Genomic DNA, 144,179 nt, shown 5'->3' with positions numbered 1-144,179 from the left:
GACAGAAAATAATTTATTTTCAAGTTTAATAGTATATGTACAAAAAAAAAAAACTAAAGTATGTTGCCAAAGCTAATCAACATTTTTTCCCCCCACTCATCTGTTATCATTCATCATATACACATCATTAATAAAAATGTATTGTATAGGGCTGTTCAGACTTGGTGCAAACATGCATCCTGGGAGCTCTAATCACAAGTGGACACCACTAAATACAGAGGTGAACAAAGTTAGGATGGATTGAGGATGCATGTCCCAGGATTGTCGTCTAGCAGCTCCTACACCACGCCTAAGACAATCCAAACTCTGTTCATGTGTCGTCCCACGATGGTGGAATGACCTACCGAGCGCTACCAGAACAGGGGCGTCCCTGTCTATCTTCAAGAAGCTCTTGAAAACCCAGCTCCTCAGAGAGCATCTCCTATCCCAGCACTTACCCTGTACTTCCCTACCCCATCTCTGCACTTTATCTTTCTGCTCTTCCTTCTATGCCTGCACCCTATCTCTACTCTGTCCCCTCTGACAGAGTCGGACTCCTGGGTTCCTTCTATGTAGTTTATTGTTTGCTTTTTTATAAAGCTGTTATATCTTCATTTGTAAGTCGCTTTGGATAAAAGCGTCTGATAAATACATTAACATAAACATAACTCAAGGTTGGACAGTCCTGATCATAAAAGATCCCCAGAAGGGGGTGATTCCATCCAACTACGGGCCAAAAACTTGCCTCTGTACAACATGGAAGCTCCTGTTAGGCATCATAGCAGATAAGTTGAATAGGCAGATGGCTCAATACATGACCAGGGCCCAGAGAGGAACTGGGAGTAACACCCGAGGAGCTAAACACCAGCTACTGATCAATAGAACTGCTACTCTAGACTGTAAGATCAGACATACAAATCTGTGCACTGCCTGGATTGACTAAAAGAAAGACTACGACTCAGTGCCACTGTTCTGCATAGGCCAGAATCCACTCAGCCAAAGAGTAGCTATGGATACCGGTTGGAGCAACCATCAGCTACCTTTTGTACATGGACGACATCAAGCTATATAGCAAGACATCAACGCATTGTCCTTCACAAGGATATACACTAAGGACATCAGGATGTAATTCAGACATTCAGAGAAATGTGAATTAATGATCACAACTGAAGGAGCTGAACTATCAGAGGGAGCCATAGCAGCTATAAATACCTTGGGATCCCACAGGCAAATGGAAACCATGAAGTGGCTGCAAGGACATCAGCTACAACCAAGAACCTATAAAGAGTAAGTCAGGTCCTGAAGAGTTAGCTGAATGGAAAGAACAAAGTCAGAGCCATCAACTCATACTGCACTCAAGTCCAGCACCCTGAGATTGTACACTAAGCAGAAGGAGAGAGGCTGGGGACTAGTAAGCATCAGCCAGGATGAAACAAAAAATAACCACAAATACACCAAAAAAAAGGAACTGAAACCAGCTGAAACCCAGGAGAGGGGATGAAGCAGATGAGGGATCAGCATGGAAGGATAAGTGTCTGTACAGCATTTACCACCAACAGATTGAAGAAGTGGCTGATATCAAGAAGTTCTACCATTGGCTAATCTGAAAGACAGTACTGAGATCCTAATCATGGCAGCTCAAGAACAGGTCCTGAACACAAGAACCATAAAGGCTTAGGGTCTACCACATCAGACAGGACCACAGGCGCAGGCTGTGCAAAGAGGCCTCTGACACAGTCCAGCACATAGTACGTAGCTGGGTTTAAGATGTCGGCTGGTACAGCATACATGGAACACCATAACCAAGTGGCAGTAACAGTGTATACGGACATCTATGTTACATATGGGTTGGAAGTCCCAAAGGCAAAGTAGGAGATACCTCCAAAGGTTGTGGAGAATGTCAGAACGACAGCTAAGACTGATAAACAGGTGACAGCTAAACAACCAGACGCTGTGGTGGTCGACAAACTGCAGAAGAAGGCAGTAGTGATAGATGCAGCAAATCTAAAAGCAAAACTAAACTAAACTAAAAGCAAAATCAAGAAGAAGGAACACGGGCAACTCAAAAAATACCAAGGGCTGGAAGTTAAAAATATGTGTAATTTGAAGGCAATGGTACCAGTGATAATTGGTGCTATGACCCAAAAATTGAGAGAATGACTCCAGCAGATCCTGGTAACATCAGTGATTTTTTTTCCAGAAGGGCACACTTCTAGGAACAGCTAGAATACTGAGTAGAACCCTCAAGCTCCCAGGCCTCTGGTAAAGGACCTGAACTTGAAAGGAGGGTACTGCCCACATGAAGGACAAGTGGAGTTTTTTTTCTTTCCCCGATACTTATATTTCTGCTGACCTGCTTGTTGCGTCACACTCTTCACTAGTGAGATACGATAAGATATTGTCAGAAAAGTTTGCTTATTATCATTAAATAAAAGTCACAGCCAAAGAGGCCATTTCATATCAAAACTTCACAAGGAGAAGTTGGGAGACAAAGAGAACTGTGTTTTAAGAAGGAATGTTGTCTCCCCACTGATCGTTATCTTTATAGCTCCCCAAATAAGGAGATGCCTCCAAACTAAGGAGATATGCCAGACCTGGGCACATAGAGGATTGTATGTATGTGTGTGTGTGTCACCTAATAAAAGAGCAAGGCAGGCAACCACTCGTTGGAGAACTCTTGTGAATCTGCAGAGAGAAGGTTCGTGTGTTGTTCTCCCCTTGCAAGTAAAATTCTGAGGCCTCTGAGGGATTTCATACCGTTGTCTGTTAGTTAATTTTTCTAACAGATATATGGGGTATTGATACAAACAAACATAAGGAGCCTCATCTGCTATTCTTAACCTGTTTAAAAGAATGTACACAAGAGATTTTCAGAGGACAATTTCTGCATCCTGTGTGTTCTGGACAGACTTCCTTCCATGCCCTGCCTCAAATTTTCTCTCCAGGTGTGAACAGTAACTGTGGAAAATGGATGGACCAAATTGCTTGCACACCCTTCTGAAGATCTCCGGTGTTCATTTGTGAAAATGGCTTATGTAGGAAATGCAAGAAATAGGCGAGAACTTTCCTGTTGTTAATGGGAGTGCACATTGGCAAAATCATTTTGTGTTTAAACTGTGGAGGTCCTGAGTTACTGATATGGTTCAGCAATTCCCCTTGAGTCCTGTTCTGTCTGTAAAGGGAAAAATCTTAAGTATCAAAAAGGTCAGTTCTATGTGATTGTGGCTGGGTTTACCACCACTGCCAGGAACATTTTCAAACAATAGAAGGTGGCTAAATAATTGGATTTAAAAAGTTGGATAAACACAATAGTTAAGACTGCATCTTATGAAATCCTGGCTTGGCAAAAGAAATGCAATATGAAGAAAGGACTTAAACATCAGCAGCATTTTTTAACATTGCAAGTTAAATTTCTTATTTATGTGTATTTTGTTTGTTCTTTATCTTGTTTCCATGACTTTGGACACCTGTATCAGAACCCTGGAATTTTGATTTGCAAATTGTCATCCATCTTTAACTTTGCTAAAAATATAAAAACATTTTAAACAAAACAGCCTTTTCAGTTGGGGGACAACCACTCTATGACACGCTTTCCAATATTGTCTCTACTCGAGGTTGTGCATTTCAAGTAAAAATGCCATTTGAAATCATTGTGATGTAATGCAAAAAATTGATAACAAATTGTGTCCTTCATCATCATATTTTTCACTGTTTCATACTTTGGTAAAAATAAAGAAGAAATATGTGCAGGATGATTATCTCTTAAATAACAGTACATAGTCTTGGTAAACTAATGGCATGCTAGTTTTACTTGGAATAACTTGCAATAGATGTAATCCCCGTTTAGGTTTTCTAGAGGGAGTTTCTTACAGTGTTTGATGGCTGCAGACTATGGCTTATAATGTTTCTCTTGCTTAAGTACTATCAGCATCTAAGCTAACAGTGCCACGTACATTGTGCCAAAGCCTGGCCCTGTGGAAGAGCTCTTCTGTTGTTGCTGTCATGATGGCAGCAAACAGGTCTGCATTACTGCCACCTTATTGTGGTCATAACATATTACTACCAGCAGCTGGTTTACACAGACCAGGTCCACAGCAACTTAATAGTGGCAAACAATTTAAAAAAACAAAAACAAACATTGCTCTTTTTTCGTCTTTTAATGAACATGTTTGCTGATCACATACCTTCTAATAAAGAAAAATTGCAGCTTTATTCATGTTACGTCCAGTAACAGCCTCTATAAAGAATTTTTTTCTAAGCCTCCACAGCATAACAACAAATTCACGTGTACAGCTCAGCATGTACAGGGTTCAGACAGAGGTTTGCTTTGAATTCAGATTCATTTATTAATTCCCTTAAGTCCCTCAGTGATACCCTTACTGTTGCGGAGAGTTGGCGTGTCATCTTGGTGCTTAAGACATTAATTAGGCCAACAATCAACGCTTTTGAATGTCGCATATCTAACTTAAAACTAACTTCACAGCAATACAAAAACAGCAGCCTTACGTTGTGGTGGTCCTCCACAATCCACACCGGCAGCTTCCTGTAGAACCTTTTCAGTGACGCAGAACTCATTGTAACAAAGTAAAACTGTTTTCCCTCAAATTAAGAAACGTCTTTTCTTTTTTAAACTCGACTCCAGATAAATAAAGGCGCGTTGTCACATCTCGTTTTTCAACACTCATTCTTTAAGCATTCCGGCAGAAAGAGCAATACAGTGCAGCCTCGCATTGAAAAGTGCTGCCTCCCCAACTGAATGCATGGCTAAAACTCCGCCTCACCGGATATGACACCAGCACGATGTTTATCTCCGGTGAGAAACATGAACCAAGAAAGACAAAAGGTTCTTAGAGCTCTGCTAAGAATCGGACAAATAATATTAGATTCATCACATGGACAGTTGTGCTGGATTGTAAAAAATAATTTGGAAAAAAAGAACGAAAAGGTTCGTCTTGTGTACGATAATACACATAACTTTGGAAAAATTTGATGATTCTATTACACATAAAAATACAGAAAATAAAATGTAATTTAAACGCTCCAATGATTTACATTTCTGTCAACCTGACATGATGATTCAAAACTTAACATGACCATTTTATTTTCCTATTGTTTAATTTCAAGTATCAGCATTAAAAAAAAGTATTTGGAAATAAATAAATAAAAAAACATTAAGCTGCTATATCTGCTAAATTTATCATAATTTCTACACATTTAAGATTTTCTTTTCTTCTGGATGCTATGATGACAGCAGCAACAACAATAGGAATAATAATGATATTTACTATCTATCACTCCGGAACTATCCTGTTATTTTGCAATCCTTTACTGGTCTTTAGACTAATGAGAAAACAGAATCTTTAAGGAACATAAGGTTGTAAAGATATAATTTGTGTCTAAGCTGTATTGGAATGCATTACATCTTACAGGTGTACCCTATAGTTTTTACAACTAACACATTTGCTGTGATGGTTAAGCAAAGCAAAGTTTAATTGACATGTTTTAAATGTTCCTTATCAGTGAGCAAACTTTATTGTTGGGATATATAACTTGAAGAAGATGTAATCCTGTAACATTTAGTGTTTGACTGCTAATGTTCAATTCAATTCAATTCAATTTTATTTATATAGCACCAGATTACAACAATTGTCATCTCAAGGCACTAAAATAATATAGTCCAATTCAAGCCAATTGGAATTCAATTCATTGTAATCATAATCAAATTAATTCATATAGAGCCAATTCAAAAAATAATATCCTAGCTAAGGAAACCAACAGATTGCACCGAAACGTGTCTTCAGTCCAATCTCCCGTCCTGAGCGTGCCTGTGGCGACTGTGGAAAGGAACGACTCCCTTTTAACAGGAAGAAACCTCTGGCAGAACCAGAACCAGGAAGGGTGGCCATCCGCCTCGACCAGCTGGGGTTTGAGAAGACAGAAAAGAGGGAAAAGAGGGGGGAAAAACACCATAACACCATGTTAGAAAAATTATATAGTTATACTATGAGAAAAGCTGCAAGAATAAGAGTTTCTGTGATGTGGGGAGGCCTCCTCCTGTCTTTTGGTTCTCATTATACTATATAGCAAGCAAAAGTGTTTTGACTGTCTGAACTCGTCTTCCCATAACATTAAATGGCTAGTAATGCCTTTTCCCATAACAATGAATGTCGCTTTCCCATAACATTGTGTGGCCAGCAAGCATAAACAATATAAATAGCAATAGTACCATTTTGTTAGCAGACAACTCTGAGCCAGCTTCCTGACAGGTTGTGCGGACTTGACTCTTTCTTGCAAGAAATAAATGTTTTGTGTTAATCGTGTCCAGCGACTCTGAGCCTGATTTTGAGAGAATTTTTCTGACATATTGGTCCTTCGAGGCGGATTCTAAAATCCTTTCCACCTTTCAGGATCGGAGCTGAAACCGTGCACGGGGGAGTCCAGGACTCCTAACTGAAGTCCTCTCAGCAGAGTTTCTGATAGAGGCCGGCTGCCACTGGCTGGAGGAAAGGTGACAGGATCTATTTTTGAATCAGTGGACAGACTCACTGGATTCTTCGTTGTTGAACTTACCAGTGGATTTATGGTAAGGAACCCTTTGTGTTACTATTGTTGGCGAGAAATAGTGTGATTATTGGGGATAAATTGTGATTATTTAACTAACAATTGTTAGAAATAAGAGGCCTTTAACTAAATATGGGCGTTGCTAATTTCCAATAAGAAAAGTTACTATTTTGAGTGCAACTTAGTATTAGGAAAGCCTTTAACTGGGAACTGTGTAGAGATTGTGTTGGATTAATTCACAAATGAAGCAGTCAGCAATGGTGAAGGTCCATAGTCTGTGTGAGAAGACTACAGGAATAAATAACTCCGCGCCACGCGTTAGAAATGGAATCTTTCTTAAGAGAGTTTGCGAAGGGAGATCGCAAGAATTAAATCCATCTTTGTTTGTTTGTTAAATTGTTTGTTAAATTGTTTGTTTCAGTGTTGTTTTATTTGCTATGTATGTATGAGAGAGAAACAGCTGCTGGTGTCTGATGTTGCTGATGATGACAACAGAAGTAATGTATTACTGACTAATGGAGTTGAAGTGAACATTGGAGTCTGGTTGTTGCTGGTGACATAACGACAGAAGTAGTGTTTCATTCAGTAGTAATCACAATAACTCCACGGACAATTGATTAGCTGCAAGAGGACAGTATGGGAAATACCTGTGTTAAAGCTAACAGGGAGTTAAGTGGGAGCGCTAAAATCATGTTTCAGAAAAAAACCTGATAATATTGAATACTTAGAGAGATGAGAAAATAAATTTGGGAGAATTGAACATGGTAAAATTGCCCAATCCTAGAGAATGGGAAGACAAAAGTAATGTACAAAGTAGATCTAGTTTAAAAAATAAACTGAAAAAAACAACAAGGTTTAAATCTACACATTTGTACAAGTTTGTGTATTAAGATTTAACAGCTCTCTTAAAGAGTTAAAGTTCAGAAGATCTCAGATAAACAAACAGAGCATTTCAAATCTTTACTCCTGATCAGCTTTGAAAATACTCTGTGTTCTAATGATAATGATCTGTTGAACTCTTACACATCAAGTCTTTTAAATGCTTTGGATACCATTGATCCTGTCAAGGTTAGAATGGTTAAAAAGTGGGCAAAGGGCGCCATGGAGAAAAGAAGAGTCGGTCAGAGCACAGAAAAGGAAGTGCCAGAGAGACTTGAAAATGGTGCAAGTCAAAGCTCCAGGTTCATGATGAGATTTACAGAGAAAAGCTATGTGTGTTCAACCAGACTTTGCATAGAACAAGGGAGAGTTATTTTTCTGAAATCATAAAAAAACTGCAGTAACAACTCTCATGAATTAAATGCTACAGTAAACAGATTAACAAACCCTCCAGTTTCACTGCATTTAGAACTCATTTCTACATATAAGGGTAATGAAGTTGGAATATTCTTTAATGACAAAGTTCAAGGCATTAAAAATTTAATAATTTCCACCTGAAGCAGGTCTGAGACCAGACAGTCAAACCCTTCAGGTGCAGATGATTTTCAAGCCAAACTGAAACATTTTCTAAATTTGAGATTTAAAACCAGCCACAGTGACCAGAGAGTTGCACAAGTGGAGTAATATATTAATACTATTAGCAGTTTCTAAGCCTGCGGATTAATATCAATTAAATTAAACAGAAAGGTTGTGCATGTGTGTTCAACAGGTGCCAAACTGCATGGGTCAAATGCAGAGAGTAATTTTGTGTGACTTGTAACATTTGTAACATGACAATAAACAGTAATCTTAATGTGTTTGCACAGCAATGGAATAAAGAGGGAAAGCAGAGGAGCATTTTAACAACAAAAAGACAAGCAAGAAAGGACTAAACTTTTTGTTGGAAGGGAGAGAAGCAACTATTTAGGTGATGAGGGAAAGCGAAAACACAGATCAGAACAGGAGCAGTGACAGAGGAGGTAGAAGGAGAGACAGAGCAGGAGGAGATACATGTCGGCTGTGTGGAAGGAGGGGGCATTGGGCGAGGGACTGCAGGAGCAAGAGTAAGACAGAGGAAGAGTTTGGGAGTCAGTTATGACGAGATAAGAAAAAAACAGGAGCTGTAACCAGGATAGAAGCAGGAAAGCCAGAAAAAGTGTTAAACTTAGAGGGAATTGAACTTATCTTATAGTATGACATCAAACCTGAGATTACAGGTTTCCGGGACGGAGGTAACTTTTCTATGTGACACAGGTGCAACACGAACTGTAATCCATCCTGATGACATTCCGGGAGTTGAGGAATCCAAAGAAATTATTTGGGTCAAATCAGCAAATGTTTATCAAAGCGTTTATCAAAACTCTTGACAGTAACAGATACACGGAGTGGAGTGAGTGCTGATTGTCAGGTTGTCTTGTTCACTCTGTCCCTGTAACTTACTGGGAAGAGATTTACTCCATTTAACAAAGCTACGAATAGTTCCAGAAGAAAAAGGGTTAACTATAGTTTGAATGAAGCTCAAACAATGATTCAGCATGACGTGAGACCACCTTCATACTGGTACAGTTTGGATCTTGTGTCTACAGGCCCCAGCTCTGTCACGCTTCCTCTCCTTAAGAAGGCAAAAGAACACGTCTCAGGAGAGCTTACCCTCAGGTCACCACATGAATTACACTGCACTATGTCTTACAAATATACTCTAGGGCCTGACACAACATATGAGAAACGTTTTTTTCAGAGAAAAACTATGTTAAAGTTAGAACACTTACACTGGAATAAAGAGGGTTGTTGTGCAGCTCGCTGCTCACTCTCCCACAGCATGAGAACGTTTTTAAGATCATGGAATGCACCTCATGTGTCACTCTCCAAACCCACAGACGACCACTGGAGGCGTTTAGGGGTGTTTGTGACTGCATGTGAAGAAGCCTCAGATTGGGAGGAGGTGGAGCCAGGAATAGAGTATTCTGAGAAACTGGATGCATACACTAGTCCATTAAATTGGACCATGGATGCAAAACCAAATGTACACTTACAAGGACAGATCTGGAAGAATAAAGGTGCCATTTACTATGAACTGTCGAACTTATTCTGCCAAAGAGTTTGTTTAAATATGCTTCAGTATCGAGCTAAGGAGCACGTCATGTCTCTACAGGAGGGATGGTAGCAACAATGAACAAGGTTTTTGCAGTGTATGGTTTTATTTATAATAAATAATAATATCATAATATGATAATAAAGAATTTTTGTCTAACATGTCAAATATGTGCAAAATATGATCCGTACATATGGCCTAGGACCGGGGCGAGGACAGTTCCCGAGGCCAGAGGACCCTTTTCAACACGTTTGTATGGATTTCATTGAATTAAATAAAGGTGTCTCCCAGGTGAAAACTGATGTTTTACCAAATGAGTTGAAGTATTTCCAGATGCACTCTCAACACTGGTGAATTAAATGTTACCTAGATTTGGAATTCCTGAAAAAATCTACAGTGATAATGGGACGTACTTTGTAAACAATATTATCTTCCTGATGGCAAAGAACTTAAAAATAGATCTCAGAAACCACTGTGCATATCATCCACAGTCAGCAGGTTTTCTGGAGAGACAATGGAATAACTAGGTCAAGACTGAAGAAACTGGGAAGAATTGGGTTTACTGTTTACCACTAGTAGTCCTAAACATGTATATTACTCTAACTAGCACAGGATTAACTCCATTTGAGATAATGTATAATGTATGACCATTTTTACTACCACAGTGAGAACTATTCACCGGACATGATGAAGAAAGAGAAGAAACTTTAGCAGGATACATGGTTAAAATGTTAACAAGTAGAGAGATCTCTTCTGTCTAGTGTCTGTTCCAGGTGACCCTGTGGAGGAATCTCTAAAACCTGGAGACTGGATCGTCATCAAAGTGATAAAGAAAGAGAACTGGTCCAGCCAAGGTGGGAAGGTTCATATCAGGTACTGCTTACAGAAACCACAGCAGCTAAAATAATATATCCTGGATTCACTTATCACACTGTAAACTAGTAAGGCCACGACCTGCAGAAGAAGGGAAAGATTAGTTACCCACCACTGTTCTCTGAGGCATGAGTCTGACTACAAAGGGGAATTCTCTCAACAGGAGGGGGTTCGTCTCAACCTCAGTGAAGAAAACAACGGCTAAAACGAGAACATAGGGTGTGGCTAAAATAAGACTTACCAGGATTTTGTAGGTTAAAAGGAACCAGCTGTGTATTGTTAATCATTATTCTTATTATCATATTCCTAATTCTATGGGATTAAGCACAGATTAATAAAAAACTAAAAGATAATGCATTACAATGAATCACCCTCAGACACAGTCACAGGCTGACCACAGAGATAGGAGGTCCCTCAGGTCCAACAGACAACTTGTCAACCTATTTTTTGTTACAGGAATAGATGGGGTAGCTGACATTGACTCATGCTCAATTATTTTATGTAAAGACAACCAAAAAGCCCATGTGTATTCTGAAAAGTACATATGTGAAATGTATGTTAATGCAAGATTTCTGAAGAATTGCCGGTGTATCAGTTGGAATTTTGTTATAACGAATAGTAGTCCACAACAGGTTATAGTGATTGGAATAAATAGCTGGAATGTATACAGCATGACAAAATAACCAATCTAATTGTTTCCTGACAGGTTGTGTGGACTTGTCTCTTTCTTGCAAGAAATAAATGTTTTGTGTTAATCGTATCTAGCGACTCTGAGCCTAATTTTGAGAGAATTTTCTGACACACCATTCAAAGGATATCTGTTGGAACAGGGAAACACAAGTTAATAACCACAATAATATCACATGTACATAAAATCATTTGAGAAATTAAACAGGGGGAAAAAAGAGAGCAAAGTGAGGAAAGGTGTGACAGATGAGGTCCCCCAGCAGTCTAAGCCTATAGCAGCTTAACTATGGGATGTTTTACCTGAGCCATCCCTTCCTATAAGCTTTATCAAAAAGGAAAGTTTTAAGCCTAATCTTAAAAGTGGAAAGGGTGTCTGCTTCCTGGACATTTACTGGCAGCTTATTCCACAAGAGAGGGGCCTGATAACTGAAGGCTCTACCTCCCATTCTACTTTTAGAAACTCTGGGAACAACAAGTAAACCTGCAGTTTGGGAGCGAAGTGCGCTGTTAGGAAATTATCTTACAATGAGATCTTTAAAATATGATGAAGCTCGGTCATTAAGAGCTTTATATGTGAGGAGAAGAATCTTAAATTCTATTCTGAATTTAATGAAGAGAAGCTAAAACTGGAGAAACATGATCTCTCCTGTTAGTTCTCATCAGAACTCTGGCTGCAGCATTTTGGATCAGCTGGAGGCTTTTCAGAGAATATGTGGGACAGCCGAATAATAAAGAATTACAATAGTCCAGTCTTGAAGTAACAAATGCATGAACTAGTTTCTCTGCATCACCATGAGACAGGATGTTCCTGATTTTAGCAATATTACAAAGGTGAAAGAAGGCAGTCCTAGAAACCAGTTTATATGTGCATCAAATGATAAATTCTGGTAAAAAATAACTCCAAGGTTCCTCACTGTAGAACTAGAAGCCAAGGAAATACCATCTAGAGTAACTATATAACTAGACAATTTCTCCCTGAAGCGCTCAGGTCCAAAGAGAACGACTTCAGTTTAGTCTGAATTTAGAAGCAGACAGTTCTGAGTCATCCAGGTCTTTATGTCTTTAAGACAGGCTTGTAGTCTGACCAACCTATTGGTTTCATCTGGTTTCATAGATAAGTACAGCTGAGTATCATCAGCATAACAATGGAAATTTATGCCATGCTGTCTAATAATGTTACCTAATGGAAGCATGTACAAAGTAAAAAGAATTGGTCCAAGCACAGCACCCTGAGGAACTCCATGACTTACTCCAATGTGTGAGGAAGATTCTTCATTTACAAGAACAAACTGAAATCTATCAGATAAATATGACTTAACCCAGCCTAATGCAGTTCCTTTAATCCCAATAACATCTTCAAGTCTCTGTAACAGAATGCTGTGATCGAACGTATCAAATGCAGCACTGAGATCCAACAGGATAAGCACAGAAACAAGTCCGCTATCAGAGGCTAAGAGGAGATCATTGGTAACTTTCACCAGTGCTGTTTCTGTGCTATGATGCACTCTGAATCCTGACTGAAACTCTTCAAACAGATAATTTTATGTAAATGATCACAAAGTTGAGCTGCAACTATTTTTTCAAGAACTTTAGACAAAAAAGGTAGATTGGATATAGGTCGATAATTAACCAACACTTCTGAATCAAGAGTAGGTTTTTTAAGTAAAGGTTTAATTACAGCAACCTTAAAAGTCTGAGGTACATATCCTGTCAACAAAGACCAATTGATCAAATTCAATATGGAAGTGTCAATTAAGGAGAAAACCTCCTTGAACAGTCTGGTTGGGATTGGGTCTAACATACAAGTTGATGGTTTAGAAGAGACTATTGCTGTTGTTAGCTCAGAAAGATCAACTGGGAAGAAGCCGTCTAAATACAAATCAGGTTCTAAAGATACTTCTAAAGCTGCTCTACTCTATGATACATTAGTGATAATAGTGAGAAGGATTCCATTAATCTTCTCTCCGATAGAAACAATTTTATTGCTGAAGAATCTCATGAAATCATCACTGCTGAGAGTTAAAGGAATACATGGCTCAACAGAGCTCGGACTCTTTGTCAGCCTGGCAACAGTGCTGAAAAGAAACCTGGAATTATTCTTATTCTCTTCTATCAATGATGAATAATAAGCAGTTCTAGCTTTACAAAGTGCTTTTTTATACGTTATTAAACTATCTTTCCAGACTAATTGAGACTCTTCTAAATTAGAGGAACGCCACTGTCTCTCCAGCTTTCTTGCAGTCTGCTTTAAAGCAGCTGTGAATTATACCAAGGAGCCAACCTCTTCTGACTGATTACCTTCCTTTTCAGAGGGGCAACATTGTCCAGTGTTGTACGCATTGAAGCTATAGTGCTGTCAACAAGAGAGTCAAGTTCTACTGGAGTAAAATTTAGGTAGCCGTCCTCTGTCTTATCTGCACATGGCAGTGAAGAAAAGGATGATGACATCAACTCTTTAAATCTGGTTACAGCATTCTCTGATAGACACCTTCTATATGTAAAATTCTTCTCAGAAACCGTATAGTCAAGTAATGTAAATTCAAAAGTTATTAAAAAATGGTCAGACAAGACAGGGTTATGAGGGAACACTGTTAACTGTTCACTCTCAATGCCATAAGTCAGCACAAGGTCAAGGATATGATTAAGGTAGTGAGTAGGTCTGTGAACACTGAGAAAATCCAATAGAGTCTAATATAGAATTAAAGTTAATATTTAGGCTGTCATTTTCAACATCTACATGAATATTAAAGTCACCCACTACAATGACTTTATCTGTACTCAGCACTAACTGGGATAAAAACTCTGAGAATTCAGACAGAAACTCAGAATAAGGGTCAGGTGGACGATACACAACAACAAACACAGGAGGTTTTTGTGATTTCCACATTGGGAAAAACTGAGAATCAGAGATTCAAAAGAGCTAAAACTAATCTTGGGTCTAGGACTGCTTAGTAACCCTGATCTGAAGATAGCTTCTACTCCTCCTCCTCTGCCTGTGGTTCGAGGAACGTGAACATTTAAATAGTCAGAGGGAGTTGATTCATTAATGCTAACATGATCCTCCTGCTGCAGCCAGGTTTCTGTAAGACAAAATATATCAATATGATGATCACAGATCAAATCATTCACTAACAGAGACTTCAAAGGGAGAGATCTAATATTCAGCAAACCACATTTAATAGTTTGATGTTTTTGTTCAGGTAAAGTTTTTGTTTTAAATTTTTTTTGCAGAAGAGGACTTGCTCCTTTTTTATTTTTTGATGGGGGGGGGGGCAGCACAGGTGGGAAGCCGCAGAGAAGTGTGTTAGACTACAACACTGCATCGTGGTCTCAGCCCTGGGTTGTCATGTTTTTGGATGACTAATAAATTCGTCCATATTTCTAGAAATGAGAGCCGCTCCTTCCAAAGTGGGATGGATGCCGTCTCTCCTCATCAGACCAGGTTTTCTCCAGAAAGATTGCCAATTATCTATGTAGCCCACGTTGTTTGCTGGACACCATCTAGACAACCAGCGATTGAATGAGGACATGCGGCTAAACATGTCATCACTGGTCAGATTTGGCAGGGGTCCAGAGAAAACTACGGTGTCCGACATTGTTTTGGCAAAATTACAGACAGATGCAACATTAATTTTAGTGACCTCCGATTGGCGTAACCGGGTGTCATTACCGCCGACGTGAATAACTATTTTACCGTATTTACGTTTATCCTTAGCCAGCAGTTTTAAATAGGATTCTATGTCGCCCGCTCTGGCCCCTGGAATACATTTGACTATGGTCGCTGGTGTCTCTAATGCCACGTTTCTGACTATAGAGCTGCCAATTACCAGGGTTTTGTCCTCAGCGGGTGTGTCGCTGAGTGGGGAAAATCTATTTGAAACGTGGACAGGTTGATGGTGAACCACGGGCTTGACTTTAGGACTATGACTCCTCTTCCTGACAGTCACCCAGCTACCCTTAAGTCCCGGCTGCTCGGGATCTGCTCGGGGACGACTAACAGAGCGAGCTACGCTAGGTGGCTCCGCACTGGCTAAAGGTGCAGTGCAGAGCCGAGCTTCCAATTCAGATAACCTTGCCTCCAAAACTACAAAAAGACTACATTTGTTACATGTACCATTACCACTAAAGGAGGCAGAGGAGTAACTAAACATCTGACACACGGAGCAGGTGAAAGCAGGAGATAGAGGAAGAGAACTGGTAGCCATGCTAAGCTAGAGAACCACACACACTGCTAAAAAGTGAAAAATAAAGACTGAAGATCTGTAAGAGTGAGCGTTAGAATATAACAAGTATGCGATAGAGTTAACTTTGCTAGATGTGTAAATTATAGGGAGAAATAAGGTCATTATTAGTAGTTCAAGAGGAGCAAGAAATGTCACAGTGCACACACAAAGCAACGGGAAGTGATGCAATACGTCTTACCGCAAAGCAAAGCCGTCAACAAGAGAACCCATCAGGCACTGCGTTTAAATCAGTAACTATGTGCATGTTGTGAATACGCATGTGGCAGCTCCATCATAGTTATAAAATACAAGCCTGCCAAACAAGTGTTTTGATTAGTTACTTTAAACAATACTCAAACAAACATTCCACAAGTAAGGGGATTATGAATTCTTTCAAGGAGTTACATAAACATGCCTTACCTTTACACGATGGTCTTGAATGCATAAGCTAATAAAAGTATCAAAAATTAACTATATTCCTTATAGCAGTTTGCTCTGCAGAATAAAACTAAAAAAGAATCATCATTTTCATCATCATTTTCTGTTCCCAGTGAGAGCAATGATTCAGCTTTTGCTATCTAATGTTGCCTTAAAATGCAGAAAATATAAATATATCACATAAAATGATGTATATAAAATGGTTATTTTGACATTTTTAACATAATACTCCACTAGCTGGCCTGGGGTCTGCCCATCTTATGTGCTTGGAAAACAGTCAGTAACAGTAGCAGTCAGTCCTGAGGCTCACCAACAGCTGCAGTTTGTGTCTCCTGTTGGTAAATGAATGGTTCTCCTGAGCTGGAACATAACAGTTGGCTAAATCTGAATCTGAATCTTAGAGGACAAACGCACTCGCCTGCCTGAGAATGTGTATCGTTCTTTCACACATGTTGTGTATGAAGTGTAAGTGTCCACATTTTTATACTCAAGAGTGTCATCATTTCTGCTAGCTGAGTTGTTAGCAGTTTGAAAAGTCTCAAAGTCTCCAAAGAAATTTGGACAGAGCCATGGTGGTGGAAGGGCTGCCACACTCCCCGATCATGTCCGCCCTGTTCCGGACCACCGAGGAGCCGCAGGTCGGGCCGCCGGGAGCTGCGGCGTTCATCGGAGTGGCAGTCAATCCATCCATCCACCAGGCCAACCCAGGCCCAAAACGGTCTGGGTTGGTGAACCTGCTCTCCTCGTTTTTGCTTCTGCCTGGGGATCAACACACACTCATCACACCCCTGGCTGCAGTCATGGTGGTTGTTTCCTTGGCTCTTTGCCTCGCCATGGCAGGGCATCTTGGCGGCTCTATGGTCGGAAATCCAGATTCTTTATGCCCGCGACTGACCATCAAAAGTGGTGCAACTTATTCACTAAGACCGGAGCCAGCAAACTGGACGTAGATGTTGTTCGCTCCCATGTCCGTGTGAGTTGGATATTTGTTGTTTTCCTTATGCGTTTTCTCTGATGAACCACACAGGTGCCATACGAGGTAATACTAATATTTATTCTTGTAAGGGTTTGACTGTATTGAGCATTAAGCGGAAATATTTTGTCTTTATGCTTCTTCTGTTGACTGGTATTCACCCAAATCCTGTCCCCCCAGTTACATGTAGCACGCCATCTGATTTTAAAAATATGTCTGGTTTGCATATCATACATGTAAATGCTCGCAGTCTGCTTTCTAACATGAAAATGGATATGCTAAAAATTTGGGTTGAGTCGACCGGTGCAGATGTAATTGTCATCTCTGAGACCTGGCTCTCAAAATCTGTTTTGGACAAAGATGAATCAATTGAGGGTTTCAATATTTTCCGCTCTGATCGCCCTAAAAAGGCCGGTGGCGTGGCGATCTATGTCAGATCCAGTCTTGCCACACGGGTCTTGCTTTCCAAGTCTTTTGTCTGGTGGTCAACACCTAACTCTTGTTGGTTGCTATAGGCCCCCTTCTGCTAATGCAAAGGCATTAACCTCTTTAATGCAGCTGTTAGCTCAACTGAAATTCAAGGAAATTGTTCTGGTAGGTGATTTTAATTGGGACTGGCTTTTACAAGTATCTGATCCTTTTAAGGCCCAGTGTCTGGCTCTTAACCTCACTCAAATTATTGAAAGCCCCACTCGTCTTAACCCCAAATGCCTAAGCAAATCTTCTCTTATCGATCTTTTAATAACTAACATGCCACATAAATATTCTGCCACAGCAGTTTTTGCTAATGATCTGAGTGATCATTGTGTGATTGGTGCAGTTAGAGACATTACAATCCCTCGCACTAAGCCTGGTATTGTTCATAAAAGAAGTCTTAAGTACTTTGTTGAACAAGCTTTCCTTCATGATCTTTCCCATTTTAACTGGGACAGTATTTTATTAATTGATGATTTAAATCTTGGTTGGGAATATTTTCATGACAGTTTAAGCTATTTTATGGACAAACATGCTCCTCTTCGTCAGTTCAGGGTGAAGGGACGAGAGAGCCCCTAGTTCACTGCTGAACTGACTAATCTCCTACATAAGAGAAATCAGCTCTGGGCCAATGCAAGGAAGTCAGGCCTTACGGCTGATTGGCTACTTTTTCACCAAGCTCGGAATAGCTGCACTACCGCTATTAGGGAAGCTAAACGGGAGTATTACTTATCGCAGACCACCGACAACTTAAACGATCCTAGGAAATTCTGGCATACCATAAAATCCCTATCAGCCAATACTTGCTCTTCAGAGCTGCCGCCTAACATTGTTGTCGATTCCACCCCTATATCAGATAAATCTGATATGCTCAACTGTTTTAACAAACATTTTATAGCCTCCAGCTCCTTGTTTGACTCTTTTGTGATGGTAACTCACCCACTCTCCCCCTTGTCAGCCCAGCCACAGGTAACCAAAATTTCTCTTTCACCCCCTTCTCTGTTAAAGAGGTTCTTACAGCCTTAAAAGACCTAGACCCTCGAAAATCAGCAGGCCCTGATAATATTCCCCCTTACTTTTTATGTTTGGCCGCACGTATTATAGCTCAGCCTGTATCTCACATTTTTTATATTTCTAACCAGAGCAACGTCATTCCAGATGTGTGGAAAACTGCTCATGTCCTCCCTCTCCAGAAAGGGGGTGACCCCACTTTATTGAATAATTATAGACCCATCTCCAAGCTCTCGATTTTAGCAAAAGTTTTTGAAAGGCTGGTGAATGACCAGGTCAAGGACTACCTGAGCTTGAACAATATTTTATCTCCCTTTCTGTCAGGTTTTAGGAAGCGGCATAGTACAGCAACTGCTGCCAGTAAGGTGATAAATGATATTGTGGAAGCCATGGATGCCAAGAAATACTGCACTGCCCTTTTTATTGATCTTTCAAAGGCATTTGATACAGTCGATCAGAGTATTTTATGTCAGCGACTGTCTACCATTGGAATGTCAGACCATACTGTTGGCTGGTTCTCCAACTACCTTTCCGGCCGCAAGCAGTGTGTGCAGTCCGATGGTCTTAGCTCCGGGTTCCTAAACACTTTAAATGGTATGCCGCAAGGTTCCGTCTTAGGACCCACTCTTTTTATTATTTATGTGAATGGGGTAGGCCAAAACATAAATGCATCTGTACATCTTTATGCTGATGATACCATTGTCTATTGTTGCGCATCTTCTGTTGCCCAGGTGTTCAAAGAACTGCAGTCTGCTTTTGACACCATTCAGACACAATTGTCTCATCTCAGGCTGGTTCTAAATGCAGGTAAAACTAAGTCTATGTTCTTTTCAAATAAAAAGAAGGTGCCTGCTGTTTTACCCGGTATTATGTCTGCTCAGGGTACCCATATTGAGTCTGTGGCCACTTATAAATACCTTGGCATAACATTGGACGATAGCCTTTCTTTTAAATGCCATATTGACCAATTACTGAAGAAACTTAAATTAAAACATGGGTTTTTCTTTAGATATAGAGCCTGTTTTTCTTTTAATGTAAGAAAACGTATTGTTGCAGCCACTTTCTTGCCATTCCTGGATTATGGTGATGTTGTTTATATGAATGCCTCTGCTCACTCCCTACATCTACTGGATGCTGCATATCACGGATCTTTGAGATTCATAACTGGTTGTAAACCCCTTACACATCACTGCACTTTGTACTCTCTCACTGACTGGTCTTCATTTTCCTTGCGCAGAACCACCCACTGGTATCTATTTATCTACAAATCTATCATTGGACTACTCCCCTCCTATTTGTCCACATACTTGACACGGAAACAGTCTGATCATAGCCTCCGGTCCCTGGATTACATCACATTTGCCATCCCCTCAGTCCGTACTGAACTTGGCAAAAAGGCGTTCTCCTATGCTGCGCCTGTAACATGGAACAGGCTCCAACAGAAGCTGAAGCTGTCCACTTTATTTCACTAGAGGACTTCAAATTACTTGTAGGAAGGCTGGTGAGACAGTCAGTGGGGGTCTACACATGTACTGTACTTAACTAGTTCCTTTTTTCTTTAATTTTATTATTATTAATTATCATATGTTCCTGTTTGTTTTTGTCTCTTGTACGTTCAGTTAATCTGTAACTTTGTGTTTTGCTGCTGCCTAAAACAGGTCTCTCTTGCAAATGAGACCCTGGGTCTCAATGAGATTTTACCTGTATAAATAAAGGTTAAATAAAAACAAAAAAAACAACAACAAAAAAAAAACATCCAAGGGGAAATGACCAGGAGGCATAGATTACCATAAATAGATGCCCAAACAGCCCAGTTGACTCCTGATTTGAAGAAATGGTGGCTCTACCCCAAGCTTCCTCAAGACTGGCAAGCTCCTTAGCCTATGTCTATAGCTTAGCCCAGCAAGATTTTGAAGCAAACTTTTCAGCTCAAAAATTTCAGCTGCTTGTATCCACAGTGTCATTCTTTCAGTCACCACCGAACTCTCATTACCATAGTTGAGGCTTGGAATGAAGACGCCCCAGAAAATCAACAGCTCCTTCTTTACCATATTGGACCGGTGTGACGCCCTCATTTTTCTTTTGCAGATGAAACCCCAGTCCATCTGTCGACCTCTCTCGCAAACTTGTCATCCCTTGTGCACAAAATTTGGAGATACTTAAACTCCTCCAGTTGAGGCAAAGACCCATCTACAAAGATGGGCTACATAGATAATTGGCATTCTTTCTGGAGTAAACCTGGTCTGATTAGGAGAGACGGCATCCATCCCACTCGAAGGAGCAGCTCTCATTTCTAGAAATATGGACAAATTTATTAGTCATCCAAAAACATGTCAACCCAGGGTTGAGACCAGGATTCAGAGTTGTAGTCTAACACACTTCTCTTTGGCTTCCCACCTGATGCTACCCCCTATAGCAAACTCAAGTGTGGAATTTAATACAAACTTAAGACTTTAAATGACTGCAATATTCTTTTGTGGGGATGGTCAGTGTGGAAACACCAGATGGGGGATTTCTACATCAAAGAAGAGAAATTTACAACAACCTTTGCCCACGAAAGCATTTTGGGGGAGTTTTCTCAGCCCCTCTTTCCACAGACCTGTGCCATAAATTTAGGTAAATGCATTAATAGTTTAGTGCTAACTAAGCTGAACAAACAACGGACCCTCTCAGGAGAGAATTGGGGGAAACCAGAACAGGACCCTTCCGACCCTATATGGGTCAAAGTAAAGAATGGTAACAGTTTGTCCTGACTCTGACTCAAGCCAGAGACAGTCGCTGCATGGACCTCTCAAAAGGATCTCACCCAGAATCACTTTTTAGCTGAAAGTTCTTTCATGTTCTCAGTGATATCACAAGCTGCATTTTAATACCTTTTTCATAATCGTACGTGGAAGGATACGAAAGAAGTCATTATTTTGGAAAAAGACTAATCAGCTTATGGAGCCACATCGCCCCTGAGTGGTCTGTAGTACTGAATAGTTAAACCCAAAACTAAGTCAACAACTTGCATATGACCTGTGACATTTATATGAAATAATGCAACTGTTAACCAATACTTCAGCTGTTTCTTATTGTTTTCTATGTTTATGGAAAATCCCTTATATTGGCTATGCTGTTATGGATTTTGGAATAGAGGGGTTAACTATACCGGATCGTGGTGTAGTAATTGTGGAAGATGAGATTATCTCTTCACCATTGATAGTGGGAATGAATGTTATCCGCCCTTACTGGGGTGCTGTGTTCCAAGGCCCGGGAAGACCAGTTTCATTCTCTTGCCAGAATTCAAAGTCACAGCGAGCCTGGAGGAATGCGTTCGCTGTGTGCCAGAAGATTGCTGCCTTAGGTTACATCTGGTCTGTGAGACACACAGGAATCCAGGTGCCAGAAGCGAAGTAGTGGTGTGGGGCAGAGCCCAAACAGGTCCTGGTGGTAAGGACTATCTTGCAATGGTTGAAGGTCACCAGGAGCCGAGTACTGTGAGTGTTGCAAAAACATTGGTTGTGGTTAATAATGGCAGAGTTTCTGTACGACTCTGTAATCTGAATCTGTTCAGTTTGTCCCTGGGCCGCTACCAGAAGTTGGGCAAGCTGTTTCACGTGGAGGAGGCAGATGTGTTGTTGGGAGCTAGGAGTGTGAGTTTGACCCCAGAGGCCGATGGTGCAGTTGAAGTGGAACTGATTGAAGCTTGTGTCCACACTGTAGAAGGTGAGCCATGTGACATTTTTGACCTAGACAACTTTAACTGAAGCGGAACGAGATGAGGCAAAGGAGCTCCTCGGGAAATGGGAGAAGGTGTTTGCCACCCACAAGGAAGATTTTTGAACAACAGGTACTGTAAAGCATAATATACCCACTGGTGACGCTAACTTGATCAGAGAGCGTTTCAGACCATTACCACCTATGATGTACAAAGAAGTGAGGGCACTTCTCTCTGACATGCTTGAAAAAGGGGTGATATGCGAAAGCTCTAGTCCATGGGCAGCACTTATTGTATTAGTGAAGAAAAAAGATGGTAGCTGGAGGTTCTGCGTAGATTATAGGAAGTTGAACTCTGTAACCCACAAAGATGCTTTTCCCCTCCCTAGAATTGAGGAGACACTGACCTCCTACACCGAAGCAGAGTGGTTTACCACCTTGGACCTGGCGAATGGGTATTGGCAGGTGGAGATGGACCCTGAAGACTGAGAGAAAACTGCCTTCACTACACCACTGGGTTTTTTTTTATTTCAACGGATGCCTTTTGGTCTCTGCAATGCCCCTGCTACTTTCCAACACTTAATGCAACAGTGTCTTAGTGGCTAAATTGCAGAGTCCTTGCTTCTATATCTGGATGACATCATAGTGTACTCACCAGATTTTACAACACACCTTCAACACCTGGAAGAAGTCTTTGCCCGGCTGCATAAACATGGGCTGAAGTTGAGACCAGACGAATGTAATTTACTCCAACAACAAGTGAAGTTTCTTGGTCATGTGGTCCATCAAAGATTTCTGCTGTGGCTGACTGGCCCACACCGACCAATGTCAAAGAAGTGAGAGCATTCCTTGACTTAGCTGGGTATTATAGACGTTTCATCCCAAATTTTGCAAAAATTGCCCGCCCTATGAATGTATTTCTAATTCTAAACGATGTAGTGGACAAAAAGTGGACTGGACAGAAGAATGTCAATCTTCTTTTGATCATCTGAAAACTGTGCTAACCCAGTCTCCAGTATTGGCATATGCGGATTTCCCCTTGCCATTCGTTGTCTATACTGATGCCAGTAACCATGGACTAGGGGCTGTGTTGGCTCAAAAGCAGGATGGACGTGAACGTGTTATAGCCTATACTAGCCGTGCCCTGCACAACACTGAATAGAACTAGAAAATTTCTGAAGAAACTTTGATGGGTGCCAAGCTGCTGCCCGTTGAGACAGAGAGACAGAGAGGCTGTGCTGTGCTGAGAGAGCTTCCAGTTGCCAGTCAAGCATTAGATATTTGCAGTCTGAAATATGAGATTCTGGCTTATTATGGTGAAACCTGCCTGCTTTAAACAGCATAAGTGAGGGAAAACACAGAGAAGGCCTGAATGATGGTAATTATAGTTCCTTTAAGATGGAACTTTTGAGATTAAAGTGAGCGGTCACTGAAAAATTTAAAGACTATCTTACTGGAGCTAAGTTTGTTGTTTATACAGATAACAACCCAGTGGCCCATTTATAAACAGCCAGGTTAGGTGCCACTGAACAGAGGTGGGTTGCACAGCTAGCCTCTTTTGACTTCGAGGTGAAGTATCGTGCAGGTAAAGAGAACACAAATGCAGATGCTCTGTCCAGATTTCCTGTTACTGTTGTACCATCTACAGGAGCTCAGAGTCCAATACCCGTTGTCAATAGAGTTGACGTGTATCTGTATCTGTGGACCATGACGACATGTTGGAGTGTGAGGATGAGGACTGGGGGACCTTACAAGATGGTGATGGGGACATCCAACCCGTCAAGAGGTACATTGAAAGGGGATGCTGGCCAGAGAGGTTGGATAGAAAGGCTCTGCCTGCACAGACACAGCAACTGTCACACCACCGTAAGAAATTTTACCTACGAGATGGTTTGTTGTGGCGCAAAGTTATTGATCCTCACTCCCATGAGCTACACCCCCAGGTCATCTGTCCAACCTCCAAGCGTAAAATCGTCTGGGAGAAGTACCACAAGGCTGCTGCACATGCTGGCGTGGAAAGGACCCTGTCAGGCATGCAACGTTTCTTCTTCTGGCCCAATATGGAGAAAGAAGTACATGGGTATAACTCAGAGTGTGTTTGTTGTGGTTTACAGAAGGATCAAACAGAACCTATAGCTCCATTACAACCCATCTCAGTGTCGTTTCCCTTAGAGGTTGTTGCTTTGGACTTTCTTTCTCTGAGACGACCTAGTGACACTTATCAAAATGTTCTTGTCATGACAGACATGTTCACACGTTACGCGTAGGCCATGCCCACCCGTGATCAGACAGCAAAAACAACTGTCAAAGCAATTTGGGCAAATGTTATTTAGTTTTTGGCAGCCCCTCCAGATTTCACTCAGATCAAGGTCCTTACTTTGAGTCTGACCTAATGAAACAATTATGTGTTATGTACAATGTGTCCAGGAGCAGAACCACTCCCTACCATCCGACTGGAAATGGCAGAGTTGAGAGATTCAATCAGACATTGCTTAACATGCTACGCACTCTTGAGACAAATCAACGGAGAAAATGGCCAGAGTACCTCCATGAGCTTCTGCAAGCATAAAATAACACTGTATACAGTGCAACAGGTTTTGCTCCTGCATATCTGATGTTTGGCTGTCACCTCAGGCTCCCAGTGGATGTTAGTCTCGGGGTTGCCCCTTCTCAGCCCTGCCAAAATACAGTAACATGGGTCAATGAGCACTATAAAATGGCTGAAGTCTGCCTACGATCTGGCTCATCAAAAAATGGGGGTTACAGCTAGTAGAGAAAAAGGACATTATGACCAGAAGACACATGCCCCCTTGCTTTTACCAGGAGAGAGAATATGATTGCTCGATAGGAATCGAGAAGATCATGGGAAGCTGCACAGTTGGTGGAACCCAGAACCACATGTGGTGGTAGAAACTGTGGGGGATTCAGGTCTGATCTATAAGGTTAGGCCCGAGAATGGAGGAAAGGAAAAGACCCTTCATAGGAATGCCCTTCAACTTTGCGTTGGCCCTATAGAACAGGCACCTGAAGAGATTCCTGCTCCAGAGAAAGCGACCAATGTCCCAACACCGATCTTATACTTTCTGCCAGGTTTTAGGGCACCGGCAGAACCAACCGTTGCACAGGATTTGCCACAGCGATCAGCCCGTGTAAACTTGCCTGTTTTTGGCAGGGACTCCCAAAGATAAACTGTGGGGAGTGTCATACACCGCTTGTTATATTTTGGTTCTATTATGTGTCGTGTATTTGGTTTAGTTGCATGTTTATTTATTAATTTAATTTTTGTTTTGGATTCTTATAATTTCTAATTGTGTGGTTATTATACATATAGTTTGAGTTATTGCATGCATGATTGAAACGGCAAATAGTGATTTCAGGCAGTGAATACACCCATTGACCAAGAGCTGTGTCAGCCAATCGGCTGTTGGACCACGCCCATAGACTGACTGTTAAAGCAGGTCAGGTGGCCGGATGAAAGGAAGCCTTTTGTTTGTGGAGATAGACGTGGACCAGGAAGAAACACTGGCGGCAGGGATCTCAAGGGACGATCAGACACAAAGAACAGTGCATTGGAGGCTCTGGGTCCTATAGTGGATCCCAGCTCTTTTTAAGGACATTGGTTTTTATAATAAATGTGTCTTAAATTGTGCATCTGCACTGTGGCCCATCAGTACCGCTCACACTCGTAGTTATAAGGTAAGAACTGCAATAGGTGGAGAAGGGTGGTTTGCAGTTCGTCGGTGGCTTATTGACGAAGCGACCACCCCCCTCCTCCCCGTGACATTTAGCACAGGAAAATAACATTGTTTGGTTCGTTATTCATACGTCATCATTTTACAGATATCCATCTGAATTTTGAGACTTATAACCATCATGTTATGTTATGTTATGTTGTTTTTGATTTCTTTATATCCTAAGTTTATACTATATCTTTACCCTTTATATCTTAACAAGTTATGGTGTTTTTAGAATCCTCTGAACAAATGTTTATGAGATGGAGGAATGCAGGAGTCGAGTTGCTTTGAGGCACCCTCGTTGCAGGTCGCCTTACAAAATACGCCCAGGTAGACGTCACAACAGTTTGAGGCATACCATTGGCTGAAAGTGTAGCGTAGGCCTACGTCATGCCCCGCCTCCATGAATCAAACTCCGGAAACTGCGAGGAAAAGTCAGAATATTGAAGGTTCAGAGGAGTCCAGATCAGAATTTCTTCAATATGTTCTCTTTACACCCAATGTACATGCAACATTATTGTCATTGACTCACATTTCTTTTTCTCAGCAGGTATTCCTGGCCTGGTGCTGTGGTGCTTATTGACCCCTCTGCCCTGTGGTGGTTGAGGGAGTCTGGTTCTGCTGGACGTTTCTTCTGTTCAAAATATTTTTTTCTTCCAATTGTTGTCTATTCCATGCCCAGGAAGAAGGAGATTGAATCAAAGAGATGTCTTGGTGCAATCTGTTGGTTTCCGTAGCTGGCTATTCATTTTGCGCAAACAAGCCATCTTGAACAGGAAACTTCTTCACTTCCTCCACAAATGTAGCAGGGTTATCAAATACTTCTTTAAAAAACAGCCTTATCAGGTCATCAATCTATCTTGCAAAATTTGTTGACTTTGACAGCTTTTTACATTGGAATGACTCTTTTGAGCAAAATTCAAAGAGTATTAATATTTTTCATAATTTATTATTATTATTATTTTTTTTGGTCTTTGAACCTCCTCCTTTACTACAAAGTGTTCTAAAGTTTTATTAGTAATAAATTACATTTTGTATCTGGTTACTTGTTATTGGCTCTGTTTTCACAGGCCTAGCTGAAAGCTGTCCTTGCATACAGACTGTAGTAACAAACCTGGTTGTAACCATGGTTGCTACTGGTTGTTACCACGATTAGGTTGGGTCCGCTGGCAAGCTGCTGCTGCGCCTCCTCCGCTGTTTTTTTTTTTTTTTATAAAGTTTTGTATTGATTCATCAAGATTGTCTTGTGTGAATGTTGGACTTTAAATCTGTCTGCTGGATTCGGCTTGCTCAACCACCACCGAAACAGCAGCTCGACAGTCTCTACCTTTCTGCTACCTCGTCACTCGTTAACCAGAAGCTAGCTTCGCCGATACAGGGCTCACCTGTATGGGACTCCTGTGGCTCATCTCTGCACTCTGTGGCTGGACGGCCTGCTCTGGTGTGCACCACGAAGCCCACCCATTCGTACCGGTCCCCTGTCACCCTGCCAGCTCTCCTGGATGCTCATCTGCGCCCGCGGACTGCTGTCAACGTGGAGGACGCCGGTGCCATTTCGCTATGTTTGACTCTCTGCCACTCTATTATGTCTCTGGATCTTCTCAAACTAGACATTCTTCGCCTCACTGAGACTTGGCAACAACCAAATGACTTCTCCCATCTTAATGAGGCTGTCCCACCGACTACTTTCATTAGTTTGAAGTTTTGATGTTTGCAGCGTGTTACTCTCGCAGCGTTTATCTCGCAGCGTTTCTCTCTTGCATGTGTTTGGAAGTTTGCAGCGCGTTTCTCTCGCAGTGTTTCTCTCTGGCAGCATTTCTCTCTTGCACGTGTTTTGAAGTTTGCAGCGTTTCTCTCGCAGCGTTTCTCTCGCAGCGTTTCTCTCGCAGCGTTTCTCTCGCAGCCTTTCTCTCTTGCAGCCTTTCTCTCTTGCATGTGTTTTGAAGTTTGCAGCGTTACTCTCGCAGCATTTCTCTCTTGCACGTGTTTTGAAGTTTGCAGCGTTTCTCTCGCAACATTTCTCTCGCAGCGTTTCTCTCGCAGCGTTTCTCTCGCAGCGTTTCTCTCGCAGCCTTTCTCTCTTGCAGCCTTTCTCTCTTGCATGTGTTTTGAAGTTTGCAGCGCGTTACTCTCGCAGCGTTTCTCTCGCAGCGTTTCTCTCGCAGCGTTTCTCTCGCAGCGTTTCTCTCGCAGCATTTCTCTCTCGCACGTGTTTTGAAGTTTGCAGCGCGTTTCTCTCGCAACATTTCTCTCACAGCGTTTATCTCTTGCATGTGTTTTGAAGTTTGAAGCGTTTTTTTCTCGCAGCGTTTCTCTCTTGCAGCGTTTCTCTCTTGCAGCGTTTCTCTCTTGCAGCGTTTCTCTTTTGCATGTGTTTTGAAGTTTGCAGCGCGTTTCTCTTGCAGTATTTCTCTCTTGCAGCGTTTCTCTCTTGCATGTGTTTTAAAATTTGTGTCACGTGTGCTCCGGTCGTTTTTTGTGATCGCCGCATTTTTTTCTTGCAGCGTTTTACTTTTGAATTTGTTTTACCGTTTGCAACACGTTTGCACTAGTCGACCACCGAAGATTTACAATAATTTACTAGTGTAAATGTGTTTGAAGTATTCGTTAATTTTGTTGGTCTGATGTTATGTAAGGAACAATTTTTTTGGCAGCATGAAAAGAAGGAAGAAGAAGAAAACATATATTAGCCGCACTGTATTATAAGCCCCAGTGCTCAAAGCCTGGGGAAAAAGTAGCGGCTTATAGTCCGGAATTTACTGTAATTGTTTTGCAGCCCCGATTCATTGTTATTACATTAAACTCCTATAAGTGTTTCCATGAAATCACTATAACTTTTGATGTTTGGCTTAATATAATATTAGCATGGAATTAAATAGAAACAGGCACTTCATCCCTTTTCAGCCCTGAATCATGATTATTACATATCCATCCATCCATCATCTGCCGCTTATCCGGGGGTCGGGTCGCGGGGGCAGCAGCTTGAGCAGAGAAACCCAGACGTCTCTGTCCCCGGCCACTTCTTCCAGCTCTTCCGGGGGGACCCCGAGGCGTTCCCAGGCCAGCCGAGAGACATAGTCTCTCCAGCGTGTCCTGGGTCTTCCCCGGGGTCTCCTCCCAGTGGGACGTGCCCGGAACACCTCCCCAGGGAGGCGCCCAGGGGGCATCCTAACCAGATGCCCGAGCCACCTCATCTGACTCCTCTCAATGCGGAGGAGCAGCGGTTCTACTCCGAGCCCCTCCCGGATGACTGAGCTTCTCACCCTATCTCTAAGGGAGAGCCCAGACACCCTGCGGAGGAAACCCATTTCGGCCGCTTGTATTCGCGATCTTGTTCTTTCGGTCACTACCCACAACTCGTGACCATAGGTGAGGATGGGAACGTAGATTGACCAGTAAGTAGAGAGCTTCGCCTTCTGGCTCAGCTCCCTCTTCACAACGACGGGTCGGTGCAGAGCCCGCAACACTGCAGACGCCGCACCGATCCGCCCGTCAATCTCCCGCTCCATTCGTCCCTCACTCGTGAACAAGACCCCGAGATACTATGGGAACATCATTCTACATTACCCCGTCATTGGGTTATTACTACATTTAAGTAACCATATTACCCTTTTTATTATTAAAACATCCTATTTTATCTTTAGAAGGATTCCATATTGTTACCATACTATTACCAGATAGTTTTGCCTTGCTATCATCTTTAAATTTGTTTCTTATTGCATTCCAATGCCTCTTCTCCTCAACACACACAAAATACTGTATGAACAGATACAGGGGATCGTGTTTTTTGGTCCTCAGTATACCTTGACAGCACGTTCACCCAGTGGAGATTGAGGTTCCATTCAGTTTTGAGATTTGTTCTGCGTCAACATGCACTTTCACATGAAGCCCCGAATACTTCCTCAACTATAGTAATATAATGAAAAAGACTAGTCTACAAATGTGGCTGTCATCTATACAAACCTCTCTGAAGAGGCATCCTGTAACAAGGGCCATCTAGGACCATTTCTGATTAATCTTATCACAGAAACTGTGAATATATTTGAGGTATAGGCAGATATTGCTTGGCTTTGTAAAGCCTGAAACTGATTTGTTGCTGTTCAACATTTTGAACTGGTCAGAATTTGCTGCTTGCTCAAATGTATCTGATGGGGATAGAGCCAACAAAACTGTTTATGTGCTTTATCAATGTTCTTGTTCTTATGCCACAATTTATTTTGCTATGTGCTGGAATGTGCTAAAAACTTCAAAATTGGCCCTTCAGTTGGAAAGTAAGAGCTTTATTCACAAAAAATACGAGCAAATGCTTTCATTAAAAGGGACATACAACAAAAAAATCACTTTTTCTGTTTATGACTTCCAAGTGAAAAAGTCCACATTCCCCTTCGCACACCCAGGAGCAAAAGTGTCTCAGATGAGGAAATTTTTTTTGACAGTGACAATCCACATTAATAGATATAACTGTAAATGTGCCAGAGTTAGCCAGAAAGCTATTTTTCATCAGCAGTCCCTGGACCAATGTCACAGTCACCCTAAAAACAAAATAAAAGATTAGAACAGCACTACATAAAACATTACAAGATACAAAACAGAAGAAAAATGTATCAAAATACAGGTAGATATCTTTAAAAAGACAGTGGCTGATGATAGTGGCTGCAGGCAGCAAAAATCTTCAGAATTTCAGTGTTGACAAAACTGAGTACTATTTAACCATTTTTACAAATGATCTTTAAAGCAATTGTACACCGTCAGACCGAATAACAAAAGTGTGTTAAAAGGATTAGGTTGTGTAAACTCAGAAAATTAAAAAAGTTTTTTTTTTTGAGTCCTCTTTTTTTCTGTCCCTAATGCTTTTTCAATTTTAAGTGCACAGTACTCAAAAACTTTAATTCAGTTTTGTCAATGAACTCAAATAGTTTGACTTGTTGTCTATGACCTCACTTCTAACGAGTGGATTGTTCCAGTCTCCGCTTGAGCCGACTCGAAATGAAGCAGTAGCTTTGTGAAAAGAGAATAATTCAGAGATAATTTTACGAAAAGGCATATTTCTTGTGGGAACCTCGCTTCTGGACTGCTACCAGGAAAGACTTTTGAAGTTAATTCCATCATTGCTTACAGCTGTTTTTCAACCGGCTGATATAAATTTTACTTTCTCTTTTTCCTTTTTGAGTGCTCCTCTCTGGTAAGTTGTCAGTCTTTTTACCTCCGTGTTTAGCAAATTATTTGTAGTATTTTTAAAACAATTATTTTATGTGTTGAGCTAAGTTAGTGTAATTATCGCCTCTACACAGACATAAGTGCAAAAGTGATTAAAAAAAAAAGTAGAAAGCAGTATCCTTCTTTTTTTGGTAATGACTTTAGAACTCAGAGTGGAATGTTAAAGTTTGTGGTTTTTTTAGTTTTTAAAATTTTTTTTGGGTAATTTCACAAGGAAAATCGTGGCCTGCTGCAGAACTTTTACTCTTTGTGCATGTCTGGGCATGCTGGTAACTTCGAGGCCAAACATTAAGGGAGAAGTTTCATGTTATTTTTAGGGCAAAAATATTATAGCTTATCATATTATCATGTGGCCTGTGTAGCCCTGCAGTGTGGACTGACTGAACATAGCTACAGTAACCAGGGGGCGGGGCTTAACGAAAGACAGTTTAGAAACTAATAAATAGAATATCTTTGGTCTGGTTGCAGAGCAACACGGTAACTGACCTGACCTCCACAAAGTCTCGCAGGTCTTACTGGAAACACCATTAGTCTACAGCTTTTTCCCTTCACAGCATAACAATGAAATAGTAATGATATTTTTCTAATTTTGTTTAGTATTTAAAGAGTAGAGTGATTTGTTTGTCTGTAAAACTCATGTAAATCTTCTCTCTTTTAGGCTGAAGCAGAAGAAGCTGGGTGTTGCATGACGTCTGCAAGCTGGTATGTAAATGTTTTAGACATTCATTGCCAGCTTACTAAAACTACTCAGTTTTCCAATGGTTTGGAAGTGCAAGCTTTGTGCTGCTGCCTTTGATCAACGGGCACAGATGCTTCAACACCACCGTTTGCGTCATAGCAATTTGTCCTCAATTAGTCCATGGCCATGTGTGTATGATGACTGCATCTGCACATTTAAATCAATAAATGCATTGAAAATTAATTTAACACGGATACATACACAGACAGTTGGACCAAGTCAAGAGGGACGTGTGACATTTATCTGTCCCAAGTGTGGATTCAAGCAGTCATTCAATGATAAAAATCTTCTCAGTCATTTAAGATCACATTTAAAAAAAAACACGAGGCGGTGGATTGTCCATTCAAAAATTTTATTCCTCATTCAATGCCCACAAAAGTAGGACTCATCCAAACTGTGATGTCTCAGATTTTAAGAATGAGGTTGTTCACATCGAAATTGATAGCCAGTCAATACAGAGTGAAGCAGAAGAGACACAGGCACATTGCAAACTCAGTTGAGAAACAATTTGACTTCTTTGTTTTTGAAAATTCACAGTGTTCCTCATGTATCAGAGTCAACTGTACAAGACATAGTTGAAAATTTTAAAGAGATATTCTCATTGTCTAAACCTTTAGTGAGAGACTGTCATCAGGGTTTTTCAGGAACATGATCAGGCAATTAATGACTCCTTTCTTCATGAATTACTGGAAGTTTTGATGAAAACTAATGTTTTTGTCAGTGCCACATCAGATGGTGCAGAGCTGTCCACTGCTAAGCGCAGGACAACATTTGTAAGGGCCAACTACCCTCTGGTAATGCCAGTACAGTCCACTATAGATTCCAGTGGAAACACACGTGTCAATACTACAGATGATTCAAACAATGTTTAAGAATACTGACATCCTTGACAAGATTCAAGAAAACAAACCATCACCCCCTGGAATTTACATATCTCATGAAGAGGGAACATATTTCAAAGAAAACCGACGTTTGTCAGAAGGTGGAGACCTTAAACTTTCCCTGATATTGTATGTGGATGACATTGAACTAGCAAATCCTTTAGGCACATCTAGAAAGATCCACAAACTTTGTGCAATATACTGGTTCTTTACCAATGTACCTAGTAAATATAGGTCCAGTCTGCATGTTATTCAGCTAGCTCTGCTATGCAAAGTACCTGGAGCCTCATGTACAAAGGGTGTGTACACACAAAAAAGTGGCGTACACACTTTTTCACGTCAACGATCAGATGTATCAAGAGCGAAATGACCGTAGAAATGGGCGGTTCCTCACGCCAACTTCAGGGCTGTCATACACACTTTTCTACAGCTGTTGATTCTTTGGCGACACTTTGAGGTGATGTTGGGAAACTGTTATAATATATAAATGTGAACACAATTTGTCCTCAGAATGAGTGATGTGCACATCTGAGACACATGAGCAATTATCACTGATTAACAATTAACACACCCATGTGTCTGCAATTACAGTTAGAGTGGATATAAAAGCATGTGCAAAATGGTGCAGTGCATACTAAACAATGGCTGCTTTAGCGGTATTGGAAGACATTGTAAATGGTGCAATTGGAAGTAAGCGTGTTTTCAGAGACAGACAGGATTTGCTTGCACATGATGACAACTGGCTCATCAGCCGTTTTGAGGGCAATCCTCCTGGAACTGTGCACAGAGCTGCGGCTGGCGCTGGAGCGCAACCCAGCGAGGGGCCATGCGCTGTTCGTGCCACAGGTGGCGTGCACACTGGGGTTTAAGCAACCGGCGCATTCCAGAGGGAGCTGGCCAACCGATTGGGATTGTGCCAGTCGACCCTGAGCCGAGTGGGACGGAATTATCTGCATCTCAGCCAAGTATATCAAATTCCCACAATGCAGTTGAACAGGCCAACATTGAAGCGCAATTTGAAGCGAGAGCCGGTTTTCCTAATGTAACCGGAGCTATCGACACAGTGCTATAAAAGCGTCATCACATGATGAATTTGTATATCAACAGGAAACATTTTCATTCCATCAATGTACAGATTGTATGTGATGCGCAAATGTTGTGTGGGGTGGCCTGGTTCAACGCACAATTCATACATTCAGTAACAAAATTGTTGGGAACAGACTACAAGCTGGTTCTGTGCGTGATGGGTGGCTTCTTGGTGAGTAACTTTATTCGTGTAATTGTCCTAATATTATTCCCTGTGACGTGCATTGAGCATGTGCGCCCCCAATTTCTATCCCGTCTTCACAGCATCATAGTTGTTAGTTGTTGTTAGTTAAAGTTAGTAACTTGCTGTTTTTTGCTGGTTAAACTACAGCTTAATATCCTTTTAACAAGCCCCTGATCGTCTCTGTGTGCAAATGTTAATAACCCTGTACGTAAAGTGTGAAATGTCTTAATCAGCCTCACCTTTTCCCCGGCGCACTTCTGCACTGGTTACTGTATGAACACGTTTGTTGTGAGTTACACAAATACATAGGTATTTACCTTGGGGGGTAATTAGAGACCCACACCCACCACCCCTGAGAGAGCAGTGTCACTTGTAGTTGTGCCGACTCTCAGTTCAAACAGCCTCCTCCGCCTGTTTTGGCCACACATCGGCGGTGGGCAGCCAGTCTCTGCTTCACATCCACCTTAATGTCGGCCCACTTCTTTTTCACCTCTGCTTGTGTGCGCTTCTCAGACCCCACAGCATTAAAGGCCCCGTTCACGCTCACGCTCTCCCACCCACTCTTGTTACGTTTGCTGCTTAAATCGTAGGACAGTGTGCCAAAGACCACATTTTTGCGGGCCTCCACTTCATAAAGTATCATCTCCATTTAGCTTTCCATTAAGTTACTCTTTTTCCGTCTTACTCATTCTTTTTTCTTTATTTTCTGATCCTGCAGAGAGAGGAATTGCAGGTGCAGGGCTAATTTAAATATTATTTGCATATTTAAGTAGGGGCGTGGACAGGAAGGAGTCGGGTACTCCAACATGTGCGCTGAATTCCACGTTGATTGGGATGTACAAAAAAAATGTGCTTGGATGCATGCATGTGCACACATTGATACATCCGGATATATTTGTACGTTGAAGGGCATTTTGGTTTGATCGTACGCCATGTTTCAGTAGGAAATCCACGCAAGTCTTTGTACATGAGGCCCCAGGTGAGCAAGGGCAGGGCCTAGTGCTGTGGAGATGGCATCCTCCATGCTCCTATTCTGGTGGTAGGCAAATTGGAAGGGGTCAAGTGTTGGTGGTAAGCAGGTTTTGAGGTGAGTCAGGACCAGCCTCTCGAAGCACTTCATGATGGTGGGGCTGAGTGCAACAGGTCGTTGAGGCTCTCAGTTTTGGAGTGTTTTGGCACTGGCACAATGGAGGTGGTTTTGAAGCATGTGGGGACAGCTGGTTGGGCCAGCGACAGGTTGAAAATGTCAGTCAAGACCTGAGCTAGCTGCCCAGCACAGGTCCTGAGCACGCGTCCAGGGATGCCATCAGGGCCAGCAGTCTTACGTGCATTGGTCCTGCTCAGTGCAGCAGACATGTCGATGGGGGAGAGTGTGAGAGGTTGGTGCCCTGTCATGAGCACAGCCTTGGTGGTTGGCTCCTGGTTGTCCCTCTCAAAGCGAGCATAAAAGCTGTTAAGCTCGTTCAGGAAGGAGGCATTGTCGGATGTTGGGGTGGTGTTGGTGGGTTTGTAGTCAGTTATGACCTGGATGCCCTGCCACATGCGTCGGGGGTCGGAGTTGTTCTTAAAGTGCTCCTCAATCCTTAGCTTGTAGCTGTGCTTGGCCTCCCTGATGCCCCTCTTCAGGTCAGCCCTGGATGAAGAGTAGGCCTGAGCATCACCAGATCCAAAAGCGGCGTCTCGTGCCTTCAGCAGTAGGCGGACTTCTCTGTTCATCCACGGCTTCTGGTTCGGGAATGTAGTGATCCGTTTGTGAGTGGTGACACTATTGATGCTGGTGTTGATGAAGTCCAGCACGGAGGAGGCGTAAGAGTCAATGTCCGTGTGGGAGTACAGTGTGGCCTGGGTAGCAAACACACTCCAGTCTGTGTGTTTGAATCGCAGCTGTAGTTCAGAGTCTGCTCCCTCTGGCCACACTTCGACTGTCCTCACTGTGAGTTTCACACGTTTGATGAGTGGTGAGTACTTGGGAATTAAGAACAAAGAGGGGTGGTCAGACTATCCAAGGTGGGGGAGGGGGACTGCTTTGTAAGCATCAGCCGTGTTGGTATAGACATGGTCCAAAGTCTTGGCTCCTCTTGTGGGGCAGGAGACATGTTGTTGAAATTTAGGGAGGACAGTCTTCAGGTTGGAGTGGTTGAAGTCACCCGCTGCCTCCGGATGTGATGTCTGTTGTTTGCTAATGGTAGCATGCAGTTCTTCCATGGCCAGTTTAGCGTTAGCATCAGGTGGGATGTAGGCTGCAGTCACAATAGTGGATGTAAACTCTGTGGGCAGATCGAGCGGTCTGCACTTAACCATGAGATATTCTAGGTCAGGTGAGCAATGACTTCCAATGATGGCAGTATCCGTGCACCAAGCTTTGTTTACATAGATACACAGACCCCACCTCTGGTTTTACCGGAGTCATCAGCTGTTCTGTCTGCCTGGAGCATGTAGCGACCAGCTAGTTCAATGACGCTATCGGGAACGCTGTTGTTAAACCACGTTTACGTTAGAATCATGATGTTTCAGTCCATAATCCATTTGTGCGTGGTGATCCACAGTCGTAGCCCATCCATTTTGTTCGGCAGAGACCGTAAATTAGCAAGGAAAAGGCTGGGTAGTGATAGCCGGTGAGGTGTTAGCTTCAGCTTAGCCCTTAGCCCAGCTCTCTTACCCCATCTTTGTTTACGATCTCGACGCAGCCTGCGAGCACTTCCGGTCGGCGGAGCCGGGTTGATTGTTTCGGTGGTCCTGACGATCTTAGGGAAAAGTTGTAGTCCATCGATAAAGTTATCAGAATTGCAAGATGCAATGTCCAAAAGTTCCTGGCGGCTGTAGAATGTGTTCGCAAGACAGTTCTGAGTGAACAGACTTGAAACAAGAAGGCAGATAACTACTATTTAGCTAAATCTGGAGAGATGCTGAGCCTCGCGATGTGCACGCGCCACCATCTTGGTCTTGGTGAGAGTGGGGTGAGTTGCAGCGCTGATGGACTTGGTGGAGATGTAAAACTGAATGTCATCGACATAGCAGTGGAAGTGAAGACCGTGGTGACGTATGATATTGCCAAGCAGGAGCATGTAGAGGATGAAGAGTAGGGGGCCAAGCACCTAGCCCTAGGGAACACCTTGTGACAGAGGAGCAGTGGAGGAGGTGCAGTTGTTGATATTGATGAACTGTTGTCTGTCCGAGAGATATGATTTAGGCCAGGTGAATGCAGATGTTGAGAGAAGATTCCAGGCCGGAGAGGAGGATGGAGTGGTTGATGGTTGAAGGCTGCGGTGAGGTCAAGGAGAATGAGGATGGTGAGATGTCCATAGTTTGAGGAGAGGAGAAGCTCTTTGGTAATTTTGAGGAGGGCTGTTTCTGTGCTGTGTTGTGAGCGGAATCCAGACTGAAGTGGTTCAAACAGATCGTTGGAGATGAGATGGGTCTTGAGTTGAGAGGCAACTACACGTTTCAGTATTTTTGACAGAAAGGGGAGATTGGAGATAGGCCGGAAGTTGTTCATGTCATCAGGGTTGAGGCCAGGTTTTTTGAGTATTGGAGTAATGACAACCAGTTTGAGTGAGTGGGGGACGGAACCAGAAGTGAGGGAGGAGTTGATGACTTGTGTGATGAGGGGGGAGATGACTGGGAGACAATCCTTGACCAAACTGGATGGGGTGGGATCTAAGACACAAGTGGAGGTTCTCATGCCTGATGTGAAGGTGGTCAGTTCAGTTGGAGACACCGGGGAGAAGTAAGACAGTGGCTGGGTGGTAACAGGGGGTAGGGTGGGAAGGGAGGTCGAAGGGCTGGAGGATGTGGCAAGGTTGCCATAGATGGTGTCAATTTTTGTCTGAAGAAAAGAGAGAAAGGTGTTGCATTTGTCAGCAGTGAATGTGTTGGCGGTGTTGTCACAGGGTTTGAGGAGTTTGTTGATTGTAGAGAAGAGAGTCTTGGGGTTGGAGGAACCAGTGTATGACATGGGAGTAGTAGGTGGACCGGGCTGTGTTAAGAGCATGCTTATATTGTTGAAGATGGTTTATGTATGCTTCGAGATGAACTGTTGAATGGGTTTTCTTGTGGAGTCTTTCAAGCTGTCGTTTTCTGATCTTCATGAGTGGGAGTTCAGGAGTATAACAGGGGCAGAGTGTGTGAATGTGACTGATTTAGTTTTGAGAAGTGCCAGCTGGTCAAGACATGGGGAAAATTTGTTGTTGTAGTAGTCAGCCAGGTCAGAGGGATTATCAGATGTGGGGGAAGGGGAGGCAGAGATTTTACTATGGTAGGAAAGCAGAGAGAGCTGGTGGAGATAGATTTGAGGCTTCTGAAGGAAATGGTGCGTTTTTCTTTTTGGATGGGGATAGGGATGCCAATGTCCATAGTGATGGCCAGGTGATCAGAAATATTGAGGTCAAGGCTGGAGAGATGATGTATTGTGAGACCAGTGGAACAGACCAAGTCCAGGATGTGACCACGGCTGTGGGTAGGGAAGTTGATGTGTTGAGTGAAGTTGAGGCATTGTAGCAGGTCCGGGAATTCAGTGGCAGGTTTACAGTCAGTGACATCAACGTGGAAGTTGAAATCGCCTAGGAGAAGAACTGAGGGTAGAATGGCACATAACTGGGTCAGAAAATCCGCAAAGTCAAGGAGGAAAGCAGGATTCAGCTTGGCGCGTCAGTAAATAACAGCAGTGCGGTTGGTGGGACCAGAAAGTTGAAGGCGATGTGTTCGAAGGAGAGAGCAGCAGGAATGGGAATGGTAGTTGTTGTAATGTCGTTGTTGTAGATTGCAGCAACTCCACCACTTTACTTATGTTAGGAAGTACAGTCCCAGAATCCCAGATGTCCCAGATGAAGCCATTTTGATGGACCTCAAAGACATTGTGCAACTGGTATTGTCTCCATCTTTCATAGAGGAGTCTATCCAGCACATGCAGACCAAAATAAATGATCACCGACAAGGTCTTCAGTCGCTATTTCTAGACTTTAAGCTGCGACCCAAACATCAGTACGTGGAGCACTATTCAGAACTGACAAAGCATTTTGGGCTTCTTGCTCATCTATGGACCATGAGGTTTGAAGGAAAACATTGCTTTTTCAAAAGGGTCATACACGACACACATAATTTCAAGAATATTTTGAAAACTCTTGCTACCAGGCATCAGCACATGATGGCACATCATTTCAGTGCCCCAGCATTTTTTAGACCTGACATACAAGCTTCTCGTGTCACCTCCATCCAAGTTTCCACACTGCCTCTAGTGGAAAAAAAACTTCATAGAGACAAAGACAGATAGCCAGAACATTTACAGTGCACCAAAGATCTCCACGAGTGGCACAGAGTTTGCAAGGGGAATATTTGTTTCTGCAGGTCAAACTGGAGGACTTCCAACATTTAGCAAGATTGAGCACATACCGCTTGTCAATAACTCTGTTTTCTTCCATTGCAAAGACTACAACTGCTGGTACACTGAGCATTTGCGCTCATTTCAGACAACTTCTTTGTGTATCAGCTATCAGAGCTTAACGACATAGTTAGTCTCCCAGCATACAATATTGATGGGCATTTAGTGTTAACACAAAAAAGATTTATTTTGATCAGAGACTGAAAGAATTAAAATGTGTTTCTAAGTGGGGACCTATAGAATCTAATGGAGCAGTGTTTTAGGGAAAAAATACAAGTGTAATCTCACATCCAATATGCCACTGACACTGCCCAGTTCCCACAAGCCTGGAAGAAGTGAATGAAGTGACTTTTTTTGGTTATTGTTTTAGGAAATGGCAGCTCAAAATCTGCTTCTCCACATTCACACTTCGACTGACATTGTCAGGATGATGTCACTATCCTCCCGACAAGATACTGTAGATGATCTCAAAACAATATTCAAAGAAAGATTTAAGTTAGACTTTGACTTTAGCTTATCTTTCGAAGACCTGGACTTTGATGGCCAGTTATCACCCCAGAGAGGGTTAATAGATGACCCACTGATTTCCCAGTGCCAACATTTTCATATGAGGTGGAGCTCATACTTGAAGAGGGAAACATCACATTTGAAAGAACAGGGAATACCCTCAAGTTGTCAAAGGGCCAAAAACATAACGTCCTTGAGACCCTTGCAGAGAAAATGCATAGTTATCAAGCATACCCTAGTGACAGGGAATTTTCACTGGGGCAGTATTACTTTATAGGTGATCTAACGTGGCTTATACTTTATATACTTTATACTAAAGCTTGACATGACCCCATATCTGACAAACAGTTACAATGATTTTCCATTATGCATGAGATGTGAAAACTCTTTTTTATTTCTGTATTCATTTTTTGTACAGACTACAGCATTTAACAGTGATTTTATGTTTGTACAGATTTGTTCTGAGTTTCACAGGATCACAAACATCAACCTAAAAAAGAATATTTCAATGCTGAGCTGGATTGACATGTTCCCCGTCTACAAAGTCTGTTCAGAAAAAAAGCTGCACGCACAGGAAAGGCAGCCGAAGATCTTGATCAGCTCTTCACTGCTTACGGCCAGGTGAGTTGGTTACACTTCCTGGTGCTTGATAGCAATAGTGGGTTATGCTGAACTCTAATCTCTTCAGTTATGAGTCTATTTTACTGAAACATGTTTAAAAAGTTTTTTGTTTTTAAAACAACATTTCATTTGGCATTTTCCAACCTACTGTCAATAGTGTGTTTTATATATTGCTTAACATCCTGAGTGAAGTAAGATTATGTTCTCTCACACAAGGAACAACTTAACATCCATGGAAGACGTACTGTTGTTCTCCGTGGTCTCCCTCCTTATCTGTGTGAGGATGACTCTAAGTTCCTGAGAATGTGGGATGTAAGTCAACATATTTTTATATGAAATGTTTAGAATTTGCTTGTTCTGTGAATTTTGGAAAAAATTACAAAAAAAAACAAGTTTGAGTATGAGCTCTCCTGGTGTCATCATATCTTGGTTGAAGGTTCTTGTTGTAAATTTAGAATTAGTATTAAGCATTACCATAAATTGTTATTGCTGTGTACAGGAGGTATGCAAAACATCAAACAAGCAACATATTGTTACAGAAATAAAAAAATAGTAATCAAAACTACTAGTAGAGTTGAACAAGTAACAGAAATAAAGAATGAAAACACCTTAATAAACAACAAATAATAACTGTCAGTATAAACATATCAATATACAGTATAGACAACAGTGAATGCTCTGACCTCCTATCATTAGCATTTAACAGTCATTAGCTAACCAAATAATACCCAATAACTGGACAATTAACATACAAAACATAGTGGTTTCGGAACGCACACGGGGTGTATCTCACAAAATCAAAGCAACGGCAACAGTAATTTGCCCGTAAGTCTCTGTACATCTGCACGCTTCTCCCAACTGCACTGACTAACTGCAGAGCCTTTTTTTTCTGATAGTAGTGGACTTAGTTCTACACATTTTTAACTGATTAACGTTACTTGTCAGGCTGCCCTTCGTCACATCATTGAATATGGTCTCCCTTTACCTCAGCACTATTAAGTGTTGATGAACATGATCAAGGCATGTTTTGGTAGCTCTGTAGGTTCATAGTTAAAAAAAAGAACTCCCCTGATGTTATGAAATTCACAAGAAAGATGTTTGTTTTTTTTAGTGTAGCAAAAGGAGATAATATAAATTTACATCCAATTGGTAATTTGATACTAAAACATTAACGCAAGAAATCTGCTTAAAAATGTTATTGATTTTATAGAAATGTTGCATCGTCTGTGGTCATTTGATGCTGTAGCTTGTGGTGCAATCAGTTTGTATTGTGCTACGCTAAGAGGTGTTTCTTCTCTCTCGCTCATATTCAGCCTGTGGAGTACCCTGAACTGGACATTGATGACGTACCGGTTGGCCTTGCTTTGATCCGTGCCAGTTCAACTGGGCACATTCCTCTGCCCAAATAGAGTTGCAGTTCTCATTGAGGGTAATTGACGTGGATACATTGGCTGACGCCTATGTGATTCTTCTTGGACTTATTTATGCACCGCATTTCCATTACCCAAAAGACTTGGCCAATACTTTAAACTTCATCCAGAAAGTGTTGATGGACCTGGAAGATGGAAAGTTGAGGCCCAGAGTGTTGAGCCTTAAAAATTATCTTTTGGCAGTGGAGTAATCTGGCTCTTGCAAACAACATTGATGCAGAACAATTCATAGGCACAGGCAATTGAAACATCTTAGTGTTTTGATGTTATTGCTCACCTCCATGTTGTATGTTTGACAGTTGGACAGCATGGATAGGTTATTGAAAACATAATGTCATGCATTTATAGGTGAATGGTTTAAAAATGGTTTAAATAGATAAAAAAAATAAATGTCCCAAAAAATTTGACAAGGTCCTTTTTGTTTTTTTTGTTTGTTTTCCTCAAGGTCTTTTCTTTCTAAGGTCTCTCATTTTGATAAGAAAATGTGTTGTTTACAAATGAAAAGATTTTGTTTTACAACAGAAATATCTAATGTAACTTTATGCTTAAAATGATAATTTAATGAAAATAATTGTTTTACAAAGAATTCTGCCAAAGGGAAGGCCTAAAAAAAAATCTGAGGGCACTGTTCTTGAAAAATTCCTAGGAAATGATTTCCTTACGTGGGAATCCTGATATGGTCGATTTCAAGATGTGATAGTTCGAAATTAAAAAAAATGCACTATTTCAGGTATTCAGCACATGGAAGTGTAGAATTTTAGAAAACAAATTGTTTGTTGTTGTAGTATGTTTACTAGGTAACAAGCTAACCTTGTTAATGTGTTTTTGACTGTACTACATAGAGATTTTTATCTTATTTTGAGTTAAACTGAGTTGTACTAGAGTTAGTATTGAGCTTATTTTAAGTAAGAAAAACATTCAAGTTATTTACACTTGTATTATCTTTACTGTGAAAACAAAATAATTAGTAGAACATACTTATCAGATAAGTCTTGTTAAACTTACCAAAGTAGGTTAGTGTCACTTAAGATTACAAGTAAAGCATACTTAATCAAGAGTGCTTTTTTAACAAAAAATATTTAGTTTAACATTGATTAAAAAATGTATGTAATCAGTTTCAACAATTCTTTTGAGTGAACTGAATTTATCAGGGTTTACAGTGTATGTATCCAGTTCTCTTATAAGTGCTGTGACTGAGTTCAAATCTAGTGCAGCTTTTACAGGGAATGCAGACTGGCCCAATGAACTTTTTCTAAGAGGAATGACATAACCTCCTCTCACTGGACCTGTTGTACCTCCATCTGCATCTCTTCTTATGATGACAAACTGTCTGAGCGGATGAGAAGTAAGGTCCCAAAAAAGAGACAAACATTTCAACAATGACAAAAAATTATTGACTTCCTATCAAAGGCTTTAAGAGTCTGCTTCTATAAAGCCTGCAATGATTTTAAAGTAGCAACACTGGCCTCTGACCAAGTAGTTGAGCAGTAAATGATATGTGAGGAGGCCATAGAGTGCATGTACATTTTAGTTGCCTCTACACTGATACAAAAGCATCTGGCTCTACACATTTACATTTACACTGGACACGTTCGACTTAATAAAAAACATTCACACTGTTTTAGACACATTTAATTGCAGACAGCACCGTTTTAGCCATGCAGTAACATGTAACACATCGTGGCCATGTCTTCTTGAACTGACCTTGTTCATTTCTAGAAGAATTGCTTCCCTCAGAAGTACAATGTTACATAGCAAATTAGTTGTTGATTACATTCAAATCTAAATTAAAGATGTCACTGTCGTAAATTAGCTTAGAATTGTTGAAGATGCTTTTTTGTAGAGCACTTTGAGCTCGAACCATACGTAAAATTTCACATCAACCAGACTTACTGTGTGTGTGTGCCTTGGACTTTTAACTTTCACTTTTAAAATTTTAATCCTAGTACTCTGTATACAGAGTACATAGTGTCTGTATACAGTTCATGCAATCCGCAAATAATGAAAAAGCTTAAATATACACCTAATGATGAATAAGTCAAGTCCACATGCATCAGTCAATATGGTATTATTTTATTTTGGTACACTTTGGAAGAACTGCCCCTTGATTATGTGCACCAAAATTTACCCGTACAGCAGATCTTCAGTGAAACCTCGAGATCAACCTTGAAATTATTTGGCCCATCTGTTTCTACACATGCTAAACACATTGACAAAAATCTATGACGACTGGACCTAAGGTTAGTCAACTACTGAGCTGTAGTTTTTGTTAATGGTAGCCAGATGGTTTGACTAATCTTGATCAATTAAGATAAATTGATTTTGTATCCAAGTCCCACAACACTGTTTTACCAAAAGCAATATGGATATATTGAAAACCAAAAAAGCAGATGTCACATTATTGTTGTTAAGTGTATGCAAATTGGATTATAATCAGTATCAGACAATCAGACAAAGTGGTCAGAGGCTTTTTTTTTGTAGTACACAGAGGTTGACCTGTGACTCAAAATTACTTTCAACTGGATCTATGGTGTGTGGGGTGTAGTTTTTTTTTTTTTTTTTAAGAATAGGTGGCTTTGATCTTTAATTACATTTTATAGATTATTAACAGCACTGACATGTGGCCAGATGTGCTATTCTTTACAGGAACAGATTGTACGTGCACTTTTAGTTGCTGGGGTAAGTTTTATAAGTCTAGCTCATTCCAGCCCAGAGCAGTTTTAGCCAAAGAATAACAACAAGATTAAATTACTGGAAACAAATTTCATCCCAACAGGAAACAATAATGTTTCGGTCTTCTTTTTTTTTTTAAATCATAAGTTGTCATTGTGTAAGTTATTGACTATTAATCACATGATTATGAAGCACACCGTGTTCAAGTAGTGTCTAAAATACATCTGCAGCCTCATGCCCCTTTGCCCTTGTGATTCCTCTTTATAGTTTGTACTGTATAGCAGTTGAATATGAAAGTAAATGAGTGGAGAATCACAGCCTTTGTGTCTAGTATATACAGTGATGAAACACAACTTAAAGACTCATTAAAGATTCATTATGATAATAAAGAAAAAGAATGAGGGAATTTCAAGTAATTTCTTTCATAGAATTGTGCAAGAACATTGGCTGCCAGAAGTATCCTAAGAAAACTTGAAAACATTCTCATGGCATTATTGAAACATTTGTTTAAAAAGGCATATTCTGCACATCTACTGTTTTTGAATAAGCAATGTTTTTTGTCTAAAGTAAGATATTTTTACTGATGATAGAATGTAAGAACAAAGCTATCAGGGAAAGTCATATGATGTGAAATACAGAGAAAAGTCAAAGCACTTCGCTGGATGGTTTTAATATATCCCTCCACTTCTGTCATTTTTCTGATTCTCCTCCTTTTCACTCCTGTTTTCTGGAGCGTCCTCTAAAGTCGTCCATGAGGTTGAATGCTCCCATGTATTGGCCCAGCAGAATGCCCTGCTTCATTGGTAGGATGCTGCAAAGAGAAATGCAAAGAAATATGCTGCTTAATAACGCTGGTTGTTTTTTGTCTCTGTTACCAGTTATCTGTCAGTATGAAGCAAAACAACCAAGAACAACCACAGAGTATAAAATAACATTCACACAGTTGAAAGAACACATTTCTAATACAGTTTGTTGGTCTGACTTAAAATTGTACTCCAGACAAAGTTTGGGGCTTGTTCAGACATAATTGTACAAAATAGTGTCCGATATCCTCTGTGGGTATTTCATCTCACTGCGGTGCCTGCTTTAAACGACAAAGCCCCAGTGGCAATACAAATGAATGGTGACCACTTCAAATACACTGGGTCTGGTTCTTATGTATGTGAAGTGGACAGAGGATGTCGAACCACTTAAATTAACTCTGGAATGTCACATATTAATAATATATCACACACTAAGCCTTGGTGTGTGTGTGTGTGTTGACTGATGTCTGGTGGGCGGAGCTCTTTGGGTAGGTGGGACTACTTGGAGGGCCGCATTCCCAGTTCTACAAGGTTGCCTAAACCTCCTTCCTCTGCTGTCTTCTGGGTGGATCCGTTTGTCTACTTACAGATGTTCCTGATGGTTTTCCACCTGGTTTCCCCACAGAGGCCATAGGACATTTTCTGTTTGGTTTCTATAGATATAGCAGCTTGTTGTTTGGTTTCGTCTTGTTCTTCATCGTCTTCTCCGATCATTTCTTTCTATCTGTTTTGTTTCTCTTTCTTTTTCTTTTTCCCTGTCAGGTCCAGCACTATTATTTAAAAAGTATTGTTTCAAAAATGTCCATAGGAGTGAGTATGAGTGTGCATGGTTGTTTGTCTCGTTTGTCTCTATGTGGCCCTGCGATGGACTGGCGACCTGTCCAGGGTGTACCCCGCCTTTCGCCCGATGACTGCTGGGATAGGCTCCAGCCCACCCGCTACCCGATTAACGGATTGACGGTATAGAAATGGATGGATGTTTCAAAAATAAATAAAGTACTTGAGAATCAAGGGGAGCTTTACCTTCATAAAGCTTCCCTTGGCAAAGCAAATTTGTTTGGAATAAAATGGCATTCACATTACAATTCTGCTGCCATAATGCTGGACAGGACAAGGGGAAAAAAAACTAAAAAACGTAAATTCCGGACAATAAGCCGCTACTTTTTTCGCAGGCTTGAGCACCGCGGCTTATAATCCAGTGTGGTTAATATATGTTTTTTTTTTTTTTTTCATGCTGCCAAAAACATTTTGCCTCGTAACATTAGACCAATAAAATTAACGACTAGTTCACAGTGGTCCTATGAAATAATACGATAAATCAAACGCACTTACACTAAATTATTGTAAATTGGTCATTTGAACTCACCTTCAACATGGAAAACAAGCGAAGAAATGCAGATGATGCAGCTTTTAAATTAAAGGCGATCAATCTGAGATGAGATTGTGAGAGCGACAACAAAGAGACTGAAGTGAGTGACAAAGTTCTGAGGCTGTTCAATTCGAACTCTGAAGAAGATGACTTGATGGTTTTAGTGCGTAGGAGGAAGATGAAGAAGGCGATCAATGACTTTTCCTGATAGGCTACTGTCTTTTTAAATTTTTTCTTTTTTTTTTTTTACCAGCGGTGCTACAGGCACTGTTCAGGAAAAAAAAAACATTTACACCACGTATTACTGATAAGCATTACTGATAGGTATTTAAGTTAAAACTATCGGTGTTACTGTTTGGGAAAAAGCATTTGCAGTGTGTATTTGTTTATGATACCATACGCATTTAATTAAAAGTTTAAAAATCCTCACGTGTAACATCTTTCTGTGTAAATATCTCATATTACAATGTGGACACCTGCAGTTTACAAAATGGATTTTCTTTTTAAAAGAAGAATGCGGCTTATATTTAGGTGCACGCTATTATCCGGAATTTACGGTAAATAAACAGACACCACTAAAATATGAGGACAAGCCACTATACATCAACACAAATGTTACTGGTGTGTTTAAAGGAACAAGCATGAATAAATTGGACAAACACAAACAATACTATGACAGCATTGTGAATTAAACAGACACAACTGAAATATGAGGACAACACCACACAAATGTTACTTTTGTGTATTGAAGGGACAAACATGAATAATTGGGACTAACACATTATTAGTTATCATTATGAGGTCAAACAATAATAAATAGAACACAAATGTATGAGTATGTGACTAAAGTGCAGGCAGTTGTGTTCTGAAAAAAACCCACAAGCAGTATAATACTACTAGTATTTGTACTAAAAGTGTAGTACTTTTCTATTCTAGCTGACCACTCAAAGCGCTTTTTACACTACATGCCACATTCACCCATTCACTCACACACTCATACAGCTTAAATAAATGTAAATGTTACAATATAAGAAATGAAGCAGAATGGTTATATTGGAGTGTACACAAAAATACATTAATATCCATGGTTTATAGTATGCAACATTATTGAATTGACCAGTGACATCAATAAGTCAAACATCCAGAAATTTAAGGGAAGGTACCAGCTAAATACAATCTAGGTCAGTCAGCTTTTCAACCAGAATGTGCAGAATGACAGTTAAAAGCTGAACTGTAATTCATTAAAGACATTCTGATGTAGCTGCCTGTGTGACATAAGGAGCAGTAGCGATGGTGTCAATTCATGGATCAGTTTGCTTTATAAGCTTTACAAGCAAACTGATGTGGGTCAAGGTTTGAGGAAAGGTAGCCCTAGGTGTGGTGAACGATGAGTCTCTCTAAGCATTTCATGACTACAGAAGTTAAAGCAATTGGTCTATAGTTACTGAGACAGTCTGGAGTGGAGGTTTTAGGGACAGGGATTATTGTAGTCAACTTCAGACTGAGAGGGATGGTGTCATGTATTACATTGCCCTCTACATCATCTGGTCTGGCAGCTTTCCTAGGCTCACTTGATGTTCCACGAAAATGAGGGATGGGCTGTTGAAAGTCTGCTATGGCAGTGCAGCTGTAAGTAGTCCCTTTACCTCAAATCAGGCAATGAAAGGTCTTCTGCCAGAGAGATATCACTGATGGCAGTTACATGGAATTTTCATGGTAAAATTGCAAAGTGAAAAGTGAAAATGGAACACAGAACAACTATGCGACGTGTTTTTGTACACGGAGTGGGGCACTCCTGTACACTGCTTCTATGTTGGCAGACCACTCCAGTTTATTATCCAGCACCACCCCCAGGTATTTGCAGGTCTGAACAGACTCTATATGTGTATATACAAATACATATATATACGAAGAGAGAGAGAAATTTTTGCTCATGTCATGTCTTTGACTATATAAGCCAATCTGTCAACTGCAAAGTTATTGTACTGTGCATATTTTTAAGTGAGTAAAGGAAAACAGACTTATGTTTCCACTGACAAAATGACAGCCTTACACCAGGGGGGTTAGCGAAGTACAATATTCATATCATGCTTCACTTTTAAAAAGTTGGTATTTTGCAATATTTTAAAAAATTGTAACTTCTGGGGTTTTGATGAGTTGTACAGATGCCTATAGAGACAGAGCTGTTCACACACCCACTCCTCCAGCTCCTCCTGGTGCGCTAGGTGTAATGTCAATTTTAGCACTAATGCTATTCACGATGAACTAAGCTTAGTAGCCACACCAAATCTTTAGTGAGGTGTAATGGTATAGTTGCAATTAAAACCAAATAAATACCCACTGCCTCACTCTCTACATCCAAGTAAAGCTAAAAATGTTTTAAAGGCAGTGTTTATTTAGTTCCATTACCATTATGTTGTGGAGAAAAGAGTAGTCAGACTTGGTCAGCCTCTTATGGGGAATTTATTTTATTTTTGTGACAAATTAAGAAAGGGGCCAAAATACAATCTTACAAGCTGGAGACAGGGAGAAATTATTGTATTCTATAAACTTGAAATACTACAACAATATGGTTAAAAATATGATTATAACACAGATTTTTGTTTGTATTGGTCACAGAATAAAAAGTGTTTAAGCATTCAAGAACACCAATGCAATATGACTTGAACCAGCAACATGAACCAGAAACAAGCATAACTCGACTGTTAAAAAAGAACACTGATACAAATACAGATCACACAGCAATCCAGCAAAAATACTAAAATAAAAACAATAAAACCTCAGTAAAACGTATCAAGTGTTACGAAGAAATCAGGAAAACTAAATACAATCATCAAAAACTCACAGACCATCACTGTAACAACATCCTATTCCTTCATTCTAGCAACGTCGCTCTGTTATACCAGTTTTTTTTAACTTAGAAAATCCTTCTTTTACCTCTGAACTTCAGCAGTCTGTCACTTTAGGGACAGCTTTAACTTTCCAGACCCACTCAGCGGACTGACAACAACTTACACTTACCTTTGTTTTACTTACACAGACGTTCTGTTAAATTTTCATTCAAAACCCTACTTTCCACTTACAAAATCCTCCTTGCAACTTTTGCACTTTGCCGCTTGAACAACTCCTTTCTCTCTTCTCACTCACAAACCCTACGTTAGCCAAAACAAACTAACTCTGACCTTCATTCACTTACATCAGCTCCCATTTTTTCTTCCAACATTAGCTTCTCTTTTTATTCAGTCCAAGACTATATGTACAAAAGTTATATGTTAAAGGTGACACAAATTAACACAACCAAACTGATTTACACACACACCAAGACAGCAGTCAATTAGTCAGTCATTATTCAATTCTTCACAATTTCAAACTGTTTGGATCCTTTTCTTTATTCTTTTACTTTTCAGGAGATATTGTTGTAGATGATAATAAAATTTAAAATATTGCTTTTCATAAGCCTTGTAGTTTATTCAGAGAATCAGAAGAAGTTGACGTACACTTCATCAGCCTCATCTGTGACCTCTTATCATATCTCCTGTTGCCAATTCATGATCCAATTTAAATTCTCTAATTTAAAATATTTTCTATACCGAGGTCTAACATAACTCCAAAGAGTTCTAAGCAGATATAATAATGATATTAACACAAATATTAAAACACGCCCCCTAGAACTGAAATATATTTTTCTTGAGATACTTGTTGATTCCACCTTCAAGCTTTTTTGTTCTCAGGTCAATCAATCATCAGTTTCTGTCTGCTCCTTGACTAGTAAAAATAATTTCCACATAATTAGTAGTGTGTGCCTTGATCCATGGGTTATCGCTCTTCTATGCACTAAAGGTTTGCCCTTGGCACCAAGACATCACCATGAGCGGATGCTTTACATCACTGACTACACCCTGCTCGCTCCGAAAGCGTATCCAAAATTCCAGTTTAAGCTCATCACCTTAACATCTGGCCAGGGCCAAGCGACTAGGCGTTCATTCACAATACAAAGTGCACTCGCATCATCTCACATAACAGCCCGGCTGGCTTCCTTCACAGCCACCTGCTTCATAGACACATCTCACAAGCTGCTGTTTGCCCAATTATTGTCTTAATTCAAACCATCAGCACTTCTACGCAGATGGAATAAGAGGCTGCGAGGTTGAGCCCACCACCTTCTCCTGTGCTCTTAAATTTGGGGAAAAACCCCAAGGGCTGTCACACTGTACACCAACCAGCAAATATCTTATCACACCAGTGATCATGAAGTGCTTTGAGAGGATTGTCCTAAGTCACATCAAGGACATCATCCCTGCTACTCTGGACAGACATCAGTTCGCCTACAGGGAGAACCGATCGACGGGGTACGCAGTCTCACCAGCACTACATACAGCCCTGACTCACATGGAGCATCCCAACACCTATGTCAGGATGTTATTTGTGGACTTCAGTTCAGCTTTCAATACTGCGATTGCTGAAACTGAACTTCACAACCTGGGACTGTCTGTCCCCCCGTGCTTCTGGATCGGAGTCTATCTCACCAACAGGCCTCAAATGGTGAGAATTGGGGACTGCACATTGTCCACACTGATCCTGAGCACAGGCACACCACAGGCATGTGTGCTCAGCCCGGCCCTTTTCACTTTGTTCACACACGACTGTTCTGCTACCCACTCAACAAACATGGTTGTGAAGTTTGCAGATGACACCACCTGAGATCCAGCACCTGACAGGACGGTGTTCCGACAACAACTTTGTTGTGAACACCGGCAAGATCAAGGAGGTCATTATGGACTTTAGAAGATCCAGGAAGACAGAACACACCCCTCTCCAACAACATCTCCAACAACATCCAGTTTCTGGGCATCCACATCACATCTGACCTCACTTGGTCCATGCACGTATCCCACCTGGTGAAGAAGGCCCAACAAAAGCTCTTCTTTCTGAGGAAGCTGAAAAGGACTAGACTCTCCCCTCAGCTTCTGTCAAACTTCTACAGAGCCACAACAGAGAGCATCCTCTGTCTTAGTGCAACAGTGTGGTATGGGAGCTGCACTGCACAAGACAGGAAGGACTTGGTCAAGATGGCACAGGGGATTGTGGGGAGTCCTCTCCCACACCTGGACTCAATATATGACAGCCTCCAAAGGAGGGCCAGTTGTATAGCCACAGACCACACCCAACCGGGACATGGACTGTTTGTGCCTCTTCCACCCGGAAAGAGGTACAGGAGTATCAAAACCCACACCAACAGACTGAGACACAGCTTCTTCCCCAGAGCTGTAAAATCCATCACCCCATATCCTCACCCCCATCCATAGGCTGAGTATTAAAAACCCCTGCAGACAGACACTCGCACTGCACTTTATATAACTTAACTAGAGTTATACTATGAGAAAAGCTGCAAGAATAAAGGTTTTTGTGATGGGGGGAGGCTTCATCCTATCTTTTGGTTCTCATAACACTGTGTAGCAAGAAAAATTGTTTTTGACTGTCTGAACTCGTTTTCCCATAACATTGAATGGCTAGTAATGTTAGTTTCCCATAACACTGTGTAGCCAGTAAACATAAATAATATAAATAGCAATAGTACCATTTATTCCCAATAACCTTATTTTGTGAGATCCTTTTATACTTCCTGATATCATTCTGCGTGTATGTGGCCTAGACCCAATCTCTGTCGGGCACCGCTATATCTGAGATTGCTGTTACATCTTCATCATCGTCTAGATAGAGACATTCTGATTCTTAACAAAATGTGGTTCGAGCAGCCTCCAGGCCTTGCTCGCCTGAGCAGCCTCAAGGCCCTGCTCTCCGCACAAATCCTAATAATTATTCTATCCCTAACACCAACAAACTCAATAGAAGAGGACCCAAGCCGTTTTGTGGATATAAATGGCTATTTTCATATATTTCATTAAAATAGATTCCAACCTCGTACGTCCCAGGTATTTCGGAGAAGGAGGACTGACCAGTCCGTCTCCGGACACCAGCACTGGGACCTACCTTTTAAGAATTTCACATTCTGAGGCTATAGGAAAGTTGATTTTTTGTTTTGAAAGGGTATATAAGTTTGATTGGTTCAAGAGGAGTGAGTAAAAGAAAAGTGAGTGAACAAAAGAAAAAGAAAATCTTCACAAGTGCGTGAAGTGTTCAGAAGTCCGTGAACAAAAGAAAAAGCCCTCATTGGAGATGTCCTTTGAGTAATAAAGGAATATTCCTCCATTCCAAGTCCGAGAATGGGCAGTAAAAACTTACATATTCTTGAACCTCCTGAATGGGGAAAAATATGATAAATGTCAAAGAAATATGGGTCAAAAGGGTGTAAAATGGACATGATATTGGATAGGAAAGGTTAACAAATATGAAGAAGATTTGAGACAGAAAAGGAAAGATAACTCTTTACTGACTAAGATTGAGACAAAATCCTCTTCTCTACCATACTCTACAACTCTGCTTCTTCTTTTACTCTATCTCCAACTGCACCACTCTACCCCACCCTGAGTGCTTTCACCGTGCTGAACCCAGACCTTGATTCCTGCCTTCAACAGCAACCTCAATTACATGCAGAACACGCAGATTCACTACTGCTGCCTGCAGCTGCACCACACGTCCAAGATCCCGCTCCGGTCTAAGACCCTGCTCCAAGTGCATTAAGACCCACATCACCTGCACTCAAATCAGAGCGAAAAACCAGACTCTGATGTTGCCAACAAATTAAAGAGCATATACGTGGGATGTACTACAATCAAGGACAGCATTACCAAAGAGGGTGTTGGACAGGGATGAGGATGTGGTCATGAAAATCGGCAGGGTGGTCTACACACTTACGCTCATTTGACATCAGAGGTTTATAAAACATTTCCTACCTTTCAGTTAACTGTTTTTGGAAAACAAGTTACCTAGATTCAGGGGCCACATCATCTGTTGTAAAAGCGGAGATTAAGTCGAAATCATGTCTACTCCATGTCTGCATCAGGCCAAGTAGTGAAGGAGAAAATCTGTCTTTAACCACCTCGCAGCAAGAATTTCTATCCCCATGTCTCCTTAACAAAACCTAAACATTGGCTTTGGCAGGGAGTGTGTGAATTTGTAGCAACATGCAAGAAAGAAACTGATTGGGCTACTGTCCCTTGAAATTTGAATTTGATGTTTTCCAAGCGTTTATCTGCATACAGAAAACCACTTTTGAGTACAATGCATTGTCAAAGAACTGTGGAACTAGTTCCGACCACAAGGTCACATTTTGAGAAATACAGGTCAACCAGACGAATGGTGTTTTGTACAGGACTTACGGTGAACAAACCGCAAACACTGCAGTTCAGCCTTGTGCGCCGCCATTTTGTCCCAAATTCACTCAGTTAGGTCTGTGTCCAGTGATTCCTGTGTGGTCTGTATGAAGGATGCACAACCCGTTACCTACACAGGAATACCTTGTGAGGTTGATCCTTTGAGTTTTATCTCGTATGCTTTCTGTACTAATTGGACACACAATGTGACAATATTTTTGCCGGAATACGCCCCTGAGTACGCACCCACCCATCTTCATGATGGTGTAAATTGCATACATCACCTGTGCCAAATACATTGTTGGCTTATGAGGGGGTATTAACAAAAGGACATAGAGGGTAAATATTGCAGAGTGGGAGATCTCTACCCTCGATCCACCGAATGTCCATCACTCACCAGTCGTGTTACTACACCTCCACCTGGCACTAAATTGTCCAGAGCCCCAAAAACCTATGTTGTCTGTTGTGAGTCGTCCAGCGACATTTGCAATGCCACGGTTCCCATTATATGAGGCCATAATCTCACCTCTACCTTAACAACTGTGGATGACACAAGCATCTTTTCCTACGTCTTTTATGATTCTTCCTCTAGTGGAGTGATTTTGTGTTTTGTTTTAGAGATCTTGTCACGCCTTATAGTATATATAGCTTATAGTTAATTATTAAAGTTTCATAGTGCCTCTGTTTTCGAGAGAGCTTCTTTTGTTCAAGTCCGCCTCATTAGGAGAGACTGAAAGTTTATTTTGTTATCTTTTCATAGCCTGTTCCGTTTACCTCCTAGAGTGGAGAGAGTTTTTGTTTTGGATACCTTTCATAGCTGCACCCTCCTCATCCATAGTTATTGAGGAGAGTGCTCAGGAGTTTCACAGCCTCTTTATCTGCTCTGTGTGGAGATCCTCAACCTGTAGTTTATAAATAAACACTATTGCCTTGAAACCGACCCTGCGCTTGTGTCCTGTGTCCGAGGCCCTGACATCTGTTTTGTTTTGTTTTTCTTCTAAAGGTTGGTTAATATGACATACATCATAATCAAAATAGGGGAATGTAATGGAACATTTTAAGGGGTGTGAGTGGTTTTCTTCTGAGCTGCACCCAGAACCCTTGAAATAACATTCTGCCTCATTAGGATAGGGCTGTGGTCCCCATGAAGACTTCTGGGACCAACAAGTAATGTTAGAAAATACGTTAGTTAATTATGTAATGTTAGAGGTAACAAAAACAAGACAACACATACACCACACATAACCAAATGTCATCATTCATTCTGATATTTCAATGCAAAAATCATCATGTCAGAGTGGCAGACATCACACAAAGCCCTTTGAAGAACAAAAATGTATTTCACAAATAGCTCCAAATAGTGAATGCTATTGTAAACAGGCTTTGTTAATCTATTCATTAGAGTCAGGATGATGTCTCCTCTGTCTCTAAGACTACTAGCTGCTTTTCAATGCTAGTGAATCTCAAACAATGTCTTCAAAGAAAAACCAAAGAAATGGTGGATAATACAACACATCATTAAAATCTTGAATACAATAGCTTTTATGTGAAATGAACAGAGGTGACAGGCAAAGAAGTACATTCATTTATGTAAGCTGTGTTCAAGAAACAAAAATCTTTCTAATAGAGAATAATGGCTTTGATCTTCAAATGAATGGACTAGAGAATGAAGAAGGGGGAACAAGAATTTCTTTTGAACAATCTTTTTTTAAAAGACATTGAGGGGTAAAAAAGCTTACCTAAAGTGCACTCTCTGAAACTATTTAATCCTTAAGGGGGAATTGACTCTAGGTGCATTTACTTATGTCAAACAAAAAAAAAGTCACATGAGCATTATGACAATGTGGGGTAAATAAGCATTATTAAATTCTCATATAAACTTGTCTATGTACTCAGATTCAAGTCTTTTCAAAATAGTGACTTTTTTCATTACTAAAAGCCCTGGTGCACCACTGACAAAGCAGCCTGTACAAGAATATCAGTTTAGAAATACAGAGGAGAACACTGACAAAACCTGTGAGTTGAACCTTTCTTAAGCAATTTTATCATGCAGCCCTAAACTGTCCATCCTGACCCTGTCAATACACCTCCAAATTGCTGACCAAGTGAGCAAGCATCAAAACAAAGAAGGTAGGCATAGTTCTGGGGGTGGATTTACATACGAAGCTTGCATTCCCAGATAGGAAGAGAAGTATCTCCATTCTGTTGTTTATTTTTTCTGCTTTGGGTGCAGCTGTACTGTTATTCTAACAATTACTGCAAGATTTAAGTATCGTGAATGTTTTGGATTACCCATCTTTGCTTTTAAAGACTAAGGGTGGCCTTTTGGCTCCATGTACATGTCAGTCTGCCCCAATGCTGCCCCACACAGAGTGAAGGAGTTTGGGTATTCAACCAATACAGATGGACTTGATTGAAGTGCTCTAACATGCTAACAGCATGTAGCCATCAGAGGTGACATTATGCGATAGTCACATGTCGATTGGTTGAAAGTAACGTTGAACGAGAAACTATCACATCTGAATCACAATGCCAACGAACAGCATTTGGACAAACCCCACAAGACACAAAAAAGAAAAAGTAAGCAAAATGCTATACTGGATTAGTGACTGAGTTATTAATCACCTCATATTATACCTTTTGTTAAATGACTGTATATCTCAATGTTTGGACTTCCGCTCTCAAGCAAAGTCCAAGAGAAGCAGCTTGTTTTTTTTTTTGGTTAAGAGAAATGAATGAATGATTTTCTCAAGCATTCTGACAGTGGAACTTAAAGAGGCTGTTGGTGAATGAGTGGTTCAATGACAGTGGAGGTGTCAAGATTGGTGGAGAGTGGGATGGGCCAGCAGTGGATCCAATGTTTAAAAATGTTTAAAAACCAATGCTGATGGTCTTTTTTAGTGTAGCTTGTGATATGCTTCATCCCAAGTCCACAGATCTGTGATGTTGTTAGCTTGTTGTCCAACTTTTTCATGTATGTGTTTTTACACTTCTTCAGTTCCTAATACAGTTCATGGAGTGTCTTTTTTAACTCTTCCTTGTCATAAGACATAAAGGCCTTTTCATAAAGCTTTTTAGTAAGCAGAAACTTCATGTTACTGATGACCCAAGATTTGTTATTGGACAGCATACAGGCTGGCTGGGACGTTTGTGTCCTCGCAGAAGTTGATGGAGTTCAGGATGCAGTCCATGATGCTATTATGGCATTGTTCCATGACCTGGTGCAGTGTGGTACAGTGTGGTTCAACTCTGCAAGGTTCTTCAATGCTTAATTTTCTATTACATACAGTGACTGTAGGCAGGATCAGCTGTTTATCATTGCAGTGTTTGTAAAGCTGCTGAGACACAAATGATGCTTTAGTTGTGAGTGTGTGCCTGCCTGTATCATTGATTCAACAGATATTTTTTTCCAAAGTAACTTACAAGTAAGTAATATAGGCAAATCTTGCACGGAATGAGTTTCTGACAGGGGCTGCACCATGGTTAGCACCATTAGCGCCTCACAGCAAGAGGGTTTCTGGTTCGAATCCCAACTGGAGCCATGTGGATGTTTGGGGTTGTGGCTGAGTGGAGTTTGCATGTTCTCCCAGTGCATGCATAGGTTCTCTCTGGGTACTCTGGCTTCTTCCCACCATCCAAAACCATGGCTAATAGGTTAATTGTGAATTCTAAATTGACCCTAACAGTGAGTGACTATGCATGGTTGTTTGTCTCTGTGTGGCCCTGTGATAGACCGTTGACTCGTCCAAAGTGTACTTTGCCTCTCAGCCAACAGCTGGGATGGGCTCCAGCCCCCCTTGCAGTCCTAAATTAGTTGAAATGGGTATAGGAATTGGATGGATGGAGTTTCTGACAGACTTTTATTTCAGAAGGCTTTACTATGTTTCAGGAGACATCATGATGACATACACACAGTACGCAATCCGCGCACACAAATAAGACATCTGTGACCTAAATTGTGAATTGTGAAATTGTCTTTCATGGAACAAGGAACTGTGTCAATGCTGCAGAGAGTTGTTCACACCCACAGGTGATGATTCTCATAGACCAATCAGCACTCTGCATTGTTTCAACATGGTTTCAGGTTGCTTTGAACCTCAGTTGAGTTAGTACCAAAAAACTATCAGAAAACATAAGTCACATGATTCCACCAACAGACGTTACATGGCAATGTGGGGTTCAGTGGAGTCTGTTGTGCTTCAACAAGTAGAAGCTGGCGAATGAACCACTAAAGTTCCAATTGGCAGACATCGGTTCTCTATACTGAGCTGCAAATAGGACTTGAGAGCTTATTAAATCCTGGTTGTAAAACACAATTTGGTTGTAAATCGAATTAGTTAAAATAGATTTACAACCATGAGCTGTGTCCCAGTTTTTCTGAGTCTAAAAGAAAAAACAAAACAGAAAAGGTAGAAACTTACTTCTTGAGAGCAGCAATGAAGTATATGCTCTTTGGCAGCAGCAAGAAGACCTGGTCTGTGAGTACAGCATGAATAATCTTCTTGGCTACATAGTCTGCATTCAGAATTGGCAGCAGGCTTGGCCATCTGATGAAAAAAAGAGGGGGGGAACGATTAGGAGATAATACTATGCTGATTTGTGTGATCTGTGATCTACATTAAACCCAAAAGTCAGGAGTTGCTCCTTTTCCCTTTTACATTTCCCGTCCCCAAAATGGTAACAAAGTTGCAGTATCCTTCGCCATCTCTCTCCTTCCCTGGAGCCCTCTGACTGTAGTGTTGGTACTTTTAAGGATTTTTTTTATTTGGTCACTAATTTATTCCTCATAGCTATTGTTTATACAAGGGTATGTGTAAATAGATCAGGTTGCTGGAGATCTCTCTAAGACAGTTGTCAATAAGGCCACTTGGTTTGAGCTTGTTTTGTTCCATCTCCAATGGGCTTTCTTTCTGTCACTGTAACACTGGACAAATCTTGCCTCAAATATCTATGCCAGCACTATGCCCCAATGGTTTCCCAACCTCTGTCCATCCCTTTCTCCCATCCTGATCAGTCACTTCTGTACATAATGATAAGTACCAGGATATACTGTGAAGTTTATATGTAAATGCATACAAATTACCATGAATGCTAGTTACATTTAATTTACAATTTGAAAAGAAAGGAAAAAAAACTACTTGGTTTGACATCCATCGAACATTCCAGTGTTGATAAAATAGGGGCACACAATGGTGGTCTTGACCCCATCTTTTCCTGTTGCCAGTAGCTCCAGACCTACTGACTCCGCGAAGCCCACTGCAGCAAACTTACTGGCACAATAGTCTGCAAGAAGAGAAATCATCAATTTACATCCAAGCAGAAAGTTAAGAAATGAGTGCACTCAAACTCAAGACAAGCAAGCACGTTACAATCTTTGAAGCAATGACTTTTAGTAAAGGCATACTATACACACTATTCTGGCAATTAAAAAAAGAATCACTGAATATGACTTTCATCCAATCATCACAGTCCATGACTGCTTCTCTTTAGCCCACAGTAAGTAAATCCCATTTTTGCCAGCAGATTTCTGACAGATCCGTCACAAACGCTGTTTTCAGTTCTTTTGTTTTACGATTTATAGTTTCAAATCATATGGCTTTAAGTTATCTATCCTGACACTTTGATGTCTTCCTCAGTTGTCTCCCTTCTCCAATCTTTCCATTTTGTTTGTACTTGCTCTAAATTTTAGACACATCTGACTGGGAACGACCATCATCTTTTGCCACACTCCATGTTGAATTAGCCTCTGGAAGAAGTTTAGAAATATTTTCTCTATCTCCTTACCACTTTTCTTGTCTCTTTTTTGTGTGTGTGCTTTAATTGCAAGAATTCAGTGGTCACTTTTCATTGAGAAACGTAAACTTTATTGTAGCCCTTTTAGAAGAAAGAAATATAAATAATATAATATTTTCAACTTTTGCTTTATTACAGGTGCTCAGACTTGGTAATGATCAATTTATCATTTGCATTTAGCAGCATTTGTGTGCTAATACCCACTTAATTCAAATGGAAGCTTAATTAGTTTTCACACTGCTTCTGGTTTAAATTGGTATAAATTATTTTACTTGTACTTAGTGGCATGAATTGTATGATTAAAAGAGGACACACCTGCCAATCCATTTACTCCTACAAGACCAGCAGAGCTGGCAATGCTGACCAGATGGCCGTGATTGTTGGCAATCATTGCAGGAAGGAAGGCCTTGTAGGTCTGTAAAGAAAGAGATAGAAAGCAAGTAAATTGTGAAACAAAATGCACAACCAAAAATTAAGATGCAAGGACACTAAGAATTTACATGCAATGCCAGCAATGATAAGATAACAAGAAAACTATTTTACATCAAGTGTTATGTCAGCAAGTAGCAAGGACAAGTAAAGATACATCATATCACATTTCTAAAAGTTAGACCTTAAGCACAAGATTCATAGTGTTCCTGTGAGCTCAAGGCATGTATACTACATTTTAAGAGTACAGGGCGAGTGACCAAGTTGTTAGATATCAAGATGCATGATGTTTGGATAGTACAGTCAATCTTAATGCTACACAAGCAACAAAAAACTAAATGGTTGTAACAGCTGAGGAGAAGCCCATAGTTAAAAGTTCTTTATGTGACAGGACTAATATTATCATTTAATCTGCATATTTTATTTAAACAGTATATTTCTCTGGCCTAATACACAACAAGCACAGCTCTAGATTTCTGTTAAATATTAATCATTTTCTTATGAATCAGTCTCATCTGGTGTTTGCAACCAGGTGTGCTGAAGACCAACAAATCCTTAAATTTCTTGTTAACAAGATCATCGACTGAAGAGCAAAGTTCAGACCAAAGTTCTTATCACGCCAGCAGAGTTTAATTTACTGTGCTACCATCATAAATTAGGAAAATATTTAAGAGCCTGACTTTGAAAAAGCACTGCTTTGGTTGGAAGACAATCTTAAACTATCATGATCAGAAGGAACTTAAATGTTTGATAAGATCAAAATGAAGAAAGTCATCAGCTGAATTCCACATCATGTTTGATTGTTCAAGTAAGAGCATTTCCACAAAGAAACAACTTATTAGTGAGGCTAATTGGAAAAAGGCTGTAATTTGTAAAAGAGGATAAAGACTGGAATCTGAACCATAAGGAAAATGTCCAAATTACAGAGTAATGTGCTCATTGGTGTAAGAAGAAAGGAAGATGAAGTGAAGGATTCATCAGGCTAAAATTGTAAAGGAGTGGTTCAGGGAGTCACATATTGACTGGCCTCCCCAGAGTCTAGACCTTAATCCATTGAGAGTATTTGGGATGAGCTAGAGAAACTTTATTTAAAATAAACTTTATTTGAAATAAGCATTTTGACTAAGCTTATCAAAACAATACTAAAGTGAATACATGCCATGATCAAAGCTTTTGGTAGTCCAACAAAATATAAGAGTTACTTTGTATTGTCCAGGCTGTACTTCCACAGACACATCTTTCTTCCTGTCCTGTTGACATAACCACCAACCTACCAGTTGTTTCTCATTGAATTCTCTCCATCATCAACCGTTCTCTCCTGTGTCTGTGCACCTGATTTTTTTTAAAATCATCCAGTGTTTCACTCTTCTAAAGATTCTTGACAACTCTAAACACTTATGTTCAAAATATGTATATACATACTGTATATGTATATTCATTACAATAATTAGATGTCATCTTCCTCTCCTGTCACATCCTTTGACCTATCTTGAGTGCCACTTGGCTCACTGATGTGTTTCACTTGTCTTAATCACAATGTTAACTCACAGTCAACCCTTTATTTTATAAATTGCTTCATAGATGTGCTGAAATTTCTTAATTCTAAGATGCATCTCGATGTGGATGTGAAAGGTTCAGCCCAGTGCAGTGAGATACCATAATTAATGGTTTGCAACAACAATTATTCCATACATCAGCAACTGGTGATCTTCCTGCCAAAACGGAACAATAAAGTTGGATTCCAATGAAACATTATGGTCAATTTCCTAAAACACCAACAAAGGAGAAGAAGTTACCTCCAATGTTATGCAAGCATTACATTGATGTGATAATATAGTGAATTAATAAAATACAGTTAGTAATAAAAATGCAGTAGATACCTGTACACATAATGGACTGAATTTATCAGAAAGTACAAAAGATCAAATACTTGCAAAAATTTGGATACTTTGATAATACAACATATAAAAGGAACCAAGTTAGCCATTTTCACTGTGATAAAACTCCTGGCACTTCAAGGAACAGAAGTAGCCCAACTAATCAGCCAAGAATTGATGAGGTGCTGTCAACTTTGTGGTCTAATTCTGAGAGAAGAGAATCATCAAGTCTGTGGTGACTGACCAAAACTGCTTTGGATTAATGGACTTATTCGGTCATAGAGAACTTTGGTTCCACCAACTGATGAAGACCCAGGAATCATTACCATCACAAACCAGACTTTACAAAACAGATCTAGATGCTTCATACAGCCAAAAATAAAGCCCAGGTAAAGGACTATGTAAGTAAAGCTAGGCAAGTAGCAATTACGTGGGATTCATGGACATCAGAGGCAACCGACTTGTATGTACGTAGCGTGCAGAGTACTGAGGTTGGTAGCTCAGATACTGAAAGATGTCACAGATAAAATTTCCAAAACCACAAATAAAAATCTGATTTCACATTGGATTGTATTCATGAAAAAGTTGCCAAAAGCAACATCATAGTAATTAAAAGACGCAATACATTAGTTTGCTACTTTAAATGTATATTTAACAGAAGAATCATCATCAAAATTAATTGTGCTGTCTGACTGACCCAGAAGTGAGCCATGATGTTGACCTCCACAGTCTTCTCAATCAGGGAATCTGGAGCATCAATGAATTTCTTTCCTGTTACAATGCCAGCGTTGTTCACCAGAATGGTGACATCACCCACTTCACGCTTTACCTGCATGAAAAAGAAAAAAAAAGTCATGAATGATCAATCCCTTTTTGTGTAAGCTATCATGTTACAGGTAAAAAAAACATGTCAGCACAGATTACAGCCTCAGGAGGTTTTTCTACTTTTTCCTGCACATTGGTGCAGAAAGCACGATATGACGTAAAAAGCATGATCAGGTCAAACAAATGGTTCATAAGTATCTAATATACAAAGTCTTTCAATTTTTTCAACAAAAAAAATATTCAAGGAAATACTAGAAATATTTGTACATTGTGTATTGTAAATATTACATTTGTAATTTTACATTGGTAAAAGGGCTTTTCCCTAATGGTGAGGATGCTTCTGGTATTCCTGGCACTTTAAACATCTGTTATGCTAGGTCACCAAGCAAATGAGAAAGGGGCTCACATAAGAGACAGGCTGACTTAACACAAGTTACATAATAACTTGTATAAGCAAATCAGTGGTTCAAATACCACGTAGAATCCTCCAGCAACCTCAAAATCTACATGGCTGATAAATATAACTTATGCCATGCCAGCTCGAACATTACCTGGGTCGGAGAGATATAGAAGAAGATATATGACAAGTGGTCAACTGGATAAATACGTTTGTGGACAAGAATAATATATATCACACTGTAGGTATGCTACTATACAATGAGCCCATGAGAGGGGATGCATGTAAGGATGTGGAACCAATGCAACATTAAGCTAACAACTTCTAGATGAGTGTTTGAGAAAGAAAAGCAAAGCAAAAATGCAAATAGGAGCCAGAATAAATGAAAATGAATGAACAAATGACGCTTAAACTAACAAATATATTTAATCAAAAGAGTGAATCTAAACTAAAATAACAAAGTCTAAAAAACATTGTTGCCTGAAATTGTCATCAGGTATGTCATATGCAAAACCAATACTTTTTTACTTTTGGAAACTTGCAAAGAAACCAACAGCTGCAGATTGAATACCAGTCAAATGACAGATAAAAGTTTTCTCCATGCAAGATGGCAGTGAAATAAGTACTGCTCCCTCCTTGCAGTGTCTCCATCCTCAAACCAGGCTGGGTTTGCCCCACAGCATTTGGCAAACTTTACAACGTAGCTGGTATTCTGGAAAAAAAATAAATAAATAAATCAAGCTAAATGTGTTTAAAAGCTGACAAATCTCTACGATGCACCTGTGTCTTTTCACTTATTCATTTTTTAATGTATTTTCTAATTATTTTAGTGAAAAGCACTTTGGTCAGCTATTGCGGTTTTTAAATGTGCTTTATATATAAATTTGAATTTGGATTGATTGGGATTACATCTGATAACTGATATGCAGACAAAACAGGCAGAAATATTCTCTTGTGCACACCCGGATGCATTGACAGTAGCCAAAGTCTACAATCAGCAGGATAAGTAGGAAGATTCAATGGAACCATTAAATCCAAGACTAGTCTACCACTAGTACAGCTAAATATGCACATAGTACCAACAAGCACAGGTCTTACACCATTTGAGGTGATTTATGGAAGACGTCATTCCACAACTGAGACCAGGAGTGGCGAAGCAGCTGAAGAAACTCTGGCTGAAAAAAATATTAGCTAAGAAAAGTGTCCTATCTGCTAATTCTATTTCAACACAGAAACTTGAACAGTCCACGTCTGCGGTGAATCCCAGAGATTGGTCTTCATCAAAGTTATAAAATCGCTGAGAGGACCTCTGGATCTATCTGCCACACTGCAAAAAGAGCTCAGGTGAGCTGTAAATACTCTGAACCCACCACCTCAGTAGTGTAAGTCTGAATCCAGAGGAAGTGACATCAATAGGAACACTTCCTGACGCTGGGACAAAAGGCACATCCAGTTGCAGGACTCGGTGAAGCAACCAACAACATTCTGAGGAAATAGAGGGTGAAGAGGCCAACAGAAGGTTTGCTGAATTACTTGTTTTAAAATGGACAGAATAAGAGGCCGACCCTGGAACCCATTTAGGCAGCCTAGCATGTGTGGCCTTAGAGGCACAATGTTTTGTCTGACAGTTTTAACTATTCTTGTTGTTTTCCCTCCTGTTATGGTTTGAGCTACAGGAAATGAAAGCCTACACCTGTAGCAACCACACCCAAGAGGCACACACAAGCCACACCAGCCTAAGATTACGTATTTCATCGGATCGAACCGGTGAAGCACATCATAGAAATAAGAGGGCCAGCGAATCCCAACCCAACAAGGAAGACAAGGTAACGATGAATTTGTGTGAGGGAGAGAGTACTACCTTCTTCATTGGCTTATGTGCCGCTGGCAACTGCAATGGTAATGATGAATATTATTATGCAAATGAGAAGTATTTCTGTACTGGATTTCCCTGTCCTACCTGGGAACAGGTTTTCCTTTCCACTGATCTGAATGATTGGACAAACCCACATAATAAAAGGAGACAAAGATGGAGTATTGCAAGGGGAATAACCACTTTCCTGTGCACTTATAACTGCAATCCAGTGTATATAACAATCCAAAACCCAGATGTACAAAAGAACTCCGAGGGTGTGATAACTCCAGTAGAGATGTACAGGTACACTTACACATCTTTGTGAGCCGCTGTCCAAAAAGTATTACTTAATGTACATCTGTAGTCAATACTACCATATGATGGTAGTATGCAACTACTGCTAAGACAAAAACTAATCCATCTCACCTCCACAACCATCTAGACCCATAGAAACTTTTCTAAATATCTCTGCTCTCCAAATTGTTGTAGCTATTGGAACTGGTTAAACTGAAAAGAATGAATGGTTGGATTGGCTAATTTTCACAGTCCACAAAACTGGACCCAAACAAGACTGTTTAGCTTGCACCGCAGCTTGGCCAAGTTTAGGCACAGTTCCATTCCCATTGAACTCTGACATTGATCCCACAGGTTTTAAGTGCCCTAAACCTTCTTGACACTGTACCATCCACCTGTTTCCCCCGGCAACTGTGGTTCATCCACCGTACTTTTACCCGTATGCTGGCAATTAGACCTGTATCCACCGAAGTGGAAATAGGCCAAACGTGGGACACTGTCCGGGTTTAATGTCACTATAACTCCAGTCTCATTCAGGATGTGCGAGTTACCAATCACACCACCACACGCACTGACATTTGGTGGTTCTGCGAAGGAAAAACACTCAAACCTGTGCTGCAAACTGGATGGGAACATGTGTCATGGTTCAACTAGTTATGCTACTCTATGTTTTACCATAATGTTCAGAGATATGTGTTGTACACTCATTCCAAGTGACACAGCTTCAGATGGAAGCGTTACACGGGCCATACAAGAGCTGACTGCACTCTCCCAAGAATTGGCTGAAAACTCTGGTTTGGACGATCCTTGCAGATCCAGAATACTTAAATAATAGTTTGTTAGATGATTTTTACTCTTTTCATAACTTTTTGGATTTTGACGTTTCCAGTAAGCATTAAGTATAAACAGGATATAATTGTTTCTATCAATAGTGAAGTCTATTGTAAGCCTGTAAAAAAAACAAACACATTATCATCATCACAGTTGAAGAGCAGAAACTAGATTTTCAATGTGGTAGCGGGGCATGTAGATCAATCATAGTTTAGCAAGACTTTCCAAAATAAGTCTTTCTATTTAATTAACTGAGATATACATCATCGGGACACTTGAGTCCAGAGCCACTATCTAATCCTGTAACCAGCTACACAAACATTTTAGAAAACTAAAGCTAAAATCTTAGTATCAAAACAATGTCTAGCTAATATTCGAAAGGGGGATTTGATATAAAAACTAAAAACTGAAGTTGCACTTTATCCAGTTCGTTAAAAAACAAATGTGGCATCATAAAAATCGATATAAAAGACAAAAACTTAAAAAAATTAGAATGAATAAAGAAAAGAAACCTAATAGGATGAAAATAAAAACAAAATAATCTAACTCTCTTAAAGAATTAAAGTTTTAAGATGAGACATAAAAACATAAAGTGTGAAAGCCTTATGTCCATCTAGGGGTATCTGCAAACCTGCACTGAACCATGTACAACAAACACAGCCCAAACAGATTTTTTTTAGAAGAATCTGTTCAAACCAAAGGATTAATGACATTGTATTGTACATCAAATGAGTCTACGACAGCAGATGTAAACCTTACGAACACGATGAGTGGTACAGAAAATTGAAAATGAACTGTCACATGTGAAACCAAGAGATTAGTTTCTCTTCAAAACAGAATGGTTTTGGATCAACTCACTGCCTCACAAGGAAGAGTTTGTGCTATAATTGGTACTTCCTGTTGTACTTGTACTGAAGAAGACCACTGATAGTGGTACTACACACCAAGCCTTACAAAGTATGACTGCTGTACGACACGCTTTGTTTAAAGATATGATTCAGGATTAATTAAATGGACTGCGTTGGTTCCTTTAATCATGGCGTAGAATTCTATACTCACTTTGTTGATTTTGGGCTTCAAAGCCCTGTGATGCTTTCTGCCCACAACATGGCAAATCTCCATCTACTCAACTAACTTTATTGGGCAATTCAGATTACTCTCACTAAAAGGTGCACATTGCCAAAACTTTCATGTCACAAGTGTAATAACCTATAAATTACATTTAAAATCATAAGAAGTAAGACAATAATATAATATCCACATGCTTTTTTACTACTTTTGTTTTATGATGACGTGTGATTGATAATCAGCATAAACAGGGGGAATATACTGGGAAAATTATTATTTTATTGTATCACATGAATTCATAACATGGAATGCCATGTCCAAGTTACAAGTTTGTTATTATGCAACCAGGTTGTTATTAACCTATTGAGTGCTCAAAGCTCTTAATGACCGAGCTCCATCATATGTTAAAGATCTCATTGTAAGATATTTTCCTAACAGAGCACTTCGCTCCCAAACTGCAGGTTTACTTGTTGTTCCCAGAGTTTCTAAAAGTAGAATGGGAGGCAGAGCCTTCAGTTATCAGGCCCCTCTCTGTGAAACCAGCTGCCAGTTTGGCTTCAGGAAGCAGACACCCTCTCTACCTTTAAGATTAGGCTTAAAACTTTCCTTTTTGATAAAGCTCATAGTTAAGGATGACTCAGGTGAGCCTGAAACATTGAATAGTTAAGCTGTTATAGTCAGCTATCTTATGTCACACCTTTCCTCACTTTGCTCTTTTTTCCCCCTTGTTTAATTTCTCATATGATATTATGTACATTTGGCATTACTGTTGTCATTAACTTGTGTTTCCCTGTTCCAACAGGTATCCTTTGAATGGTGTTGTGGTGTTTGTTGTCCCCTCTTTTCTGTCCACTCAAACCCCAGCTGGTTGAGGCGGATGGCCACCCTTCCTGAGTCTGTGTGACGGCTGCACCTACAGACGCACAGCTAAATAGTTTGTAACCCCATGCACCAACACTTTCAGTTATGTTATGTGTATTTCTTGATGTCATTTTGTTTACATATTTGTTTAAACTAAGGTGAAATACATTATTTCTGTTTGTAAGCGCGCACATTTAGATCTAATTGTATTTTCAACTTTGTTAAATTTGTTTTATATGTTAAACCCGTTTTCCTTTCTTCTATCTGTGCTGGGGGGTGTTACCCCTTAGTATGTGTTACCCCTCTTGTGTTGAAAATTGGTCTGATCAGGCAGTATTTAAGTTCTCCTTTGTTTCCTGTTTGGGAGGTAAGTTTGGTTCTTTGTTAAGTTAGTATGGTTTCTGTGTTAAGTTACTTATCATTTGAACAATTGGTTTGAAGTTATTATGACTTTAATTTGTTTTGTTCATTTGACCTCTTTTAAGGGCCCTGATATTATTTTCTTTGGGTAAATAAAACCAGTTTCTTTTTTTAATCTATCTGCGTCCTCATGCTTGACCAGCTCGGTCCCTCACAGTCTGGTTCTGCCAGAAGTTTCTTCCTGTTAAAATGAAGTTGTTTCTCTCCACAGTCTCCTCAGGCACGCTCAGGACAGGAGATTGGACTGAAGATAAGTTTTGGTGCAATCTGTTGGTTTCCTTAGTTAGGAAATTGTTTTTGAATTGACTTTGTATGTATGAATTGGATTATTTTAAATGTAATTATTTGGATTTGATTGGATTATGATTACAATCACTTGAACTAGAACTGGCTTGAATTGGACTGTATTATTGAAGTTCCTTTAGATGACATTTGTTGTAACTGAACTGAATTGAATGAGTGCTTACCCAAGCTCTAGGAAATGTGATAGTTGGTGATAAATCAAGAACATCTGTGGGTATAACCTAAATCAGTTCTAAGATAAAAAGGAATTCCTGACTTAAAAGCTCTTCTCCAAGGTACTTAGAAGTGACAGTCTGACATGTCTTGGGTTTTGTGTTTTTGATTTTCCTGTCTTGATTATAGTTTTGTTTTCAGTTTTCTGTTTAGTCATTAGTTTTTGCTGTTTTCCCCAGTCACCCTTGCCACGTCATTAGGTTCATCCATGTCACCTGTTTTTGTTCACAGTTGCATACCATCTGCAATCACCTCACCACGGTATTTAGTTTCCAGGTTCCCTCAGGTTCATTGCAAAATCCTCACTGACATTGATGCACCGTCATTTCTGTTCATGGTTTTCCACGTCAGGTTTTTGCCTCATGTTTATTCATAGCCACAGCCATAGTCACATTTTGTTTGTTTTGTTTCACACTTTAGATTTATTGTAATCCGGCTCAGGCACATTTTATGTTCCTTTTGTTAAATAAATCAGCTTCCTACCTCCTCCACGCCACGCTCCACACCATGCACAATCCCAGTCCCCCGGTTGTGACAGAAGGATTTTGCAATGAACCTGAGGTATCAAAGAAACTGAGGTATCAAAGAAGAACAAAAATGTAAAACAAAGTCAATAATATAATAAAAATTAATATCGAGCTTATGTACAGTATGGCAGTAGTGTAAATACAGTAATGGTAATGCAGAGAGAGGATGTGCAAAATAGAGTAGCTTGTGAAATATGCATAGACAGTCAACAGCAGATATGACAATGTCTGACAATTGGCAACAACAGGGGTGACAACAGGCAAATGGTGTAGTAAAGTGCAGGAGTATGAAGGTTTCAGCATGATGGCGATGTGATCAGAGAGACCAAGGTGAGGGAGAGGGGAGGCTTTGTCTGCTCCCTTGCAGGATGTGTACACCAAGTCCAGTAAGTTGTACTCTCTTGTTGGAAAGTTCACATGTTGATGTAGTTTGGGTGATAAAATCTTCAAATCCGCATGATTGAAGTCTGCTGTGATGAGGAACCCGTCTGGCTGTGGTGTCTGTTGTTCACTGATGGATCGGTAGAGTTAATTCATTGACTCGCTCCTATACCTGGTGTTACCAGGAGGGATGTAAACAGCTACGAGTAGAATAGATGTAAATTCCTTTTGTAGATAGAAGGGTCAGCACTTGATGAAGATGAACTCCGCCAGCTGAAAACAGTGTTTGTGGCATTCTGGTACAGTGTGTCGCTGATATAAACACACACTGCCCCACAACATGTCTTACCTGCTTCTAAAAGGTTTGGGTTGACTCCTTTCGATGCGGAGGAGCAGCAGCTCTACTCCAAATTCCCTCTGGACGTCCAAGCTCCTCACCCTATCTCTAAGCCCAGCCACAATCCGAAGGAAACCCATTTCAGCTGCTTGTATCCATAATCTCGTTCTTTTGGCCCCTATCCAGATCATTGGTGAGGGTTGGAGAAAGTTGGATAAGTAAATCGAAATCTTTGCCTTCCGGTTCAGCTCCCCCTTGACCACGACAGTCCAGCGCAGCGCCCTCATTACCCCTAACGAAGCCTGTCAGTCCATCTCTCGCTCCAACCTACCATTACTTGTGAAAAAGATAACCAGATACTTAAAGTGGACATGTTATGCAAAAATCACTTTTCCAGCTCTTCTACACTAATATATTTGAATTCGGGGTGTGTACAACCCCCCCTAGTGTTAAAAACAACAACCGCGTCCATTTCGCGTGCGCTGCTGTGGCAACTCACTCTCTTGTCCCTCTAGTCTGGGCGACGCATTCAGATTCTGCTCCCTGGCCAACACCCAGTCTCCACCCACCACGCCCTACAGGTTATAAAACAGCAAAGCTCAGGTGACGCGCCTATATTTCATTCATCGCAGCGAAGAAAAACAGTTAGCAGTATGGTGAATTTGAGAGCTAAGCATGTCAGTTGCTCTGTTGTTGGCTGCAGTGACCAGCACAATACGCTGCATAAGACCCGAGTCTCAGAGGACCTACGAATGGAGAGGATAAAGTTTATTTTTGATGGCGAAGTTTCAGCCATGGTCGGTATAAACCTATCTGTGTGCCAAAAAATTTTGACATGGGCTGCTTCCACAATTTGTGTCAGTAGAATGCAGAACTGGCACCAAAACATTTCATAAAAAAGGGATCGATACCGACCATCCGTGGGACCATCCGTGGAGCAAAAATCCACACAGGGGGATCTCCGCTAGGCTTGGTCTCAAAAATATGGCTGCTGTTAACATCACCGCCAGCCCCCAAAACATCATTGAGGTGGACAATAGCAGCCGTACATCTCTACCAAATGACTTAAACTCCTTCTTCACCAGGTTTGAGAAAGACAACACCATGCAAACTGAAGAAGCTAAAAAAAAAAAACCCAGTACAAACACTCTGCCTTCACCTTCACCACAGAGGATGTGGTGAGAGCCCTCAGGAGAACCAAAGAGACCTGGGGCCTCATGTACAAAGGGTGAGTATGCACAAAAAAGTGGCGTACACACTTTTTCACGTCAACGATCAGATGTATCAAGAGCAAAATGATCGTGGAAATGTGCGGTGCCTCACGCCAACTTTAGGGCTGTCGTACGCATTTTTCTACAGCTGTTGATTCTTTGGCAACACTTGGCGAGGTGATGTTGGGAAACTGTCATAATAAATAAATGTGAACACAATTTGTCCTCAGAATGAGTGATGTACACATCTGAGACACATGAACAATTAACACTGATGAACTGTTAACACACCCATGTGTCTGCAATTACAGTTAGAGTGGATATAAAAGCATGTGCAAAGTGTTGCAATGCATTCCATTGAAAACAATGGCTGCTTTAGCGGTATTGGAAGACATTGTAAATGGTACAATTGGAAGAAAGCGTGTGTTCAGAGACAGAGGATTTGCTGGCACATGATGACAACTGGCTCATCAGCCGTTTTGAGGGCAATCCTCCTGGAACTCTGCGCAGAGCTGCGGCCGGTGCTGGAGCGCAACCCAGCGAGGGGCCATGCGCTGCTTGTATCACAGGTGATGTGCACACTGGGGTTTAAGCATTCCAGAGGGAGCTGGTCAACCGATTGGGACTGAGTGGGACGGAATTATCTGCATCTCAGCAGGTATATCAAATTCCCACAATGCAGTTTGAACAGGCCAACATTGAAGCGCAATTTGAAGCGAAAGCCGATTTTCCTAATGTAATTGGAGCTATCGACACAGTGCTATAAAAGCGTCATCACATGATGAATTTGTATATCAACAGGAAACATTTTCATTCCAAATGCTTTGTGGGGGGGGGCCTGGTTCAACGCACGATTCATACATTCAGTAACAGAATTGTTACAAGCTGGTTCTGTGCGCGATGGGTGGCTTCTTGGTGAGTAACTTTATTCGTGTACTTGCCCTAATATTATTCCCCGTGACGTGCATTGAGCATGTGCGCCCCCAATTTCTATCCCGTCTTCACAGCATCATAGTTGGTGGTTAAAGTGCTGTTTTTTGCTGGTTAAACAACAGCTTAAGATATTTATAACAAGCCCTTGATCGTCTCTGTGTGCAAATGTTTATAACCCTATGCGTAAAGTGTTAAATGTCTTAATCAGCCTCACTTTTTCCCCGGCGCACTTCTGCACTGGTTACTGTATGAACACGTTTGTTGTGAGTTACACAAATACATAGGTATTTACCTTGGGGGGTAATTAGAGACCCACACCCACCACCCCTGAGAGAGCAGTGTCACCCATAGTTGTGCCGACTCTCTGTTCAAACAGCCTCCCCGCCTGTTTTGGCCACACTTCGGCGGTGGGCAGCCAGTCTCCACTTCACATTTACCTTAATATCGGACCACTTCTTCTTCACCTCTGCTTGTGTGCGCTTCTCAGACCTCACAGCATTAAAGGCCTCGTTCATGCTCTCCCACCCACTCCTCTTACGTTTGCTGCTTAAATCGGAGAACAGCGTGCCAAAGACCACATTTTTGCGGGCCTCCACTTCAGAAAGTAGCACCTCCATCTTGTTTTCCGTGAAGTTCTTTTTTTTCGTCTTTTATCGTACCGTCTTTTTTCTTTATTTTCTGATCGTGCAAAGAGAGAAATCGCAGGTGCAGGGCTCATTTACATATGATTTGCATATTTAAGTAGGGGCATGGACAGAGAGGAGTCGGGTACTCCGACATGTGCGCTCAATTCCATGTTGATTGGGAAGTACAAACAAAATGTGCTTGGATTCATGCGTGCGCAAACGTTGATACATCCGGATATTTTTTTTACGTTGAAGGGCATTTTGGTTTGAACATACGCCATGTTTCAGTAGGAAATCCACGCAAGTCTTTGTACATGAGGCCCCAGCTCTCCTGGACCAGACAACATCAGCAGTCGTGCTCTGAGGTACTGTGCCGAGTAGTTGGTAGATGTTTTTAAGACCCTGTTTCAGAGGCCCTTTGATGATGTGACAGTACCCCAGATGAGGAAACACTCTACAGTCACCCCTGTCCCCAAGAAGAGTACCACCAAAACACTCAATGATCTCAGACAGGTGGCTCTCACCTCCCTTGTGATGAAGACAATGGAGAGGATCATAAAACATCACATCACAAATGCAACAAACTCACTGACCAATCCTCTCCAGTTTGCATACTGCACAAGCAGAGGTGTTGACGATGGCAAAATATTCATCCTAGACACCCTCCACAAACACTTAGACCACCCTAACACCTCAGCCAGACTCCTGTTTGCTGACTTCTCCTCAGCATTCAATACCCTCCAGCCTCACATCCTGGCCAACAAACTCTCCTCCTCCTTCCACCTTAACGACCAGCTCATCCTGTGGCTCCTGGATTTCCTTACTCACAGGTCACAGAGAGTGTATGTCAACAATGTCTTCTCTAACATACAATTCATCTCAACAGGCTCCCCACATGGCTGTGTGTTGTCACCCCTGCTGTTCAGCCTTTACACTGATGACTGCAGATTCAGACAGCCCCATGCCCACCTCGTGAAGTATGCTGATGACACAGTCCTCCTGTCTCTCCTGTCAGACTCTTCACAGCCCCATGGACCAGCACTCCAAGAGTTCATAGACTGGTGTGACAACTCATGTCTGGAGCTGAACATCAGGAAAACCAAAGAGATGGTGGTGACCTTTTCCAACAAAAAAGGGAGCTCTTCCCAGTGGAGTGCCTGTGTAGAAATCCCTCCATTAGCTCTCCTATAGCTGCAAGTAGCCACATAACAGCAGCTATGAGCTAACAGAGCTATAGTACACGTTCGTTCATTAATTCGTCTTAAAGTATTGGTGAAATAAAGACAGATAATGCCTTATTTAGAGGCTGCATCGTCCCTGCCCGATTAACTCTGTTACATGGATGTACGCCGATTGTGATTTTTCTAAATAGCTTTCGAAGGACGCCGACTTTCTCCAAACTGTTCTCGGTGAGTAGATGAACGTTTTTCATGCCAGAAATAAGGTCAGAGTTCTCTTTTAAAGACAGAAACCGCCTGCAGAAAACTGCGACTGGCTCTTCCAAAATAATTAGTTCACCTCTCAGATCTCTGCTGGATGTCTATGAACATCTCACGTGCAGGTTAGCAGGCTGCATTTTTCAAGACCCCTCACATGTTCTGTTCCCAACGTTTGAGTGAAACACCAATAATACACTCCTCACTTCCACTTTACCCAAGACCTGTAATATATCTACCTGAGGCTCTGTATGGCTAAGCTGTACTGCACCTTATCTTGCCATTTTTGCACCCATCATGCTGGTCCTAGCACTCAGTATTTTTGGCACTGTAGTATTTTAGAAGTTAGCAATTAGGTATTATTGTGTTTCCCGGTTCTAATATTTTAGCTTTTTAACACAAGCCCAAATTTGTGCAATGACCGTACTCTGGGCGGCTATTTTCTTGTCGTTGTTTACAGTTGTTTTAGCGTTTATATTGTTGCCTTGTTTGCTTCTCTATGTGCCTTTAATTGCCCCTTGGGGACAAATAAAGTCTTTTTAATTGAATTGACAATCGATCAGAGCCTCCTCTCCAGTACCCTGGACTAAGGGACACTGAGTCGTGTAATCCCCTTGCATTTGAAACACACTCTCGGTCCCCTTTCTTTCTGCCACTCCATAGGCGTTGACCTAGCAGCTTCCTCTTCCATCACCTCCTCTTGCCACTGAACTGATTCAGTCTATTCCCTCAAAAATGAACTCCAGAGCTAAATTGTGCCCTCCATACACCTGCACTTAACCAGGGCCACAGCGAGAAACCCAGAACAGTCGTGATATGTTTTTGAGACCTGAGCCTCGTGGTGCGGGTTTAGAGATTCAGAAACTGCAGGGCGACATAAAACACCAGGCTATTCCAATTCACATCTTCAAGGACTATTGCTGTGAAGTATTGGAACAATGTACTACGTACCAAGACATCATAAAGGAGCTTTACAACTAAGGCTTCAGGACTGCTCTCCAATATCTGGCCAGGCTGGTTGTCCAAAGACGAGAAGAGATAATTTGATTTGAAAAATGATATCACTATGTTATAAGTGCTGGGGACTTGCATCATATGATAGACGGCTTTAATTTTGACTGCTTAAAGAACAGTAAAAGGTTTGGAACTGCTTATGTCTGGAGATTAAAGAGATACAAGTATGGCAAACTTGTGCAAATTTTGCAGAGCTGGCGCAGATGGAAGTTTTTTTTCCTGGTTTCATTGTAGTTGAATCAGAGTTAGAGGGGACACCTACAAGATGGGCTGACAGCATCTGTAAAAATTCTCAGAATTATGAACCAATGGATCACAGTTTAACATTTGGCTTATTGGTGTGGTGAATAGGAGTTTCCAGTTGGAGGTTTGTTCAGCTTTAATCAACTTATTAGAGGGAGAAATAAAAGAATAAGAAACTTTGGGAAAAGAAGCACAAAGAAAATACAGAAAAAAACTCAACAAAGAAAAAAAATTAAATAAAAGTAAAGAGTAGATAGAAATAAAACAAGAACAGACGAATCTTCTAAAAAAAAAAACTCTTTTAATCCTGTTTTGCAGTTGGTGTGAACTATAGACCCTGAACTGACCCTGACACCTGCTTGCTACCTCCACCAATCTACAACCAGAGATAACAGGAACAATCAGACAGACAAGATAAAACCACAGGTGTTGCACCAGCACCATCATCAGTGGCATTAATGCGTACCAGTGAGATTTGGTGAAATCTATTCTTTTACATTCACTGTTGTAGCGGAAAAAACACACAAAAGCAAAAAAGGAAGAAAGAAAGAGACTAAATGAAAAAAGAAAAAAACATCATCAGTGGAAAGCGCTTTTTGAAAAGTCAAAGCATGCTTGACTGAATCAGACTGAACTTTGACTTTGACTGACGGTTTGTTCTTTTGTGACAGACTACAATACAAAAAAAATTTCTGCAGTTCAAACAGCACAAGGACTGCTGAACTTGTTTTTGATTACTTTTATGTAACTTTTACTAAACTCACATGTATGCCACTTGAGGAAGAAAAGACAACTCGTTTTGTCTGAAGAGCAATAGTACCTGTGGGTTATGCATAAATATGATGTTGATCCAGTGAAAAATGCTGAACCAGAGGTGATTACTCCAAAATCCTCAGCAACAACAGTATCCTCTCGAAAAATAAGTCATTAATGGTAATGGAAATTATATTTATATAGCACTTTGATTGAAAGCACGATGGCGCCACTTATACCAATTGCATCTTAAGATAATTGACTTTCATTAATAATTTTTTTGTTCACTTATAGGTTAATTACTGGAATCTGAGTGGGTGGTTCCTTTGGCTTCAACACCTTGGCCCAGTGCATCCAGGCTATAAAAGGTCCAGCCCTCAGAAAGCTCTCTCTCTTGTTCTGCCATCAGTCACTCTTTTGTTTGCCGTTTGGTTTGTTTGACATTTTACCAACATCCCACTATATTAATCATGCATTCACCCACTATTGATCCTCTCGTGCTCAGATTTGAACATAGCTTCTATGTTTTATAGAAATAAAATGATCTTGCAGGCATTTAGCGTGTTGTTTCCCGTTTTTGTCGTGGCCTACTAAGCTGAGTCGTGACAAAAGTTTATGGTCATATGCACAGTAAGGAAACATGATTGTCTGCACAATTAAATAATTTCTTTGCTGTTCATAATGACTGCAAAACAAGATCAAATCTACCTATAAAATAAAAAAGCAATCTGACACAATAAAGACCATTTTAAAACGCAGCATGTGAAAAATACAGTAGAAATATAAATTATACAGAAATATAACTATGCAGATAAAAACAGAGCCGCAAATAAAGTATGTACCGTACTTTCCGGACTATTAGCCGCACCTGAATATAAGCCGCAGAAGCTAAATTGCATGATTTGTACATATACAAGCCGCACCTGACTATAAGCCGCAGGTTTTTTATGTTTAATTACCATATGGTTCGTGCACAGAGGGGATTGTTGGGAAAGAGGCAACTGTTTGGGGAAGCTCCTATTTATTAACATTTCAACACAAGTTGCATATTTGCATAACGTTTTCAACCATTTAGTGCAATAGTAGCTACAGAAGCTACAGAACATATAAAGCTACAACAACAAATAAAGTGCCTGTAACACGACAGTAAGTCTAAATTGCAGTAACACGGCTGCTTAAAATATACGGTTATCAGCCTACCAGAAAAGTTATTACCGTAATCCTCCTCTTCATCTTCATCTTCATCAACATCATCAACAAATAAAGTGCCTGTAACACGACAGTAAGTCTAAATTGCAGTAACACGGCTGCTTAAAATATACGGTTATCGGCCTACCAGAAAAGTTATTACCGTAACCCTCCTCTTCATCTTTGGTGAAGTACACGGCTGTAATCAGAAAAGTCAAGTCATTAATCCTCATCTTCGTCTTCTTCCTCCGTACTAAAACCACAAAATTCCTCATCTTCAGTGTCGGAAACAAATAGGTTCAGGGCTTCGTCAGCCACTCTCCCCTCTCTTTCGATGTCGCTCTCAAAACCAACGAACTCCTCTTCGTCACTGTCGGAATCGAACAGCCTCTGAAAGGCCTCAGGTGTGGCGGCGTCCTCCTCTCCATCACGCAGCAGTCCAGCCTTTCTGAACCCGTTGGTGATTGTGGATTTTTTTACACTCCTCCACGCCATCAGGATCCACTCGCAAACTTGTGCGAAGGTGGCTTTTCTCATGCGACCCGTTTTGGTGAACGATTTATCACCCTTCGTCATCCACGCCTCCCACTGAACGCGTAGTGCCACTTTGAACGCACGATTGACACTGATGTCGAGTGGCTGCAGATGCTTCGTTGTGCCCCCAGGAATCAAAGCTGGAACAGAGTTTGTGCTCTTGATGGCTGCTTTAACCGAATCTGTTATATGCGCCCTCATACTGTCCAAAACGAGCAAAGCTTTTTTTTGCCGAAAGTATCCTCCAGGGCGTTTGACGTAGCACTCATTCAGCCACTCCTTCATTACGCTTTCCATCATACACCCTTTCTTGTTGACTTTAAAGGAGATGCCGTTTGGGATCTTTTCTTTTGGCATTGTAGTCCTCTTAAAAATCACCATTGGCGGAAGCTTCACTCCAGATGCTGTGCAGCCAAGAACACAAGTGAAATGTGTTCGCTCGTGTCCAGTGGTTCTCAACGTGACGGACGATTCACCTTTCTTGTTAACAGTCCTAGTGAGAGGCAGGTCAAATGTTAATGGCACTTCATCCATATTTATGATCTGGTCCGGTCCGATGGAGTATTCCTCTATCTTTCTTTGTGTGAATTCGCCAAAGTTTGTTATTTTTTCCTGGTAGTCGGGAGGGAGTTGCTGGCACACAGTCGTCCGCGCCCTGATGGACAGTCCCTTTCGCTTCATAAATCGGAAACACCAGGATGGTCCACCTCTAAAATGTTCAATTTTCATTTCGGTGGCGACTGCTTTGGCCTTCAGTCGGATCTGCACGGTCGAAACACCTTGGCCGTCTGTTCTTTGTGTGTTCACCCAATCTTCGAGAACGTCTTCAAGTTCGGGCCATTTGCTTTTGTGACCTCTGAAAGCTTTTTTTGACTTTTTGCATTGAGACCATTCTTCCTGCTGGCGTCTCCAACGTCTCACCATTGACTCGTTGATTCCAAGGTTACGTGCAGCGGTTCTATTTCCTTCGTTTACTGCCAAATTGACTGCCTTTAACTTAAAAGCTGCATCATATGCATTTCTACGTTTGTTTTCCATAATGAGGGTGTCTCACAAACTGTCTTGTGCTCGCAATGTCCGTCTTTCTCGCTGTCGTTCTGTCTCGTACCACTCGCGGTAGTGCACCTCCGCGTTCCCTTGCGCGCGGCTACTTGTGTGTTGAAGCAAATGTGACGTCAACATGGTGGATGGTAAAATCCATAGATTTAGGTATCCCCCTAGTGGCCGTTAGCTGTAAAAATCCATAGATAAGCCGCACTGTTATATAAGCCGCAGGGTCGAAAAATGGGGAAAAAGTCGCGGCATATAGTCCGAAAATTACGGTACATATTTGTGTGAATCAATGTGCAACATCAGCTGTATGAGCAACAGCCTTGAGTGAGCAATTACACATGCAAACTAAAAAGTAAACAGTTTTTTGTCGGGTGACAGAGATTGGTTCACCCAAAGGACACAGCACCCAAAGACAAATTCAAATAATTAAATTCAAGTGTTCCAATCACTTTAACGGCCAAAGGTGTATAAATTCAAGCACCTAGGCATGCAAACTGCTTCTACAAACATTTGTGGAGCTCAGTGAATTCCAGCCTGGTACCGTGATAGGATGCCACCTGTGCAACAAGTCCAGTCGTGAAATTTCCTCACAACTAAATATTCCACAGTCAGCTGTCAGTGGTATTATAACAAAGGGGAAGCGATTGGGAACGACAGCAGCTCAGCCAGGAAGTGGTAGGCCATGTAAAATGACAGAGCGGGGTCAGCGGATGCTGAGGCACATAGTGCACAGAGGTCGCCAACTTTCTGCAGGGTCAGTCGCTACAGACCTCCAAACTTCATGTGGCCTTCAGATTAGCTCAAGAACAGTGCGTAGAGAGCTTCATGGAATGGGTTTCCGTGGCCGAACAGCTGCATCCAACTTGGATCTGTCTCACAAAATGTGAGCAGCATAGGTGATGCCTCTAAAATCAGCTTCCTAATTCAAGAAACTGTTTACTGCAACAAAGGAATATAATGTTTCTGAGAGGCTGAATCAGCCTCTTAATTAATTCTAAATTCAATGAGAAGTAGCAGAAATCAGCAAGCACAATATTTAGCAACAACTGGCTTTCAGTTTTCTCTGCAAACATAAACAAAGGAGAGATTGTGCTGCTGTGTGCACACTTCAAATGTAGGCTCTGACAATTTTACCAAGGCCAAGTTGTAATTGACTTCACCGAAGTCTCTTCAGTAAGTACACACCGACAGCTAACAATAACATGAATGAGAGTCAGGGAATATGTAGGCATTCTGTTCATTATGATGAACATGTGAAAACAACAGTAAATACACATCAATATAGTTGAAAATGTTGGTTGACAAATTCAAAATGACGGTCAAGATAAAGATAGCTAAATACTTTTTGCTCTTTCAGCCAGTTCTTTTTGTGGTGCTAAAACCGTTGACAATATTTGCTGTATCATCATAGAACAATTTTGAGGATGAGAAGCCCAAACAAATGAATTCATGGACTTTTTAAATTTTGCCATTATTGTAGGCTGGTACTTGAAGCTATGCACTCCTTACCTGGTCAGCCACTCTATAAACCTCAGTCTTGTCGCTGCAGTCACACAAAAAATGGTGAACTCTCTTGGCTCCAGCATTTTTGGCAAGTCTTGCCGTTTCTTTCATCCCCTCCTGGTTAATGTCCCATAGCACCAGTACAGTGTCAAGAGCTGCAAACTCTTGAGCCATGAGGCGACCTATCCCACTGCCTGCCCCCGTGATGAGCACTACTTCACCAGCTATGTTCTTTTTCTTCTTCGGAACTAAGAGGTGTATGAAAGATTCCACATTGTACCAGATGGACAGAAGGATGACTTGGATTGTTTCCAGGAAGAAATTCATGATGACTCTAAGACAAAAAAAGAAATTAAAATTATTTATTGAAAAAAGAAAGGTTTTACATTTGTAAATTTACAGTATTTGTTTAACCTTGGAGCTATTTTTGTAAACAAATCAATGGGAATGTCTGGAATGTCTGGGACTGTTTGAGGCCAGGGCAGAAAACTGGAAGGAAGCAATAGATCTTGACCCAGCAGTCCCAGACATAATAATGACTTATTTTTGCTAATAATAGTTTAAATACATGAAGTTCCATGGTAGTTTATATCTAAATATTTGGCTTAAAGTACACCTCAGACCAGGTCCCTGGACAACCCCTGCCACTGTGCAGAATTAATTCCCAACCCCCCATTCGCTTACTATCATCAATAATGCAGAACCCACACTGGCTAATGGTCAAAGTGAATCTTTGCAAAGCCTATCCATCCATCCATCCATGTATATGTACACATTACATAGAGGCTGGAATCTACCACATCAGACAGGACTGCAGGTTATGCAAAGAGGTCTCTGAGACAGCCCAGCACATGGAGAATGACAGAGCAAAGATCCTGTGGAACTTCCAGATCCAGACTTATAAGCAGGTGATGGCTAACCAATTGGACATTGCAGTGGTCGACAAACTACAGAAGAAGACAGTCGCGACAGATGGAGCAATTCCAAGTGACAGTAACATCAAGAAGAAGGAACATAAGAAGCTTGAAAAATACCAAGGACTGAAGAAGGAAGAAGTTTAAAAGATGTTGGAATTGAGGCAGCAGTAGTACCAGTGGTAATCGGAGCACTCGATTTGTGACCCCCAAACTGGGAGAATGCTCCAGCAGATCCTAGGGAGCAGAGATGTGCAGAGATGTGTCTGTCCAAAAGAGCGCAGTTCTAGGAACATCTAAGATACTGCGTAGAACCCTCAAGGTCTGGAGCTTGAAAGAAGGGTATGTACTGTATACCCTGTAAGAAGGGTGTATACTCTCTATATATAGCATTCTGCTGCTTTTTCTCTTGAAAAAGAGACCAACAAAGTGGTAACAGAGAACAAAGATCCACCCATCAATGTAAAGAAAAACTTGTTTCTTCTCTGCCAGAGCAAGAAGTTGAGCTAATGCTATTTTCTCCCCAAGACCAAAAACAAAGACATGATACTCAAATACACACATACTCATATGTATGTACATGTCTCCATATACATATATAGAGATATATATATCGGCCTATACATACTAAAGTCTACCTACAGCTAGGCTTCTCTACGTGGCGCTTATCGTTTTGGACGATAAACAAAAAATAGTTTATCCTTTTTTTCAATAATAAAAAGGAATAACCCGAAACATGCATCTATTTAATCAAAATACATTTTGGTAACTTACCAAACAGGAGTCCTACTGAGCTACGTTGTGTATTAAACAGTTATCCTGTTGTTAGACTTCGCTGGCAACTATTGTATCAGCTGTTGATGCAACCTTTGCTCTCCACATCGGATAACGTTATGAAACACGGACCCAAGTCTAGTCAAACTGCAGTTGATAAGAATAGTTTACAGCTCAAATAGTCAGTTAACATACCGTGGTGTTAGCCTGGCAGGACAAGGGCGCAAGTCTTGGGTGAGCTCGGTGTTTTGTCAGGATAGTTTCTCACCAGTTTCTACAGCCTACGGGCGTGAAAAGGTAGGATGTCACATCCAACCCCAGCGAAAGCAACAGGGAGATGCCGGATGTGTGACGTCACCAATGATCACAGGCACCGAGCTACATATGTCACTCCTCCTGAGTGAGGCACTGTGGGAGTTTGAGTGCACTAAATAATTAAAATAATGTCTATCAAAGTCTGACTGAAATTATCCAAATGAAGCCGACATTGTTTCATATGAGTGCAAGTTACAAGTTTCTATTGCCCACATTAACGAAGGTTTTGTTACCATGACGAGTGCAACACATTTCGTAAAAAATGGCTACTGTAGCACGAACGACCTCACCAACACATTATCACCATAGGCTGATAAGATCCAGGGTGTCTCCTATTATATTGTTACTAAATGTAATAAAGAGTTAATTGTATAGAAGAACAGGGAGGAAGAGTTTGTAATTAATTATATATAATAAAAAAACGTTCCCTGGTGCACTTTTAGAACACACAGTCCTATCTTTACTGATAACAGAGGAATAGGAGAGAATACCTGATAAGATAATTATTCTTTCAATTAGCAGTGTCAAAAGAGGAGTAGATAATGGAAGTTGAGTGTGTGGGTTAGTGCGTGTGTAGAGAGAGAGTGTTTATGGATTCAGGGTAACTGACCATTTGGCTGCTGAGTTAATAAAAGCCCTGATGAAGGAGTTTGGACTTACAGTACATGAACACACCGACATCTTCACCATCAAAGATGAAGACTATGCACACCAGCTTAGTTCAGCACAAAATTGACACTGGTGGGTCACACTCTATTTGTCTACACCCCCATTGCTTGCCATTCACCAAGTAGGCTGCAGTAGAACAAAAAAATCTACGAGATTCACTTGATCATCATGTCTCTGGCTGTCTCTGATTCGGAGAATGACTCATTCCTTAAGGAGGCATTATTCTCAAAATCTAAACTCAGCCTGCTGATGTGCGTCTTGAGCATGACACCCCACTGCCTGCAAATATAAACAGCTCAGAGGATGGTTGTGCACCGCTTTCTGGATGAGCATCATGCTCAGTACATTCCAGTACCAACAGACCTTAGAGCTTTTCAATATGTTAACTCAAGAAAACCCATCTTATATTGGTCTGTTTCTTCTTTATCAGGGATAACTTTTAAAAGCCCAGTAAATTTGATCTCAGCGCTATCTTGAATCTTCCTTCATCTGTAATTTTCTTGAAATGAAATCTGTCCTCATTTACATGAAAGCACGGACCTCATCACCAAAGAATATATCTAATAATTCTATGAGCTCCAGTTTATCAGTCAGTCTGTGGGTCTACATAATGAGATCAATTCGATTATAGCTATAGTTGGATTATGCTCCTTATTTGAGCAAGGGCAATTATCCAAGTATATATATGGTGGTGAATAAATCATTGGCACAAAGCATACCCCGGTACGATAGGTAGCGCTGTACCCATTTCAACTATTTCTAATAGAGCCATTTCCAGTTGAGGAATTTTAATTTGGACATTTTGTAATAAACGTAAAGACATTAAACGTGTGGTACACGTTTCGAAGGCCAGGCGCAGAGGAGATCGAGGGGAGGGAGAGAGAAGCAGGGCAAGAGCCTAGAGGAAAATAAAATTTAAAACACAGCACGGACAGTTCAGAAACAATTCAGAATGAGTTAAAAGGAATTTTTGAACAGACAAAGTAGTTTTCAAGACTGATTATTGCTAGCGGAACCGTGACTGGTTCTGAATTAGGGTTTTACAGCAGGCAGCCGCTCTCCCATCTTCCTGGTACTGCGTACCTCCACTGAATCTTTTAGTGGTACGTAGTACCGGATTGTGCCGGCTTACTTTCACCCCTGGTCTTAATCCAATTGCGAGTGACAAGATCCGGTCCAATTTTTAGTCATTCAAAATGAACACAAGAAACTTTGTGCTACAAAAGAAAATGGACCAGACTCAGTGAATAATTCCCTATAATCCCTATATAGAGCAGTGAGCAGCGCTGACCAACATGTCATTGGGGTCATCGGGTAGGAATCTCCTTTCATCAGTGTTTCGTCTAGCTGGGCCCACGACATTTCCAGGAGGCTAGACAGTGATCACTGGTGTCCCAGAGTCACTCCCCTAATGCCAGCCATCACTGCTCCTCACACCACAACAACCATCTTCTTTTTTTTTTTCCACAAGCACGAGCTACCCCAGCCTCCCACCAACTGCACACCAGTCATAGCAGGATGGGGATACAAACCCTGGTTCGGGTAGGGGGTAGAAATAGAAGAGGTAAAGATAAATAGGAATGGGATTCAAATCCTGGTTCGGGTGGGGTGTAATAAAACTATACAGGGTTCCAGAGGTGGGGGAAAGGCAAGATATACTAGCAGATTTAGCAGACAAACTCACCAAAACAGTCCTACAATCACTAAAAATACCAGCAAAAACAAGGCCATACAGCACATCTCATCTAAAATGGCCATCTAGTTTCAAAAGGCTCACATAGGCCACATCCTCCCTTAAATATATCCTGGGTTTCTTCCTTGCTTCTTTCAAGAGTCTGTTTACCCTAAGTAATAAGTCTGACTTAGTGTTATAGTGCCATATAACCCCACTGAGTGGCACTATAAAGTGGCACAGTGACACACGGTACTGCAAAGAATTGGATTAATGGCTAAATCACAATAAGACTGAATTATTAAGTTCATGTATACATGTCTCAGTTTATCTAAAAATTGGACTGGATTGGGTTACTTGCAGTCGGATTAAGACCCCGAGATAACTCCGAGATAACCGAGATAACTTGATAGACATAATAAACGTGCTTGTAGATGGTGAAGCACGTGGTGAATTGGACTTTGAGTTCTGCGCATGCTCGAGTTTTTTTTTTCCCGGGGTCATGAAGTCAAAGGAGACAATATTACTGTTGTTGTTGCCACAGTCGGAAAGAAACAAACAACGCAATGGAGAATGCACCGTTGGGCATCGCGTTTGTGCCATAACCATGCTCATCATAAACTAAATGTATAGGGACGTAGCTCCATCTTGTTCTTCGTTCGCCATTTTTCTCGAATGCCTTAGTTTGTTGTTGGTGGTGAAGACGTCAAGTGGCTGGAAGTGGCTCTATTAGCAATAGTTGAAATGGGTACAGCACCAACTATTGTACCGGGGTATGCTTTGGGCCAATGATTCCATTTATTCACCGCCATATATACTTTGATAATTGCCCTTGCTCAAATAAGGAGCATAATCCAAATATAGCTATAATCGAATTAATCTCATCATGTAGACCCACTGAGTTACAGTAACCCCAGGCCCTTTGACTCATGAGCATGAGGTTCTGCAATCCTCCAACTTCAGCTTGATGTCACTTCATTGGGTCAGGTAGCTGCATTTTGAGCAACAGCTATGAACTCCAGCTTCTTGACTTGTGCATCTGCTTTCCTGATTCTCTCAGGAATAAAATCTTTATTTTTAAAAAATCTAATTAAATTAATAAATAAATAACCTGCAATTTGTTAGTTGGTTTTCATTAATCAAACTGTTGTAATTATGTGGCTATTACCATAGATTTTACTTTCCTATGGTGGCTCTCTCTTTGTGAATGCCACAAATTTTTCTCTGCCAAAGCTGTTATATGTGTTGAGAAATTCAATCTAACGATGGATTGGTCCTTAGGTGCCTTGTTCCTCATCAGCATGAAACTTAGTTTGCTGCATAAGTAGTTCCTTTTTCTATTTAAACCATCTTTGCCAAAGAACAAAGTAAAGTGGATATTACAAATGCTTTCAGATCATACCACTCCACCCCTGCTTATGGCATCTTCTTGAGGTAAATTGGCACACAGTTTTACTTTTTGAACATATGACATTTGGTTGCTGCATTAGCACTTACAGTTCTTTGCACTTGTGAGAAGTGTTATGCTGGATTCTCTATAACACCTATCATCTTCCCTTCATCTTGCAACTCTTAAATAATTTCTTGGGTACAATAATGAATGGTTTGCTGAGTTTTGGCCATCTGAAATTCAGACTCTGGACTACTAAATCTACAGCCCTTTTTTAGATTTACTCTATTGTTCTAGCCCTTGCGCTTTATAGGGTAGCAGACAGTCCAGGAAACAAATGGTAGTATTCTGCAACATGCGGCCACAGTGAATAACAAGGCTGCTTAAAGATGGGAGTAATAAAGTCTCATCTCTGAAGTTTTAAATCTTCACTTCTGACGAAATCTTCAGCACCCCTGTTCATCTCTGATAGTTGCAAGCCTATGTCAAGATCATGGTTCTCTAAAAAGAAAAGAAAATTCCCTGAAAAAAAATCGGGAAAAAAATTGCAAATGTAATGAAGAATGGTTTGAGCATTGCAACAATGCTGAACTTGACAAGTGATGTAAGTTTACACTGAAATTCTGAATGACTAGTGTAAGATATTTCCAAAACTATGGGGGCCAAAACAAAGTGTTGGGGTTGTGTTTTTGGTAGTGACTTCAGACACCCAAATGTATGCTTTTAAGCACAGAAAAAAAGGGATCTTCCATAATCTGTCCCCTTTCATTTGTTATCTTTGTCCAGATCTATGTTAAATTTATTTTGTTTGCTCACTGTTGGTATTTTAATTGTTTTAAGCACTAGTAAGTTAGGATACTGGTCTGGTATTGATGCCAAATTTTGAGAAGCAGCAGGGTCATGATCCAGGACCAGTCTTCATACAGATACACAGAATAAGAGCATCAAACTGAAAGCAAGGCTATCAATCTTTCCATTTGATAATCTGCAATATTTCACGTGAGGTTGTTTATTCAAAATCAAATGCCTATTTAAAATTACTGAAATGTCTTACTGGCAACCATTTTGTATCCCTCATTATGATGGACATATAGAAAACTTGTAAGAATAATGGTACTGGTCGACTAATGATGCCAAAGTATAAGAAGCAGGTGGGTTCATATGTTCTTTAGTGTGCCCTAAGTTTACTAAAGACTCTATACAATTTCCATTACCCAGACAGAGCTTTTTAGAATAAGCTCAAAGTCAGTTCAGGGGTCTAGTAGTTTTGATAGTTCATAGGTAACATCAAACAGCACCCATAGATATTGGATTAAGGTCAGCGCTGAAATGTGGTAGTCTTATTAACTGAAATGAGATTTCTGCCCCTTGGCAAAAACAAAGGAACGGTTTACTCAACATACCTTGTCAGTGTTTCATCTCACAAATTGGACCCAAGAGCAGAAACGTACACAGAGATTTGAGAAAAAGACTAGGTTTATTTAAAGGGAGGTGCAGTGGTGAGTGGATCCTGGGAAATAGGTGACTCTGAGAGGAGAGGAATATGGTTACTGGCATGGGTGAAGGTGTTGGTTTTTCATTACTGAATCCAGAGAGGAGGGGAGGATACTGACTGTGGTGTAGAAGGTACTGAGTCAACGGCGGGGCATGCAGGCAGGTGGTGAGCAGGCAGATGGTGAGCAAAATTCTTTAGCCTGGAGATTCAGAGTGAGGCAAGCAGCAGAGGAACAGACATGAGTAACAGGGTAAGTATATGTAGTGTTTTCACTGTAGCAGTGAGAACAGTCAGGTGAGGAGTGGTTGCCCCTGCAGATCCTTATGAAGGCATCTTAATGAGCACAGATGAGAAACAGGTGAGAGTGCAGAAGCTGAACCAGACTCCGCCCCTGGCTTCCTGGAAAACCCACTCAACCCTGCCTCAGACCCAGAAACCACACAAACACCACAGCCAAGCATGATTGTGACACTCTTTGGCATGTTTCCTTTTTATCTTTGACTTTGATTCCTCTCAAGGCAATGTATAATCTAAATCGGCAGGATCATTAATTGTCATACATTTGCCATATATACTCATCATCCTTAATTTTTGTTGTCACTCACTACCTACCCATTTTCTGAAATTCTTCATCAATTGTTTTGATTGTGGATGTGGTTTATCTGAGTTTAGCAATAAAGATAATTCAGTTCTGATGTTGTACTTCTTGTGCTTTAAAGTTCTTTCATGCATCTCAGATGTCTTCCATTACTTATGAGGTTGTAAGTTGATGAGTAGCAGCAAAGCTGTTCGTGTCTTACACGTTCGTGTCTTACACGTTCGTGTCTTACACGTTCGTGTCTTACACGTTCGTGTCTTACACGTTCGTGTCTTACACGTTCGTGTCTTACACGTTCGTGTCTTACACGTTTCTTTTAGTATGGAGATACAATATTTTACTTTTTTCATATAGATTCTTTCCTTCTTTAATATATGGATCTATTTTATTTTGAGCTATATCACGGTTTTTGCAAACTTGATAGGTCGCTTGGTATGTTTCTTAGGAGGGAATGGAGCTCAGTCTTTTCTTGAATATCTCTAAATATTGTTTACGTGTTCACACTGACATGCTGGGTCACACCCCCTGTGTACCTGTTTGAAACTTTTGTCTTTCTTGCTAAAATTCATTCACAGTAATGTACCAAGCAACTCATCTGAGGGGTGGATGTAGCTCAGGAGGAAGAGCTGCCAATTAGAAGGCAGGTGGTTCAATTCCTGGCTTCCCTGGACACATGTTCAAGTGCAAGACTGCATTTATCAGTGTGGAAATGTGTATGATTGGGAAAAAGTACCTTGTAGCTCGTAACACTATAGACTCATACATGCTGTACGAGTGTGTATGTGTGTGAAATGGTGACTATGGCTTCTAGTCTAAAAGCGCATTGAGTGGTCAAGTAAACTAGAAATGTGCCATATAAGTACAATCCATTTAACATTATTTGTTGTTTTCTTAATGTTTTTGTTTCCCTTTATTTTATCCAAAGTGTGCTGTCTTTTGGTTCCCTTACCATCTGGAAGACAGCACTTTTATTTTGCATAGAAGCTTAGTTTTTTTTAGATGCTACAGAATCTCTGCAGTGACTTGTGACAAATGTGCTAATTTACACCGGTAACAAATTCAGTATATGTTCTATATTCTGCAAATTTTAGTCAAATTTAAAAACAAATGTATTTACTTACCACATTTGGAGAATTATTGGTATGACCACATTATCGTTGTTATCCTTATCTGTTGATAAGTCTTGCTAAGAATCATTCTAGAGGTAAGCACATTACATGCCCACGTTGCCCAATGTGATATCTGTATGTTTGTGTATGTATGACAGAGAGGAGCACGACATGAAATAAAAAGTGCTGTATGTAGAAGGAAGGGTGGATGTGGCTTGGAGTGTACAGCCCTTTGAGTGGGTTTATAAGTCTATAATTTTGTGTTAGGTGATTATAAGAAAATATTTTAAATGTATTCATATTTTGTATTATTTTTGTAGATGATTATATTCATGTATATCTTTTAACTGAATATTATCATTAATTAATTTTCTACATCTGCTTCATCCTGTTCAGACTTACAGTTGAGCTGGAGACAACCTAGAGGCAGGATTCATCCCGAACAGGCTGCCAGTCCTTAACAGGGCAAACACAGAGACAAAAACCATGTGTACTCACACTCACAGTCAATTTAGAACCCCCAATTAACCAAACATGCATGTTTTTGGAGTGTTGAAGGAAGCGAGAGAAAATCAAGGCAGGCACAAAGAGAACTGCACAAAGATGGTGTAGGAACCAGCAACCTTCTTGCCGTGAGGTGACACTGTTAACCAGCACACCACTGTGACATCTTTGTCAGACAGTAAATAAGTTTAGCAGAAAAAAACAACAACAGATAATTTTGTCCTAAGACATCATATGCTGTTTTGATACACTTACAGTATCTTCTCAAATTAATGTTTGAAGAGCGCTTGACCTCATTATGTACTCTACTTCTGAATCTACAAACTTGCACAAGCATACAAATTCATGGTAAATCTATGAAATCATGCACTCAACCAAACTGCCTTAATCAACAGATTATTTAGATAAACAACATAATGAAAATCCAAAACACCAGAAAATAATTTACGTTTATATATGTTTATGTATAGTTTTTATTATTCAGGACATATTGAACCAATAAAGGAAGCACAAGCACATTGTACAAAGCCAGATGATGCAGTGTACTTAGTATAGGGACAGGAAATTTACTGAAACACCAACAAGTCCAGACTCCGAAGTTGACAAGAGGAAATTAGAGGGGCAGAAGGACTTGCAGAAGGGTTGTAACTCGAACATCCTAGTCCATAAAGCCCCCATACCTTTTCTGTAGCCTACTGCCATTCTCCCAAGCCCTTTTCATCACCCCTCCATTCTTGCTGTTTTCCACCAGCCATTCAGGCCTACCAACTCGCCTCATGAACCCGCCATAGCGCTTCTTGAGACCACGGCCTAACACTGCCTTTAGCAGGTTGCCTGGTGCCACCCCTCCTTCAGCACGACGCATGAAGCCTCCATACCTCTTCACTGCTTCTCCACCATGACTATCCCCCTCACTCCCATGCTCTCTTTCTGCACTAATGATCTTCAAGATCTCCAGATTAATATTTTCCTCCTCATCCTGGTCCTCCAGATTATCTGGTGCCCCCTGTGGAGAGGAGGAGCGGCGAGACATGAAACCACCATAGCGTTTTGTAAAGCCACCATAATTCACAGCCATCTGATGTTCAGGTGATTGTTCGGCATCAACATCAGGTGTCATAGCACCCACTGCTTTCTGTTCCTGCTGTGGATGTGGGTCATCATCAGGAGAATGAATGTTTTCCTCCTCAAACAGTAAGTCTTGGCACAGGCGCAGTTTCTGGCTGTCCAATCCACCACACTCAAGTAAGCATGTCTGGAAAATACAAACAAACATGCCATTATTACTTTCCAAATCAGTCTCATAAATCATTCAAATTTTGAACTGAAGCTGTACATAAAACAGTAGGAACCTCTTTGCTAGTTCAAATATTTTTGTTCACTTTAATTGAAAGATTTGCTGCCACTCACTGTACAGATGTCAGTGGGGTTATGTGCAGTCCACATTTAGGCTTTCTGAACCATAGGTATCTTTCATTTTCTAAACTTTGCCATAAAATAAGATTAATTGTGTATGTTATGTATTTTTCTCTAAACTTTTTTTTGTCTCGTCTTTTTTGACTGAATTTCATCTGCTTCCACTGACACTAATTAACTTTAAGTCCTGATGGATTTAGACTATCTCCTGATCATCAGTTAATTAATAGTAATCACTGATGATATTTTAATGTGTAAGCTACTGCAAAAAGTAATTTTTTGAAGGTCACACAGTTCTTAGTAAATCTCACTGACAACATGCAACACTCAATCACCGCTGGAGTAGCTGAAACTAAAGCCGTTCTCCCTCGTATGCTTGTCCTTTTGAAAGGACTGAGTTTATTCAGGTAGAGTTTTATCATACGTATGTGACAAAATTGGTTTGGTCTGGGATATATTTTAAGGATCACAGACATTTTACATAAAAAAGGCTATATTAATTTAAGTCCAGCACCTTGAGACTGTACACTGAGTGGAAGGAAGTAGGCCAGATGCCAGTGAAATTCAGAACCTCTATCCAGACAAAGCAACCAAGATCCAGGAATATATCAGGAAGATGGACCCCAGTGATTGACTACTAGGTAAATACCATAAATACATTTGATAAAAAAAACCCAGTAAGGAAGAAGGGCAAGAGGAGGCCCCATTATGAAAGGATACATTCTTGTACAGTAAGTGCAACTGACAGATTGAAGAAGTGGCTGAAATTAAGAAGTCTTATCAGTGGTTTGAAAAGGCTCATCTGAAAGAAAACACAGAGGCACTAATCATGGAAGCACAAGAACAGCACCTGAGCAATAGAGGTGGATTTTACCACACCAGACAAAGTTGTGCAAAGTTTGAGACAGTCTAGTATATCGTAGCAGGGTGTAAGATGCAGGCAGGAATAGCGTACATGTAACGTGATGATCAAGTGGCCAAAATAGTGTACAGGTACCGTACACAAGTATGATACAAGTCCTAAAGTCAAAATGATAGGCACCTAGGGCTGAAAGAGGAAGTAGAATTGATGTGGAAAGCATATGCAATAATGCTGCCAGTGGTAATCAGAACAATCGGGGCTGAGATGCCCAGAGAGGAAGAGTAGCTCCAGCAGATTTCAGAAACAATATTGAAAATATCTGTCCAGAACAGCGCCGTCCTTGGAATAAGTAAATTTAAAGATTTTGATTGTCATTGAGCCATTGTATTGTTTATACTACTTAAGTTGAATCTGCGGTAAAGAGTTTTAAAGTTGCAGTGGGTTCACACTACAAAGGAGATCTGGGACAAAGGATCATACACCACATTATTTATCAGACTTAACCTTTGACTTGTCTGTCTGATCTTCATCAGCAGTTACACCTGTCATGCAGTCAAATCCTCTCTTGTCATAAACGTTTCACTGTGATACAAATATCCTTCTTGATAAAGTCCGTTTTGATCACCAGCTTGTTGAAGATAACATATTATCTTTGTCTTCTCCTTCTTGGGTCTGTCATGATATTGTACACTGTGAACATCAATGAGGCATAAATATTCTTGCAAACAACCATCCATCCATGTAAAAAATACCGGAGCAGTCTACAATGAGTCACACTGAAAGGAATGTTCATGGTATTATTAACATTTCCTCTGATCTACAACTTCATCATTTAACGAGTCAATGATTGTATAAATATTTTAATAAAATATAATTAAAATGATACTTTAAGTTTACATAGAAAAATCTGAAAGATTCACAGTTCTAAAAGTAAAGAAAAAAAAATCATAGAAATTGAAATGTTTGATTTTGGCGCTAACACCATGTTTGAAAATGGATGTCAAAATATATGCAAAATGTAAAATTAATGCATTTGCAGAGGTTGAAAACCTAAAACAAGACCAACCATTTCCCTGGCACAAACAAATCAAACATTGTGGTGGTTGACAAAGACAAATACACAACAAGGTAGATATACGAAACAATCCCAAGCGACAATCAAGAAGATGAAACAAGAGAGCTGAAAAAAATACCAAGGGCTGAAAAAGGAGGTAAAAAAAGTGAAGGAAATTGTGGTGCCAGTGGTAAATGGAGTACTCAGGGCCTTGAACCTCAAACTGGGAGACTGACTCAAACAGATCCTAGGAACAACAACGGAAATCTCTTTCCAGGAGATCGGAGTTCCAGGAACAGCTAGGATACAGTGAAGAACCCTCAGACTCCAAAAGTAATTTTGAATAGCCTCACGCTGTCAGTTACCAGAGAGGGATTCAGGACGCAGACGCAGGGTCGTGCGGTTTCAAGAGGTTTTATTATCAACACAAGACAAGATCACAGCGGCACGAAACAGGCTTTAAACGCCTAAGCGCTCTCCTCCGTATCTACGAGGGAGGAGGAGCGCGGCTATGAAAGTTAACAAACGTAACATCTCTCCACAACGGGAGGAAAACCAAAAGCTATGAACTCTTAACAAAACAAAGTCACGCTCTCAGAGTGAGGCGGAATGAAACAAAGGCGCACTCTTTCAGAACAGAGGCTCTATAAAACTTTAACTTAAAGGCTCTCCTTTAACGGAGGCGACTATGAACGCTTACAACGAAAAATCACTCCGTGAAAATGGAGGAAAAACAAAGCTATGAAATTTACCGCTCAATAAATAACTAAGGCTATGGTACAAGGATAAATTACAAAACAAGAAAGCACTGCAGGCTCGTGGGATCATGGAACGAAGACAAGACAAGGCGAGTGGCTGGTAATGACGCTCGAACAGAGACAAAATACTGGCACAAGACAAGGGAAACTCAGACTATTTGAACACATGAGGGACCAAGGGGAACAGGTGAAAACACTTGGGAATCAGGGAAGACAATCAGACGCTTGACACGGGAGGAAGGGCAAGTCACCTGAAACGAGAGGACAACATTTGTGCTTTTTCAAAATAAAACAGGAAATGACGAGACAAGACATGAAACAGAAAAACCGTGACACACGCTATTCACACACACATATATATGTATATATACATACAGCAATCAGCCATAACATTAAAACCACTGACAGGTAAAGTGAGCAACACTTCTCATCTTTATCCAATGCAATGTTCTGCTGGGAAAACCTGCATCCTGGGACTCATATGGATTTAATTTAATCAAAATTTTATTGACATCATTTATGCCACTCAGACATTCAAAGCAAGAGCGTACAACTAGTTCATCAGACAGGGTACAAAAAAAACCTGCATAGATAGTGGTGTAGCTGACTATTTCTCAGATGGCGTTGAACAATAGAATAGGGAAAAAATAAATCAAATTAATAATCAACATAAAATGGAACAAGGTTCAATTATTTGGATTCACAAAAGGCATAATATGGATTGGGAATAGTTTTAATCATGTATTTTTCCAATAAATCCAATAAATTCTGTGACATTTATTAAAGTGGATGTATTGATGGTTTGGGTTTTTAGAACAATGGAAGATGTTATTACAAACTGTCTCCCAATCAGTTATGTTCCCCTCGACATTTAGATCTCGTTTCCATGTCGTAATTATCAGGAGTTCGTCTGTATCAACTTTTTGTATATTGAGGACTTTCTCTTACGGGGAAATCAAAAATCCACGTGGTAACAGGATGAGCCTCAGGAATTTTTCCATGGCATTTCAGCACTTATATAAGGCACAGATAAACATGAAAATATGTCTTGGGTATGTCAAAACTGGCTCTAACATCTCCAAAACTCAGCCAACCTTTTTCATTGAAAAGTTATTCTAGAGTGTGAACACTCCACTGCCTACAAATAAAGGGCTTATCAAGACATCAAGTGCCTGTTATGACATAAAATGGTGTGTCTGTGCCACTTCTTAGCATAGCCCAAGTGTTCCTCTGCCTGCTTAAAGTTAGTTACTGTGTTTGTGATAATAGGGCCAAAGGTTAACATATGCTGTTTTAGACAAATACCTGTAAAGACTAAGTCCTGCAGTCTTAGAGATTAAAATAAGTTGTTGTTCTGTTTCTCTCCATGGAACTGTATATGTTGGGTCCATCCACACACAAAGGGCATATAACTTAAAGGCCATATGATATACTTTAAAGTTAGAGAATGCTAGACCTTCAGTGCTTGTGGTATGTTGTAGGGTAGTGAATTTCAGCCTTGATTGTTTATTGTTCCAGATGTACAGCCAGATGTGCCAAAAGTATTAGTTTAGTGGTATAATTGCCACCTTTTGTGTGGGAGACCTGGGTTCAAATCCCCTGCATGAAAGGTACTACCTCCAGTAGGGGTCCTTAAGCAAGACCCCCTTACCCTATCTGCCTACCGGTAAGTCACTTTGGATAAAAGCATCTGCTAAACGCATAAACATAAGTATAGTACTAGAGTTTAAAAAGACTTCTGTAGAAGTTGAAGTATCAGCTCAAGTAGAAGGATAAAAGTACTGGCTTCAAAATGACTTAAAGTACAAAAGTAAAGGTAATGTCAAGAAAAAAAGCCATCAAATGTTATAGGCCCCACACCAAATAACTATAACCCCCCCCATAATGTTATCTCAAAATGTTGAAAAAATTGGGATACACTAGGCTACCTGTTTCAGCCTCATATATGCCCAATGAAAATGAATTTTAGTATAATGCAAATACATTAAAGAACCTTATATGTGTGCTACTGACCATTAACATGTGTTTCATGGAACTGAAGATTGGGACATATCCGAAATGGAGCCGGTGAGCCTGGCAGGGGGACAAGGGCGGGGTTAGGGGATGGCTTCTTGGGCTCAAGCCCCAGATATTTTTGCCAAAACCCCAAATGTTTACAGTGAGGGGAAAAAGCTGCTTCCGCTGACCAAAAAGTACCCAGAAGTACCGGAGTCCAACAGAGCAGCAGCAACGGTAAAGTAACCTGCGTTCATAGCCTGCCCTGCCAAGAAGACGTGTGTCCTCCTCTTTGATTCTGTTTCCTGTGTTGATTCCGCGAGTTCAAATTGAGGTCTGTCAGATGAACTACACATAGAAGATGGTGGACATAAGAATTTTTTTCTCTTTAGCTGCGCAACAACCGACCAGCAATGCCAACGCCGGAACAGATGTTTCAGGTCTGTGAAATTTTAGACACTCGGCGTGTGACAATTTACTGATTGATAAAGTTATAGTTTTTGCTAGATGGTTTTCATTAGCGTCAGTAAAAATAAAAGTTAGCATACGCAATGAAATTAACGCTACAAGATAAAAATCTAAAGTGAAGGTAAAGTTAATAAAATATAACCGTGTGTGTTACTATGTATTTTGCCATACAGATCACCTGCCATCCACTTCAGCTGCATCAGCCAGTCCTCCAGATGCTGTTTCAGGTTTGTAAAATGAAAAATTTTCTTCTATTTACTTAATCATTTTTAAAGGGAACGATTCTAGACTAGTCCTGCTCCCTATGAAAAGTGAAAACCATCCATCCATCCATTTTCTATACCGTCAATCCGTTAATCGGGTAGCGGGTAAAAGTGAAAACCATTTCAAGAAATTAGTGGTGAGTTAGAGGTTAGCTAAATTTAGTCCCTTAGTTTTTTTTATGCAGATAAGTCAGCTACATGCAGGGATGAGCAGCAAGGGTCAGCACAGCAACAAGGGAGAGCAGGTGGATTGCCTCCTGTCGATTTAGGGACAAAAGAAAGTGGCCCAAAGCAGGTGCCCCTCTCCCAGTACCCGTTCAGCCAATTTAGTATCCAGCAGAAGGCATTTAACAAGAGCTGGTTTGAGGAATTTTGTTGGCTGGAGTACTCTGTCTCCAGAGACTCTGCATTTTGCTTTCCATGTCAGCAGTTTGGAAGGCAGCATGTTTGTGCTAATAAGGATGCTCTCATCAGGAGCTCTGGATTTTGTAATTGGATAAGAGCTTTAAATTCCTTCTGTGAGCATGACAAAGCTGAGCTTCACAAGACAAGCATGGTCTGCTGGCAAAGCTTTAAAGACACAGAAACTTATGGGGATGTGGTTGATCAGCTGCATACTGCAAATGCAGAAGAAATATAAGAAAGACGCCGCTACCTTCAACGTATTGTAGCTGTCACAACATTTCCTGGAAAGCAAGGCATCATATTCCGTGGCCATAATGAGAAGGATGAAGAGCCAAAACTCAGGCAACTTCCCAGAATGCATAAAGCTCCGAACACAATTTGACCCTTTTCTTAAAAAAAATATACACCACAAAAGAATACCACCTACCTTTCTCATTCATCCCAAAATTAGATGATTATCAGCATTGTACAAGAAATAACTATACATGTCACCAAACAAGTTACATCCTCCAATATGTATTCTGTGATGGTGTCACAACTGGTGGAAGGGGGTTGTGCGTGACGTGGTGGAGAGAGGACCCAGATGCAGAATTTCAAAAGGACAACTTCAATTTAAATTAAAGAGCAAAAAGCGCTGGTTAAAATGAGATCTCTCGACTGTGGAATAAATAGAACAAGACTATGGCTGTGGAAAAACAAGAGGCAAAAACCTGACCTGACAAAACCTAACAAACATGAACTCGTGGCAAGACGTGAGGAAAAATAAGGTGACGTGAGTTGAGGAAAACTGGAACCTAAATACTGTGGTGAGGTGATTGGAGATGGTGGTGCAGTTGTGAAACAAAGGCAGGTGACTTGAGTGAACCTAATGATGTGGCAAGGGAAAACATAGCAAAAAACGTCCCACTTCAGTCCCACGGGGGGGTCCAGGCCCGCTTCAGAGAGCAACACCCAGAAGCAGTTTATGTGCACTGTAATGCACATGAGCTGAACCTGGTTCTGTCCCACTCATGGAGAGCCATACCTGAAGCTGCAGCATGCTTTGACCTGCTTGAAAACATTCTTCAGCAACTCCCTTCTCAACCACAACAAGTTCAAAGAAGTCCAAAAACAACTTGGACTGAAGACATCTGAACTTGTGCAGCTCTCCACAACTAGATGGGCAAGCCAGGTGTGGTCGGTGATTTCAGACATCATCTTTTTTATCCATGTCTTGACAGGATGTTGCAGGAGCTTACTCATTGTTTTTCAGATGTAGGGGAAGAGGTCATGTCAGGCATTCAAGCCTGCAACTCAACTTCTCCGACCTTTCTCTCTGAAGATGCCCTCCAAAGCCTTAGTACCCATTACAAAATCTCACTGAAGCCAGAAGAGCTTATGGTAGCTAAAAATTTCAACAAGAGGAAGCTTGAGACGGAGAAAGGTAAACTAGTCTCTAGTGTGAAAGAGAAAGACCCTGACATAGCCATTGTGTTCCACATGCTTGATGAGGACATGTTTCCAACCCTGAAACCTGTCCTCCAAATGGCCCTGACAATTCCTGTAAGCAGCTGTAGCTGTGAACGGTCCTTCAGTGCATTACGTCGTCTGCGCACATCGCTAAGGAGCACTATGGGCCAAGACAGGCTTAATGACCTTGCTATAATATCCATCGAAAAGTACAACCTGGATGCCATAACCCCAGACAATATTATTGACAGATTTGCCCAATTGAAACCATGTTGGTATAGCCTCATTTTGCCACAACCACCACAAGAAAAATAGAAGACTTAGTTGAGGTTCTCTCCAGGTACTCCGCCTTCCTCCCACCGTCCAATAACATGCATGTTAGGTGAATTCTGCACATTGCAGAATTTTCATTTTCACAACGGCAATCCCGGATCGTGTTGATACTGGTAAAGCAGACCACTTGGCTAGATCCCTTTGAACATCATATAGATTCGTTGTTTTCTTGGACAATGCACTGTAATGATGTATGTATGTTGACACCCAAGTATGTAATTTTGCTTTGATTTGGTGTCATATGTCGTTTATGTTATTTAATCTAAGCACATTAGCCTTGTCCCATTTGATTTTATGATTAGAGATTAGGGCTGCCACAAACGATTATTTCAATAGTCGACTAATCACGGATTATTTTTTTTGATTAGTTGACTAATCGGATGTAAAACATAGAGCAATCAAACATCAAACACACAAAAAAAAAACGACGCATCGGCTATTAAATTCGTCGTTGATGAATTTAATAGTCGACATAATCGTGACTAGTCGACTAATCGTGGCAGCCCTATTAGAGATTGAGCCAAAGCAATCAAGCACCTTTTCAGCATCCACAGATAAAACAGCTGCTGATGTTGGAAGGTTTCTGGCTTTTTGTATTACATGCAGCAACCTGCGTACATTATCTGATGCATGGCGTTTGAGTATAGTTTGGTCATGGTGGATTTAATTTCCCTATGAAGTGTGGCGATTATGGTTTTTCATTTATTTATTTATATATTTCTATTGGTCCTGGGTGAGAGGGTTCCAGGTTCGATCTCCACCTGGGGCCTTTCTGTGTGGAGTTTGCATGTTCTCCCCATGTATGCGTGGGTTATCTCCGGGTACTCCGGTTTCCTCTCACCGTCCAAAAACATGCATGTTGGGTTAATTGGTGACTCTAAAATTGTCCTTAAGAGTGAGTGTGAGCCCCTCTGTGTGGCCGCTGTATGGTTGTTTGTCTTGTTTGTCTCTGTGTGGCCCTGTGATGGACAGGCGACCTGTACCCTGGCTCTCGCCCGATGACCGCTGGGATAGGCTCCAGCCCCCCCGCGGTCTGACCGACGGATTAAGCCGGTGGATGGATGGATGGTCCTGGGTGCTGGCTGGTTTTCTTTGTTTGTTTCAGGCTGGGAGGCTTGGAGGAGCACTTTCACACCATTCGCACCTGTGGCTTATCATCAATCGAGCGGCGGTTAAAGCCTGCTCTCTCCTGTGCCAGGTGATTCCTTCTCTTCAGTGTGTAACCTATGCCTGCTGTTTTCCACCCAGCCCACCTGCACGGAATCACCTGGACACAGCACCCACACCAACCCGGATCACGGACCCGGACAAGGAAACCTCCCTCCCCGCCGACCAGGACCCTGAATCCTTTCTCAACTTCCTGGTGTCCCAACTCCCCCCACCCTAAATAAATCCATTTTATTACATATAATTTCCAGTCTCCTGTTTGCTTCTGGGTCCAGTCTTCTCCAGCCCTAACATGAAGCGCTGTAAGCGCAGTGCCAAGAATTTGAGAAAAGCTTTATATTGGTCCTAATGAGTCTTATAGGTCTGTAATTAGAACAATCAGTAGGATATTTGCCTATTTTTAAAAAATTTTCAAGGTATGAGAGAGATTAATGCAGTGTTCATTTGTTGATGAAAAGTTCCCCTTTCTATTGCTGATGTTAAAGCTTGTAATATTTTGGGTCCATGTATATCAAAGTACTGTAATAATAGTTGTGAAAGTATTACATCTAACCCTGATGTTTTCCATCCATCCGTTTTCTAAACCCCCTTAATCCAACTCAGGGTTGCGGGGGGAGACAGCCTGGATAGGGGGCCACATAGTGACAAACCATCTACGCTCACACTCACACTTACTCCTAGGGTCAATTTAGAGTCACCAATTAACCTGACAGGTTTTTGGGCGGTTGGAGGAAGCCAGAGAACCTGGAGAGAACCAATACATACGCATACATGGGGAGAACATGGAAACTCCACACAGACGCTGGGATTTGAACCAGGAACCCTCTTGCTGAGGCGACATTGCTAACCACCACACACCGTGCAGCCTCAACCCTGGTGTTTTCCCTATTTTAACTCCTTTCAATGCTGCTTTAATTTCCTCCAGTTTTTTTTTGTTGGCCCAGTTTTTCTGCCTCCTCTGGGTCAAGAGGACTGGAGAGACTACTGTAAAGGTTGACATTGTTTCTTCAGTTCAGCAATCCTTTCCTGCCTTTTGCCTTTTCCTCTTCAGACTGACTGGAAAGGAGGATGTAAAATCCCTTCTAAATCCCTTTGTTTCTTGCCACATGAATGCAGGATCAGAAGCAAAACTTCTTTTGATTGATATAAATTCAATCACTTTGGATCTAAATTCTGTATCAAACTCTGTGTTCTGAAAGAGGGCAGAATTAAATTGCCATTTTCTAGACCTTTCCCACAAAGCATTACATTGGAATGTGGTTATGAGTGAGCTATGATCAGATAGAATGGCTGATTCCATTGCCATTGATAAAAAAAATAGTCTAAGTTCCCTGGAGCATAACATAATCAATGCAGGAATAGGTGAGGTGATGTGAGGAGAAGAAAGAGTAATTCCACTACTGCCCTGAACATGTATGACACCTGTTGCTGAGCCTTTGTGTGGTTGGTTCCTGATGTATCTTGTATCAAGTCTAGGAACGCATTCATGTCTCCTCCTATATTTAGAGCATATTCAGTAATGTGCCAGCAATTCATTAGTTAACCGTGGGAAGAAAATTTAATCAACTATGGATGGGGCATACACAGAGATTAAAAATATGTTCCTATTCTTATAGTGGTGCACACAAAAGATATCTTGCCACTTTACTACATTTATCTATAGTGAGGGAGGTTCTCCGTGACAACACAGAGCCCTTGAATTTAGTGTTATCACTCGATGAGGCAGCAATCTTGTAGTATATATTTTGTAAGCAGTTCACATCTTTATTTGTGTAGATGTGATTCCTGTGTAAGAGTAATGTCTATGTTCTTACTTTTGAAATAATCCATGAATTCAGTGAGTGTGACTGGTCCATTAAGACCCTTAATGTTAATTGAAACAATGGAAAGTATAGCCATTGTGGGCTTGTATATTGCAATGTTCCCTGCCATATTTCTCGACTAAAATACTTGTGCATACTCGTACATCTTGGCATGGCATGATAAAAACATAAGAAGAGACCACAGAACCCTAATCCTGATTGTAAGATGTGTGGCCACATCAAACACATTATGCACAAACCTCAGCCCATTATTACCCCCTATCTAATATAGAAGGTTTAATGGTTCAGGTCTTATGATTCCTTAGTTAAATACCGGGAAGAGAAAAAAAAAAAGAAGCAGATCAACCTTCTTACGACATTTGCCATCCTAAAACTAGGGATGCACCGATTACAATTTTCTGGCCGATCGCCGATCTCTAAAAAGCCTGATCTGCCGATTACAATTTTGGCCGATACCAATTTTTTTTATAACTGACACTGACAAGCGTTATAAGGTCAGTCTGACAACATACACCTTCAATGTCCCAATCTTATTTTATTGAAAAACATCGAACAATACCCGTGAAACAATACAGACTTATTTTAACTGCACATGAGGTAGTGCTCTCAAATATAAATGAAAAGTTTAGAGCATTGCTGTCCAACCTAATAAATTAACTAAACTAAACTAAACTAGACTAAACTAAACTAAAATAAATCAGTTCCTTTAGTCTTTCATTTTTAACATTTTAAAAACAAATAAAACTTGCACAGGCCTGTGTTGAGCCTCTTACCAAAAATATGGTACACAGCAGTATTTTGCTTTTACAAAATCACAAGGTTTGAGGTCAGTTGAGGAGAAACTAACAAAACAACTTAAACCACCAATAAAGTGTTCTGAGTTTTAGGTTTCCTTGTAGTGCAAAAAGAAAAATGCTCAAATGCAGCAGCTTTGTGGTTATTCAAATGTAAAAACAATCTAAAAATAAGCTGCAACAGCTTACAGGAAAAAAGCTCCTTAAAGTCAAACATTCTACAAAAAATAACATGCAGCCTGTGTAACATTTTCAAAAGTCAAAGGGTAATAAGAAGAATTAACACTGGCAAAGGTAAGCTGTTCTAACAGATTTACTGCAGTCACTTGTACATTAGTGGCAGGATTTTCTTGTTGAAAAAAAGCATTTTTGCTTTTTCACCAGACAGGTGACTTCTTTTCTCATCTACTACATGTTCAGACGTTCGCTTTCAATACTTGTGCATGGGGCAAAGAGATAGGCTTGAGCAAGTAGCTCAAGATGATGGGAACAATTTTCAATGAGCCTCTAGTAGGCCAATGAGTCCTGGCTTCTGTCGATGGGAACCTCAGATAGGTAGTTCTATACCTGCATGGCTGAAGGGCTGGCCAGCTGTTTCTCCTTATCAATGTTCTTATCAGTGTAACAGTAGACTAGACATTTTGGCTGCAGGTGCATATATTTCAGGAGGTCCCAGTGGATGTTCCTGCAACAGCTTTTTCATCCACAGGTGTGCATCTGGTCTCCCCCTCTGCCAGTGTGGCCAAAAGGAGCAGTTTCACTTCATCCTTCACCTCTACTGAGAAGTAGCAATTCTTATATCTTGTTTTGCATAAACAAAGAAAGATGGGTCAATCATTGTATAAAGAAATACATTTCAAATTAGCAACTTTCATTTTTAATTTGTTTAAAATCTAGTAGGTTAATAGTAATTATGGTTAGAAAATACAATATTCATAGTTACTTACCTAAAAGATTTAGTCTATTAGAACTTGAGCAGTTAGTGCGCATCATATCTCCTCAGTCCATTGCAATAATGTTTGTAATAATAATGTAATAATATAATGTAGTGTTTGACACCAGACTTACATATAGTGCTTGTGGATTCTTTTGCAAAGTTGCCCAGATGGGAAGTTGCTACTCCACACTAGAAGAGTCTGGTCGTGTTGATTCTGTCACTGTTTCTGGATCCTGTTGTGGAGTCTCTTGTCCCGCAACTCCCCAGGCGTTTGTTTGACCCAAGTGCAGAACAGAGCTATATCACTTGTTTATGTATTTAGCAGACGCTTTTATCGAAAGCGACTAGGGTAAAGGGGCCTTGCCTAAGGACCCCTACTGGAGGTAGTAGTACCTTTCATGCAGGGGATTTGAACCCAGGTCACCCACATGAAAGGTGGCAATCTTACCACTACTCTTATGTTGGAGACAAGTGCAGTACTCCAACAGCTTGCAGACTAAAACAAACCAGCAGTCAAACATGATATGTCTGATATCATGTTGGATACATCTACAAGGATGCACACCTATGCACACAACTATTTTGCAAACTAGTATGACTTTTTAGACAAAAGCTATCAGAAGAACAGTGCAACTCCAGAAACTCCACTTAAGTATTTCTAATGCTTCTTCTGATTTTTTTTCCCCACATAAATAATACATGGGCTGACCAGCACAACTGATATTCTGTTGAGTATCAAGGACCAAAACTGCCATAATCAAAAATACATAAATAAATATATGAGGAAATAAATAAACATGTGGTTTTACATTTTCCATTAATCTATCATTTTTTTTTTACCTACTTTATATTTTTTCCATATTTATTTATTCATCCACATTTCCACTTTTCTTTATCTACACATATTTATTTTCTCACTTTTCCACATTATTACTTTTATTCACCCTTTTTTACCTCAAGCGTATGATAATAAGGTGGGCATTTCTAACCTTGATCTACAGCATGATTAGTTATCTAGGAGAAACAGTGTCAACCAATCAACTCTCAAAAAATCCACAGGAAACCATCAGGCTCTGCCCTACTTTCTTGTGAGAGATAATCGCTTTCCATTAGGCGATTGCTGGTGAACTAAGGCAAATTTCTGACTTATCTCAGAATAATACAGAGGAATGACTACTTATTGTTTCATGTAGATACTGTGACTGACAAAATGATTATGTTAACTGCACATACAGATACTAAAATTGACCCTTTGGTGTTCCAAAATTGTAAAATTCAAGTTAAGAGTATATCTGAATACAGTAGAAATGAAATCTACACGTGAACACAGAAAGTACATATTAGAAACTGTACTCTCAAACAAAAAATATAAAATCAAGAGGAATATTTATGGTAGGATAACCTTATTATATAAAAAAAACTATACAATGTTATGGGCATAAAGTGGACACCAGATGTTAGTGCAAGACCTGTGCAGTTCTTGTTTCAACTCTGTGCTCTTCCTGGTGCTGAGGTGCATAGCCTGTGTGGGCCTAACTGTTGTTGATAAACTGTTTGATGGACAAAACTTATCATAACCTGAGTTTTACTTTTGACCTAATTTTAAATGTAATGCAGTTGTTAGGGCTGGGTAAAGAGGATGAATTACAATTTTGCTAGAAACATCTGAAAACTTTGGTATTACTAAACCCAAACATCTGCCATAACCAGCGTTGCTTTCCCTGGCCAGGACACCCAGAAACATTTCCAAACTCTGTCTCACTCTTACCCTCCTAGACTCTGAGAAAGTCATCCATGCATTTGTCTCCTGTAGACTGGACTACTGCAACACACTTCTCATTGGTATCCCCAGCAAAAGCATTCAAAAGCAGTACATTCAAAACAGTTCTGCTCGGATCCTGTTGAGAGTGCGGAACTATGAGCACATCACTCCATTCCATTCACTACACTGGCTCCCAGTCTCTGCTCAGACTGAGTACAAGGTACGAGGTCTCTCTCCTCACTTTCAAATGCATCCATGGAAAGGGCATTCAGCTTCTGCTGCCACGTGAAAAAAACATTGCATTGACACCAAAGTGTGAGATGCTCCCTGGAAAAACAAGTGCTGTAAACAGCAAAAAATTGAAATAATTTCTACTTCCAGCTCCCGATTCAGAAGAGAAAAATGCAAAAAAGCAATAATGAATATTTTCTGGGATTCAATTGATAAACACAGTGAATTTTACTCTTTAGTTTATGTATCCCCTTAGATAACATAAAAAGTGAGAATGCAAGAATCAAATACATTCAGACATTTATCTTATGTGGCTGAATCGATTTTGTTATATACAAATTAGTACAACATTGCTTGTAGAAATGCAACTGAAAGGAGTCTGAGTTATAGAGAGAAAGCTCTGCCATTTCTCAATTTGGCCCCATCAAAACTCAATCATAACCTCTGTTTCAACAAACAGTTGAAAATGAAGAGAAGGCGCACACACACACACACACATAAAGATTACGTCATTCAACAGATGCCCATGACATCGCTTAATTGCCCCCTTAGCAACCCAGAAAGAAAAACAGTTTCCCCAACAAGAAAAGTTTTTAGTCTATCCAGGTTTAATGGAAGTCTCCCTAACAAAAGCTGTTTTCCCCATGCTAACATAATTGTTATCATCGTTATTCTTTAACTTGTGAAACCAAATAAAGCCGGAGACGGGAGTGTAATAACAACAAATGTATCTGTTCAGCCCTGGCGGCTGCATATTGTGAGGACAACCTGATGCTGAGTCCACATGTATCATTGGATTTCACTTATCACAGCCATCAAGAATTCCCGTTTGATTGCACTGGTGGGATTCTTGCTGAGCTTTCAGTGCTGCTGGCTTATGAAGACAGAATTAATGAACAGGAAAATTGAATTGAGAACATATTGGCACCTAGGGGCTTGTGGAGGGGGTAGGGATGAAGGTTGAAGGCAGCAGCACCCTCCGGTGGCAAGAATGGAAAATAAAGTAAAAAAAAAACAGAAAAAGGTGACAGCAAAATAAAACACTCGAAAGCTTGTTAATTCCAAGTATTTAGTCTCAGAGAGTATCATTACATTTTCAAAATCTTTAAGTGAAATAATGCATTTTGGATATAATTAAATATTATACTACTCTTGGAATATATATCACTGCAGAGCCATTCTTATCATTTAGCTTAGTAATTATATCCCTGCATTTGATAAATATTTTTGAGAATTGAATGTTTATGACGTTACATGAAAATAACGATTTACAACTGATATAAGAGTAAATATCAAGTCTATTTAAATCTTTTTTTTTTTTTTTTTTTACAGACAAAGTATCTTTTTCTATGTATTTATAATATGAATTTTTATCAGTTGAGGGAAATCTCACACACTTCACAAAACCCAAAGGATGCAAATATTCAAAACTGTATATAATTGTATATGTTTGTCACTCAACATAGTTGACACAGAAATGCAATGCTTTCTGTCGTAAGTACAGTGCAACAATGACTTTAATCAAGATGATTCCAGTCTGATAACGTTGGATGTTAGAGTGAGGCTCTGGGGTTGTTAGGGAAGAAAACAAAAAAAGAACCTTAACAGTTTTGAAAATTGCCTTCAAGCATAAAGACTAGTTTCAATCATAATTATAATTATCAACAGTGTGAGGAGGAGTTTTTTTAAAATTTGCAATAGAGGAATAAAAAGAGGAAAAATAAGGCTTAAGAGCAGGGGGGAAGAGGGAAAGGGCAATAAAGCCATTCAGACAAAAACCGAAATGACCAGAATATGATTAAGAATTTATTCTATGTGGCTCCACCCAGCTGCTTATTTATTGATCTACCACTGAATAACCAAAGCATATTAAGCATATTTGTTTCAGCTTACCTTGTCTTTAATGATCATTATTAAATACTGAATCATTTAGAAAATGAAACTGAAATGGGTAAATAGCATAGTAGGTAAATAAAAGAGGAAAGGAGAGGACAAATGGAGGGATGGAGAAAACAGACATGGTAAAGACAAAAAAGGAAAATAGCAAGGGAACAATGAGGAGAAAAACAGTAAGTGGAAAATGAGCAACACTGTCTCTCTGACCTTCGTGCACGAGGGTATTACACACAATACACTGTAGTTATAGAATATGGATATAGTGACTTTACCACAGTTGAGAGAGCAGACTGTTGTCCTTGCAGGCGGTACACACAAAGTGCACACTCTTTCCCACAGTCTGTTCCAAACACCAGTGACACACATGTGCCCAGAGCCAACATCCACATACAGTTGCTCTGTGAAATGGCAGCCATGGACTAAAGACAGAAAATCACAGATTATTATCATTATTGTTGTTGAAACTGTCACAAAATGTTATATACTGTGCTTTCCACTGCTACTACACCCATCACCACTAATACTAATTCAACTCCTAATGTCACTAATTATAACTAATAATATTTGGACTATTACTAAGCTGATACTATTACTAGCCCTCTACTAACATTAATATTGCTAAATATCAAAACAAAATGACCTGTGCTGTGGATAAAAACATTTCAACTAAATGTGTTGTATTTTAAAAGCATTGGCAGAGAATAATTGATTTTTTACTGTAGTAAAAGTTCTAATGGTGGAGGCTGCTGAATTATATAGTTGATGTCTTACCTCTGCTTTAATTTGAACGATAGTTTTTTCGATGACTTTCTTGTCCAAACGTATCCTTCAGGGTTTTCAACGGGGTTGAAATTCACTAACTCGAGCGAACTGTGTCCCAAATATACCAATACATGCGGGTAAAATAATGACTGTTCAAATCTCAATTCTTGCACGACGCTTGTCTATGTTTTATGTAACTTCTCCAGAGAAGTCCAAATTGTCATTGATTAAAGGAGAGAAGACCACCCAAAGGTGTTACCTCAGCTGCTTACAGAGACCTAGGTGTAAAGCTGCAGCTCGGTGTTCAGCGGCTTTTTAAAGTTTTTTCTGTGGCTGACGTCTTCGGCAATAACACTATGGGGAGGGGGTGGATCCCGAGACGTTCCAGCCCCCACGCCCCGCATTTAACACCACCACTACTTCAAATATTTCTGTTACGTCTGTATTTGTCCTGCCCTCTCAAGTAATGAGTCAAAGTTCTCCTAAAGGCTCAGTGCTTAGAGTGGATCGTCCAATAACCGGAAATTTGGTGGATCGATTCCCACTCTCACCACTCCAAGATTGAACTGACAGCTGGAGGGGTGCCGAAACTTTCAAGCCACCGTGGAACCCCGTGATCCCCGGTGTGTGACCCTGTGCATGTGTGTGTTCAGCAGGTGCCAACCTGGATGGGTTAATGTGGAGGAGAAATTTCGTGTATTTCCCTGTACATTTCGAGATAAATCTGATCTTAGAATTAACATTGTTAATGTCCCAATAAATTCACCTGCAGTAAAATCTATTGTTAAAGGAAAAATGCTAATCTAGTGTAGGAGATTTTACAGGGCTGCGAAATAAGTGCAATGAAAAGAAATGTGCTCATGATGTATTCAGTGGGAGCCTTTTTTTTTTTTTTTTAACTGATTAACCATTAGTAAAAAGTGAGACAAAATAAAATCAAAAATGTTGTCGGTTCAGTAAGTCTGTAAATTAATGGTTTGTATAAACAAATCTATAAGTTAAAGGCAAGACAAAGGGATATTGTATTCTATTTTCAATTTAGGCTCAATTTTTGTTCATCGAGTTCGCAATGTAAGTTCTGTGAATGTGTACACACACACACACACACACAGTCTACGTCTATACAGAGAGAAGGGGGGGGGGGGGTAGTTTGTGGACAGCAGCAGTCTTCTGCACGGGGATCTTTTATTCCTTTTATTCCTCACAATTTGGTTGATACATTTGGGGTCACCTCCACCAACCACTGTTGAATTAATTTCCCCCCAAATGTTCTACTTTCTCTTATTTTTCAAGCTGTCCCTTGTTTCTTAGCTTCATCTATCACTGCTGCCTTCTTTAGCTGTTTATTGACCATGTGTTTAGGTTGTACCACAGGCAAAAGCTAAGAGGGGAGAGGTAAGTAAGACTTAAAGTGATCTATTCCACAAACCTAACAAAAACACTTGAACTCGGAAGTGAGGCAGCAACACAGAAGTGGATGGGAGATGGGAGGGAACCTTCCTGGGTGGCAGCTGGGGTCTCTAAGAGAAGAGGAAGCAGTTATCATACGTTCTTAGAACTCTCTGTGCGAATGCACCTATTGTGCCAAAAGTTCCATAAGAGATGCATTTCCAAGAGAGGAGTACTGACGGGGTAAGTTGATCGACTTTGAAATGACTTCCTTTATGGCAGTGGCAGTATTCCTGGCAGATGATGATGGTTAGGTTGAATGGTCCGATTTCCTAAAAAGCATAAAAAGGCAATCCATAACAAGAATTAACATAGACCTCACTGAAGTTGATACATATGACCTTGTCAATTCTTGTCACATAATCTTGGCTGGAGCTATATCACTTCGGTTCATCAGTGGGAGTCCTCTTCTTGATGTTCATAGATATGTCATTTTAAGTTTTTCAAAAGTGACATTTGGGAACAAAGAAATGCATTTTCATATAGCAACTTTTCAGTGAATCCAATCATCATAAGATCATTTGTCAAATTGACATGACTCCAGCAACATTTTCTGCAATTACTCTATCTGTGATCAGGACAAATGAAGCAACACATTATGATTTGCAGTGAATTTTCTCCTTCCCCTAATCGCTTTGTAAATTATATACTCCTACTAAGCATTCTGTGCATGCTTAATAGGAGTATATAATTTATAAAGAGATTAAGTATACTATACCTGTAATTTCTATTAGTCATTGTATTGCAATATCTATATATTCTCACCAGATCCCACACTTTTCCATTACATTATCACATGGTTCGTGTGTTTTTGGGATCTGAAAAGCAAAAAGAGAAAAACCTAATTCACAAGATAAAGGAGTATTTACCTACTGTGGCCTTCTTGATGTCTAACTTTGATCAAATGTCCAATTGTCAGGAACTGGCAGGACACAGGAGAAGGATCAATTTCAAAACAAGAAGTTTTATTTCTTTAACTTCTTAATAAATGCTTCCAACAGAGATAAGAATTATGAAACTTCTGATCTACAGATCTCAATAACTAAAACAGAGACAAGTGCCGGTAAAAAACTTTATCAAAATAAACATCCACTCCAGGAGGAAAACAAAAGACTATAAAAGATTATAACTTAAATTTCGTTGCTCTCTTTAAACAAGGCGTAACAAAAAAAAACTCTCCGTCTGATGGAGGATCTAAAGAATTAAACAAAGGAACGAGGTCACGCAACTCCTCCTATAACAGAGGTGCTATCAAAGTTACAAACAAAAGTCACTCCAAAAATGGAGAAACCAAGACGGCTACAAAATGTTACAAACGGCTGAACTGGAATACTAATCAAAAACTTTATCCAAAAACAAAACTCTGAAGGAGGTTTGCTCGACTTCAGGGACAAGACAGATTTCAAAGATTCTAATTCACAGGATTTCACAAGCTTGAGGTTCAGAGGCTAGAGTGAAGACAGAAAGTACGACACACTGGGAACGAGACAAGGGGAGACGAAGACTATATGACACATGAGGATCCAAGGGGAACAGGTGGAAACACTTGAGTAATCAGGGGAGACAGACGCATGACACGGGAGGAAAAGCAAGTTATCTGAAACGAGAGGAGAAGTTAACATTCAAAATAAAACAGGAAGTGACAAGACATGAAACAAAACCTAAATCCTGACACCAATGGTTTTAAAATGTGTTTTCAAAATGAAGAACTAAAATGATTGTATATGTGTGTGTGTGTGTGTGTTTGGAAGGGGGGGGGGGTATTACAACGAGGACTCTTGAAATGTTAACATTCTTCAATTACAGGCCTCTACATCAGTTGAAGCCACATTATAACACATTTAACACTAAGACAGAAGTCTGCTGTCATATTTCAGTCATTTGCCTAAAATACTATTGTGATTTATAATTTTCTGTAAAGTTCTATATAAAGATTCCACAGAAGAAAAAAGATAACCGAAAAGTGCAAAAAACTATGAAATATTTTATTTGGTAAAACTCATTTGGTTTCTACACCAAACATGATGTTAGAAGTCCAAATAAAACATATGAAAACAAGTGCATCTCCTGAAATTGGAATAAAAATTACATCCATATTTCAAGTAGCCTATATGTGGTTAGAAAAATAAGTCATGAACTTTGAGTTTAAAACTGACAAAACTGAAAGGAGTTGTTATTGGAAATGTTTTTTTTCCAGGTTTGAATATTTGAACAGCATTAACACTAACTCCTGGTAAGTTTTGGTACAAGGGTATGCAGAGAATACAGTGACTCATTTCTGTCTTTATGAACACTAAATAAAGTGTTTTTTCTTGGAAAAAAATGTGCTCCAGCGTGCCTTTTTTTTTAACATAGCACCACATGATAGTTTTAATTTCAACAGTAATAAACGACAAAAAGATTAAAACTCTACTTCCCTCTATGATTATTTTCTCTTTTTGTGGTTAAACCAAACAATTCCTTTCCAGTTTAATCCAACTTTTTTGGTATAGCGCTTTAAAATCAACACAGTTGGCCAAAGTGCTGTACACAGATTTAAACTACAAAGTAAAAAATGAAAACAAACAATAAAACAAAGTCAGAGTAAAAGCCAACACCTCAGACTGAATTAAAAGGGCAGAAGACGTATCCATCACCCAGACTCCACTCTTAAATACAGAGCTAAATTCTGATCTGAATTCTGCATAGTTGCTGCACTTTCATGGTAGTTCCAAACCGAAGGCTGCCACGTGAAATGTTACATTAATGGTATTAGACAAGAACAAGTCAGACCCTGTACAGAATCTGTACAGAATATATATAAATATTTTTTTCCCCTTGTCCTGTCCAGCATCATGGCAGCAGAATTGTAATCTGAATACCTTTTATGCCAAACATAAAATTCCCTCTGTTGGGAATCCAGCCTTAGCGCCTCCAGGAGCACCTGAAAGCAGACAAGCAGAGAAAAAACAAACACACAAACAAACAAAAACAAGTAGAACAACAGTAGAACAACTCATCCTCCTGGCCCCTCCCACCCCAGGCAGTAACCAGGCAACAGGGGTGAGGGAAGATCCCTCCCCTCACCCTTCTGGCTCTTCAATATTTTCTAATAGTGAGCGATTAAAATCGAGGGGCAGCCAACCTTGTAAAACTGGGAGCGCGGCCCTCTGGGCAGCCTACCAGGCCCACCAGATGCCACTCAGTGCAACCACCCCCCAAGACCTAATGTTCAATTCAATTCAATTCAATTCAATTTTATTTATATAGCGCCAGATTACAACAATTGTCATCTCAAGGCACTTAAGTAATATAGTCCAATTCAAGCCAATAGGAATTCAATTCATTGTAATCATAATCCAATTAATTCATATAGAGCCAATTCAAAAATTAATATCCTAGCTAAGGAAACCAACAGATTGCACCGAAACTTGTCTTCAGTCCAATCTCCCGTCCTGAGCGTGCCTGTGGCGACTGTGGAAAGGAACGACTCCCTTTTAACAGGAAGAAACCTCTGGCAGAACCAGACTCAGGAAGGGTGGCCATCCGCCTCGACCAGCTAGGGTTCGAGAAGACAGAAAAGAGGGGGGGAAAACACCATAACAGCATTCAAAGGATATCTATTGGAACAGGGAAACATACGTTAATAACCACAATAATGTCACATGGACATAAAATCAATTGTGAAATTAAACAGGGGGAAAAAGAGAGCAAAGTGAGGAAAGGTGTGACAGATGAGGTCCCCCAGCAGTCTAAGCCTATAGCAGATTAACTATGGGATGTTTCAGGATTACCTGAGCCATCCCTAACTATAAGCTTTATCGAAAAGGAAAGTTTTAAGCCTAATCTTAAAAGTGGAAAGGGTGTCTGCTTCCCGGACATTTACTGGCAGCTTATTCCAGAGGAGAGGGGCCTGATAACTGAAGGCTCTACCTCCCATTCTACTTTTAGAAACTCTGGGAACAACAATTAAACCTGCAGTTTGGGAGCAAAGTGCTCTGTTAGGAAAATACCTTACAATTAGATCTTTAAGATATGATGGAGCTCGGTCATTAAGAACTTTATATGTGAGAAGAAGAATCTTAAATTCTATTCTGAATTTAACAGTCTGGTTGGGATTGGGTCTAACATACAAGTTGATGGTTTAGAAGAGACTATTGCTGTTGTTAGCTCAGAAAGATCAACTGGACAGAAGCTGTCTAAATACAATTCAGGTTAGAAAGATACTTCTAAAGCTGCTCTACTTGATGATACATCAGTGATAATAATGGGAAGGATTCCATTAATCTTCTCTCTGATAGAAACAATTTTATTGATGAAGAATCTCATGAAATCATCACTGCTGAGAGTTAAAGGAATACATGGCTCAACAGAGCTCAGACTCTTTGTCAGCCTGGCAACAGTGCTGAAAAGAAACCTGGGATTATTCTTATTCTCTTCTATCAATAATGAATAATAAGCAGTTCTAGCTTTACAAAGGGCTTTCTTATACGTTATCAAACTATCTTTCCAGACTAATTGAGACTCTTCTAAATTAGAGGAACGCCACTGTCTCTCCAGCTTTCTTGCAGTCTGCTTTAAAGCAGCTGTGAATTATACCAAGGAGCCAACCTCTTCTGACTGATTACCTTCCTTTTCAGAGGGGCAACATTGTCCAGTGTTGTACGCATTGAAGCTATAGTGCTGTCAACAAGAGAGTCAAGTTCTACTGGAGTAATATTTAGGTAGCCGTCCTCTGTCATATCAGCACATGGCAGTGAAGAAAAGGATGATGAAATCAACTCTTTAAATCTGGTTACAGCATTCTCTGACAGACACCTTCTATATGTAGAATTCTTCTCAGAAACCGTGTAAATTCAAAAGTTATTAAAAAAATGGTCAGACAAGACAGGGTTATGAGGGAACACTGTTAACTGTTCACTCTCAATGCCATAAGTCAGCACAAGGTCAATGGTATGATTAAGGCAGTGAGTAGGTCTGTGAACACTTTGAGAAAATCCAATAGAGTCTAATATAGAATTAAAGTTAATATTTAGGCTGTCATTTTCAACATCTACATGAATATTAAAGTCACCCACTACAATGACTTTATCTGTACTCAGCACTAACTGGGATAAAAACTCTGAGAATTCAGACAGAAACTCAGAATAAGGGCCAGGTGGACGATACACAACAACAAACACAAGAGGTTTTTGTGATTTCCACTTTGGGTGGGAAAAACTGAGAATCAGAGATTCAAAAGAGCTAAAACTAATCTTGGGTCTAGGACTGATTAGTAACCCTGATCTGAAGATAGCTGCCACTCCTCCTCCTCTACCTGTGGTTCGAGGAACATGATCATTTAAATAGTCAGAGGGAGTTGATTCATTAATGCTAACATGATCCTCCTGCTGCAGCCAGGTTTCTGTAAGACTAAATATATCAATATGATGATCACAAATCAAATCATTCACTAACAGAGACTTCGAAGGGAGAGATCTAATATTCAGCAAACCACATTTAATAGTTTGATGTTTTTGTTCAGTTAAAGTTTTTGTTTTAAATTTTGTTTGCACAAGAGGATTTGCTCCTTTTGTGTTTTTTGATTGAGGGGGGGGGCAGCATCAGGTGGGAAGCCGCAGAGAAGTGTGTAAGACTACAACTCTGCATCCTGGTCTCAGCCCTGGGTTGTCATGTTTTTGGATGACTAATAAATTCGTCCATATTTCTAGAAATGAGAAGAGCTCCTTCCAAAGTGGGATGGATGCCGTCTCTCCTCATCAGACCAGGTTTTCTCCAGAAAGATTGCCAATTATCTATGTAGCCCACGTTGTTTGCTGGACACCATCTAGACAACCAGTGATTGAATGAGGACATGCGGCTAAACATGTCATCACTGGTCAGATTTGGCAGGGGTCCAGAGAAAACTACGGTGTCCGACATTGTTTTGGCAAAATTACACACCGATGCAACATTAATTTTAGTGACCTCCGATTGGCGTAACCGGGTGTCATTACCGCCGACGTGAATAACTATTTTACCGTATTTACGTTTATCCTTAGCCAGCAGTTTTAAATAGGATTCTATGTCGCCCGCTCTGGCCCCTGGAATACATTTGACTATGGTCGCTGGTGTCGCTAATGCCACGTTTCTGACTATAGAGCTGCCAATTACCAGGGTTTTGTCCTCAGCGGGTGTGTCGCTGAGTGGGGAAAATCTATTTGAAACGTGGACAGGTTGATGGTGAACCACGGGCTTGACTTTAGGACTATGACTCCTCTTAATGACAGTCACCCAGCCACTCTTAAGTCCCGGCTGCTCGGGATCTGCTCGGGGACGACTAACAGAGCTAGCTACGCTAGGTGGCTCCGCACCGACTAAAGGGGCCTGGCTCGCTATAGGGTGGTTTTCAACAGTGCAGAGCCGAGCTTCCAATTCAGATAACCTTGCCTCCAAAACTACAAAAAGACTACATTTGTTACATGTACCATTACCACTAAAGGAGCCAGAGGAGTAACTAAACATCTGACACACGGAGCAGGTGAAAGCAGGCGATGGAGGAAGAGAACTGGTAGCCATGCTAAGCTAATGTGTGTGTGTGTGTGTCTGATATGTAGTAATGTCTAAGGTGTGCTTAAAACAGGGGCGGGGAACATTCTTACACTAGTTTTAACAGATTTTCTTCTGTTGGTAGCACAGTGCAGTTGTGACTGCTGAGTATGCTGAGGAGTTCTTCAATATCAGCCTTTGTGAAGTTATCAAAAGCTTCAGTGAGCACATCCTTCTCAGTAGGGCTGATGAAGATGAAGATGAAGATGTCATGTCTGTCACGTTTTGCATTTTTGGTCATGTTTTCTGTCTCGTCTTTAGTTTTGCCATGTCTTTACTTTCCTCAGTGTCTCTTTGATCTGAAATTAACAATGTTGTCAGGACTAGATTTTTTCAGTTGTGTCTCCTGGACAAAGTTAAAATGTTTTTAAGTCGTCATGACCATGAGAAAGCCATCCATGCCCTAAGAAGTTCAAGGTTAGAGCACTGCAAAGCACTTTACTCTTTTCTCAGTCGCTTTTAATTTGTGCAAAACGCTGCTGTCCTTCTTTTAACCAACACTAACAGACGTATGCATATCACTCCTGTTCTTAACTCCCTTCATTGTCTTCCTGTCCTTTATAGAACTGATTTTAAACTGTTAATGTTTGTTTTTAAAGCTCTTAAGGGCCTCGTCCCATTGTATTTATTTGAGCTATTAACTGTCCGTAATCCTGGTAGAGCACTGAGGTCAACAGATCAACTTTTTCTGGAAGTGTTCAGGTCAAAATACAAACACTGAGGTGACCGAGCCTTTTCCATTGCTGCTCCCAGGCTCTGGAATAATCTCCCCACCGAGATGCGTCTTATTTCTGATCTGTCTTTATTTAGGATGGCTTTTAATATCCAGTAGTATGATGACACTTCATATTTTCTTCTTATTCACTTCTTATCTTATTTTATTCGATTTTGTTGTATTTTATTTCACAGTGTTTTTTAAATCGTTTTTAATTGTTGTTAGTCTCTATGTGGCCCTGTGATGGACTGGCGACCTGTCCAGGGTGAACCCCGCCTTTCGCCCAATGACTGCTGGGATAGGCTCCAGCCCACCTGCTACCCAACCGACGAATTGACGGTATAGAAAATGGATGGATGGATAATTGTTGTTACTTATTCTTCTCTTTATTTATTATCTGCTATAAAGCACTTTGGTGCACCAAAAGGATTGTTGTAAAGGGCTGTATAAATAAAGCACATTTACATTTACAACCATCTGCATTGGACTTGGCTATCAAGCGAGGAAGCCGAACGGTCCACCGCTAAGGCAGGAATGGCGACTGCTTCCTGCTTTTGAAGAGTGCAGACGTGTCTCTGCTTCCTCCTGCTGCTTATTGCTTTATTTGCTTTTAAATAATTTTACTTCTTTCCACAAGTCTTGGATATAATTTTATTATTTTTATTTTAAGTGAACCAAGACTTTTTAAATCCATCCATCCATTCATCCATTTTCTATACCCGCTTAATCCGTCGGTCAGGTCATGGGGAGGCTGGAGCCTATCGCAGCGGTCATCGGCCGAGAGGCGGGGTACACCCTGAACAGGTCGCCAGTCCATCATCATTTTTATAATTTTTTACAACTTGTCTGACGAGCCAGCGACTACAATCCTTTCAACATGCCCTGTGAAAGCTGTCGGATATATCAACAAGAAATTTGTGCTCTACAAGACATTTTTGCCTTAGAAACTGAAATGGAACTTCATGAAATGCTCCCAGTAGAATCAGGTGGTAAGAAGTCCACGTTTACTTATAAAGGAAAGCGTGAAAAAACTGCTACTTTCAACTTAAAGCTAAATGATACTGTTTTTTTCCAAGACTCTGTAAATACACTTAGAATGGACTTGGTGCTAAGCTGAAGAAACGTCAAACTGTTGGTATCAACGGAGGATACGTAACATCACCCGGAATAAAGTCAACAAACAGATTTTTTCCACTGTCAGAGCCAAATGTGACTGAGTGTAACAGACAGAGAGCAGCAGCAGATGGACAGAAAAACTGTGTCGTGTGTCAAGGTCAAAGATACTCTTGTGCTTGGAGACGGAGTCATATCTAACATAAACATAAACAGTAAGAAAGTACAAATACTTTCTTCTCTTTCTTAATTTTGAGTATCTATACTTTACTGGAGAAATGATTTTCAGCCATCTTTTTACTTCCACTCCTTACATTTTCATGCAAGTACCTGTACTTTCTACTTCTTACATTTTCAAAACCGTCTCATTACTCGTATTTAATTTCGGCCTGGGTTTTTTCATCGTTCAAAAACATTGAGTGAATTTGATTGCGATTGGATGAGAAGTATAAACATATACCTTTCCGACACACTATTGGTCTGTACGCGATCCATCGCCCCCGCACTGTAAGTCATATTAAGTGCAAATATTTGAGTTGACTTAATGAGCACTTTAATGTTTAAAGGATGTAATCCAAACTTTTATGTTCTGGAAAAATTTGACTTTTAAGTTGATCAACTTAAAAAAAATTGTGGCAATCGATTGCCTAATTTTTTCTTAGTTCTAGTAACTTATTCGGGTTTACACTGTACAAATAGTTAACAGCTCACTGGCATCAGGCATTTTTCCCAAGTCACGAAACACAGCTGCCATTAAGCCACTCCTAAAGAAAGGAACTCTTGACAATTCTATGATGAACAACTACAGACTGTCTCTAACATCTCTTTTATATCCAAGATTATTATTTCTTTTATAATATTTAATTTTCAGCTTTCAATTCAATGAGATATACATGAAAACACAAATACACAACTCAAAATCCCTCCCCTAACCCACCCACAAACTAATAGAGAAAGATAAAAATAAATAGAAAGATAATAGTAATAAAGATAGCAAAAAAATAAGAATAATACAAATGGTTGAGAGGCAAGGTAGACAAACGGTAAGCACTGACAGTAAAGAGCTTACAAATCTACAACCCGTCCACCACTGAAGCCGGCAATGTGGCCATATATGCCAAATAAGGCTGCCACATATCTCTAAAAGTATTATAGTCTTACTATTATAGTGTTTATGTAATTTTTTTCAAGTGGAACACAGCTATTAATTTCTGAAACCCATCTTCCTATAGAGAGTTGGGAGTCCGATATTCTTCCTGGGAACACACAAGGCCAATGATAAAAATTTCTTTTGAGCTTTTCTTTTTTTTTTTCATCAATATTTGTAGTATATCCTAATAAGCAGGTTTGAGGATCCAATTGGAGATGCACTCCAAGACGTTTTGTCACGATGTCAGAAAAATCATGCCAGAATGTGTTAAGTTTTGTGCATAACCAAATGCAGTGCAGGAATGAGCCCTCCTCTATACTACATCTGAAACACAAGCTGTATATCTCAGGTTTATATTTATGCAATTTCTGTGGTGTAAGATAGTTTTGATGGAGAAAATTATAATAGGTCAGCCTGTATCTGGAGTTAATAGTGGCAGTTAACTTTTTTGACACAATTCAGACCAGAGCTCTGTACCCATTGTCACACCCAAGTCAGACTCCCATTTCTCCCTTGATTTATGTAAATCTGGTTTTGGAGCGTCATCCATCAAGAGAGAGTACACTTTTGAGATAAGACGAGGTGTGTTACCCTCATGAAGCAGTCTTTCCATACCATTGAGCGTGGGTAAAGTCATTAACTGTAAATAACAAAGACATCAGGGATCCATTCTCATAGCAGTCCTCTAAATGATGAATACCTTTCTGGTGCCCCATTTCCAAGGTCTTATTATCCACCAACATAAGTATGAGTTCATTCTGTTTCAATGGTGTTTTCGATGAAAATATACTTTTTAGTCCAATACTTTTCCGTACTTCATGCCACGTTTTGATGATATGAATCAAGACAAGGTTGTCAGTTCTTCTGGAGATAGCTATAGATGTCCATTTATAGATCAAATCCGAAGGTATCTTTCAGAGCATACATTCCAATTGAAACCCAAGGTGGGACATTTTCCCTTTCAAAAAGAAAAGAAACAAGTCCCAAATGGACAGCCAAATAAGGCTTTTCAAGATTAGGCAATCGAAGACCCCCCCCCAGTTTATAGTCCCATGTAAGTTTTTGTATTAAGATCCTTGAAGTCTTACCATTCCATATGAATTGTCTGATATGTTTGATAAGGTATTTAAAAAAACTAGGTGGTGCTGGAATTGGTAAGGACTGAAAGAGGTACTGTAGCCATGGTAATATATTAATTTTAATGCAATTTATTCAGCCAATCAAAGTAATAGGTAGATGTATCAATTTCTGTAAATCCTATATTATTCGACTAACTAGTGATAGGTAATAGAGTTTGTACACATTTTTAAGGTTATCCACCATAATTCCAAGGGATCTTATCCCACTTGGAGACCATTTAAACGGGCCTATTTGCTGATGCTAAACATAGTCAGTGTTTGAGAGTGGGAGAATATAACTTATTATATCCAGAAACCGATCCAAATGTATGCAAAACAGTTTTTAATTTAGCAAGGGAATCAAATGGATTTGTTAAGTACAAAATTATATCATCTGCTATAAGATTAATTTTATTTATCGTCTGGCCCACTTTCACACCCTTTATCTCTGAGTCTTGTCTGATTGTCTCGGCCAGAGGTTCAATGGCTATAACAAAGAGCCCAGGGGACAAAGGACACCCTTGTCTGCTTAATATACTCTGGGTGAAAGCAGTGGACATTTGAACATTAGTAATTATTTTGGCTTGTGGTTTCTTATAAAGTATTCTAACCCAATTTGAGCCAAATCCAAACCTTTATTCTTGCAGCTTTTCTCATAGTATAACTCCATAATTTTTCTAACAGTTCCCTCCCATTTATGCTATGAGAAAATGAGGACTAAAAACTGTAAAAACTCATCTCGTACTCATTTGAAATCTTTAACATTAAAATCTTCCCCTGTTCGCAGTGCTTAGGAACGAAAAACCCATTTGCAGTAACTCATGTTCTTATTTACCGGAAAATTCTCCTATGGCCCCATCCCCACCGATCACTTAAATACTCATTCAGTATAAGGTTGCACTCCGAACAGATGATTCAGATGAATGGCAATGGACATATGTGTGATTAACAAACACAAAATGAATACACAAACATATTAAATGGATATTAAATGAATAAATGTAATTCAGTCCAGTCCCGTCACCAACACTGCAATCGTCTGCTTCTGGGCGAACATCAGTCCGGCTGGGTCTGGAACTGCTAAGCTATCTTGGAAGGAGATGTTACAGCCCGGCTCAAGGACTGTAACCAAGAACGGGAGAGGAGACGAGGTTGCTACAAAAGTAATACATTTATTAATAAAAAGAAGACAAAAGATCAGTATCCGTAGTCAGTAATGTAGGCGTGTATGGATGTGTCTGTGTGCGTACGAAACGAAAACGACACTAAAGCGCAAAACCGCGGTGCGGCATCTCCCTCAGGCGGCGGGCATGGAAAGAAGGGGCCTCCCGAGAGTCAGCCAGCATCTCTATAAATACGCTACACCGGGCCCAGGTGTAGCACATTCATTTAAGACGGTCCCGCCTCCGCTGAACCTGGAAGACACACAGACCAGCCGGAAACACCCTGACATATGGGACGGTGTAAACCTGTGTAAACCACCAGAGGAACACTTGAGCCGACATAAACATTAAAATGTTGCAATGCCCAAATGAACGCAAGGGTCTCCTTCTCGATCACGGAATAATTCAACTGAAAAGCGTTGAACTTCTTGGAGTGAAAACTCACGGGCCGATCTACCCCGTTAGTGTCCTTTTGGAGTAGCACCGCTCCTGCCCCCACGTCACTCGCATCTACTTGTAATTCAAAAGGATGATCCATTCGAGGAGCTGCAAGGACAGGAGACGAGCACAGCACAGATTTAACATTGTTAAAAGCTTTCTGACACAAAGTTGACCAAACAAACCGGGTATTCCCCTTTAACAGGTCAGTGAGGGGCGCCACCACAGAAGAAAAGTTTTTACAGAAACTGCGGTAGTACCCAACTAGGCCGAGGAAACGTTGCAGCTCTTTTTTCGTGGTGGGAGCTGGATATTGCTCCACAGCACTCACCTTGGCCTGCACAGCACACACTCGCCCCTGGCCCACAACTTTTCCTAAGTATACCACGGTAGCCTTAGCAAACTCACATTTCGTTAGATTTACGGTCAATCGAGCATCACTTAAATGACTAAACAAACTGTCAATACGGGCTAGATGTTGCTCCCACGTATCACTGTAGATCACCACGTCGTCCAAGTATACTGCACAACCGTCTAACCCGGACACTACCATATTCATTAATCGCTGGAATGTTGCTGGCGCGTTTCTCAAACCAAAACTCATGACGTTATAAGCAAATAACCCAGAAGGTGTAATGAACGCAGAGATCTCTTTTGCTCTAGCAGTTAAAGGAATCTGCCAGTATCCCTTCAGGAGATCGAACTTGCTCACAAAACTGGCCGCACCAACCTGGTCTATGCAATCCTCCATTCTCTGTAACGGATATGCATCAGGTTTTGAAACTGTGTTTACTTTTCGGTAATCCGTGCAAAATCTCGGACTTTTGTCAGATTTTTCAACAAGCAAACATGGTGATGCCCAGCTGGAGGATGACGTCTCTGCAATCCCATTCTCAAGCATGTATTGAATCTCGGCATCCATCAGTTTGCGCTTTTCCTCTGACACTCGATAGAACCGCTGGCGAATTGGCTTCGCAGTACCCACGTCGATGTCATGTTCAACTAAATGAGTTTGGCTTGGTGTGTCACAAAACAGATTAGGAAACCTCTGAATCAATGCAGACAACTGAGCGCTCTGCTCCTCGGTCAAATGTGCCAACAACAACGGTAGATTTTTTAGAGTCTCACTGTTTGACAGTCGGCCACGCAGCAGCCCGTCATCAGGAGCCACTACCTCACGATGCCTGAAACCATTTACAAAATCAATCAGGTTTGACGGAGGTTCTGATGACGGTGCAACAGCATCACGCAGCACTGCAAGAGGTCCCCGCACTGAATGGCCAAACACCAGTTCGTTAGGGCTAAAACCAATACTGTCCTGCACCACTTCCCTGGCTGCTAGCAGGAGCCACGGCAGCCCTTCCTCCCAGTCCTGATTCAATTCAACACAATAACTCCGCAATAATGATTTCAGTGTTTGGTGGAACCTCTCCAGAACACCCTGGCTCTGTGCATGGTAAGCTGAAGACATTATGTAGGACCTTTAGCTGCTTCAACACTTGTGCAAAAAGATGTGATGAAAAGTTTGAGCCCTGGTCACTCTGGATAACCTTTGGTATCCCGAAGATAGAAATAAATTGTGACAACGCCTTTACAACTGACCTTGCTGTGATTGAACGCAGAGGATACGCAGCTGGGTAACGCGTGCTCTGACACATCACAGTAAACAAGTAGTTGCTTCCAGATTTAGAACGAGGTAACGGGCCGACACAATCAATCACCAGGTGCTCAAACGGTTGTGAAATTGCTGGAATGGGATAAAGAGGAGCAGGATTTATCCCCTGATTCGGCTTCCCCGTGATCTGACAGGTGGGACAAAATTTAACAAATTGTGACACATCTTTCTTTAAACAAGGCCAAAAAATTTTTCGTAATATGTAATTATATGTCTTACGAACCCCAAGATGTCCTAATTTTTCATGCGATGTCTTAAGGACCTCAATACGAAACTTCTCCGGAACCACGATCTGAAACACCGGCTCACCCACAAAGTTTACACCATGTGGCGACCATTTCCTCACCAGGAGACCCTCCTGCAGCAGGTAACCACCCACAGCACTTCTCTCAGCCTCCTTGGAGAGGACAGACTCAAACATCTGGCTCAAGGAAGGATCAGCTTTCTGCTCTTCCCCTAACACACTGCGAGAAACAGACAGCAACAAGTCAGGTACAGTTACAACCTCCATTTCAGCCACTTCTTCCTCAGGCTCCGCCTGGTGTGAACGGCTAATAGCCCGTGTCACAGCACAAGCTGTAAACACTCCAGGGAAGCACTGCACATTCTCATCCAGGTTACCAGTTACCACAGGTGAAGATGACACGATCAGGGGTGGTGGACCATCAGCCCACACTCTGCTGCCAGCCAGACCGTTCCCCAGAATGACATCCACCCCACTGATTGGCAACTCGGGGCGGACACCCATGACAACCTCTCCCTGTATCAAACCACAATCAATACACAGAATGCAATGGAACAGGCTCAACATTTAATCCCATACCTCGCATCAAGACAAAGTCCCCAGAAAAAGGCAAGACAGAGCGCAAAATATATGAGTCATATGCAGCAGTGTCCCTCAAGATTTTTATCGGTACACTGTTACCTCCGACCAGTGACACGCGGCCTTCAGAGATGAAAGCTGAGAAATCAGGCCGTCTCTCACACTTGAACTGTTGAGGCGATCCAGAGGCAGACACAGCACCAACACCAGAATTCCCCTGGCCCCAGTTATTTCCCCGTCGAGCATTAGCTTTTGGGCATTCAGCTTTCCAATGCCCTCTTCCCTTACAAAAGTTACAAACCTTTGACAAGTCAGATTGAAACTGTCCCCGTGCAGTGTACTCAGACTTAACATGACGTGGAGGCCGTTTGTCTTCCCATTTATTTGGGGCACAATACCTACCTCCCTCGGGAGCTCGGATGTCCCTCCTGTGTGTCAAATCATACTCATCAGCCAATACAGCAGCCTCGGCGGCGGTCTTCACCTTGTGCTCACTGATGTAGACTGCAATATGGTTGGGAATAGCCTGTTTAAATTTTTCCAACACAATCATATCACACACAGCATCAAACGTGGCAACTTCTGAAGCACTGCACCACCGACCAAATAAGGTGACCAGATCCCTGGCAAACTCAACATGACTTTGCCTGCTAGTCTTCTCCCAGAATCTAAACTTCTGGCGGTAGGCCTCAGGAACCAATTCATACATTTATGATGGCGGCGCCCTGCTCGGCTGCGGCTACTTCGGCTCCGGTTAGCATTGCAAACCTTAGGCTACTTTCGGCAGTTAAGACAGCGATTCCTGTACCTACAACACAGCGTCATGGTGTAGGAACAGTGTACACCCGTAAGACTGCAATTAGTCTCAGGAAATTAGGGCTCCAAGACTTCCTCTGCACGGAGACGAGCGGCCAGCGAAACAGCGGTCCCTCCCACAACTAGTGGCCGCCCATGGAGACGTCGGAGACGGTGCGACAGGAAGCAGAAGCGCGGCTGCCGCGGAGGACTAACAGCTAAGCTAAAAGCTAACCCGTACAGATCGCCGCTTCCCTCACTGCTGCTCGCCAATGTACGCTCCCTGGAAAATAAAATGGACTACCTCAAGCTGGAACTACATTCAAAGCTTGAAACAAGAAACTGCTGTGCCATTGTCCTCACTGAAACATGGCTCAGTGCATCGGTCCCAGATAGCGCAGTTAGCCTGGACGGGCTAACAACATTTAGAGCCGACAGAAGCAGCGCTCTCACAGGTAAAACTCGAGGGGGGGGCGTTTGCATCTACACGAAGAACAGCTGGTGTAACAACGCTTCCTGGGTCTCCAGTCACTGCTCTGCAGACATTGAACTCCTGACTGTGAGATGCCGACCCTTTTACCTGCCACGTGAGTTCACCAGCGTCACCATTGTTGCTGTTTACATCCCACCCAGCGCCAACACGAAGCAAGCCCTCAGTGTTCTCCACCATAACATCACGGACATGCAAGCCACACAGCCGGAAGGGGTTTTTATTGTTGCTGGCGACTTCAACCAGGCCAACATGAAGACTGTGCTTCCAAACTTTTACCAACACGTGGACTTCGCTACAAGAGGGGCGAACAAGCTGGACCTTGTTTACACCAACGTAAAGAAGGCCTACAGAGCAGCCCCCCGCCCCCACCTGGGCTCCTCAGACCATCTCTCTGTCATGCTAATTCCTGCATACCAGCCCCGGCTCATCAGAGAAAAACCGGCAGTGAAGAAGGTGCGAGTATGGCCTGAGGGAGCGATGTCTGCACTGCAGGACTGTTTTGAGTGCACTGAATGGAGCATCTTCAAGGAGGCTGCAACAGACAACCAGCGCACCAACGTGGAGGAGTATGCTGCATCGGTGTCCGACTACATCAGTTGGTGCATGGAAAAAGAGACAGTAACAAAAACAATAGTCACTCGGGCAAACCAGAAACCCTGGATGACCAAGGAGGTGCGAGCGAAGCTGAGAGAACGAAATGCTGCGTTCAAATCTGGTGATTCTGCGGCTCTCAGGTCTGCTAGGGCTAACCTGAACCGGGCCATCAGAGACGCCAAGCGAGCCCACAGCCGGAAAATCCAAGGTCTCTTCCAAGACTCCAAAGACACGAGGAAACTGTGGCAGGGCATCCAGTCTGTCACAGACTACAAACCCACATCCTCATCCTGCCAGAACGACACCAGCTTCCTCAATGAGCTCAACAACTTCTTCGGAAGATTTGAGGAGCTGAACTCCAACCCTGCGAGGAAAGCGACACCACACCCCGACGAACAGGCGCTCAGACTAGAAGCATCAGCAGTGCGGAAAGTTCTGAGGAAGGTCAACGCGCGGAAAGCGGCAGGTCCCGACAGCATTCCAGGTCGGTTGATCAAAGAATGCTCGGACCAGCTGACCCACGTGCTCACGGACATCTTCAACACGTCCCTGGACCAGGCCGTCGTCCCACGGTGCTTCAAGTCTGCCACTGTCGTTCCGGTCCCGAAGACAACCACCATCACATGCCTTAACGACTTCCGCCCCGTCGCACTCACATCCTCCATCATGAAGTGCTTCGAAAGACTTGTTAAGGACCACATTATCTCCACGCTGCCCCCATCACACGACCCGTTCCAGTTTGCATACCAGTCCAAGCGCAGTGCTGAGGATGCAGTCTCCACTGCTCTCCACCTGAGCCTGGAGCACCTGGAAGAGAAGAACACCCACGTGCGGATGCTGTTCCTGGACTTCAGCTCAGCTTTCAACACGATCATCCCCCAGGACCTGGTAGGCAAACTGGGCCCCTTAGGAATAAACACCCCCCTCTGCAACTGGCTGCTGGACTTCCTCACTGACAGAACCCAGGCTGTCAGAGTGGGGAACAACACCTCCGACGTCATCACCCTGAACACCGGCACCCCCCAGGGCTGTGTCCTGAGCCCCCTGCTGTTCACCCTGATGACCCACGACTGCCGTCCACGCCTCAGGTCCAACCACATCCTGAAGTACGCGGACGACACCACAGTAGTGGGCCTCATCCGGGACAACAAGGAGGCGGCATACAGGGAGGAGGTGCGGCATCTGGTGGACTGGTGCAGAGGGAACAACCTGATCCTGAATGTCAACAAGACCAAGGAAATTATCGTTGACTTCAGGAAATCTAGACCCACCCACACACCCCTCCTTATCAACGACTCAGCTGTGGAGGTCGTCAGCAGCACCAAGTTCCTGGGGGTGCACATCACTGACAACCTCAGCTGGTCACCCCACATCTCCTCACTGGTGAAGAAGGGCCAGCAGCGCCTGCACTTCCTGCGTCGGATGAAGAGAGCATCCCTCCCGCCCCCCATCCTTCAGACCTTCTACAGAGGGACCATGGAGAGCCTGCTGACCAGCTACATCTCCATCTGGTCTGGGAGCTGCAGGGCCTCTGACTGGAAGTCTCTACAGAGGGTGGTGAGGACAGGGGAGAAGATCACGGGGGCTCCGCTCCCCTGCATCAAGAACATCGCGGACAGACGCTGCCTATCCCGGGCTCACCAGATCCTCTCCGACCCCACCCACCCCAACCATGGACTGTTTTCCCCCCTGGCGTCCGGCAGAAGGTTCCGCAGCATCTCCTGCAGAACGACCAGACTACTGAACAGTTTCTTCCCCCTGGCCATCAGACTGCTTAACGCCACATAACACTCCTCCACCCCTAAACACACACACAGACACTACAAAAACCACCCCCCATGGACATGGACAATACACGCACCTTAGTTAGTCTAGTTTTGTCTTCAACATGAACCTGGGGACTCCTTGGCACTTACTTTACTCTGACTGTGAAATTCTTTTCTAGTTCTCTTAAGTGCAATTGTTATAGTGCAATATTTAATGTTTCTCTTTGCAATAACTCAGTGCAATATTTAATGTTTCTCTTTGCAATAACTCAGTGCAATTTTTAATGTTTCTTTTGACAATTAGTGCAATATATCAATAACTTAGTGCAATATACATGAATATATATATACTTATTTACCCTGCATATAGTTAGCTCTTAGTTATAGAAAACATATTTATTGTATAGGAATAAGGTCTAGCTCTGTTACACTGGTAGCCAAGTAACGACATTTCGTTGTCAAGATTCACCTTGTGTTTTTTGTGCAATGACAATAAAAGGAAGTCTAAGTCTAAGTCTAAGTCTATTTTTAACACTGCAGCTTTAACAGTCAAATAGACCCTACCTTCCGCCACTGACAGAGCCGAATAGGCTTCCTGAGCCTTTCCTGTTAAAACACAATGCAACAGAAGTGTACGCTCAGAATCAGACCAACCCCTGCTCTCAGCTATACGCTCAAATAAGGAGAAAAAGGTGTCAGGATCTCGTTCACTGAACTGAGGAACTAAACGCTGATTCTTACCAACATCAAATGATGAACTAGAACCACCAAGGTCACCAGCAGCCCCTCCAACATGCAAGCTCAACCTCCGTTCTTCCAGCTCCAGCCTTTTAAGTTCGGTCTGCAGGCACAATAGCTCCCTCCTCTGCTCAAACGTCAAGGTCGCATCTTCACAAACAGACACACCACTGTCCCTCACAGGACCAGCAGCCAGCATTTCTGGACCAAAACAGCCCCGGTCAGACTGATTAGCTCTGATAATGTTTTTCATATTTTCCTTCATCCTCTTATCACCAACATCCAGGTCAAAATGTTCTGCCACACGGATCAATTGTTCCCGAGACAAATCCTCCAGCAACACTTCTGACGGCTCTTTAATAAACTCCTCCACACTTGCCATTTCGCATCACCACGTCCGCTGCCTATTTGGCCACTGAAAAAACAACCTCGCAGCTCACCGAGCCCCATGAAGCCCCCGCATACACAGCCTGAACGCCACCGTAGCACTGTCCCTCTAACTGCCTAACCAAAAATAACTAAAACTCCCCACCTAGTCTTCAGGTGCTAGTTGTGGTGGGTATTTACGCACTTCTTACCGCAAACCCGGTGAAGCAACCAGCAATTGGCGACCCCACCTGTAGCCTCGGCCGTGCCCCCGAGCAAACTGCTCCAACCACTTTCACACCGCACTACAACCCCCCGATGTGAACACCAAAAGGAGTCCGCACTTCAGCCTAACAGGGACATGAACCACGGCAACTTACGATGGCCACCGGACCCACTGCTGCAAAGACAAAACCAAATAACTGACAGGCCCACAATTAACTTACCACTCCACGCAGCGACTTCGACAAACTAACACACTTACCCTCGTCAACGCTACTCCCGAGCAAGCAGCTGAGCGTCCATTCACAAACGCCGCAACCAGCAACAGCTGTGCGATGACGTCACGCGACAAGCGCCACTCCATTCACAACTCCATTAACAAACACCAGAATTTCACCTCCAGGCCTCACCTGAGCTCAGAAAATAACTGGGTCAACCATTCCGAACGGACGAGCCCCCACTTGTTACAGCCCGGCTCAAGGACTGTAACCAAGAACGGGAGAGGAGACGCGGTTGCTACAAAAGTAATACATTTATTAATAAAAAGAAGACAAAAGATCAGTATCCGTAGTCAGTAATGTAGGCGTGTATGGATGTGTCTGTGTGTGTGTGCGTACGAAACGAAACGAAAACGACACTAAAGCGCAAAACCGCGGTGCGGCATCTCCCTCAGGCGGCGGGCATGGAAAGAAGGGGCCTCCCGAGAGTCAGCCAGCATCTCTATAAATACGCTACACCGGGCCCAGGTGTAGCACATTCATTTAAGACGGTCCCGCCTCAGCTGAACCTGGAAGACACACAGACCAGCCGGAAACACCCTGACATATGGGGCGGGGCCGTCACAGAGAGGTTACGAGTACTTCACTTCCATGCAAGAGGTCTTTGTCACCCTTTATTCCCTAACTAATCTTCTTTTAGGACACTTCAGGATATAATGCAGACATATTTCTTACAGTGGTTGGAGGCTGTTAAATGTTATTTGGTGGAATGAACTCTTCAGATCAGCTTTTCATTCAGTTGGGGTGGAGCGCTTAGCTTCGCCGTCCACCCTTTTGTACACATGTGGATAAAAATTTGCGATTGTTCCACCATCATCTTGGCCTGATGGGCCCCACTTCCAGAATTCCAGACACCTGGTCAGTTACCTGACTTTGAGTCCTGCAGTGGTTCTGCTGCTGATGCAGTTAATTTAACCAGTGGATGAATGTTAGCAGGAAAAAGCAACATATCATCTTTACAATGTTCTTGTCAGGAACTGGTGGCTATGAAATACACAAGACTATGGTAACAAAAACATGACTATGAGGCAGGTAACCAAACTTATCTTTCTGTGACGAAGCATGGAGGAATAGTGAGGATTCTGCAGTGACTGAAAGGAAACCAGGAAGCTAAATACTGTGAAGGGAGTGATCAGTGAATGAGGTGCAGCTGTGGACAATGAGCCAGGTGACGTGAGTGAACTGAACGTGACAGGGGAAAAACAGGACTAGAACAAAACATGATTAAACATAAACTGTGACATGACATAGACTGATAGAGCAGACTGTGACAGTTCTACATTCAGGAATTGCCTTTTATTAGGTCCAAAGTCCCCCACAGGGAACAGACGGAGAGGCATCAGTAGTTGGGTCCCTGTGCAGCTGCCAGTTAGGCGGAAGGACAGGTCTCAGTTTCATATCCCCATACAGACACCAGAGGTCTGCTCACATGGAAGTCTGGTTCCGAAACCAAGATGCTGAGTAGTTACCTGCGTCCTGAGTGACATTGATGGATTCTTGACAATAATGTGACATGAGTGTACCCACATTCTTACCTGTACCCCTGTGGATGAAACATGTATAATTACCCTTATAAGCCAACGCTGAGGTTAGTACATCTCTTTTCTTAACTGCTGGGAACAACAAAGAGAAAGGTTTACATTGCTCTGTGTTGGGCACAAAAGATTCATTATACAATTGTAATGCACATTTTAAACCATTTGGGTCAGAGTGATTGTTTAATTTTTAAATGTGATCTGGTTTTAGCACATTCGATACAATTAGATTGAATATTTTGTCGTGCTGTATACATCATCCATTCCAGCCATTTATTCCGATTAGGGCTGCCACGATTAGTCGACTAGTCACGATTTTGTCGACTATTAAATTCCTCGATGACTAATGTAATATTTGACACGTTTTTTTTTGTTTGTTTGTTTTTTCAAACTTTGTTTTTCTCTCAAACTGCCGTGGCACCTTCCACTGCTGCATCTGCCTAACCGGGTAACCGGTAACCGGGGGCCAGCCGTGATGTCACAGGAAGTTAAACCAGGCGGGCTCTGGTATCATGGATACCCGGCAACGGAGCTCAAAAGTGTGGGAGCATTTTAAGAAGACTAAAGACAAATGTGTGCAATGCAATATCTGTAAGGCAGAATTTGCCTTCCACGGCAGCACAACGACGATGCACGAGCACCTGATAAGGAAGCATGTTGTTGTGGCTGATTGTGAAGCGGGACTGTCATCTTGGTAAGCTAACTGGCTAGTTAGCTGCTAAAATTAGCGTGAACAGAGAGTTAACTTGCTATTTACTCATATTGATAGCTGTAAACGTTAACATTAGCGATGATGATTTGATTAATTAGTCTTAGCACACATATTTCATGTGTTTTCTGTAACGTTATAACACTGATGTGTTTGAATAGGAACGCTCATGTTTTCTAACGTTACGTTTCAGTGCTAAAAAAGTACGCTCATCTTCAGTGAACGGCTTTGTTACAAAGCTACATGCACACCTCAGCAAGCAAATGTTCTGACTGAGTCCATACTGAACATGTTGCTGTTATATTTGAGTCAGTGAGATGTAGCAAAATTATATATTGCCGGCACACAAGGCACCAACAATATATATTTATAGTGGACACACGTAGCGTGATGTGATAAGATATAAGGATTTATTAAAAAGTTCTCACTATCTGAACAAGCCTTATTTAACCTCATTTTAGGTATGTTAAATTAATAATAAATTATTAATTAATAACTAATACATTTCAGTCTCATATAGTCGCTACTCGTGAATTCTCGTTTTGTTGGACTCACACATACGGAGGGAACACGTACACAAAAACTGTAGATTTTATATATGTATATATATATATATGAACTATTCATTAAAATGACATGACCAAAGACAATGATACCGGAATCATTCAAATAGTCAAGCTTTGTTACTATTTGAATTCAAAGGCTATCAACTGGGGTTAGTTTATCATTTTAACAGCAAATTCTCTCGACACCCACCGCATACCGTCTGAAATGTAAGAACAGGGCAGATCTTACGGTTAGGTCAGCGGGTCCCACTGGGTCTCTCCCTCGGTTCCGCGTCTCGCGGCCTTCATTGTGGTTGACTTTCAGGGACTGGACCCGTTGCTCTCCTGCGCTGGAGAAGAAGCCTTCCTTCTGATAGCTTGAAGACGAACGGGTGGTGTGTCGGAATTCACGCAAATAATGATAAAACTGTCCAAGGGTCGAGTTGGTTTTGGTTGCTGACCAACTCTGATGAGGTGAACTTAAATTCACCAAAGATTGACAAAAAGTTTGACAAGCTTAACGCTTGCTCTCTTGGTGAGCAAACAGGTGAGGATGATGCAGCAGCAGAGTTTAAAACGTGCTATAGAGAGAAGACAGGATGACGGACGAACAAAAACGCAAAAATGTATCTTTCTGCTACATTCTTCTCTTTCTGTCTTTGTTCGGACCTTCTTCTTCCATCTCATCTTCCTCTCCGCCAGACTCTCATTCCATCAGTTAGAGCTCTCTGCTCTTCATCTTTACTGATCTGGACCTTCAATATTCTCTTTCAATATTCCGTCCATGTTCTGTTCAAGAACTTATGCGATAACCGGGCAACAACTTATGCCATGACTGGGCAATAACTGACTTTTCCTCGCGGGTTCTGGAGTTTGATTCACGGAGGCGGGGCATGACGTAGGCCTACGCTACACTTTCAGCCAATGGTATGCCTGAAACTGTTGTGCCGTCTGCCTGGACGTATTTTGTAAGGCGACCTGCAAGGAGAATTCGACTCCTGCATTCCTCCATCTCACAAACATTTGTTCAGAGGATTATAAAACACCATAACTTGTTAAGATATAAAGGGTAAAGATATAGCATAAACGTAGGATATAAAGACATAAAAAACAACATAACAGGATAGTTATGAGTCTCAAAATTCAGATGGATATCTGTAGAGTTATAAAGTATGAATAACGAACCAACCAATGTTATTGTCCTATGTTAAACACAGAATACAATAAGAAACAGCTGATTATTGGTTAATAGTTGCATTATTTCATATAAATGTCACATGTCATATGCCAGTTGTTGACTTAGTTTTGGCTTTAACTATTCAGTACTACGAACCACTCGGGGGCAATGTGGCTCCATAAGCTGATTAGTAATTTTCCAAAATAATAATATCTTCTGTATCGTTCCACGTATGATCATGAAAAAGGTATTAAAATGCAGCTTGTGATATCACTGAGAACATGAAAGAACTTGTACAAAGATACAAAGCACATTTAATACAGTTTCAAGATTCAGCTAAAAAGTGATTCTGGGTGAGATCCTTTTGAGAGGTCCATGCTGCAACTGTCTCTGGCTTGAATCAGAGTCAGGGCGAATGTCACCATTATTTACTTTGAACCATATAGGGTCGGAAGCGTCCTGTTCTGGTTTTGCCCAATACTCTCCTGAACGGGTCCATTGTTTGTTCAGCTTCGTTAGCACTAAGCTATTAATGCATTTATCTAAATTTATGGCACAGTTCTGTGGAAAGAGGGGCTGAGAAAACTCCCCCAAAATGCTTTCGTGGGCAAAGGTTGTTGTAAATTTCTCTTCTTTGATGTAGAAATCCCCCATCTGGTATTTCCACACTGACCATCCCCACAAAAGAATGTTGCAGTCATTTAAAATCTTAAGTTGGAATCAAATTCCACACTTGAGTTCGCTACAGAGACCAAAACTTTTTGTGAATAATTCCTTCAGGTGCCTCCCTCATTTGATTTAAATGCAGCTATGTTTGATGCCAGAGACAAATGAAGGAAAGAAAAACCTAAAAAAAAAAAAAAGTATTTATTTTTGTGTGTTTGCTGCATATTTCAATAAAGGGTTAATGAACTATGATATTGTCCTTTTTTTTAATTTTGCATATACCTTAAACACTCCAAGTTGAAAGCTAATGATGGTTATATAAGAGCAGCTGCATCCTGGTGCGATAAGCTGTATGTTTTACATTCAATATACGTATGATCCGATTAGTCGACTAATCGAAAAAAATAATCGGTGATTAGTCAACTATTAAATTATTCTTTGTGGCAGCCCTAATTCTGATAACTATAACCTGTTGTGGACTACTATTCGTTATAACAAAATTCCAACTGATACACTGGCGATTCTTCGGAAATCTTGTATCAACGTTTTGTATCAACGGAACGTTTCACAAATGTACTTCTCAGAATAAGCATGGGCTTTTTGGCTGTCTTTACATAACATAACCGAGCATACGTCAATCTCAGCCACCACATCTATTCTTGTAACAAAAAATAGGTTGACAAGTTGTCTGTTGGACCTTAGCAATATGATAATAAGAATAATGATTAACAATACACAGCTGCTTCCTTTTAACCTACAAAATCCTGGTAATCTGAATGGATGCCACGGCTGCTGTCTGTCTGTCTGTCCCTGTCTTATTTTATCCACACCCTATGTTCTCGTTTTAGCCGTGGTTTTCTTCACTGAGGTTGAGACGAACCCCCTCCTGTTGAGAGAATTCCCCTTTGTAGTCAGACTCATGCCTCAGAGAACAGTGGTGGGTAACTAATCTTTCCCTACTTCTGCAGGTCGTGGCCTTACTAGTTTACAGTGTGATAAGTGAATCCAGGATATATTATTTTAGCTGCTGTGGGTGCTGTAAGCAGTACCTGATATGAACCTTCCCACCTTGGCTGGACCAGTTCTCTTTCTTTATCACTTTGATGACGATCCAGTCTCCGGGTTTTAGAGATTCCTCCACAGGGTCACCTGGAACAGAATAGAAAGAAGAGATCTCTCTACTTTTGAACCATATATTTAACATCTTAACCATATATTCTGCTAAGGTTTCTTCTCCTTCTTCATCATGTCCGGTGAATAGTTCTAAAAGTGGTAGTAAAAATGGTCATACATTATACATTATCTCAAATGGAGTTAATCCTGTGCTAGTTAGAGTAATATGCATATTTAGGACTACTAGTGGTAAACAGTAAACCCATTTCTTCCATGATTTTCTTCCACCTTGACTTAATTATTCCATTGCGTCTCTCCACCAAACCTGCTGATTGTGGATGATATGCACAGTGGTTTCTAAGGTTTATTCTTAAGTTCTTTGCCATCAGGAAGATCTTTCACTGTATCACTGTAGAGCTTTTCAGGAATTCCAAATCTAGGTAATTTAATTCACCAGTGTTGAGAGTGCATCTGCCTGTGCATATGGAAATACTTCAACTCATTTGGTAAAACATCACTAATCACCAGGGAGACACCTTTATTTAATTCAATGAAATCCATACAAACGTGTTGAAAAGGGTCCTCTGGCCTCGGGAACTGTCCTCGCCCCGGTCCTAGGCCATATGTATGGATCATATTTTGCACATATTTGACATGTTAGACAAAAATTATTTTATTATTATTAATAAAACCATAAACTGCAAAAACCTTGTTCATGTACCATCCCTCCTGTAGAGACATGACGTGCTCCTTAGCTCAATACTGCAGCATATTTAAACAAACTCTTTGGCAGAATAAGTTCGACAGTTCATAGTAAATGGCACCTTTATTCTTCCAGATCTGTCCTTGTAAGTGTACATTTGGTTTTGCATCCATGGTCCAATTTAATGGACTAGAGTATGCATCCAGTTTCTCAGAATACTCTATTCCTGGCTCCACCTCCTCCCAATCTGAGGCTTCTTCACATGCAGTCACAAACACACCTAAACGCCTCCAGTGGTCGTCTGTGGGTTTGGAGAGTGACATATGGGGTGCATTACATGATCTTAAAAACGTTCTCATGCTGTGGGAGAGTGAGCAGCGAGCTGCACAACAACCCTCTTTATTCCAGTGTAAGTGTTCTAACTTTAACATGGTTTTTCTCTGAAAAAAACGTTTCTCATATGTTGTGTCAGGCCCTAGAGTATATTTGTAAGACATAGTGCAGTGTAATTCATGTGGTGACCTGAGGGTGAGCTCTCCTGAGACGTGTTCTTTTGCCTTCTTAAGGAGAGGAAGCGTGATAGAGCTGGGGCCTGTAGACACAAGATCCAAACTGTACCAGTATGAAGGTGGTCTCACGTCATGCTGAATCATTGTTTGAGCTTCATTCAAACTATAGTTAACCCTTTTTCTTCTGGAACTATTCGTAGCTTTGTTAAATGGAGTAAATCTCTTCCCAGTAAGTTACAGGGACAGAGTGAACAAGACAACCTGACAATCAGCACTCACTCCACTCCGTGTATCAGTTACTGTCAAGAGTTTTGATAAACGCTTTGATAAACATTTGCTGATTTGACCCAAATAATTTCTTTGGATTCCTCAACTCCCGGAATGTCATCAGGATGGATTACAGTTCGTGTTGCACCTGTGTCACATAGAAAAGTTACCTCCGTCCCGGAAACATTCAATGTAATCTCAGGTTTGATGTCATACTATAAGATAAGTTCAATTCCCTCTAAGTTTAACACTTTTTCTGGCTTTTCTGCTTCTATCCTGGTTACAGCTCCTGTTTTTTTCTTATCTCGTCATAACTGACTCCCAAACTCTTCCTCTGTCTTACTCTTGCTCCTGCAGTCTCTCGCCCAATGCCCCCTCCTTCCACACAGCCGACATGTATCTCCTCCTGCTCTGTCTCTCCTTCTACTTCCTCTGTCTCTGCTCCTGTTCTGATCTGTGTTTTCGCTTTCCCTCATCACCTAAATAGTTGCTTCTCTCCCTTCCAACAAAAAGTTTAGTCCTTTCTTGCTTTTCTTTTTGTTGTTAAAATGCTCCTCTGCTTTCCCTCTTTATTCCATTGCTGTGCAAACACATTAAGATTACTGTTTATTGTCATGTTACAAATGTTACAAGTCACACAAAATTACTCTCTGCATTTGACCCATGCAGTTTGGCACCTGTTGAACACACATGCACAACCTTTCTGTTTAATTTAATTAATATTTATCTACAGGCTTAGAAACTGCTAATAGTATTGATATATTACTCCACTTGTGCAACTCTCTGGTCACTGAGGCTGGTTTTACATGCACCATAAAAACGTGTTATGACTGATTTATTACAGCTGTCTTTAAATTTCTCTTTTAAGAAAACTATTGTTTCATATCTGACTCCCGTAGCATATTTTATTGCTTTTTGTTAATATCCTAATACTCTCTTTAACCCGCTCTGTAAAGCACTTTGCTGCTGATGAGATGTGAGATAAATGCTGTAATCTCTGATGAATATGATATCAGTTCCTTTAAGTTTTAGGGAAGTTAGTCAATCAGTAAGTAATGAAGCCAGATGTTAAATATGTTAAATTCTCCATTTCCTGCTAATTCTTCTGATAAACTTTTGATGTTTTTCCTCAAATTTAGAAATGTTTCAGTTTGGCTTGAAAACCATCTGCACCTGAAAGGTTTGACTGCTCCCAGACCTGCTTCAGGTGGAAATTATTTAATTTTTAATGCCTTGAACTTTGTCATTAAAGAATATTCCAACTCATTACCCTTAAATGTAGAAATCTGTAAAATCTGTAGTTTTGACTTGCACCATTTCCGTTCGGCTCTCCGGCACTCCCTTTTCTGTGCTCTGACCGACTCTTCTTTTCTCCATGGCGCCCTTTGCCCACTTTTTAACCATTCTAACCTTGACAGGAGCAATGGTATCCAAAGCATTTAAAAGACTTGATGTGTAAGAGTTCAACAGATCATCATCATTAGAACACAGAGTATTTTCAAAGCTGATCATTTGCATAAACTCTGTACCTGTTCTGTCATTTATCAGTGAAGACCCAACTGCTGGTTTGGGTTTAACAAAGAGGTCAAAGAGAACACATAAATGATCAGATAAAGCAACATCAAATGACTTCCATATTTAAAATAACAACACCCATTGAAATGAGCACATCTAGAGTGTGCCCTCTGCTGTGGGGGGGTTCAGTCACACGCTGAGTTAGACCAAACATTTCAAGGAAAGCAGTGAGTTCTTTAGCTTGCTTATTATGGGCTACATCTACGTGCACATTCAAGTCCCCTGTTATGACTAAATAGTCAACAGCAGTGCACACAATTTAAAGTAATTCAGTAAAGTCATCAATTCTGTGGTGATTGTCACAGTCTGCTCTATAAGTTTATGTTATGTCACAGTTTGTTTAATCATGTTATGTTCTAGTCCTGTTTTTCCCCTGCCACCTCGGTTCACTCACGTCACCTGGCTCATTGTTCACAGCTGCACCTCATTCACTGATCACTCCCTTCACAGTATTTAGCTTCCTGGTTTCCTTTCAGTCACTGCAGAATCCTTACCTCACTTTATGCCTTGCCACACAGATAAGTCTCGTTTTGCTGATCTCAGTCTTGTTTTGTGTTCCTTTGCTTATTCATAGTCTCGTTTTTGTTTCATAGTTAAGTATTTTTGATCCGGCTCTGCCGCGCTTTATGTTTTTTGGCCTTGTCTTGTTTTTTGTTCTTGCTCCCTGTTTTTGTTAATAAACCTTGTTACGTTTGGATGAACTGCATCTGGGTCCTACCTCTCCAACGCACCATGACAGTGATACAAAGTATCGAAGATTGTTTTATCTCCGTTTTAAAGGACACATGCTCGAATTAAGGAAAAAACTACATTTTATCTTTTGAGTGGGTATATTGGCCCTGAATATGGCACAAAGACCCCCCCACTCTGGTTTTGTCATTTCATCTCTCAGTTAAATACATAATATCAAAAGTCAGAAAGCTGTTGGTATACAATTTTTTTCTAGGACTTGCCTAAGAATGGCAGTTTTGATATGGAAATTATAAAAATCTCAGCTTGTAAAACATCTTTTGCTCAGACCGTTTTTCCTGTGAAAAGAGTAAAGATTTGAAATGCTGTTTGTTTATCTGAGATCTTCTGAACTGTAACTCTTTAAGAGAGCTGTTAAATCTTAATACACAAACTTGTACTAATGTCTAGTTTTAAACCTTGTGTTTTTAACTAGATTTACTTTGTACATTACTTTTGTCTTCCCCTTCTCTAGGATTGGGCAACGTTACCATGTTCAAATCTCCCTCAAAACCAAATTTCTTTTCTCATCTGTCTAAGTATTAAATATTATCTGGGTTTTTTAAACATGATTTGAACACTCCCACTTAACTCCCTCTTAGCTTTAAAACAGGTATTGCCCATATTTTTCCTCCTGCAAATAATCAATGTTCAGTGGAGTTAATCTGAGTAACTAGTCAATGAAACAGTACTTCTGTCATTATGTCACCAGCAACAACATTACGGCAACCAGACTCCAATGTTTGCTCTTTCACCACCACAACTAATCTAAACTAGTCAGTGAAACATTATTCGTGTCGTTACCAGCAACATCAACACACCAGCAGCTGTTTCACCACCACTTCAACTCAATCTGAACTAGTCAGTGAAACATTACTCGTGTCGTTACCAGCAACATCAACACACCAGCAGCTGCTTCACCACCACTTCAACTCAATCTGAACTAGTCAGTGAAACATTACTCGTGTCGTTACCAGCAACATCAACACACCAGCAGCTGTTTCACCACCACTTCAACTCAATCTGAACTAGTCAGTGAAACATTACTCGTGTCGTTACCAGCAACATCAACACACCAGCAGCTGTTTCACCACCACTTCAACTCAATCTGAACTAGTCAGTGAAACATTACTCGTGTCGTTACCAGCAACATCAACACACCAGCAGCTGTTTCACCACCACTTCAACTCAATCTGAACTAGTCAGTGAAACATTACTCGTGTCGTTACCAGCAACATCAACACACCAGCAGCTGTTTCACCACCACTTCAACTCAATCTGAACTAGTCAGTGAAACATTACTCGTGTCGTTACCAGCAACATCAACACACCAGCAGCTGTTTCACCACCACTTCAACTCAATCTAAACTAGTCAGTGAAACATTACTCGTGTCGTTACCAGCAACATCAACACACCAGCAGCTGTTTCACCACCACTTCAACTCAATCTGAACTAGTCAGTGAAACATTACTCGTGTCGTTACCAGCAATATCAACACACCAGCAGCTGCTTCACCACCACTTCAACTCAATCTGAACTAGTCAGTGAAACATTACTCGTGTCGTTACCAGCAACATCAACACACCAGCAGCTGTTTCACCACCACTTCAACTCAATCTGAACTAGTCAGTGAAACATTACTCGTGTCGTTACCAGCAACATCAACACACCTGCAGCTGTTTCACCACCACTTCAACTCAATCTGAACTAGTCAGTGAAACATTACTCGTGTCGTTACCAGCAACATCAACACACCAGCAGCTGCTTCACCACCACTTCAACTCAATCTGAACTAGTCAGTGAAACATTACTCGTGTCGTTACCAGCAACATCAACCACACCAGCAGCTGTTTCACCACCACTTCAACTCAATCTGAACTAGTCAGTGAAACATTACTCGTGTCGTTACGAGCAACATCAACACACCAGCAGCTGTTTCACCACCACTTCAACTCAATCTGAACTAGTCAGTGAAACATTACTCGTGTCGTTACCAGCAACATCAACACACCAGCAGCTGCTTCACCACCACTTCAACTCAATCTAAACTAGTCAGTGAAACATTACTCGTGTCGTTACCAGCAACATCAACACACCAGCAGCTGTTTCACCACCACTTCAACTCAATCTGAACTAGTCAGTGAAACATTACTCGTGTCGTTACCAGCAACATCAACCACACCAGCAGCTGTTTCACCACCACTTCAACTCAATCTGAACTAGTCAGTGAAACATTACTCGTGTCGTTACCAGCAACATCAACCACACCAGCAGCTGCTTCACCACCACTTCAACTCAATCTGAACTAGTCAGTGAAACATTACTCGTGTCGTTACCAGCAACATCAACACACCAGCAGCTGTTTCACCACCACTTCAACTCAATCTGAACTAGTCAGTGAAACATTACTCGTGTCGTTACCAGCAACATCAACACACCAGCAGCTGTTTCACACTTTATACATACATAGCAAATATAACAACAACACTGCAGCAAAGAAACAAGCAAACAAACAAACAAAGATGGATTTACTTATTGCGATCTCCCATCGCAAACTCTCTTCAGAAAGATAACGCGCGGCGTGGATTTATTTATTCCTGTAGTCTTCTCACACAGACTATGGACTCACTCACCTTTACTGACTGGTTTTATGTTACTTATCATGGGTTAATCCTACACAACTATACAGTCTTTAGTTAAAGGCTACACCCTTTGATACTAAGCTGCACTCGAAATAGCAACGTTTTTCCTTTAAAAAATAGCAATGCCCTAACTTACATGTATCATATCACAGGTTCCTCATCGCAATCTTATACAGTTTAGTTAAAGGCTGCTTGGGTACTTAACCGCACTTGCAAAAATTCACTATTATTTGCAAACGTCTTAATTAAATGAAGTAACTGAATTAGTCAGTGAAACATTACTCGTGTCGTTTCACAAACAACAGTACGGCTCAACTGCAAGAGTCTGCAGCAGCTGTTATACCACTTCAACAAATTAACTTCATTGGTCTAACAGTTGTTAGTTAAATAATCACTAATTTTTGCCTAATTAATTTTTTTGCCTTAATAATCACACTATTTTTCGCCAGCAATAGTAACACAAAGGGTTCCTTACCATAAATCCACTGGTCGGTCCGAAATTTTCTGGTGGGCAATAAAGAAGAATACGAATACGAAGAATCCAGCGAGTTTGTCCACTGATTCAAAAATAGAATCTGTCACCTTTCCTCCAGCCAGTGGCAGCCGGCCTCTATCAGAAACTCTGCTGAGAGGACTTCAGTTAGGAGTCCTGGACTCCCCTGTGCACGGTTTCAGCTCCAATCCTGGGTGGTAGAAAGGATTTTAGGATCTGGCTCAAAGGACCATTATGTCAGAAAAATTCTCTCAAAATCAGGCTCAGAGTCGCTGGTTACGATTAACACAAAACTTCTTTCTTGCAAGAAAGAGACAAGTCCGCACAACCTGTCAGGAAGCTGGCTCAGAGTTGTCTGCTAACAAAATGGTACTATTGCTATTTATATTGTTTATGCTTGCTGGCCACACAATATTATGGGAAACTAACATTACTAGCCATTTAATGTTATAGGAAAACGAGTTCAGACAGTCAAAAACTATTTTGCTTGCTACACAGTGTTATGAGAACCAAAAGATAGGAGGAAGCATCCTCCCTTTATTCCTTTATGATGAACCTTTATTCTTGCAGCTTTTCTCATAGTATAACTCCATCATTTTTCTCACAATCCCTGGTTGTCCTGATTCACTTCAGGTAACTCAATATTATCTAAGAATGTATCTATCGTGGACAGATCTTCTGGTGATTCTGACTTATATAAATTATTATAAAACTCCTTGAAAGATTAATTTATGCCTTTTGGGTTCTGTGTAATACAGCCACATTCATCTTCAATTGGGTCAATTGTTTCTGAACTCTCCTCTTTCTTTAATTGCCAGGATAGGACTTTATGAGCTCTCTCCCCCAGTTCATAGTACCTTTGTCTCGTTCTCAAAATATTTTTCTCAGCCCCATAAGTGCATAATGTATTATACTTTAGTTTTTTATTGACCAATAAGCTGTATATCTTCTTATCCCTGTTGTTGAAAGTCTTTTTCCAGCCCAAAAATGACTTTTTCTAATTCTTCCATTTCTGCAACATATAATCTTTAAAGCCCTTTTGTATGAGGTTATTTGTCCTCTTAAATCAGCTTTCAATGTGTCCCATAGTATGAAACTATTGGGGGAGAAAGGACAATTTGTTTCACAAAATAGTTTGATTTGATCCCCGATGAATTTACAAAAGTCACTTTTTTTAAGGAGGGTCAGATTCAAATGCCACCTATACATGTTGGAAATTTTTTCAGGCATTACTATAGATAGAGTGAGTGGAAAATGATTAGAAAGCATCCTTGGCAAATAATCAGACTCTAATGCTCTGTAAGTCACATGTGTCGACAGTAAGAAAAGATCTATTCTAGTATGTGAATTATGACGATTTGAATAAAAAGAATAGTCTATGGTTTGGGGATGGTAAATGGACATGTACTTGTATAGCGCGTTCCTAGTCTAACTGTCCACTCAAAGCGCTTCACTACATGTCGCGTTCACCCCACTCACAGTACGTCTTAAGATACTTAACTACGTGCT

General features: G+C 40.9%; 3 protein-coding genes across 4 annotated transcripts in view; all 3 read right to left on the bottom strand.

The window, feature by feature from the left end:
* The window catches only part of cunh5orf22 (chromosome unknown C5orf22 homolog), a 25,381-nt gene extending 20,636 nt beyond the window's left edge, over window positions 1-4,745 (bottom strand). The window contains exon 1 of the mRNA XM_072363511.1: window positions 4,486-4,745. Within this exon, the coding sequence (XP_072219612.1) occupies window positions 4,486-4,554 (69 nt within the window). The 5' untranslated portion in view covers window positions 4,555-4,745. The remainder of the gene's footprint in view (window positions 1-4,485) is intronic.
* Window positions 4,746-43,761: 39,016 nt separating this feature from the next.
* sdr16c5a (short chain dehydrogenase/reductase family 16C, member 5a) lies at window positions 43,762-82,768 on the bottom strand. 2 transcript variants are annotated; one of them, XM_072363513.1, is made up of 7 exons: window positions 82,612-82,768; window positions 80,735-81,062; window positions 62,620-62,751; window positions 59,932-60,031; window positions 58,962-59,106; window positions 58,245-58,370; window positions 43,762-45,188 (listed from the first exon to the last, which is right to left on the bottom strand). In XM_072363513.1, exons 2-7 carry the CDS (start codon window positions 81,053-81,055, stop codon window positions 45,092-45,094), a joined length of 921 nt encoding a protein of 306 aa, XP_072219614.1. In that variant the 5' UTR covers window positions 81,056-81,062; window positions 82,612-82,768; the 3' UTR covers window positions 43,762-45,091. The 2 variants fall into 2 exon arrangements, with proteins under 2 accessions (XP_072219614.1, XP_072219615.1); XM_072363514.1 differs by lacking the exon at window positions 82,612-82,768 and adding an exon at window positions 82,417-82,568.
* A 7,861-nt stretch (window positions 82,769-90,629) lies between these two features.
* Window positions 90,630-108,840, bottom strand: penka (proenkephalin a). The gene is made up of 3 exons (XM_072364475.1): window positions 108,553-108,840; window positions 108,054-108,200; window positions 90,630-91,423 (listed from the first exon to the last, which is right to left on the bottom strand). Exons 2-3 carry the CDS (start codon window positions 108,195-108,197, stop codon window positions 90,827-90,829), a joined length of 741 nt encoding a protein of 246 aa, XP_072220576.1. The 5' UTR covers window positions 108,198-108,200; window positions 108,553-108,840; the 3' UTR covers window positions 90,630-90,826.
* Between the last annotated feature and the right edge of the window lie 35,339 nt (window positions 108,841-144,179).

This window comes from Leuresthes tenuis, unplaced genomic scaffold (assembly GCF_036924035.1).
Source record: "Leuresthes tenuis unplaced genomic scaffold, fLeuTen1.0.hap1 SCAF_14, whole genome shotgun sequence".
Taxonomy (NCBI): Eukaryota; Metazoa; Chordata; class Actinopteri; order Atheriniformes; family Atherinopsidae; genus Leuresthes; species Leuresthes tenuis.
This window is presented reverse-complemented; position numbering and strand designations above follow the sequence as displayed.

Excerpts from the sequence above, each read along its gene's own strand:
- sdr16c5a (XM_072363513.1), bottom strand. The coding sequence starts at position 81,055 with ATGAATTTCTTCCTGGAAACAATCCAAGTCATCCTTCTGTCCATCTGG. Across the intron at positions 62,752-80,734 it reads TTTATAGAGTGGCTGACCAG|GTAAAGCGTGAAGTGGGTGA; the intron begins GTAAGGAGTGCA and ends TTTTTCATGCAG. Across the intron at positions 59,107-59,931 it reads AGGAGTAAATGGATTGGCAG|ACTATTGTGCCAGTAAGTTT; the intron begins GTGTGTCCTCTT and ends CTCTTCTTGCAG.
- penka (XM_072364475.1), bottom strand. The coding sequence starts at position 108,197 with ATGGCTGCCATTTCACAGAGCAACTGTATGTGGATGTTGGCTCTGGGC. Across the intron at positions 91,424-108,053 it reads AGTCTGCTCTCTCAACTGTG|ACATGCTTACTTGAGTGTGG; the intron begins GTAAAGTCACTA and ends TGTATTTTCCAG.